The sequence below is a fragment of the Rhodamnia argentea genome, chromosome 2 (genome assembly GCF_020921035.1).
Source record: "Rhodamnia argentea isolate NSW1041297 chromosome 2, ASM2092103v1, whole genome shotgun sequence".
NCBI lineage: Eukaryota > Viridiplantae > Streptophyta > Magnoliopsida > Myrtales > Myrtaceae > Rhodamnia > Rhodamnia argentea.
In genome coordinates, this window is record NC_063151.1 from 19,778,002 (window position 1) to 19,922,180 (window position 144,179).

Here is a 144,179-nt window from a genome sequence, read left to right on the forward strand (position 1 = left end):
CGGAAGAATGTGCTTCCATTTACTTCCTCCAACCACATGAAAAATCATATTCTTGTCCAAGAAGGGACGATCACCCTAGCTCGAGACCAAACAACGGCTAGTAAGCGAGCATTTACGAAATCTTAATGAATTTGTCGGCACACCAAATGACTACCGACTGTAACTGTCTCAATTGAATTTGAAAAATCTTGTGCAGGATCTTTATGATGGCAAAAGTTTTGAGATTTCATGACGTGGGTATAGACTCGATTTATGGAGTGATAGCGCCTTGCTGGGGCAGAAATATTTAAGAGTGGGATCTAGGATGATTCGGTCAATAATTGGGAAATTTTTTTTGGTCGAATATATAATTGAGAATAAGACACTTTTAGATGCAGCATATTTCAAATAAAAAAGAAGAAGAAAGAGAAAGAAAGCAACACATTTCACTTTCTTGATTTGGAAGTCTAGAGAGAGAGAGAGAGAGGTGTGTGGGGGGGGGGGGTGGGGACTAGTATCCTTCGCCTATGACGTATCAAAGTACTGGTCCAAATCGAAAATGACAGCTAAAATTCATTGCCAGCTCTCCCTATGGGGAAAGTGTCAAATACACTAAGATACGCTTCTGTGTAGTGAAAGATGTTAGCGAACATTTGGATTTCAGAAATTGACCATTTAAGATCATTGCAAGTATCTATCCCCCATACTATTCCTAAACAGCAAAAGTATTCACCTTTGACTTTTTCGTAATAAATTTAGGTGTGGCTTTGAGAATCGAATCGTCGGCGTCGTGCCAAACTAGGGACGGCAGTTCGTGTTCAAATTGTTGGATTCGACTGAGAAATCCATGTCAGGCCATATCAGCGGCGAAAACCTCATATTTCTACTGATTAAACATACTACAAAGAAATTTCCGACCAAAAAAAAAAAAAAAACATACTACAAAGAAATCGTACATTCACGTGGCTTTCGAACTTTTCAACATCCAGTTCCGCGAAACCTATCGGATTCAGTCAGATACTGTCACCCCTTCGGCCGATACACAATCAGACACATGTGCCCTCCACCAGTCAACAGCTTACATTCTTAAGTTAAGGACTTCCTTATAAAGCTGGATACTAGAGAGCACATTTTCCTTGGTCATGTAACCACGTCATTGAATGAATCTGAGTCCCTGCACTGCATATACTAGGCCCACAAATGATAGGTCAAAAAGGAGTAATTTAGTGCAGGTGATGAAATTACACCATATCCTCTCATCATGATTTCGGGGAAAAGGAGATGAGCAAAACCCTAATTAATGAGGGAAAAGGTTGGCAAAGGAGAAACTAGTCAAGAAAGAAACAATCAAACCCCTGTTTGGCTTTCAATCTTTGGCAAGTAGAATAACTTCAAAGAGGGGGGAAAAACAAAAGAACCCTAGTAAACAATCTTGCTCCAATGGGGGTAAATTTTGTTTTTTTTTTTTCTTTCTTGAATCTTGAGCAAGAAAAATGATCACTGGACCCTTGGTTTCTCAAAGAGCCCAAGCCTGTAATCAGCCAGCCTAGACTTGTAAGCAGATCTCTTGTACTCAGACCATGTGAACTCCTTGTACAGGCTGCTCTCCCCCTCTGCCAGCAGGGAGGGCAAAGGTGCTATCTTTTCATCCAAAGCTGGCCCTCCAAAGTATATCATTGAGATCCTTGGTTGTCCATGGTCAGCCAACACCCTGTGCTTCACACTTCTGAACCTTCCATTGGTCAATACCTGAGATCAAATGGAACCCCACACACCCACATACCAAACAAAGATCTTGTCAAAACATTAGAATGGAAGACTGAGGGAGAGAGCGAGCAAGAGAGAGGTAAGAAATTACTACTCGACTGTTGTGTATGTCGAGTTTGAATCTAGACCCTCGAAATCGACAGGATCCTATACAATTGTCGAAAAGTGGAGGAACCCAACCCCGAAGTGCAAATGAAGCATGAAATGAACCTCACACATTTTGTAAGCTGTAAGTGGCCCTAGCTACAGCATAGGCCATAATCATATGCTTTTTCGCCTTGCAAGACAATGACCGTCCGACATGATCCCTTATTACCGTCGCATATATTTTATGTATCTGTATGATGTTCATAGTGTAACTCTACCATGAAAAACAAATTTGACAAATGAAAGAACTCATGCAAATCCACATTAATTTTTCCCCCCAAAGATGTTTACAAAGGGATAACAAAAGAACCAAAAAAAAAAGAAAAAAAAAAGAACTCACTAGGAAAATCATAGAGTACCTGCAAAGAATCACCAACATTGATGAAAAGGGAGGAGTGATCAGGGGGAACAGAGACCCAAGCTCCATCCGGGAGGCATATTTGGAGGCCCGACGTGTTGTTGGATCTCAGGACTGAGATTATTTGCGGGTCGGTGTGTTCCCCGAACCCGATCAAGTTGCAACCGCTCCGGCTCAATGCTTGCGGCTCCGGGCACGGCGGGTAGTGGTTCAGCCTGAAGCATGAGTCACTCGCCTCGCTCCTCAACATGCTGCTCAGTGCGTCCCTCGGCTCTATTCCGAGCCCGTCGGCCATCAGTTCCACCACTCGGAACGCCACCTGCTTCACTGCTCTCACGTAATCCTCCACTGCACGTCTGTATTTTAGTTTTGTCAACAAGAAAAAAAAAATTAGTTGATCGATTAAATAAGCAAGCGGATATTTAATTCGTACCGTTGAAGTTGACACCCATTAACATTTTAAAGATAAAAAAACTTGACAAGGTAGGCGCATCAAATTGTGCTAATTTATGCGCTTGCATTAATGATAGCTAAAAATGAAAGTTAAATGAAAAAATAGAAATGAGAAAACAAGTTATTGAACGATGAATTGTAGTGCACGTAAAAATTGCAGATATGATGACAATTGATGTACGCTTATGTTAGAAAAAGTTCAATATAATTACAGGAGAAATTCCTGGTTTCCGTGAGAAAAGGGGAGGGACAGTTTCTTGTCATCCTCACTAGAGTTGGTGTGTAGGAAGAGATATTCAATCCAGCCAACGTCGCCGTTCGGGCCAATCCGCTTGCTCCCATAACCAAAAGGGTCGGGCGGACCGGCGTTGTCCTTCTCGGACTGCGGCAAGCTGAAGAACCTGGCCGCCTCATCCTCCAACCTATCCACCACGTCCGGTGGGACCCCGTGGTTCACCACCTTGAAGAACCCGAACTCCTGGCATGCCCGGACCACGGCCGCCCCAGCGTCGGGCCTTGACAGGTCGACGATGGGGACCCCGTCGAAGATGGCGCTGCTCGGCTTGCACATCTTGATGAAGGCAAGGTGGTCTATCGTCCCTTGAGATAGAACCACCATGACTGAAGAAGCGGAAATAAGAGTTAATGAGAGACAATGAGGATGGGATGATGTGGAGCTGAGACGAGATGAGTTGGTATTTATAAATGGGTCAAGAAAAAATTTTGTTGGAGAGAGAGAAAGAGGCGTTCCATACTATAAAGAGGGGCTTAGGAGGATACGCTTTGCCTTGTTTGCAAGAACCTTCTGTCATTATAAAACAAGTTATATATTTGGTTTGACATGAGAACTACGTACTTTACCAAGTTTCCTTAATCTACCAAGTAAAATTACCATATTCGACGCCCGTATGGTCGGATCGCGAAAAAAAGAGAGAGGAAAAAATATAAAAAAAAGTCTTAAACCTTTTTTGAGGTCCACTTTTTGAATTGGCACAAATGCCAATGGGCAAAAAAAAAAGATTTATGACTCAATTAACACAAATACAATGGGTCTAAGACTTTTTTTAGTAATTTTTCCTGAAAAGTTACATGTAGATGGTAGACGACACCGTTGTAGTGCGAGCGAGCTGCTCTAGGGGACCATCGATTGTACCCGTTAAGATCCATGTCATGGGATAAGCTTAATGTGTCGACATTTATTCTTCCCAGGGTTACTGTAGAATCCTTAGTCAACTCTAGGGGTTAAAGATCATTATGGTGCTTGAACTATGACTCCTTGGTCTATAATCTTGTGTGTATGCTGCTATGAACGCCAAAAAGATCCCTTGTCTTACATTTTTCATAAGACAAAGGCTATATGTTGACATATTTCTGTAAGATTCCTATTTTCTTTGTGTCCTTTTGGTTCCCTTTGTTGTTCAAAGTCTTACTTCAAAATATGAAGATGGAATCAAATTAGAAAGAACGGATTTCAACTTCAAAATATACGCTTCTCTCAAAAAATGGAAATTGAAACATACGAATAAAAAACGAATACACTTTCATGGAAGGAATATAAAAATTTGGAAAGAATGGATTTCAATTTCCATATATTCGATCCTTCCAAAAGTGGAAATCGAAATATATAAAGAAAAGGGAAAATCATCAAAAACTCTAAACTAAGTCCATTGTGATACATTTACCCAAACTTTTTTTGTGACACTAAAAACTCTAAACTTGTATCTATGTGACACATTTACCCTAAAATTTTTCTTGTGACACCAAAAATCTCAAAATTATGCCCGTGTGGCATATTTATCCCAAATTATTATTATTTTTTACACCAAAAACTCCAAACTTGTAAGCATGTGACATATTTACTCCAATTACACTAATACAATTTTAGGGTTTTTGGTTACACGAGAAAAATTTGGGGTAAATGTGTTACATGGGTACAAATTTGGGATAAAAGTGTCACATGAGTACAAGTTTATGATTTTTTTGTCACAACAAAAAATTTGGAGTAAATGTGTCTCGGGTGGCATAATTTTTTATTTTTGGTGGCTTTTTCCGTGAAGAAAACCTACCATCTTCCCTATCCTATGACAATTTTTTTTTTGGCAATTATTTTCGGTGTAATTGGCAACGGAAGTCCAACCAGTTTAGGCAAAGTATCCTTTTCAAATGTCTGGACTCTGAAAGAGTCATTGGGTTGACCGGTTTGATTAGGTTTCAGCGGTGAAGGCAGTATGTGTTCATGTCCATGTGAAATGGAAGGGAAAAGTTGGACCAGAGACTGATACCTACTGATTATGACCTAAAAGGGAACCAAATGAATTCCATGGCTCTCGCATCTCTCCTTTCAAAGACACTTTATACCGGTCGAGGGCGACGTGGGGAAATCAATATCTATCGTAATAGAATCGAATAGACCCTCTCGATGTGTCGGAAAAAGGTTTAGGTTTCTTCGATGGACCACTGGGTATGGGCGTCGATCGTGTCTGGCCAAGCTGTTCGTGCGCATGATGGATCTCGCGATCAAGCCAGTTTGGATCCTCCACGCTGTCCACGGTTGCAATTCAGTGCACAGCAATCTGTTTCTAGTGTTTTGTTCGTATCATGACGACTATATATATTAAACTATTTTGAATCCTTGGGCGAAATACGAACAAAAAACTAGAGACAATTTGTTGTGCACTGAATTACAATCTCGGATCACCCAAGGATCCGAATTAGCTTGGTATATAATCGTGATGATACGTACAAAACACTCGAAACAGTTTGCGGCATGTATATTTGAGATAAGCGACATTTTGTGATGGTAACTCGTCCTTCAGACGAAATAGATGAAAGCCACGTAGAGCTCGAACTACGTTAGCTAGTGTTTTGGTTTAGAACATTTCCGCTTGAAATCTTGCTTTCCGACAATTCAACTTAGCTTGATACCTAAAAAAGTTTGAAATTACTCCGTAGGCTGTGAGTAGAACGCAGTGTCAAGCACTTCTCTATTCCAAGAATAGCAAGCCAATCAGCAGGTCGATTTATTTCCTGAAAATTTCGCCGCACTTTAAACTCAAAATAAGAACTCATCAGTCTTCTGATAATTCTGGATAGACCAAGGCCAGTGTTGTCCACCACAGTCTTTTGATTAACAAGTTCAGTGGTCATTTTCGAGTTCGTCTCCATAATGATCTAAAGGGTCAAGCAACTAATTGCTAATCCATATTTATAAAAGCAACGGAAAAATTATAGATCTATATACCCATAAGCGTAACTGGTGGACTATAGCGGAGCAACTATCTCAATCATCATATACGTGCATATACGCATAGATTGAACTAAATCCACACGTCCTTGAATCAACTTGTATCACCGATCCGAGAAGCATATCACGATTAACGAACATAACTCAGTTTCCACACATTAAAAGCCCCAAAACGCAGGAGGGAAAACAATCCGGATCCGCCGATCGATCGTTCTTCGAGAGAGAGTTTTCACCGAGAGTTTTTTGGAGAGTGTTTCTTTTCTCTTTTTTCTGTTTTGAACGACGTACGTTCACTTGAGAGAATATGCAATATGCAATCTTCTCTCTTTTGGAATAGGAAATAAATCCCCTTATTGCAATCAATTAATACATTAAAGGCAATTATTGATTTGCCCTTTATTGGCGCAATCAATTCCAACATCTCACACCCACCCATAAAGGGCTAAACATCTCTTTTTTCTCTTCTCACTGCGAAATTCATACGGGCAAATAATCCGTGCGACGAGTATACTTTGAGAGCTCGTTGCCATACTTCTGTTAGGAATATATAGCAGCTTGTATTGGGCATTATAATTTAGAGTACATCTAGTATTCTGTATCCTAGATCAATTAGTCACATTTATCTCTTATGATCTCTTTAAAAATTTGATGCGTAATGTACTCAAAACTACAATTACAGTCATATAATCATAATTGGTTGACCTGTGAATACAAAATCATCATGTGACATCAACTACAAACTAATCTTCCTCTTTCCTTAAATCTCTCCATTTCAACTCAATTCGCTTTTCCAGAAATGTTCCGCTAGATCAAATCATTCATGCTTATTGGCAACACTCTATGATAGCAAATACCGAATCAAAATTTCAAGAATAGGTTAGAGTTGTGAGGGCATTAAACTAAGGAACTCATATCCTCAAGAGTCTCACATGGCTATAGAATTGAGATTATTACTCTTGTCAACTCTTCTTGGTCATCTTATGCGTACGTAATATGAAGTACGTATTACGGTATTCTCTCCTTTCCCATGTAGCGATCTCTACATTTAATATCGTACAGATGATAGTTCGGACATTTTAAATGTCTAACTTGAGTTCACAAATCTACTCTCTTTAAAGAATCCAAATGAACTCATATCCGGCATCAAAGATAGATAAAGTAAAATACATAGGTTACTTCACTTTCGAACGTAACTTAATATGACCTCATCTTAACACTCCTGTTAAGGCGACATTAAAATTTCAAGCTTGAGCTCATAAAAAAAATTGAAATTGTCTCATTTCTATTTATCACATAGTAGAATAGAGACGATTACTCCCGTGAGTGGACTAATCTCTTATCCGTCCGACATACTTTCTCAATATAATGCACTAAGCATTGATATGCATAAATGTCATACAAACTCATGGTATCAATAATGATAATAAATACCATTAACAGTGAACTTCGGGAAATATAAATATCCAGTACTCCAACTTCTACGCACTTCTAGAGATTTCAATGGAGGGAACTAATCCCTTGGTCAACACATGACCAACGAAAACATCTTTAGGAATTGACTTTGTCATAGGATCGTCTTTCATTCTATGCGTATATATGTATTGTCTGTTCACATCTTTTCCTACAACCATGTCTTGCACAACATTATATTTCACGTATTTATGTTTGGTCTTACAATGGATATTTAGTGTAAGCTATTGCTGCTCGGCTATCATAATTAACTAATAAATGAACCTCTAGCATCTTTAGTAACATCTCACTGACCCAAACATCTTTTAAGCCAAACACTCTCTTGTATTGCTACCGATAACACCATGAGATCGGTTTCTATCGTGGATAAGGTTATACACGTTTGCTTCTTTCTACTCTAAGATATCGCGTCAATGCACAGTAAGAATACAAACCCCGGGATAGATTTCCTCTCATCTAAGCCTCTTCCTCAATCAATATTAATATGGCCTTCAAGGTACAGATTTCTACCTTGATAACTCAGCAAAAAATCGGCAGTATTCTTCATACCTCAAGATTCTCTTGACGGCAATCTAACGTGCTTGATCTGGATTGGATTGGTGCCTATTTACCATTCCAACTGCATTACAAATATAAGGTATTGTATACATCATAGTACACATTAAGCTTCCAACAGCACTAACATATGGAATACTTTCCATTTCTTCATTTGCTTGTGGAGTCTCGGGACACATTTTGCTGCTTAGACCTTCACCTCTTGCAATAGGAGTATCTATGGATTTACAGTTTTGCATACGAAATCATTCAAGGACTTTAACTATATAAGTCCCTTGTGAAAGAGATCACAATCTCTTTAAAAAAATAATTTGAAATCTTAACTCTAAGAATATATACAGATTCGCCTATATCTTTTGTCTCAAAATTGGAACATAACCAATTCTTGACTGTACTAACAAACTCCATATTGCTTTCGGTAATTAGGATATCCATTTACATATAATAATAAGATCGCAAATTGATCTTTGGATCTTTTGATATATATGCAATGATCTTCATCAATCATTACAAAGTCATATACCACTATGGCATTACGAAAAGTATATACCATTATCTCGAAAATTGCTTAAGGACATAGATCGATCTTAAAGCAGATATACTTTTTGTTTTCGGTCTTCTATAACAAACCCAATGGGGTGTTTCATATAAACTTCTTCTTTTGGTTCTCCATTAAGAGTCGCAATTTTATATCCATTTGATGTAATTCAAGTGCCATACTAATCACTATTGCCAGAATAAGGTGAATTGAGGTAAATCTCACCACGGTAGAAAAAACCTATTCATAATCAATTCCTTATTGTTGATTATACCCTTTCACTACAACTCGAGCCTTATATATCTCAATCGAGCCATTAGCTTTACGCTTTATTTTGAGAACCCACTTGTTCCTAATGGTTTTGCATCCGTTCAAAAGATCAACCAATTTCCAAACTTGATTTGATCTCATTGACTCAATCTCTTCCTCCATTGCTTGTATCCATTTTTCCTTATCAAAGCAAGTCTAAGCCTCATTTATAGTCCTTGGCTCATCCTCTTCTTGTGGAGTGACCATGAAACCTTTAACTTCAATGTCTAAGCATCGATGAGTCGACGGAGAACGCTTTTGCGACTTGTTCGCCAAATTAGAGATTGTGCACTTAGTACATTATGGTCCATTAAGCTCCCACTCAGATTAGATAACAATGATATCTTTGCATCAAGTGGTTGCAATTGAAACCGGTTCGAAACAAATTTGCACTTCTCACATTGCTCCCACTTGGATGAGATGCCCCAGTAAAATCAGTATCACTATCCTAGATTTCAAACAGAGAATAATCTTCACCTATCTCACCCTTTTTCGAAAATTCATTCATTAAGAATGCCACATTTCGTGACTCGAATTTAGTTACGATCCTCCTTTCCAGCTTACCTATAAACACATTTCCTTTTGAGTTTTTTGAGTATCTTATGAAGATGCTTTTCTTGCCTCTAGGACCCAATTTTCCATACTTGTGGGACGATTCGTGAGTATAGGCCGTTCAACCTCAAGGTTTCAAGAAACTCAAATCGGGTTTTCAACCCATCCACAACTCATATGGAGTAGAAGTAATTAATTTAGAAGGTACGGTTAAGTATTTAGACAACAATCAACAAAGCATCACCTCAAAAAGTGATTGGCAAATTAGCTTGTGCCATTATTGACCTAACCATTTCCGTTGGGACCTGTTTCTTCTCTCTCTACAACTCCATTCTGTTGAGGAGTTGCTGGAATAGTCAATAGTCTTTCTATTCCTTTTTTATCACATACATCATGTAGGAGCAGGGTGCAACCACCGCGCCTATTCAATTGGCAGGTGTCAATCCCTTTAACTTCTACTCATAAATTATTTCCCACATTTATCAACTTTGTTCCATATGGAACTTGTTGAAATTCCACGAAGGTATTTCCGTCCTTCCCTACATGGTCTATAGTCTCTAAGTCTACAATCCACAAAGGATTAGATTTAGTTACAAAAACTGAACTGGAAACACAAGTGACACTCTCAAGTGTACAAAGGGTTCTAACTTCTTTGGCTCACCACGGTCATGAGCAAAGTGAACCTTATTGCCACAATTAAAAGATTTCACCTTTGACATGTTTTTTCTTAAAATGATACATTCCTTTCCCATGTCGGTTAAACTTCGATTTCTATCCTGAAGAATCTATTCCCTTGCTCTTCCACTTTGAACCGACCTTCACGCTTACGCCCGGAGCACGAAGCCCCATTTGTGCTAGAACGAGAATAACAAATGTTGATTTTTGGTTTAGTTGCCATAAGGTAGTTCATCTCTAGTTCAAGATGGCGCATAGCATCCTTAAAAGTCTTTACTTTTTATTATGGATCTAGTGGATTTTCATATGCACCCAGCTATGAGGCAAAGAACGGATTACTACTCACACTTGTTGCTCATCGGTCAAAATGTGGCCTACATCTTATAGTTCACTTATCATGTTTGACACACGCCACAAAAGTTGTTTCATATTCTGCACATTTGGCATCATATAAGTGTTACACCTTATAGTGATCTATCTCAACTTGGTGGTTGATGTCTAACCAAACTTAGTTTTTAATGATTTTCACTTGACTTTGGCATTTTCATAAATGCCTGAACTCAAGCATAAAACCATTTTCCATTCTACTCAGCAACATAATGCGAGTAATAGAGTTCGTCTTTTTTCATGTAGAAATGCCTCTTTATACTTTTGTATTGTCCAGTATTCCCATCTTCAAGTTCACTATGTTTCCAATCATCGTCTAACAATCCTCATTTGAAATTGCCATTAATAAAATCATTTATGTAAAATTGAGTTCACTAAAGTTACTAAAACTTTCTAGAACTCCCACTCAAATAAAGGATCATAAATCAAATAATAATTTCATCATCTTGTAACAATAAAATTGTATGGCATGATTTGAGCTAATGTACAAATAATTCATTCATCGAATTGTACTCAAATCGCGGAATACAAGATATAAATAGCAAGTACATTATACTTTATATATGCTACCAATAAAACATGCTCTACACAATTTCTATGTAGTTATCCACATGTAAGATATATTCCATATTTTTCAAAAAATAGAGAGATACAAGTAAAATACTCGAAAACACCACAAAATACATGTATCATGGGTTTCATATGTATTTTCACAACTTTAAATATATGAAACATGCACAATATCTATATCATATTGTAGATAATCCAAAAACGAATACAACGGTACCTCACACGCCTCCAATGGAGCTCATACACTCCTCCACGTACCGGTCAAATCTTCTGCATTGACTAGTCAACGGTCGGTCAAGGCACAAGGTAATATTTCCATTTATTCATGAAAAAAGGCTTATCTTTTGAATCCTTTCTAAGGAAGATACCGAGTTTTTGATGTATACATAGGGAATGCCGTGTACAATGAAAAATACAAGCATGGTCAATGTTGACCAAAATGCAATTTCTTGAAAATTCGAGGATCAAATAGCAATTTTCAAAAAATTCAGGGACTAAATTATAATTTTTAGAAAGTTCGGGGATCAAATTACAATTTTTAGAAAGTTCAAGGACAAAATTGCAATTTTCGAAAAGTTTGGGAACCAAATTGCAATTTTTAGAAAGTTCAAGGATCAACTAGCAATTTTTGGAAAAACAGATATCGCTCAGTTCGGAACAAGTCGGACACGGGTTTAGGATAAGTCGAAACCGGTTTTGGGATAGGGAAAGATTGGATTAAATCCACACGCCTTAAAATCAACTTGTATCACCGATCCGAGAAGCATATCACAATTAACGAACATACTTCAGTTTCCACATATTAAAAGCCCCAAAACGCAGGAGAGAAAACGATTCGGATCCTCCGATCGATTGTTTTTTGAGAGACAAAGTTTTCATCGAGAGTTTTTTGGAGAACATTTATTTTTCTTTTTTTTTTCTTCTGAACGACGTATGTTCAATTGAGAGAATACGCAATATGCAATCTTCCCTCTTTTGGAATAGGAAATAAATCCCCTTATTGCAGTCAACTAATATATTAAAGGCAATTATTGATTGGCCCTTTATTGGCGCAATCAATTCCAACATGATCTAATGAAATCGTGTTGCTTGAAGACATTGAGTCCCAATCATAGTCCCCAACCTTCCAGCCAATCACCGCCTTCATTTCTAAATAGATTGCAATTGGTTTTTATAACATAAATGATTGATGCATGACAAAATTTTACCGATGTCCGGTCGAGTTAGTTTCGAAAATTAGTTATTTGATTTCTTTAGAACTTTTTAGGATATTTATCCTTGGTCCATTTACTAGCTTTAAAGTTATATGTATATAGTAAGAGTGTAGAAATTACCAAAAAATTCCTAAATCTATTACAATTGTGCTAATTTAGTCCTAAACTTTCTTTTGCCAATTGAGTCCTAAATCTTTTGCAATTGTATCAATTCAACCAATTTTCTAGCTTTAAAGTTATATGTATATAGTAAGTGTCGAGAAAATTATCAAAAAAATCCTAAACCTATTGAAATTGTGCTAATTCAGTCTTAAACTTTTTTTTGCCAATTGAGTCCTCTCCATTTGTCTAGCTGACGCCGACATGATAAATTTTTAAATATTCAAATATTTTTTATTTTTTTAATAATTTTTCTGTATTTTGTTTCTTTTCTTTTATTTTTAGGGTTTGGGCTGGTAAGAGGCTGCTAGTCATCGATCGAGGGCCAGCAACCTTCGTCGGCCCCGGATAAGGGCTCGCAAGGCCTTAGCCGATGGCCAACAAGGCCACCGGCCCAAACCCTTAAAAAAAGAAAAAACAAGGCAGAATTTTTTTTTGAAAAATAATTAAAATTTTTGAAATAAATTAAGTTATTATTAAAAAAATTACCACATCGGCACCAATCGGCCAAATGGACTGATTGGTACAATTTCAAAAGGTTTAAGACTCAATTGGCCAAAAAAAAAAAATTAGAACCGAATTGGTACAATTGTAATAAGTTTATTCTCTTTTGGTAATCCTCCCAGTGAAAGTGTCTTATTTGTATATAGTAATAGCATCATTAGGATTAGCCCATAATATATAGGACAAGACAAGTGTCACTTATGCTTTAACAATGAACATACTTTAATAATCAAAGGAGCACCTACGTAGAGGCTTGGGTAACTGTTGACTCATAGAACCTTTGTAAATCTCGTGGTCCTAACCAAGAGTAGGTTGCACGTCATTTATGGGATTTGAACCGGATGTCCAATACTTAAACAGACCAAACCCCTCACATGTGATTGGACCATTCTTGAGAATCCTAAAATGAGAATCTTAGTTGCGATCACACCCTAAGAGGAACATTTTTGAATGTTCACGGGATTGCCGAACCTCTTAGGCTTCGTTTGGTCGTCCGGATTTCTAGTTAGGATAGAATTGGATATGGTAGAATAAGAAATCCAATGATTTTATCATATCCTATCTACTGTTTGATGAACTACGGATTTAAAGTCGGATAAGTCAACGCAAGGCACATCTGAGATCTACTTTAGTTTGCTGAAACATCAAGATATCAATGATAAGTTTTGATGAGTGCAAACCCTGTACAATTGGGGTCTTGCTTTGGAGTCGAATCCTTTAAGAATGACCTGATGGCCTTGTTCATTGTCTTGTCAGGTAAGTAAACAAGTGCTGAACAATGTAATTATTCAGGCTCTTTTCACAAGTTAAAGATGCACTTAAGCAGGTCATCCAAGAGAGCCCTTTCGAATGTCCAAAAGAGTCCTTTCGAATGTTAAAACCCCTTTTAAAAGTTGATGATTAACATCAAGTTCTTCATATCATGTTGACACCCATTTCAAATGTTGAAATGATTCAAACGGTTAAAGAACGAGGAACATGATCTTATATCATGCCAAACAATCAATTAAAGAACAAGGTCATGGAGATAACTAGCTTTGTGGCCGAAGATCCCATCTTGCCGTCATCGGAGAGGCAACCCCATGCTAGAGAGGTGGCTTGGCGTGACGGAGAGGTGGCCCAACATAGAGGAGAGGCAGTGGTTGTGGGGAAAAAACTCTATTCTCTTTGTGTATGCTCTCTTGAGAAATTCTATCCTGGTATGTACCACCCCCCCTTGGGATTTTTTTTATCCTAACTATATCCCATTTATCTTATCCTGAATAGCTGCCAAACATAGGATAAGATAAAACATATATTATCCCGACTTATAACATAATAACCAAATGCATCCTTATGTGTGATTGGAGACATAATATCCTGGTATGTACCACCCCCCCTTGGGATTTTTTTTATCCTAACTATATCCCATTTATCTTATCCCGAATAGCTGCCAAACATAGGATAAGATAAAACATATATTATCCTGACTTATGACATAATAACCAAATGCATCCTTATGTGTGACTGGAGACAGAAAATAGAGAAAGAGTCAAAAAAAACATTTCCTTTTAGAATGACAATTAACATTCAATTGAACTTGGACTGCTTCTCTCATCAAATTATTATAGATGGTAGGTACTTCATTGAATCAAACTAATGTTAGGTACACCCATTATAAAAGAACTATAAAACGCTAAGAATTAATTTTAATAATTGAGGTAACTTTATAACCCATCCTTCCTGTGTGAACCTTTTTCCTTGCAATTGTAGTAATTTGGACCTCCTATACAAGAGTAGACCCACGGGCAATACATTGTTTGACTTTGTGAAGGAAAGGTTGATCAACTTACTTGACTTTGGATTGAGAACTTTGCCTTAATGTTACTTAAATTCAATGATTATGATAGCCAGAAATCTATATAGTAATAGACGGGTGTGTGATTGAAGGGGACAACTTCTTAAAAATTACCAACAAACGCTAAAGACCAAACATCATTAGTTGGAGCGTAGAGGGTGATCAATGAGAGATTTTCAAAGTGTCTTATTTTTCTTTTTCTTTTTTATGCTATAAATTGCTGGAAATGCAAGGCTAATTTTTTTAATAGGAATTGCATAGAAAGGCTGACCTTTCCTAGAGTGGGAACATTGGAAAAATGAGTCGGACCCAAAAAAAAAAAAGGTCAAAAGAGAAAGTGATGCATCTAGGGGTATGCAACTGAACCGGGTTTACCCAAAAGCCGGATCGGATCACCCGAAAAATAGGGTTGAAAATCGGTTCCTACTCAAACAGGTTAGGGAACCAGTTCCAATTTTTGGGAACCGATTGAAACCGGTCCCATTCTTTGTTCTAGGTGAAGACCCACCCGGACCAGTTTTAGAACCGGTTTTAGCTACTGTTTCAAAAAGAAAAAAAAACCTATTTCGCTTCTTTTGCCAACCTTGCCAACCTTGCAAGTTTCAAAGTAGGCTTCGAGTCTTTTGACTTGCAAAATAAAAATGAGAGATTATTAGCAGATTTTGGTGGTAGTGCGATAGCAAGAATTGCACTTGTTAATTCGGTGTTTTGTAGGATCATTATTGCTTTTGGTGGATTGTAAATTCTACTATTATATTTTCGATTGTTGCTTTTGATGGATTATTATTTTTATTGCTCATGTCATGGATTGTTGTTTTTAGTGGATAATGAGTTTTATTATTCACCTTTTACCTTGGATCATTTCATCGATACTCATATTATTTTGATGGAAAAAATGAAATCAGAAAAAGAAACAAAAGGAAGGGTAGACCTTGGAACCGGATCGAAAAATAGGGTTGGTTCCAAAACAGATTCTAGGATAAACAGGATCGGTTCTTGATTTCAAAAATTGGGAACCGGTTATAATAGGGTCGATTTCGGGGCCTAGGTTTGGACCCTACCCACCCGGCCCATGCTCACCCCTAGATGCATCCTAGGAATTTTCTCTTGACCAAGATCTCACTTTGTCCAATTATCTACTGACTGGAATAGTTGGCATCCATCAATTATGATGGCTAATGAATATTACCCGAAACTGATAGCACTGGATAATACTACTTTTATCGATGAGAAAAGTAGTATGATAATACTCTGAATATAAATTTATTTGGTCAAAGCACTCAATAAAATAATTTTTTTTTTCAATTGGAGCTTGTAATTTGTGTATTATCATTGAAAAAATCATTGTAACTTGCAAGCCATTCTAATATCCGGACATGTACGCCTAAAGTTAGGCGTTTAACTCAAACACAAGTCCTAAGCCTGATTGAGTTGTTATACTTACGTTACTTCTCTAATCAACTCCCTCCATCTTCAAATTCAATAAACTAGGCTGATGTGTCCGGTCGAAGTCAACAAGAGCCCGTCAAGCGGACTTCGAGCAATTGGATCTCTCGACATGCTTGAGTTAGATTCTTGTCGGCTCCAACACACGCATCGGCTTGCAATTGCAGAAATCAAAAGAAGAGTGAAATAAAAAAAAAAACTAATCCATACTATTTCGTTACAGGACCCTAAGCTGTCCTTCAGTCATAGCATAGGATCTCAACTGCCTTCCTGCTCCCAATTATTGTTCTTTGATGGATGGGGAATTGAAATCAATGTCTAGAACCTGCTCATGTGACAGGTCAGAGGATCCTTGCAATTCGTCAAATGCCCCTTTTTTCCTTTTTTAAAGATTTGGCAGTTAAAGCCGCCAATTTTGTAAAAAGAAACGATTAAATTAGTGGAAATTCTACTGTTTGTTTCTTAAACCGAGACTCCTAGTGTATTGCACAGTCATCCTCTTTTTTTCATAATTTATCAATTGATACTTTTTCTTCCTTTCATTGATATGGACATGGATGACAAGATCACATGTCATTAAATGAACATATAATGTTTCTAGACACTTCAGAAAACCAATACAGAAAATATAATAATGAAAAAAACACAGGACCTTATGTGCCACCAAACTTCCAGTACAAATTTTATGATGATAGGTTTGGTTCAAATTTGGAATTTCATTTTGCCGACTCTTTTAAGGATGAAAGCCCTAAAGAACGATGATTCCATCACAAATCACGGATTGTGCTTATCACCGAGATTAAAGAGTGCCAATCAGCGAGGCTCCCATGGTTGGGGTGGCGAGCGGTCCAAAGTACATTATGCCTCTCCTCTATCGAGACCAAATGAAAGTAACATGTCTTACTTTAATAAAATCAAAGAAAAGTAGCTTGGATTAACCTGTGAAGAGACCATTTCGTCTTTATGCTGGCTTCGGATCCAGTTGGCCCAACCTAGCACTCAATATATATATAGCATGCTTCGCATGTAAATAACCCTAGTGTATCTCCAAAGTCAATTTATGGGGGCTCCATATGAGGCTAACACCATCTGACGGTCAGAATTTATTGTGATCTCGTACATGTAGTTCATGTAAGTGAGCCATACTTACATGAACTAGACGCACAAGAACATAATTCACTTTAATAAAATCAAATAGGGGGCGAAGTGCGGATTGTCCTTACTTATTCTGCAGTTTTGTGGTTTGGAAGAATGTCTGTAGAGACGCAGAATGACTCTCTATACTGGTCTTCTCAACTATTTAGCATTCCATGTCTGAAATGATGTTGTGGGATGCTAAAAGAGAAAGGATTTGGTTTTTTTATTATCGATCACGCTTTAGACATTTATTAAATAACCAAATAAGGAGGTTTGTCGTTTCAATGTATCATCTCTCGTGTCGCGCATGTAAAAGTGCATTGGAAATCGGAACATTTTAGCTCGACAGCCAAATATTTCGAGATCACACGTTAATAAAAATCACGAAGATTTGGGGGGAAACCTTCGAGCACTAAAAACATGAAATTGTCCAAATTGAGATTAAAAAAATAAGAGAGAAAAAGACGTATTAAATTCTGTGATTTTTTTAGCCTTGTTATCCATAGAAAAGTTACTAAATAAACTAAAGACACCATGTTCACCTCGAGATTTGGTCGAAATGCATCACCCATGTTACTAAATCAAGTTATTAATCTCTTCTTTTTTCTTGCCCACTTGTGTGAAACAAAAATATTGGTAAATAAATATTCACTTCCTACTTCTTCTTTTTTTGTTGAAATTCACGTCCTACCTATATTATGGGAAAAAAAAAAAGCCTTAAAGTGCTTTCATTTTCTTAAATAAGAGCTTGAAATTGGCTTTGTTTCAAATAAGGGCTTGAAATAACCTTATCAATCTCAAAAAAGGGTCTGACTCACCAATTAGTGAGGGCATTTTGGTCATTTAGTATTTTTATTATTTTATTATTTGTTTTTTTTTCTTTTTTTCAGTTTTTCAAATTTTAAAAAAAAAGTAAAAGTGAAAAAAAACATGAAACACAAGCGGGAGGGCTGCCTCCCTCCTGTGGTTGCCGCCCCATCGCCGGTGGGGCTGCGGCGAAGGGTGGTGAGTTCAAATCCTATTGAAAATAAATTCCTTCAACCTTTGCGCCAGCCATTTGTCTTGATTATTATCCATTTTCAGGTTACCGACGAGAGGATTATACTTACTAGAAGACTTTAAATGCCTCGACTTATGAAAAGTAGAATTTTTTTTTTTAATTTTAAGCCTTAACGTTAAGAAGTTCAACTTTTCATGCATTTCAATTCTTTTGGCCAAATAATTTAGCTGATTTTTCCTATAGCAGATCATAATGTGAACTCAGCCATCACGTATGGTGCAAGTTCATTTTATAGGTGAGTCAAAACATGCGCATGTTATGCTTACAAACATAATAGATATACTTACTAAATATACAAAGTTAAGGGAAAAATTACCAAAAAAGTCCTATACCTGTTGTAATTGTACCAATTTAATTTTAAATTCTTTTTTGTTTTGCAAATTGAGTCATAAACGCATTTATACCAATTCGATTCATACGGCCAACTTTGGCTGGTTAGCGCCGAAGTGGACACCGGTAGGTGCCGATATGGCTCTGCCGGCGTTAACGTGACAATTTTTGATAATATTTTAATATTCTTTTCAAAATATTTATTTATTATGTTTCTTTTTTTTCCTTTTTCTTCTTCTTCTTCCTCAACCGTTCGCTAGATCATCAAGTTACTAATTCAGTCAAGCTGGAAACTCGCTTGCACAAAATATAAGGTGAATGTGCACCTTAGAATTATGTTGGAAACAGTTCTCTATTGCAATGTTTTTTGGCGGGTCGCTTTCTTTTGAAAAGATAGGTCTCAATCTCAGGTACAATGGCTTGTTGGATTGGAAAGCCATTTTTCTCGTTTAAACCAAAAACGAAAAATGCCCTTTATCGATTTAAATTTTTCTCATATTAAAATATATATGGTTGAAAATATTTATTATGGCTTCATACAATTCATTTCCCATGTGTTTATAATTTCTGATACATAGTTTGATGTCTTTAAAATTATAATTTTATCATAGCTGATTATATGTTTTTATCATGAGGTTTTTTTTAAATGCACTTGTATACAAAATAAATTATTAGTATTTAATACATTACAAAATCATAGTTTATCAATTAATTATATTTGGTACTTAATTAGAATGATTGAAATTTTAATGGTTTTATTATTTATCCCTTATAACAGTTAAAAATAGAAATATCAATATTTTAACAATTACAATTCTACTTGAATGCAAGTATTAGTAAACCATGATTTATAAATTCACTATCACAAGATCATTTTTGGAATATAGTAAAGAAAATCAAAAGCTATTCCTAGTCACATAGGAAACTCATCCAGGGATCATGGAACAACTTTTCTTGATTTGCATTATCGATATGTATGAGGGAATAATTGTTCTATTTAGAATGATCTAGAAAAAGAAGAATTATTATTGCGGATTCAGTATTATTCGAGGTTATTATATTTGAATTTTACGGGAACTATTGATCTAAATGAAGGAACAATCTTCTTATCAAAGAAAAAATTTGGGAAAAGAAGAGATATTATGACCAATCTAACGTGTTATAAATTTTCTATATTTTTTTCGAGTGTCACGATAAAAAGTATTAAACAGATAACTCCTTATCCAAGTGGGCTTAAGATTCGGCCTTAATAGTCGGCCCGGCCCATCTACCGCTGCTTCCATAAATCCAGGTCCATAACAAGAAGAAGAGTGCAGAACGGCGAGACAGACTCGTCTGGCCATCGTGAGAACCGATTCGGAGCCGGAAAAGAAAACCTCGTTGGTTCTCCGCTTCTTGATCGAGGAATTGCAAGTGTGTTCTATCTCGGTTACCGCTATGATCTGTTCTCAATTGTTTGAAATCATCGTCATTGGTCGTGCACCAGGACACCAGCAAAGCCCATGCCTGCACCTCCTGCTGGTGCACGAGCTCCATTGCCTGCTGTCAAGTTCTCAGATGATAGAGAAAGACTTAAGACTGCGTTTGGTAGTCTGGATTTGAAGCCGGATAGGATAACAAAGTATCCTGCCCCGTGTTTGGCGATGTCTTCTGGATTAGATAAACCCCAATAAGAAATCTAGGGGAATGGTGGGATAAATTCGGATTGGATAAAAAAAAATTGTAAAAAATGCCAATCGCCGTCCCTTCCGACAACCACAAGTGATGGTTGTCGCCTTCGACTACAGTGCAGACGTCAGCCAGCCGATCATCAAACCTGGATCAGGTTTGAAATCGACAATCGATTCGACCCTTCTTCTGATCCATCTTTCTCAGGCGCATAACCCATAACCACATTCTGCTGTCTCTTTTGTCTGAAGCAAAATATAGACTCCATTGCTGCTTCGGCCAATCCGGGCCTCACCAGAACTGATAAAAACAACACATTTCCTTTCTTATCTTACCCAAGAACCAATCAATTGCAATTTGACTGAGTTTGACGTGGACCCATTTAACCAAAATTCCAGAAGACAACCTATTTCTTTGCTTACCAAAACTTTTTCTAGAAACATTTTAACTTGTGCCATTTTTGCAGAAGGATCAACGTATTGCACTCAGCTCAACTTGGGAAACGCCAATAATTAACCAGAATCAACTACTCATCCAAATAGGAAAAACAGTGTCCTTCCAGATCCGTTCCGAATCTCCACTGAAATAGAAGAGATTAAAACGTCCGAATCAAGAATAAAAAAAGTCAGCAAAGTGAACTGACAAAAGGACCTCCAGTGTGAATATTTGTGTATGGCGTTCACTTTGATGCCAATATCTTTTTCCGCTTTACTTAAGTGCCAAATCGGAGAAAAAAACAATCACATTGGTGCCAACAATGAGAGATTTCGGCCAACTAATTACGTGTCATTTATTTTTAATATTTTAACATTACGTGGTAATTTTTTCCAAAAAAAAAAAAATAAACCATGCGAACTTTTAAAATTAAAAATAAGTTAAACTTTTTTAAAAATTAAAATTAAACAAAAAAATAAACAAAAAATAATAATAAAACAAGGTTAAAAAAATGGGTTGTTTGTGGCGACAAGGGCTTGCACATTCCTCGTCGCCGCAGCCCCACTATGGCCAACAATGGTCGACGAGGGTGAGGGATGGCCGAGGGGAGGTCCTAGTGACCCCCGGAGAGGCCTTGGGCGAGGACCATGGGCAACCCCCACCCTCACCAGCCATTGTTGGTGATGGTGGGGCGGTGGCGGCAAGGTGCCCTTGCTGTTGCAACTTCTAATTTTTTTTAGCTTAATTTTTATTTTTTAGCTTATTTTTAAATTATTTAATATTACGTGGAATTTTTTTAGTAATTTTTAGCTTTTTTATTGCGGACTAGGATTCTTTGGCGAGTCACATAAATGCCACATATGATTTCTGGCGAAAGTCATCAGAATTGCCATTGAAATAACCATTTTTCAAAAAAAAAAAAAAAGGCACTAATATCAAGGACTTCCCTGGTGGAAGAGGCATAAGATTCCACGTACCAATGTGCTCAAGAGCAGACAACTCTTCGGACATGGCATTACGTCACTAGACATGTCGTACCACCAAACTCATCAAAATAACTCGTAGCCACCACATACCTAGCCGGAGGACGGCGATTTTGCGGAGGACTCCGCCGAGGGGACGGTGGGCAAAAATTGTCAAGAGGCATCAAAGTGGCAAGTGAAGTAGACGAAGGAGGAGGCATAACAGGAGAAGATGGTGATACTAGGTCAAACGGAGAAGATATAATAGGAGGAACAGGAGATAGGCTTGGAGATGAAACAAGAGGAAAATCCATAAAAACAGATGGAGAGAGTGGTGAAGAAGCAGAAGCAGCGAAAAAGAATGGTAGGTGCTCAAAGAACTAAACACTACGAGAGAAAGAAAACTGAACCGACTTGGCAGAGAGTTTGGTACACTCATGGGATGGAAGAAGCACATAACACATACAGCCAAAAACAGGAAGTTGGTGATAAGTGAGTGGTTTTGAGAAAAGACGTTTGTGAGGGGTGGCTTTGGAGAGGACAAGAGAATGGAGTCGATTTATGAGATAGACATCAATAGAAAGTGCTTCGGCCCAAAATTCAGTGGAAAAAGAATTGGACAACTTGAGAGCACAAGTAGTATCCAGGATATAACGATGTTTTCGCTTAGCAAGACCATTTTGAGCAAGAACACCATGAAAAAATAACCGAGGTAAGGTTCCCCGAGAAGTTAAAAAAGAATGAAAAGCTGTAGAAAGATACTCCCCACCCGAATCAAAACGAAAAACTTTAGTAATTTTAGAGAATTGAGTAGAAATCATGGCTATAAAATTTTTACCGATAGAGAGAAATTCATCACAAGAACGCATCTAATAAATCCATGTATAACGAGAATAATCATCAATAAACGACATATAATACTTGAAACCACTTTTAGAAAGTTCGAGGGTAGGATCCCAAACATCTGAATGTACTAAATCAAAATAGGTAGTGGAAACAGAAGAGCTAACATCAAAATGAGGTGCAGATTGTTTAGCTAAAGGACGACTTGTACAATGACGTATAACAGTAGATGAAATAGGTCCAAATACACCCCGCCGACGCAACGGCTTCTATCCAAAACTTCTTGGATAAATTTTTAGCCTTTAGCATATTTCTTGCCATTTAAAAAATTGTCTTGTTCTTTTGTTCTGCTATACCATCTTGTTGAGGAGTATAGCTGTCGGTCAACAGACGTTTCACTCCATGAATTTTACAATATTTGTTAAATTCAATCGAAGTGAATTCTCTTCCTCTATCGAATCTCAATGTCTTTAGGATAAAGCCACTATGCTTTTCAGCATAGACTTTAAATTCTTTAAACTTGGCAAGAGTTTCGGATTTTTCTTGCAGAAAATATGCCCTTGTTTTTCTGGTAAAATCATCCGCAAAAATTAGATATGCCTTTTCTGGCTGAATGATTCCACCTCAACAGAGCCACGGATGTCTGTATGTACCAATTCCAAATGTTGTTTTGCACTTTTGGATTTTCCAACTAGAAAAGATTCTCAATGTTGTTTTCCAACAAGACATCCTTCGCATGGGTGATTTGGATTGTCAATCAGAGGCCTACCAATCACCATCTTTTTCTAGACTAATAAATTTAGTCCGCGAAAATGTAGGTGAGCAAATCAAAGATGCCATAACCAGTTTGCATTTTCATCATCGCTTGAAAGCTCAAAAGATTCTTCATTTGAAGAGTTAGAGGGAACATTTGGTTCTTCGTCATCCGCACCGTCATAATCAACTTATTGTTTACACCTCTGATGGTGCACATTCCATTTTCAATGTGGACTTTGTGACCTTTTTCGGAAGTTATCCAACGCATAACAAATTTCAAAAAAGTCATGGCACAAAGTAAACATCTGCAAAAGTAGCATTAGTACCATCTTTTGATTTGATATTAATGTTGCCCATTAAGAGAACTTTGAATTTATTCCCGAAATTGGCTTCACTATGAATAGTCTCGTCCAACTGCGAGAACAACTCCTTGCGACTAGACATATAATTACTACACCTAGTCATCTTTCTTGCATGCTAGCACCATGTTTTCCTCAACATCGATGGTATGGGGTTGTTCTATCGACTCGTATGCTACCTTTGCTTGGCATTCGGATTTGTAATGTCTGAATTTGTTGCAATTAAAACACTTGACCTTTGATTTGTCATGTGTTCTATATTTTCCAGTGGATTTGAAATTTCCACTTGCACATCCTTTACTAGCTCCATGACCTCGGCAACTTGGATAGCCTCTGCGGCTTGTTTGAGCAACCAACTCTATAATGCTTTCTCGGGATTCGAATTGATGGACTTTTGATTCATTCTTTGCTCATGTGAGCACAGTGAACTCATCAACCGTTGCAATGTCATGGTTGGTACATCTTGCCCTTCTTCGATCGCTGCGACAACATAGTTAAATTTTTCGGTCAAAGACATCAAGATCTTTTCTACGACCCGCACGTCTTGGAGTTCTTTACCATTAACCCTTAATTGGTTAACAATGGTCTGCACATGATCAAAGTATGCCGAGATTGATTCAAAGTCATTCATGCGTAAAGACTCGAAATCTCCTGGAAGTGTTTGAAGCCGTACACATTTGACACAATCATCGCCTTGGCGGGATTGTTGCAAAATATCCCAAGCTGCTTTTGCGATATAAGTGCTTGATTTTTTTTTTCAAATATCTTTTCCTCTATGGTTTGAAAGATTGCAAATAATGCTTTCTGATCTTTGTTCCGAGACTTCAATAAAGAATCTCTCTCCTTCCTTCTTAAAGCATCAAATGCTTCAAGATCGGCCACTTCGGTGTAACCATTCTCCACCAGATTCCATAAACCTAGCTATTTGAAAAGAACCTTCATCTGGATGGACCAGCTATTAAAATTCCTCTCGTTCAACTTTGGAAGTTACAATTGAACGGAGCTAGTGGATGCCATTTCTAGCTCAGCTACCAAGTGCCGGAGCCAAAAGAATAATTTAAAACTTTGGAAATTAAGAAAAAAGAGCACAATAGAGATTGGAGGGAGAGCTTCTTATTGACAATGCTTTGAGGGATGTGGCTTTGTGCTTTGGCTTGATTGACAACTCACAATCACAGTCCTTTATATGGGAATTAGATCTTACAAACGCATATGATTGCCTTTTATAAAGAAACCATAACAACCACACAACATTAATAAATAAAACGTAAACAGCTTAATCTGTCGGAGCCATCTTGAAGTCTTTATGACTCTTCTTTAACGCGTGCAATCTTCTTATCCTGCAACTGATGTGCCCAATAATCAATGTTATATTATTCCAACATTTTTGTGAAAAATTCTAGTCCATTCTCTCTAGGCCTATTACAATGGGTCTTAAACCCATATATGACCCACATTTTTTTAAAGGGTCATATATGGGTCACTTCAAATTTGAAGAGCCCACCCTTAATGGGTTCTAAAATTTAAAGCATAAAATAAATGGGTATGTTTAGAACCCATTTACAACCCATACTAGAGAAGCCTGACCCATTTATCAATTTATATTTTTTTATTATTTATTTATATTTTTATTATTTTCTAATAAGTAAAATAAGGAAATAATTAAAAGTTTAATTAAAATATATATAATTCGTCTGTTGCCATCACCTGTCGTCGATCATCGCCCGCCGCCGACCACAGACCTCCACCGCCACCATTCGCTACCGTAGCCATCCACTGCCGAAGAAAAAAGAAAATACAAAAGTACTTTTCAAAAAATAATAAAATAGCAATTATTAATAATTTATGATTTGGTTAAATAGAAGTGTTTCAGTGATATGGATAGGGTATGAGTTGGGTCGAATATGGGTCAAGAAATTTGCACTACGTATAAATGTATCATAAAAGAATTAATGGGTTAATTTGGGTCAGACCATTTATGACCCGATCCAAATCCGACCCGACTCACCCGTTTAATATGTCTACTAATTAGTCTATCTTTTGATTGTCTTGATCCCTCTATCAACGTTACTTATTTCTGTCAATTTCCTTTGAGAATATTGGAGACGAGTTATTCTAAAAGAACCGAATGCCCTTGAGATATGAAGTTTCATAGATGTCATTATAAATGAAAAAAAAAAAAAAGCAACAGTGCTCAAAACCATATGAAAGCTGATTGTAGATAAGTTCACGAGAGTTGTGTCTCCAACATGGCCTATTCCATGAATTCCGACAATTCGTGTTTCTTGTTTTACGAGTGCCAATTGTATTCATGACCAAGAGTACCTTGAACAGCATTTTCACATCTAAGAGGTCCATGAACTGGTTTTGGTAGGAGCAACTAAGGGCCTGTGTGGTGTCAATTCTGTTCTTAGGAATAATTTTTTAGCAGAAATGGTTTTTTTTATTCTATTCTTGAGAACAGTTTCTAAGCAAAAGAATGCATTTAGTAACTACAAAATTTATATTTCTTCATTAGAAAAAGAACAAAAATGTGTTTGGCACGACAATAAAAAATTATAATCCCAATTTTTTTATTTAATTATAAATATGTTAGTAGAGGTGGCGAGGGCGATTGGCAACCGACAGAGGTGGAAACGGACGACTAGCGGCAGCGTAATGGGTGGTGGTGGAGATTGGTGGCGACTAGCGGTAATCGGCGATAGCGAAGATTGGTGGCGGCAGTGATTGGCAGTAGCCGAGACTAGCGGCAGCAATTGCGATCAGCACTCAGTAGTAGCGAAGACCGACGGTTGGTGGCGGTGGAGACCAGCAGCAATCGGCTTCCGTCAACTGGAGGCAATTGGCGATCGATGACAGAGGATTTGTGGTTGTAAAGATGAGCATTATGTTACATTAATTTTTTTTCAAATGACATTATTTCCCGTCAAGCAAGCTTGTTTCTTGGAATTGTTCCCCGGAGCAAGGCAGCAACTTTTTTTTTTTTTTTATGCTTCTTGTTTTTGTTTCAATTCTGTTCTAGAGAATATAAAAATTACTAAATAAATTTGTCTTTTTCCTTTCCCAGGAACAAGAATCAAAAACTCAGTGTTACCAAGTAGGCCGTAAAACTCTGGGTACTTATAAGCAAGTACTATTGCGTAACAATGAAGAGAACACGCATTTAGAAGAAATGTGATAACCATTTTTGTGGACCCACAATAGAGGGCAAACAAAAAACACAATCAGATTGTGCGAGGTAATACTGTCAACATCAAACTCCATCCTTCATCTGCCTTTCCTGGGTCTCCATCTATACAGCTGCCCAATTAGCCACAGCTCCCTCCACAAAAAGATTTTAGTTTCTTAAACTAGAATTCCTCTCATCAACATTTCAAACCGGCAATTAGCGCTTACTTGTCAATCTTTAAACCTAAAGAGTTGTCTGGTATAACCTGAGGTGAATGGAAGGGCTTCTATTAAAACGATTTCAGCCTCGAGTATAAGATGATCTATGAAACCTTGGACGAGCAAAATAGTTCTCCTCTCCTGTCACCGATGGAAGCTTTGCCGCACCAACTATTGATGCCGCTACCCAAGTGAAATTCGTCTTTCTTCATTTTATAACTTCTCCATAACATTTGCAAATTCCATTAAGAAACACACCTTTCCTGGAAAACAAACTGAAGCATAAGCATATCAATACAGAGTCTGTTTTCTTCACAATTGCAACAATGGGTTTGATTATGCCGTAAAATTCCAGCATAAGAACCACAGTGCTATAACCTTCCAACAGACATCCATCTAGTTGTTTAACAGTATAGCAAAGTCATCTCCAATGCGAAGCAGAGGGTATCAACTTCGAGATATGCGAAGCAGCAGATTGACGAGGATCTCTATTGGATTGTTATAAATAAAAAAAAATAACGATGCAATCGACATGCATACCTCCAGCTGGGAAACATGAAAGCAAGGAGAAACCATCCAAAGAAAATTTAGCTAAAAATGCCAAACCAAACTGGGAAAGGAATACAAATGCTTGTACATACTATGGTTGTTCAGAGGTATCTTTATTTCAATACCTTCATCAGATTTTCAGACATCAACTCGCAAAAATGTCACCAAAAAGTGCACGTAAAACATCATCAACATCAATATCAACATCACCTTTATTCCAAACTAGTTGGGGTCGGCGGCACGTAAAACTTCATCTGTGAAAGAATTTGATTGCAAAAGAAAGGAAAACATTGGTTGTCAGGTGAATTAACTTACCTCAATTCGTTTAAGGTTTGAACACAAGGGAACAATTTGTGGTCATGGGTCAGGAAGCTTTTCAAGTGCAACGTGCACTTATGCATCGTCTTCTCCCTTGGATTCAGATTCATCAGTCTTCGTCCACAAATATGATTGACTTCTCTGAGCAAAGCCTAGAAAGTGCCTCCACATCTAAATTGTAGCAACGATGGATTTTAACCTTTTGCAGTCCATTCAAGCTCAACAAATCAGGCAACTTCCGCAAAGATTTACAGGAATCAATCTCCAATTCTTCCAAAGATTGTGGTAGTTTGCCTTGAATCTCAATCAGATTACCACAATCTTCTACGTGAAGACGTCGTAGTTTGTTGAAATTACTTGGATCAGGTAGTATCTCCACCTGTCCAAGCCCACAAATCCGCAAATGTCCTAGGTTCTCCCACAAACTCGCCTGACTTCTCCGAGCAGAGCCGAGAATTGCCTTCATCTCTAATTTCGTGCAACCTTCTATGTCAACCTTTTGCAGTTTCTTCAATCTGGATAGATCAGGCAACTCCTTTAAAGATTCACATGAAGAAATCTCCAATTCTTCCAAAGATTGTGGTAGCTCGCCTTGAATCTCACCCAGATTACTGCAATTTTCTACTCGAAGACGTCGTAGTTCATTTGAATTGCTCAGGTCAGGTAGGACCTGCAACTGTTTAAGGCCAACGAGCTCCAAATCTTGTCGATTCATGCCAACATGTTCAAGAACTCTATCGCAATAGTCTATTTCAACATCTGTCTTACCCATTAAGCTTGACAGATCAGGCAACTTCCATAAAGAACGACAGCTAGAAATACGCACTTTATCCAAAGACAGCGGTAGTTCGCCTTGAATCTCAACCAGATTATCGCAAGATCGTACTCGAAGATGCCCTAGTTTGTTTAACTTGCTTAGATCAGGTAGCATCTTTACCTGTCCCAGCCAATTAAGCTGCAAATCTCGTAGGTTCTTTAAACAACCAAGGCCTTGAAGTTTTGTAATTGCAGCGCGACTAATCTGGAGAGATGATAGATTCTTGAAATTCGTTAGATCCATCGCCGAGCAAAGTGACTTGCAATCGTACAGCTGCATGGAGGATATGCTTGAGGGAAGCCTCGGGAGGCAACGCAGATTAGAGCACTCGAGGCGAAGTGACTTGAGTTGAGGAGGGAGGCTAAGGCCCGCCGGTGAGGTGGTCACATAATCAGAGCGCAGGACCAGAGACTCCAGCTTGCTCAAGTTACCAATCCACCGTGGCATCGAACATTCCCCGAGCCCATTAGACATCTCATCAAAATCGGGCGGGCGAAATGTCAGATCCAATTCCTTCAAATTACTCAGGTTCGAGAGATCTGGAAACGTGTCCATGTACAGCGTCCCTAGTTGAAGGTGCATAAGACTTGCAAGATGTTTACCCAGGTCATCTGGCAGCTTGCAAAGATTCGTGCAAGAGCTTGCATCTAAGTAAACCAAGCGTTTCAAGCAACAGATCGACGAGTCAATTTCGACTAGTGATTTACAGTCCCGTAGGATCAAACGTTCTATATTTACCGAAGCAGTGAAGGTGGGAGTTTTCTCCAAGAGATGGCAACCGGTCAAATTCAGAACTTTCAGATTCGTCATCACCTGTAAAAGAAAAATCATGCAAAGATTACTTTTGCGTCTAATAAAAGACGAAAAATTAAGTGTTGTCTAGCATATAACATACCTCCAGGTGGCTCCACCCCTTCCAATTATGCTTAATTTCACTCCCGGATAGATCAAGAATAACCACATCCTTCATGGAGAATTTTGTTATGTTAAATGTAAGGGGAATATCACACCAGGAAAGCCATCGTAATCGTGGGATGAGATATGAATTCTCATTAGTTGGAAGACCACTTGAAGGCGATTCATACCAAATAAGCCTCTCCTCTGCAAGAAATTTTTCCTTCGAACCCTCAACTGAAAGGAACTTTAGATGTGATAATCTCCTAAAGTCCTCGTAGGTAAAACGGTGCTGCCCCTCATGGTCAAACTTGAGACGAAGAGCTTCCACTTTGTTTCCCTGCACATTTATTAAAGTTCACTATTTTAAGGGGTTGAGTTGAGCACAATCGTTCCTTTAATCTTAAAAGCGTAAAATTATTGTTTGAAAGGTCACAACGGCGGGAGAGAACACAAAAAGTAACTGGCTTTTTTGGATGGAAAATGTCCATAATGAACTGGAAATTTATTGCAGGGGGGTTTTACCTCATGTTTTGTCAGCAAGTCCAATGCTTCCTCGGGATTCCACACCCTACTTTGCTTCTCTATTTCTATCTCACTTTTTTGACGGACTATTTCTCTTCCGAGGTCTCCGAGTTGGTCATGCATCCACACTTCTTTGTTCTCCATAATCTTTATCAAAGACATGTTCTGCAGAACTTCAATAGCTTCTTCGGGAAAAAGTTTAATTTTTTCCCAAAAATGAATCATAATGTCTTTGTTATATCCAATGAAATGACAAGCTATATCAAGGAATATATGCTGTTGCCGGAAATCTAATTTATCAAAACTTACTTTCAGTATACTCTAAACATTCACATGAGGAACATTTTCCAACTTGTCCAATGTCTCATTCCACATTTCCTTATTAGTGAGAGACAAAGACGAACCTATGACCTCCAGAGCTAGCGGAAGACCTCCACAAATGTCTATTGCCCTGTTGGATTGGTTGATATAATCGTCTAGGGGAGCATCTCTTCTGAAGGCATGTTTGCTAAAAAGTTGACAAGATTGAACAGAATCCATGACACAAACCTCATATTGGTCATCCACTACCGAAGCGTTGCAAATGTCTTTTCTTCTAGTTGTAATAATAACCTTGCTCCCTTCACGAAACCAATTACGATTACCTACGAGTGCATCCATATGTTTCTTTTCATGCACATCATCGAGAAGGAGGAGGACTTGTTTAGTTCGCAACCTGTATTTAATTTGAGTCCCTTCAACTCTTTCTTTTGTATCTGTATGATTCATTTTGAGGATGTCAGAGATGAGTTGATGCCGTAACCATTCAATGCCCTTGCTTTCTGACGTTTCACGGATGTTGGGCAGAAAGCAACAATTCTTGAAATTGTTTGAAAGTTGATTGTAAATGATTTTGGCAATAGTCGTCTTTCCAACGCCACCCATCCCATGGATTACTATAATCCTTGTTTTACTTGTCTGAGCATCTATCTTTTTCATGACTTCATCCACATGGTGGTCAACGCTGACCAAGCAGTCTGATACCTCTAGGTAAGACCTTTTCAACTCATTGAAAACCACATGGGTAACTGTTTTGGCGAACTCACCTTCTCGCCTAGTGTTGGAGAACAAAAGGCAACGAGTTAGAAAACTGTGCTGAACCAAGTTATGTTCTGAGAAGACCAAATGGAAAATAGAGACATATTGTAATGCGTTCCTCAAGGATTTATTCCATTGCAGAAGAAATAGCGTTGGTACAGTCGGTTAATGAAGGATCTGAAGAGAAAAAAATTGTTGTTTGGATTGAAATAGGACAAAAACTGGGACTGTACCATTAGTTAACGCCATTCTGCGGGATAACTTCAATAGCATAAAATTCAATGTTAACAAGACTAACACAAATCTTAAAGAAACCGATTGATATGCATCCATTTTTAATCATACAAGGCACATCAGATGGAATGCTAAAAGCAATCACCTGTCGCTCTTGCTGTGCAAGTCCCATCCGTTTATTGCCCCAACTGCACTGAGAGCAGCCTTCCACTGATGCAGAGTCTCTTCGTCATATCGCTGCTTGTCTGCATGTGAACAAAGGGCCTTTCCATAATCCCCAGTTTGGTGTCGAACCTCTGAAGGGGCCACATCATAAAAAATGGGCATGATCTTTTGTTCCCCAGTTTTCTGGCACTCAACCATCTGGACTAGCTCCCTGAGACACCATATGCTAGAGGCATAACCTTTCGAGAAGATAGGTATTAAGAACTTGGACTCATTAATTGCTTGGAGAAGTTTTGGGGCAAACTCTACCCCAACGGGCAGCTCTACATCATCCTTAAAGGCGCGGATTCTCATATCTGTAAGACTAGTGTAAAGGTAGTCGATAAAAGTTGCTCGAATATCTGATCCTCTAAAGCTTAAGAATACTTCAAAGTCATATCCTGATGAATTGACCACTCCCTGACTTTCTGTTGAAGTGTGAGCACCAGAAGCGCCTCCTGCTATTCCTTCGTCTTGACGGATGCATTGGTTTTTTGCACTCCTCTCCATTGTTCTGACTTGATCTTCTCTTCAGGAAAGAACTAAACGGGGATAGCAACGAAAGCAGGGGCACCCAGAGATGAAAAAAGTTTAGAAGCTAGTATTACAAATGGAGATCTCTGTAGGTCATTAAACTTAAGTAGCGAGGATCAGCTAGTTATGCAGAGAGTCGCGGGCCAGAGTGCTATAGTTGTTTAACAAGAATGATTCATTGCCGCATCAGTCCAGCCTATCAAAACAGACAATGCCCGTTGACATAATCGTGGGCCAGTGTGCTATAATTGTTTAACAAGAATGATTCATTGCCGCATCACTCCAGCCTGTCAAAACAGACAATGCTGGTTGACATAGGAGTATTAAATCTCGAGGGGAGTTTTATTAACATTTTAGGAGTTTTAAATCTCAAGGGGAGAACGTGAAGGTAGCATAGTGCAAAGTTCCATTTAAAAAAGAAAAATTCGACCCTTCTCAAATCTCAAGGACATAAATTATTTCCTAATGTTGTGTTTGGTAGTCGAGATAAAATTCAGAATATGATAAAATTTATTCTATCCTATGTTTGGTGCATGCCTAGGACAGGATATAGTAGGATATAAGACAGATATAGCATGGATAAAATTATCCCATGGGGGAGGTGGGATAACGGTGGATAAAATTTCTAATAACCCTAATGCATAAGTTATTTCTTTTCAAATAACAGTTTTATCAAACTAATAAAATTAAAATAATGTTAGAATATAAACAATATTTGATTTCTACTATAAAAATTTCAAAATAACTGAAAAATAAAAATAATTTCATTATTATTTATTCCCATTTTTATTTATGTATTTGAATTTATTTCTATCTTATAATATAAATTCTGTATATAGATAAAAAAAAATTATATTAATTACATATTTTAGTTATTTTAGTAATTTATAATATTATTATAATATACTATTTAGTAAGATGTTATTAGAGAATGATGGAAGGAAAAAATAATTAAAAAAAGAAAAGGAAAAAATTTTAAAAAATTATCAATAAAAATGAAGTAGGCAAGAGTGTCACGATGGAGTCTTATCATTTTCGTTTGTGTAACTTTTAAGTTCATTTATACTAATATTTCATTCATACCAAACAATAGATAGAATAGGATGTGAAAATATCCGGTTTTATTATTGCCGGTTACCAAACAATGAATATGATATAACAAAATCCCTGGATTTTATATCATATCCTATCCAATTTTATCCTGTCTAGAAATCCCGGCAACCAAACGTAACCTAAGAGTATTAAATCTCAAGGGGAGAACATGAATGTCCTCTCATATGATATGACATACCACAGTGAAGAACATTTTTCCTTGAAGGGCATGCATGACAACGATTCGTATTCTCTTATTCGTCCCGAGAACAAAAAAAGAATGAGTAACATGTTTGGTAGCGTAAATGATTATGATTATGATTATGATTCTGTTCCCGAGAACAGTTTTGGAGAACAAATAAGAACAAAAAAAAAAGTTGGTTCTGAAATAAAGAATCACTTTTCAGAAACACAAACAGTATGAAGTCCCACACCAGAACAGTTTTGGAGAAAAAATAATAACAAAAAAAAATTTTCTTTTGAAATAAAAAATCACTTTTCGAAACACAGACAAGTATGAAGTCTCACATCTCTCACTTTTCTCTTTTGGTTCTCTTATCATTTTTCCTCGACCTAAAATAGAAGATTTGTACATGTTACCGAGACACATTCGATTCTTTAAAACATATCTAAAGAACATAATTAGAAAAAATCAATTTCTTTTTTTTTCCTTCTTTTGGGCTATCGTTCATTCTATAGGGAACATAGAGAAAAGAAAATGACAAAGTGAAGAACGACGACATTACTTCTCCTCTCCCCGAATGTGATAACGGGATAAAAGATCTCTCAAGGATTGCAACGGGATATTTAATCTGTGGAAAATGAGGAATGTCAATTGTGTGATATACTTCTACGATCGGTGATTCAAATATATTCTTGGGCTTGTTATTTTCATGTAATCCGCTACGTATGTAATGGGAATGTGTTCCCTTGATTGGTATTAGAGCATGGCTCTTGTTTTCTGATTATATTTGAGTTTCGTAATCGATTTTAGCACATGAGCTGGTTTTCGTCGGTATTGTTCATTGGTGATCGACATTTTTCTATCCAGCAAAAATGATTATTGAACACATTAACAGAAACATCCCGTCGAGACAAGAATCCTGAGTGGTCTCCCATCGTTGGGAGATGTTGTGAGAGTTCGCGCGTGGTCCACGCCCTACCACGGGAACAGGCCAATCGATGGCGAAACGTCGCCTTTACACGTGCTTTTTCACGGTGAAAATTGGTTTTGAATATACCATTGGGTTCATCTCGTCAACATGAGAATTTTGGTAGGTCGCTTGTCGCCGGAGGAGGCCATATGCGCTAGAGAGGGCGTCGACGCGTAAGCGAACTATCGCTCGTGTGGCTGATGTCATGTGGGTCGAGTTTCGACCGGACCCATTACCCAAAAATCGGGGCCGACCCATGACCACAACCCGACCCGACCCACAACATGACCCAAAATCCGACCCGATCAACCGTTGACCAACCAATGAAAATCGTTGACCGCACATGGATTTCTTGTACCGAAGCTTTGACAGGCACGTATGAAGTCCAATGGAGGGGTACGAGGTACCGTTATGTTCGTCTTGGAATTATCTTCATTTTGGTATAGGCTTTGTACAATTTTTTTTTTTTTCTTTTAAAGTTACAAAATACATTTGCAACCCATTATACACGTATTTTGGGGCATTTTTGAGTATTTCTCTTTTTTTTTAAAAAAAATACAATGAATGGCTTACATGTGGATAACTACATAAAAATTGTGTTGAGTATGGTTTGTTGACAACATGTATAAAGTTTAACGTACTTATTATTTGTATCTTGTATTTCTCATTTTGACTATGATTTGATGCATAAATTATTTGTGTATTAGTTCAAATCATGCTATGCCATTCTATGATTACAAGATAAGGGGATCATTGTACGATTTAATGATCTTTATTTGAGTGGAAAGTTCTAGAAAGTTGTAGTGACTTTTATTGAACTCAGTTTTACATAAATAATTACATTAATGTTAATTTCGAATTAGTATTCTTAGACGATGATTGGGAACTTAATGAACTTCTAATCCGAGACCTTATGTGAAATTATTCATTAATGTACATTAGTTAGTGTAAAATATATGCATAAATGTTAGGCATTAATAGTTCATGAATACAAGTCTATAGAATTTCGTGTTCATATATAATGGCTTTAACATCTAAGAATATCGTAGCTAAGCTTAACAAAGGAGAGAAATTTTGAACATCGAAAACTATTAAATCTAAAATATGAAAATGCAGCTTGTGCTAGTAGAGCAAGGAGCAATAGAAGCTCTTAACATAGTTAAGGAAGAAATTGAACACTGAAATACTACACAACATAGAAGGATAAAGTGGCATTTGTTAGATGGGAAAAGAAGAACTCTACTGCTCGCATTATGCTGTTCGGTACCATGGAAAATGATGTCATGCAAGGGTGCAAGGATTTTGAGTATGTCAAAATATGTGGGAAGCATTAAAAGCCAAGTTTGTTTAGACGTCGGTCACCAAGCTGTGACCACTCACTATAAGTTTTGACACTTATTAGATGTCTCATAGATAAAATATTAAACAGAACTTGAGGCGTACGTCAAATATGATTAGTGAACTGAGCAGTATAATGCGAAGCGTAGAGTTGCTGGCCACGTTTTTTACTAATGATCGGTAAGTGCAGGCAGTAATTTCTTCTCTACCTCATAGCTAGGAGCATATGAAAATCCACTTGACCCACAATGAAAAACAAAGACCTTTGAAGATGTTATGCGTCATCTTGATCTAGAAGAGGACTGCCTCCCGATGGCTAAACCAGAAATCGATGTTTATTGTGCTAGTTCTAACTCACGTGGGGTTCGGAGCTCCAAGCATAAGTGTCAAGGTGGGTTCAAGAAATGGAAGGGCAAAGGAACAAATTTCTCAAGAAAGAAAACAATGTTTAACCAACATGAAAATAGAAAGCGTCCTTTCAAGAATGATATTTCCAAAGTGAAGTTTTTTAATTGTGCAAGAAAGGTCGCTTTGCTCGCCATCGTAGTGACCAAAGAAGCTAGAAACCATTTGTACACTTGAGAGTGTTGCTTATATATCCAGTTCAGTTTTACAAATTGCTCTCATCCTTTATGAATCGTAAACTCGGGATCCACAGACCATGTAGCGAAGGAGAAATGCCTTCGTGAAATTTTGACAAGTACCACATGGAGCAAAGTGGATATATATGGCAAGTACTTCCAAAGCGAAAGTCAAGGGGATTGGCACTTGCCAATCAAATATGCATGGTTGTCGCTTCCCGTTCTTACATGATGTGTTATATATTCTAGAAATTCAACAAATTTAATTTCTATGTTAATATTGACTAAACTTGATTTTAATTTAAACTTTCATAACGTTGGTGTTGACTTATCTTTGTGAAAAAGTTATTATGATTTTAGATATTTTCTATAAATTTAACAAATTTAGTTTCCATGTTAATAATCATGTCTTCCATGAACAAACTAAACACATTGAGAGGTTAAATGTTGCTTTGAACAAGAGAAAGTTCAGAAAAGAGAGATTATTCTTCAACACATAAGGACGGAGGACCAGCTTGCAGATATTTTTACTAAATCTCTAAGGGGGAGAAGAGTGCATTTTTTATGTAATAAGTTAGGATTGTCTGATATTTACATCACAACTTGAGGGGGAGTGTTAGGAAATATTCAGATAAGAGTAGAATAGTCATTCTACATCTATTTCATGTTTAGAGGGTTTTATATAACCTTGTAATCCTTCATTAATGATAATATAGAAAAATTATCTCAACACAAGGTAACAATAACAAACCCAAGATAGCAACTAGTCCTATTCCCTATTTATTGTTTCGGGTTTAAAGTCAAGTAGAGATTCGGCAATTCGTTGAACCTCGACATTCGGGCATATCATCTATTGATGTCCCATCAGTCAAGCGTCTCACCGTGTTACCAAGCTTTGGGAGGCAGCAGATTTCGTTGCAGAAATTCAAATTTAGTGAAACTAAGTGTTGCAACTGTCCGATAGGCTAGTCAATTTTGACCAAGTTAACGCATCTCTCTAGGATTAATCTTTCTAAATCCACATGTGCCGATAAGTCGGTAGTTCTCTTCAAGTTCTTGCAACCTGTCAGATTTAGCACTTTTAAATTCTGTGCCATCTGTAACAAAAAAGTCATGCCAAGGTAAGTTTCTAGAGCTCGAAAAACTGCCCAATAATTAATGATAGATGGTTCCAAGCATATAAGCATAACTTTAAGTGGCTTCAACCATCCCAACTCTCCGTCAATTCACTCCACGACAGATCAAGAACGGCTAGATTTATCAACGAAAGTTCGGTCATATCAAATAGTGAAGATGCCAAGTGAGCCATCGCAGCTTTGGCAGGAGATTTGACCTCTTCCTGGGAGGAACATGAATAATGGCACTCATCCAAAACGCATGGTTTGGCTCTTTGCTAAGCCTCAATTCCGTACGTAAGTTTTCCACAAGGTCTTTGGGCAAGTTTAGACTATCAACTTGGAGAAACCTAAGATTCGATAGTCGAGAAGTCGTCGTCCGTAAAATGGTAGTCCTGCCAATGGTCACGCTTGAGACATATAGTATGGACTTTTTCTTTTTCCTGCCCAAAATGAAAACGAGATGGAAGCACATCAACACGGTTCAAGAATTTCGACAGTTGATTGTTGTCATATTATAGATATTATAAGCGAGTGCCGTAGATATCAAAGACATGTCCTTTAGTACGTCTATGATTTCACTTGGGAAAAACTCAGAGTCATCCAATGCATGAATCATAGTATGTCACATTTATTGAAAAGACAAGCTATATCTAGGAAGATATGCTTTTGCCGATCATCCAACGCGTCATAACTTACTTTCAACGTGTTCTGAACTTCTAGATCAGGAGTCTTTTCCAGCATCTTCAGTTTGGCATCCCACCTTTCATTACTGGTGGATGATAAACGCGAACCCATAACCTCAAGCGCGAGAGGAAGGCCTCCAATAATGTCCACTGCCTTGTGGGAGAGGGTGACATACTCATCTGGTGGATAATCTCTTTTGAAGAGATGTTTACTGAAAAGTTGAAATGATTGTTCGAAATCCATACAAGTAAGATCATAAGTAAAATCCACTTCGGGAATGATAAGAATGTGTTTGTTACTAGCCGTAATTATTATCTTGCTTCCTTCATTTAACCAATTGCGCTTTTCCATTAGCGCATTCAATTGAATATTTTTGTTGACATCGTCCAGAAGAAGAACCTTTTTACTGGACAACCTTTCTTTGATCATCTTAATCCCTTCATCACTTTTTTCTCTGTCTGTCATTTTTTGTTTAAGAACATCAGAGATGAGCTTATTCCGCACCCACTCGATACCATGAAGCTCCGAAGTTTCTCGAATGTTGGAGAGGAAACCACAATCCTCGAAATCGTGCAAGAGTAAATTGTAGACGATTTTGGTGAGAGTTGTCTTTTCAATACCACCCATTCCATGGATTCCGAGGATTTGCGTTTCCTGTGTCTGAGCGCCTAGCATTCGCATAATTTTACCCACGTGATGGTCGACTCCAGCCAAGCAGACAGGCACTACCAAATAAGCCTTCTTCAGCACGCCGAAAACCTTATTGACTACCTCCTTCACGACCTCACCTTCGTGCCTGATATTGATTATTGTCAGAAGCACAAGGAATAAGAAAAAAATGTATTGAACCGAATGTTGTGATAGAAACATAATTAGAAAACCTTAACCATCCGTTTGCCCAAATATCTTTCAAGACCTCAAATTAATTACAAATTACTTTACCTTTTCCGTGTTGGTGAAATCACCTGCCAGGAGTTTTTGATTGAAATTGTAAAAATAAACATGGGTGGAACTTATTGAGATCAATCTCCAATTTAGTCACTTGTTGGGCATGCTCAGGTCCCATCCCTTTAGGCCTGCGGTCTCTTTGAGAGACTCCCTCCACTCTCGGATAGTCTCGTCACCATAACGCTTCTTGGTTTCGTGCAAAGACAAGGCCATTCCGTAGACCCCGGTTTGCAGTCGGATCTTCCAAGGCGCCACATCATAGAAAATGGGCATGATGATCTGCCCTTGAGTCTTCTTGCACTTCACCATTTGGACCAACTCCCGGAGACACCACGTACTAATACCTCTCGAGAAGATGGGTATGGAGATCTTTGACAGGTGAATCGCTTGCAGGAGCTCCGGGCCCATCTCTTCCCCATCTCGGAGATCTTTGTAGTCTCTATAGGCATGGATCCCCGCGTCAGTCAGGCTCATGTATAGAAAGTCAGTGATGCCCGCTCGGGTGTCCGGCCTTCTAAAACTCAAGAACACCTCGTAATCATATCCGAGCAAAGACATATGTGACAACCTGAATTTCGTCGGATTAACTTAACGAGCGGAATAGTCGATTTGGGCATGGCTTGACAACGATTATATTTTAGAGGCATTAGTCATTAGCGCCGTAGTTGTAGACCAAACAAAATGACGGGCGCGCTAGATAGTGAAGTGATGGAATTATGGGCGATTAGTGTTCATTTTGATCGTCTCGATGCAGTTCGTGTGAAAATTGATCCGGATTGAACCCGCGAAGCCCACCGCCTCTAGCCCTCTCTTCCACCGCCTTTCACAACCCTCCCCTCATCTATAAAAGCCATCTCTCTCTCTCTCTCTCCCTCCCTCTCTCTCCAATCTAGAGTGTGAACACTCCCTCAAGAAAGCTCTCTCAAATCCTCTCATCCCTCTCTCTCGGTGCTCTTCTCTCGCTCGACGCTACCAACCCAATGCCGCTTCTTCCATGGAGGACGATGCCAACCCTGACCTCAGCTCAGCCCCTCCGTTGTCGTCTCGCCTGTGCGCCCGCTCTCTCTCTTCCCTTCTCGGTCACGCGATAACAAAGGAGGAGGAGGCTACACTAGCTTCGTTTCGAGGTGATTCAACTTCCATTTTCTCGAGCGCGGGACCTAAGGCAAGTGAAGTCTCTAACCATTTGCCTATGCCTTCTACCTTTTGCTGGATTGAGCGTGATGACGCCGTTTGTGTTTTGGGTGTCGAAATGGAGATTGTCTTGCATGTCCAAGGAATTGGCTTTGCATATTGATTCTTTTAATTATGTTAGCATCTACTAGTCATGGGTATTTGGATTATGGAGGTTGATCGTCTTGAATTTCATCAATTGAATGTGAATCGAAGTTGAGTCCTAGAGGGGTGTCCGGCCAAGTAGCTATGGGTCTTGAGGATGTTCATGGTTGACTTGCATGTTAAATCTATAGGTTAAACTGTGGACTAGGGATCTTGCGTAGGCTGAAATGACTAACTGATTATCTTGCATGTCATCTGAATGAATTGAATTGCAATGAGTGTCTATGTTATGTGGAGGCCGAATGCTTTGATGGATGTTTGGGAAGTCATGTGGCTTGCATGTCACATGAGATTGATAAATTGATATCTTGGCTTATTGGATAGTCTAATAATGGCGTGGGATCACCCAGATTGCATTTGTCCTAGTGTAACTTGGGACTCGGATGATGTGCATGATGAGGCTGTGAACTTACATGTGTTTGGATGCCTTGTCGGTCTTTGTGCATTGAGTCTGGCATCGTGAGATGAGTCCTTGTGCGGTGGTTACCTGTTAAGGTTTGAATGACCATGGAAATGCATTGGATTGAGGTCATTGTTGTTCATTCATGCGTGGCCGTAGGTCGGCGGGTCGTTGCATTAAAAGATAAAAATGGACAAATGAGTGTGCATGAATGGGAAATTGAACCCGATACTTCAGTGTGTCTAGTATCGGAAGTGATACTTCAATGTATCCGGTATCGATACGTTACTTCGGTGTATCTAATAACATCACGTTCTTCAATGTGTCTGGTACCGTTGTTCCGTCGAATGCGTTCTGACCATACCCCGTGGGAGCCGGAAGGAAATCGGAAAGCCGTGTGTTGGAGCCCGACAATGCGTTCGTCGGAAGCCCCGGAGTAGGGGAAATGCTTGTGGATGCGTTCTGCAGAAGTCCGGGATGCGTTCCTGGAAGTGACCAAAGGATGCGTTTCTTTGGTGGGATATTTGAGGATGCGTTCCTCGATACGGGGATGCGTCCCCGATATGACTAATAATGAGGATTAATCGCATGTGATTTAGATTTTTTTTTTTTGGCTTGCTTGCATTGCATGGTAGGAGTCTTGTGATAAGATGGAATAGCGAGTCATGCGCTTGCTCATGCGTTTGCAATTCATGAAACCAGTGAAGGTCATATGGCATGAAAGTAGAGTCATCATCCAGTCTTATTTGGTGATTGTTTGCGGTCATGGTTTGTGTGTTGCTTTGAGGGTCATGGCTTGTTGTTGTTACTTGATTGGGTGACTGATGCATGATATAGTCGTTTTGTTAGGTGCTTTACTTGCTGAGTTTTGTACACACTCTTGTTGAATCAACCTATTTGAGATTAGTAGCAAATTGGAGCCACGGCCGTTGCTTTTTGGGATAATGTCCGAGTGTAGTAGTAGCCGTGGATTTCGATGACGGTAACAATGGAGTGTGGTGATGATGATCCTATTTGGGAGTAGGAGATACCTTTTGATAGCCTCCCAATACTTTCGGTTGTTCGATGCTGCATCCCTCATGTATATATGATTGGAACCCGTCTAGGCGCACGTGTGGCTCTTGATTGTTTTATTATGGCTTACTGAATGTTTTTGTTTTCTTCCGCATGCCCCATGTTATACGTAGAATAGATAAACAGAGCTGTTAGCTAGAGAATGACGATTAGGGACGTCACAACGTCACCCTCCTCTTTTTTTCTTTTTTTTTTTTTTAACAGGCGCCGAATCCATATCACGAGCAGGCCCGCCTGCTGTTCCATTATGGACAGCTGCATCGTTAATTGCCCTGCCTTCGATAGCCGAGTGACCTGCCCTTCTCTTCGAGAGATCCTTGAACAGAAGAGCTACGAGAGCGATGGCGGAAACCGTGACCCCATTGGCGAACCACAAGTACTCGCGAATCTTTTGTATTTCCATGGAATAGAGTAATTAGAAGTTGGTTATGGGCCTAGCTGCTTGCCGGCCCATAATGGAGTCAGAAAACCCAGCCTTACCCCGATGCAATACTACGCGACACGGCATGCACCGACCTTTTCCTTACACGGAGTTCCTCTTTCCCCCCAGCATGTTCTCCGCGAAGCGAAGACCATCTAGCTCTGGCTTCTGCTGCCACGGCCGAACCGGTGACGGCACGTTGCATCTCTCGTCGCTGAGATCGACGCTTTTTCGAGGGCAAGTGGGTGTTAGGTTCGTGTTTTCTCCAACTTCCTCTCGTTTTCTTAACTGATGTGGCGAACTTTCCTAGGCCTCCTTGTTACTGATCTTGTTCGATTTTTGAGTTCGTGGGTCTGTTTTTATTGCGGGGCTTTTCCTACTGATCTTGTTCTAGTAGCCTTTTGCACGGTGCTCAGTGCCATTGGGCTGCTTGATCTTGGGTTGTCTCGGTGAGACCCGTTACAAATTGAGCAAAACAAGTGTTCGGCATTCTGCGGATTTTGGTGACTTCCCTGAGATCTGTCCCGCTGTTGTTTTCTTGATGTTTCGATAACCCAAGTGGTTATATTAGATTAAGGCTCATTCTTCTGATTGCGGAATGTACGGATTTCTAGTGTCATATAGTCTCTTAGTTCTATCACCACCTGCATGTATGGACGTTCAATCCAAATCTCTGTGCTTCAGTTTTCATGTTTGTCGATCTCCTGAGTCCATGTATATGTTTCATCTCTATGTGGTGTTTCTCTGATGCCCATTCGGAAGTTTCAGATTGAATTTCTTGAGGTATTTTGTTTGTAAATGGTCTGCCTGTTACCTCTCTTATATATAGAGCTTTTGTAAATATATGAGGTTTGTGTTAGGCTAGATTGTCCTGCAATTAGGAGTTAGGAGCATTGCTAGCTAAAATGAGTTGCTTGGGTTTGTTCTGGGCTGTTACGAGATTCTTTTTCTGGTGCTATTGCCCAATGTAGAAGGCTCTCTGCATTTTTTGGCTCCATCTCACGTGCTCATGTCTCAATTGGATCAATCAGATACCTTGTGTTTGTTGATCTCACTGTGTTAGCATTTGCCATGGCAGGTTTCGTCTGCTAGATACGTCATTCGGTGCTTTTGATGTCATATCAGAGTTCTCTGGGTGTTGAATGATGAGCGTTCAGGTTGTTGTAATAACTTTTTCAAGTTGAAATGATCACTGAAGAGGCATGGCATCTAGAGCTGCATGCTTGGAGGAACTTATGGTAAAGAAGATTCCATTTTATATGTGGTTTAAAGTTTAGTCCATTTGCTACTGTGCTTTTGACCCTTTAGTCCCATTTGGGTTGGTGCTGAGTCTGCTGACTTTCTAGATGAGTTGGAGTAACACTATCAATCTTCCCTCTTGATATCTGAAAATTAGATTGGGGATGGATGTATTCGTCTTGGATGTATTGTCAATGCGGTCGATGTGTCCAACTCTATATGCAATGACTTAGATTCATCCGGCGTTGTTGAAGCTTTCATTTATCTGTCAAGCTAATTATTGTAGGCTTTGAGACAGATTCCCATAGCAGGATTGTGAATCAAGTATGAGATTCGGCTAGCTGTAGGCATGTATTTAGCTGCTGTTTTCATGGGATTAGTGTGAAGCGTCTATGCCGCGATCAGGTCATTTGAGGAAGTTTTACATTTTACATATTCTATTGACATCCTATATCTCTTACCGGGAAAATCCTTATTGTTATTAAAGAGCACAAAAGTTCAAGTCCTGTGAGCATGTTGTCACGTTAGAGTATCTTTTCCTTCCTTTTGGATCAATTTCTTGCTTGGTGCTGTTAAAAAGCATGAGGATATAGATGTTGAAAGTTTTGAAATGATAAACAGGTTAAAAGGGTTTGTAACTCTTGGGGTTTTTGATAGAAGTCTAACGGCTAGTGCCATGAGCCATGTTTCTATTAACAACCTGACCCGACCCGACCAAATCGCTTGGTTTATATGACATTCAGCACTGTATGCCATTACATTGATTTTCAATTGTACTTTTCAAATTCAAATTAAAAAAAAAAAATCCGACCTGAAGTTTGGGGGCATATATAATTCAAGTATCGGGCTGGGCCGGGTCGAGGTCAGTGCCATTTAGTTTTGGGTCGGGTCGGGTCCTGGCCCATTGACACCCTCAGTTGTGATAGCCCTGCTTTGAGAGATTAGGGCTTTGGTTGATTATTGAACGGGTCATGCTAAGCTTGAAGGCGGATTTGCGATGTTATTTCATGCAAAAGATGTGAACTTGCCGATTCCATTCTTGTTGTGCTTTAATCTGTGATCTCGTCAACTGAAATTGTTTGGGCTGAGCTTGCAGAATCTTGCTTCTCGCTATTTGTCATTTATTGCTGACTTGCATATTTCGGCACAGATACATTTGTGTTGAACGTTGAATTTTGGGAGAGGTTCACGCACATTGGATGGGAACAACCACCTATTCGATAACCATGGCATTACAAGAACAGTTGAATAAGTTCAAGAAACAGCAGGAGAAGTGTCAATCCACTCTTACCACTATTGTATCCAGAGCAGGAGGTGCAAGGATCGCATCGAAGCCCATGCCCGCACCTCCTGCTGGCGCACGAGCTCCAATACCTGCTGTCAAGTTCTCGGATGATACCGAAAGACTTAAATATATCAGTGGGATACGCAAAGCACCTGTAGGGGCTCAGATGAAGCGTGTCATCGACCTGCTGTTTGAGGTAATCTAAACCCTTGCGCGCGCGCATTTGTATGCGTACTCTTAAGTTTGTTCCTATTCTAATGATGGGGTTGTCTTTTATCACTCTTCTAAAGGATACTAATGATTATTGACACATGCAACAAACCGAATAGGTTCGGAAGAGTTGGCTTGGCTCTGCAATTGATTTACTCAACGTAGGGTAGGATACCTGATGGGGATTTGTCATTGGTCAGAGTTAGAGATCCATTAATCATTCAATTGGAGAATTGGTTGAATCTCCCTCATATGTTGTGTGATAGTATGTACTAATTGACTGATGAATGTGGCTTTACAATAAGGTTGATGATTTTTCTGGAGGAGTGAATTTTATCAGTATGATAGAGGAATTACGCGGAGTCTTTGTGATTCCAGAGTCTAATAACGGTCATGGGCGAACTGAGCACCTTTCTTGAGTGCTATCTCATTGAATGGAGGCGTTGTTCCAAAGTTGTCTTGGTTTAATAATGGAATAATTGACAAGCAGCTTTGGCACCTGCTGCTTGTACTTCCAGATGTTTTAGTCTTTTGCACCAGAAGTTCCTGGCACCCATAAATGGCATCAATCTGTCTCATCAAATTCCATATTTGCTGTTCTGCTTCCTGTTAATTTGTTTCATGCTGCGCCCTTTATGTCTTTCCTTGCTGTATCCCATCTCCCTCCATAATTACTCTTTGAGTTGGGTAAAACATTACCAATCGATGCTTGGATCTGAGACCTGGTACATGTGTCTAAACGGTCTTCATCAATTGAAATGAATGTTTCTAGAAAAGGCTGGCATTTACACCTGAGCAGATTAACGAAGAATGTTATGTCGATATGCTTTCCAATAAAGCTGTCTTTGACAGTTTGGCAAATAACCCGAAAGTATACTACGATGGCCAGCGGTTTTCTTACAAGGTACACTATCTTGGGAGGCTCCTCTGTTGTATGAATATATACCATGCTTTCTTGGAGTGATAGTTTGGTTTTGGTTTTGTGAATTGCTTCAGTCAAAGCATGATGTGAAGGACAAGAATCAGTTACTGAAGTTGATAAGAAGCTTCACGGAGGGCATTGCTGTCATTGACCTTAAGGATGCATACCCAACTGTGATGGAGGACTTACAGGTATATCTACTTGCTGATCGCGTTCTTCTTGCCTTACTGTGACTCAAGTCCGGTTTTCCTTTTTTAATTAAACAATTGAGATAAAAGGCAGCTGACGTTAGTTTGCTAGGCTAGCACACAATGGCTTTCTCTGAAAGGGGCTTAAAATAAGTTCTAGAGAGTACTGTGAAGTCTTTGTAGCTTCCACTTGATTGTTGCTGGAGTTTATAATTCATTTTTTGCATTTCTTGTGATGTTCTATGTTTATAGGGTAATAAATTGAAATGACTGCTGAATGAATGTTGGAGTTCCTGCCATGCTTTACCTAAATCTCCTATTGGAGTTAACATCTTTGGTTGTCAGCAATATCGGAATCATGAGGAGGTTCTTATCATAATATGGATTAATGTGTTGGGTCTCTATTGTCTTTTAATTTTAGTTTCTACATAAATCGTAGTTTGCAACGTCCACTAGTTATGCGTTTAGTATACAGGGAGGCTTAAAAAGCATATGATTTTCGTCTTTGTGTTGGTTTGGAATGACAAATGGAGTTCTTTGTTATGGGTCTTGATTCATAAGGCATACATACTAAAATATACAGGCCTTGAAAGCTGCTGGTCAAGTATGGCTCCTATCGAACTTCGACTCTCAGGAGGATATTGCCTACCCGAATGATCCCAAAGTGCCCATAAAAGTAGCTGACGATCTGAAGCCCACTCTTTCGGAGTATCGAATTACCCCGAGACATGATTGACATCGAGAAGGATCTCCAGAAAAATGGCATGAAACCATCGACAAACACGACGCAGAGAAGACTTGCGGCCCAAATCCATGGTATTTCGCAGAAGCCCAAGCTCAAGAAGAAGAAGCATGAGATCAGCAAGAGGACGAAGCTCACCAACGTTCATCTTCCTGAACTCTTTGAGAATCTCAGAGGTTCCTGAAGGACGGAGACGCAGAAGCTATTCTCAACAAACAAATCCCAGAGGAACTGCACGGTACCAACTATATGGTCACATTTTGCCTATGAGAGATTTGATATGTTAATACATAAAATAAGAATAATGTGGGGGATCAATGAAGCAGCTCATGCTTCACGAGCACAATTGAAAGGGTTGTACCATTCACTACTTAAATAATACTACTGGTGACAATTTATATTAGTACGACAATAATTATCATAATGCAAGCATGTTTTAATGATAATAAAAAAGAGATAACATAAGAGGATAGAAACACTCAATAATTAACGTGGTTAAGGCGATCGAGAGAAAAATAACCTTTTGGAAGCTTACGTTCATGAATTTGGTAACTACAGATATCACACAACTCATCTATACGTCCTTGAAGTTCAGCTTGGATATCATATTTAGGAGAACATCTTTAGCGAGAGCATTGGCGAATAAGTCTATAAGTTGCTCATCACTACAGATATAATGAGTTTATCTTGTCTTGAACCTTCTCACGAGCTGCGTACCCTTACCCTTTTACCATAAACGTATATAATGTACGTAGAAGCATAAAATTTGTAGAGCGTTGTAAATGACATAGAGACTATGTTAATGATATGATATGAATATTTATGTGTTATTGTGAATATACTCACTTGAATAAAAGTAAGTATCATGAATGACTTATGTGAAATAAGAAAATTTAAAAAATAAAATAAAATAAAATTTGTGGGGGCGAAATGAGGTCGATGCGCCTAAGACGTCATATGACCTCACCCGCCGACGCCTAGGCCCTTAGGGCCAAGACCGGCTCCGGCCCCATTTGGCATGAATGCCTCCGTCGGATACTGTTGAGGTCGGGTCGGGGACGTTACACGTATTCTCGTGGCAATCGCCCTTTTCAAGAAATACCGCCACCGAAATCAGCCCTACTGAAGAGGGGTCGGAATTAGGATTGACGGGGGAATGAAATGCTTTGAAAGATAGGAACACACGGTTAGCAGTAATTCGCACGTAACATATTTGTGTGTATGCTTAGGAGGAGATCTATGTACACACTCCCATCTCTCGAAAGCAGAAACAGAGACAATACAAAGACGCGCCCACGAAATAACAAAACCGGGACAATGGCGGAAGTTAAGAAGACCAGCAACTGAGTTCGAGCGCTTCTTGAAACCTCGCTGCCGTGGAAGACGTCAAAGAAGCCGGTGACTCGGAACCAGATCCCGGCCCCGGTTCGATGGCTGCTTCAGCTCGAGGTGGTCCGCTGATGCCGAGTTTCCCGGACACGAAGCCCAGAAAGACATTGTGGGTGGGAGCTCCGAGGCTTGGGTTTCGAGGGAGAGACCGCGCCTGATGAGAGTGGAAGGGTAGCGTGAGCATTGCTGATGTGGGAGACATTTTCTGACTCAAGACTCGGACTCGAGCGCGCTGAACAAATTGTAAGATCAAGAAGAGGGAGATGCACGAAAAGAGTGAGATGGGGCTCGAGGGTTGGAGTATATAAAAAAGAGAGAGAGAGATATTCAATGGACCGAGAGTTGTAAGAACAGATCAAGAAGAAACAGAATCTGTGGGCGGTTCTTGGAGAACCCAATCCGACATGCAAGTTTAAGGAAGAGGAGGAGTGTTAATTGCTGCTGATGACGAGGTTGGTGAGCAATCTATCTGTGGGCAGGTTTTTGCTGGGTTTGTTTGTCCAGGCGGCCACGGTTTCTCTCTCTTTCCCCTCCCTTTCTCGCGAGTCGGTGGAATCGAGCTCCTTATCCTTTGACTCGTTTTTTTTTTTTTTTCATCATTCCTATATCTAACTTTTCTCTTTTTAACTTTTACAATGTCTTTGCAGAGCGTCGGAGTCGAACCCCATAACTATACTACTAGCGTCTCTACCCCTGAATCCCTTTATCAATAGAATCGTATGCCTATTGGCCCTTTTGATTCGTTCTTCATTTCGAACAATTTTTTTTTTTTCAAACAAAAGTTTGTGCGGATTTAGGGAAAAATAAGGAGAGGGGAACCGAGTCGGAATTCAAGAAAAGAAAAGGGACAATCACAATTTTAAGGCTGTTTCGCAAAAAATGAATAATTTGAAAATATTATTCTAGAGATGATTGCTCATATTATTTACAAGAATGAATGGACTAGAAAATTTTTCATAACTATGACAATGTCCATACATAAATTGTTCAGAATAATGATACCGTTTACAAGCAACTATTTTCAAAACAAAAATTCACATAATTCATTTTTCATGAGACAAGCGCACCGTTCAATTTATTCTTTGTTGGGAAAGAGATTTGTTGAAATGGAATCATTTACTAAAGATTAGAGCCATCAATATGGGTCTATGACCCATTTTTGACTCATATTTTGTACAAATAGGTTGAATGCGGGATATAAGATTTTTAAGAATCAAGTGAAAATGGATCCGAAAAGTTACGGTTGAATCGGATGGGTCGGGTGACCAATTTTTGACCCATCTAAAAAATTAAGTATGTTAGACTTGGCTTGGGTCAATGTCCCTCAAGTATATTAATTTATATTTTTTATTTTTTAAAAGTTTAAGAAAGAAAGAAAAATAAAATAAAATAAATGTAAAAACGGTTCAAATCGTCGTGCTAGCCGATGGGTGAAGGGAAAAAAGAAAACAAAAATAGAAAATAAAAATAAAAATACCTTTGCGAAATAAAAAAAAATGAAAAATTATAACAAATTTCGCTTAATTGTATCGCATGAAAGTGTTTTAACAATATTATTTTTCTATCAAATTATAAGAAACAAGTATTTTATGATTTGGTTAAATATAGAAGTGTTTAAGTTATACGAATCGGTTATGGTTCATTAAATTTGTCTTGCATGAAAATATATCAAAACAGATTAAATGGGTTACTATTAGTCGGATCATATTCAACCTAACCTAAATCAGATCCGACCCACTCGTTTGACATCTCTATTAAAGAGCAACTATTCGGACATATGGTGTTATGATAGATGCAAAATAACCCCCCATCTTCGTTGAATTCGTTTTTCTTATGCTCCCCGTCAAAATTTGTATGATCCGCCAAACTAAAATGCAGGGAAAATTGCGAAAACGATCCATCTCTTATTATTACTTTCGTTTGATTTTGATCATCGTGCTTTATTTTGTGAGAACGGTGTTCTCCAAACTAATCTTCAGCCATGATTTTCAGTCAAATATAGAGGGCAAATGCTGTAAGTACCAAAGATTCTTATATGCTAACATTCATTAGAAGATAGAAAAGTAAAATTGGAGGGGAAACTTAAAAAATATGAAATTTTCACATCTGATGACCAGAATTGGACAACAGGAGTAGTAAATATGAAATTCAATCGGGAAATAAACATGTGGCCTCGCACGTAATTCGGGATATTAATGATTCGCTTAGTAGACGCATATCATATGGACTTCCAAATTAATTGGATCGTATCTTGATAGCTAGGGATTTTTTTTTTTTTTTTGGTTGCTTCTTCTTTTTTCATTTATTTTCACTTTTCCTTCCTTGACGACCTTGAACAGAGCTACCACCCCCCATATGTCGTCGATGTCAATGGTGATGTTGATGTGTCTCCATTCACCAAACTGTTCAACCACCACCATGGCGTTGCCCCTCTTGCTGAGTCTCCTCGTCGTCGTCTGTCATCCAGCCTGGGGAGGGAGATCGGAAGTCTATTCACGTTGAGCTCAAGCGAGCATCGGCCCAAAGCCCTAGAGCTTGGAGAGAACTGATTGTGCTAAATAAACTGTTAGTAGGGTTTTGAAATTGGAATAGCCACTAGATTTATTGGGGCTTTGTTACCAACACCATTCTTAGGGTTTTTAAACCCAAGAACCCTAGCTCCATTTGTTCACCTCTCTTGATTGTGTTTCTAGATATCCAAAAAGTGTTTTCATTTTCCAACCAAAATGGGATAAAAATTATGCGGTTCAAGATACATCGTATGTATGGCCATTTTGCTTAAAGTTACCTTGGAAAAATTCAACATTTCAATAGTAGAATCGAGTTAAATGATGTCAAAATAATCTTACATCGACTATACTATAAACACGAAATGATTACATTTTATAGCAGGACTATTTACAGTATTAGGTTTTATAGAAAAGTCATATCAAATAATTGCATTTTGATTGATTCATGTCATCTACTGTGATATATCTGTTTGTGTAAATAAGAAACCAAATACTTATGTTTTAGGCATATAGATGATTGTTGACATATTACGTCATTAATTATAATACATATAGAATATTAGAGAAGAATATTAGTCTATAGGTTGAGCTATCAAAGATTCATCTCTCAAATTTTTACTTTTGTTGGGAGAACTTTAAACTTCTATTTGAAAAGGAAAAGAGCCATGTTTTGCATTGGTGTTTGTCTTTCACAAATGAGTGATAAAACGTGACAATAGGGAAAGAAGAGGAAAAGTACCAAAAAAGTCTAAAACCTATAGTGTTGGTACAAATTTAGTTTGAAATATTTCAAATTTTCAATTGGATAAATTTAGTTCTAAACATTTTTCATTTATGTCAATTCAATTCATCTTGTCAATTTTGGTAAAAAATTGCTGACGTGGACGTTGGTCGTCTTAGTGGCACGACCGATTTTAATGTTGACATTTTTAATATTTTAATAAATATTTGAATTTCTTTATAAGTTTTTTTATTTTTCTATTTTATTCTATTTATTTATTTTATTGAGATAGGTGAGGGCAAGAATGCCCCCGCCTTCTCTAGGCGAGGGCTACACACTCGCTGTCTACTAAGTCGGGGCTCGCGGGCCTTCGTTGTGGCTGTGACTCCCTCGCTAGATCTGGATCCAAGCGAGGGCACCATGGCCCTCACTAGCCTCGAGTGAGGCCGCAATGCCCAGATTGGCCGGGTTCGGAACGCCCTTAGCCGACCCTTGGCCATGACCTTGAGGGCATCCCAACCTTGGACTTTGGGCGGTGATGGTCGGCCGGCGAATCACGCTAGCCCTCAATAAAAAAAAATAAAGAAGGAAAAAAAATCAAATAAATTATAAAAAAAATTGAAAAAAAATTATTAAAAAAGTCCACATTAGTGTTAGTCATGCCATGTATAGTAGATGACGTTCATATTAGCGATTTCTGGTTAAAATTGATCAAATAAACTGAATTGACACAAATGTGAAAGGCTCCTAACTAAATTTGTCTAAGTGAAGGGTGTTGGGACTAAATTTGTATCAATATAATATGTTTAAGACTTTTTTGGTATTTTTCTTGAAAAAGAAGTTCTCCACAGAAGTTTATATCATATATACTCTAAATGATAAAGTTAGATATCTATATTTAAATTAATGTTTCAAAGATTCTTCTATTAAACTTCTCTAAGAAGGAAAAAGAAACGACTGCATTAATCAAACATCCACATTGAATGCATTCATAGTCAAAATTAGTCATATACTAGTATATTTGTCCATGTTTTGCATGGATTTCAAGCATGCTTTTTAAAATTTTGTGTTTTTGTTATATGAAAATAGAATTTTTAGAGTTATAAAGGCGACAATAATCGTGAACTAATCAAAGAAGTGCCCTTTGAAGATAAATCATTTAGAAAATAATTGAGCATTATCAGTTCTTTTTCTGCATATATAACTTCACTTTACATTTACCAATAATCTCCTACATAATATTTTACAAAAATTGAACTCTTTCTATGTGATTCGAGTCAATCATTTGGCTAATTCTTTGGAGTAGTTATTATCCTTTTAAGTAACTTCAACTACCATATTGTACTTTACTACATGATTTGTTGGATCGAGTCGAAGTAATTTTACTCTATATGGTGCATTATATTGGAAGCATGTAAATCAACTTTTCTCTCCATATTATTTTGTAAATGTATTGTATCACATATCATAGTATCTTATTTACATGTAATTATAGATATAGTTACTTTCTCATTCTCATAGAGTTTACCAAATATATAATTTCTATAACCATTTTTTTTTTGTCAAGACATTTTCTCCTTTTCATATATTAATTTACTTCTTATATTGTTAAGAGGTTTTCCTCTTCTTCTTTTTTTTTTTTCGGAAAGCTCTTAAATTTGCATTTGGAAAAGAAATCCTTCCGTTATAATTCCATGCATTTGATGGGCAAAAGTCGCTTTCAGGATAATGAATAGGTTATTATTTTACTATATCACATGTTCTTTTTAATGTTAATGATGGAAAGTGCAGAGCTTATGCATTCAATTGATAGGAAAATCTGATCATGAATGCACCCAATTAATGTAATTAACAAATTACACATCTTCCAAATTTGGACAACATTATCCAACAACTTCTAAATCTAATGCACTTATGCCTAGGGGTGAGCAAACTGGACCGGACCGGGCTAACCGGGTTGGTTCGGCCCTTGAGGGGGCGGTCCGGGCCCCGGTTCTATGGTGGATGGGCCCGCACCAGCAAAATATGTCTAATTATACATGTATATACAATTATAAAAAAAAAATAGAAATTTTTTAAAAAACTAATTAACTTAATTTCCCCATCTTCTACTCGATACTCACTTCTCTTCGCTCGACACTTGAGTCTCCCCTTCCCAACGCAGCCTTTAATCATATTTGTCGATATTCGGTCTCCGATCGTGTTTTATCTTGACTCGATTCGTGTTTTGTCGTGACTATATTATACAAACCCATTATTTTGTTCGCACTTGGATTTAGTGAAGTATAAGTGTAATTCCACTTTAAGCTTGATTCATTCCAACTCGAGGAGAATGATGCAAAAGCATAATCCTATTTCAGTTGTTTTAAATGTTTTTCTTCATAATTTAGTCTTTTCTCATTATTTTAGGATTATAAGTACTCGTACGACGGTCATGTGTATGTTTTATTAGGTTAAATGGTTGAGATTAGAAGTCGTTAGTTAGATACAATGGTTAGATTTCTACAAGCGGTTGGTGTTAACAGTCTCAAATCACTTATCCCGAGGCTGGTCCGGCCCTTGGTCTCAAAATTTTGGGAACTAGGACTACCGGTCGGGTCCTGGTTTCATACCGAGATCAGATCGTCTTGGACCATGCATCCTCATTTATGCTTATTCAATAATAATCTTTTACTTTTGCCACTTGAGTTCTAAACCTTTTGATAATTTATCAATTGAAAATTATTGGCCGAAAATCGTTGAAGTGGGCGACTAGCCGTGTCACGTATGGCGATTGGTGTTCACGTTAGCGATTTCCAGCCAATATAACTCAATTGTCAAAAGTTTTGATACTTAATTAGGAAAATTAAAATGTCAATGATTGCATTGTCAAAAGTGCGATAGGATTTCTTGGACAATTTTTCTTCCAAATATGGCATATCGTGATTTGGCTTCCATATCAGCAAATACCAATAATAACGAATTAATGAAAACTCCTAGGGTCAAATCTGCTTTTCAATTTTTGTCACAGCACATTAGTGACTTCACGACCAGTTTAATCAAAACTGAATCAAAGGCTATTATTAGACAAGTAGGTATCAAAATCGTCAAATTATAGAATTGTCATCAAATATTCAAATATCGATGCCTCCCAAAGACTAGTATATTGTATCAATACAATGATCAAATATTTTATTCTCACAAATCTACTAATCTCGACATGGCTAATCTCATCTTTTGGTCACACTAAAAAGATAGATTATTTTTATTAAATAATATTATTTTGAGATATCATGCGTAAAGAAATAGTGAATAATTATGAATCATAATATGGAGGGATGGCTATATGTTCGAAAGTCATATGAAGATGAGCTCCGACATAGGTGGTGCAAAGATTAGTAGATAAACAGTAGACTCGATCCACCTTATTTTCTTTCAGATCGAAAATTAGGTGAAAGGTGAGCTCCCAACATCAAACGAATACCGAAAGGGAAGTAGTGGCGAATTTTCCTTCTTCTTTTTTGTCTGTCTCGAAGAAAAATGATGAAATCATTATGGTAAATAGTTTATTGTTGAGCGTAAAAGGCAACCCAAGTTACAGAACACCTTCAATCGCCATTGATTGGCCTCTCCTTAGCTCACAAGTCTCCGACAGAGAGAGCTAACGTGAGCGAGCGATTCACCAAATCAAGACGACTCCGTTTTTCAATTCGATTCTTCCCAGAATTTTTCAAACGGACAACTCATGTATGAGCATCAGTGTCTCTTTCTTATTTATGTCTCTGCGTATACCCAGTTGGTGCCTTTGAAAGATTCACTCCAACTTTGAACGCTTCAACTTCATTTGCCCCCGCCCTCTCTCTCTTTCTCTTCCAGAGTCCGTAAAAATCCTCTCTTTGTTGCTAGATCTTCGCCGCCTCTCCACTCTACCATCTTTTTTACTCTTTCTTTTCATCTGGGTATTTTATTTTATTTTTTTGGTGGGGTTTTGCTTGATAATCTCTTCTCTACAGTCTCGTCAATATCATCTCTGACCAGATTCCAAGTTATATGTGTAATTTCGTAGATTGAACTTCTCTTTCTTCTTGGGTTTCAGGAAGGTTTTGGCTCCGATCGGTTCGATTATCTGTTGGGCATTGAACTGTGTGGCATTGTTTTTTTTTTTTTTTTTGGTAAGGAAACTGTGTGGCATTGTTCAGTTGTCTTTTAGTTTAGATTTCCTATGCTGAATTGAGGAAATTAGTGATTATGATCATGTGACTGGGATCATTTTCTGTGATCGGTTTCTGATGTTCGATGTCAATGGCCTCGATCAGGAGAACTTTGCCTCCTTATAATGTTAGCAATTACCAAAATAGGGACTTGTTAGGATCATCACCAAATCAAAGGCCTTTCTATGTTTTTGGCAAAGCATCATCTGCTTCGCTGGGTTTCGCTGCATCGGGAATTAGGATCCACGGAATGTTCGCTGCCATTTTCCCTGGAAAGTACCTGAGAAAGTCTCCGCCATTGTGGAGATCATTTTATAGGTTTTTGTTGTTTTTCACACTAGGATTTTTACTGGGTTTGACCCCTTATGGGCGTGTGAACGACTTGCGAGCCCATCATTCATTGGAGGTTAAGTCGCCTCCGATCAATGTCCAGTTGGATGGTGACGTGGATCAGTCGATTGAGCGTCAGGATTTCATCGTTAGAGCTGTTAACTTGAGGGTAGAAGAAAAGGTTGAGTTGAATTTGGAAGAGGGTTCGAGTTTGGTGCCTAAAAAGCAGCTGATTGTGATTACACCGACGTATAACAGGGCCTTGCAGGCCTACTTTTTGAATAGGCTTGGTCAGGTATTAAGGCTCGTGCAACCTCCATTGTTGTGGATTGTGGTGGAGATGGATGCAGGTTCAATGGAGACTGCAGACATATTGAGGAAAACTGGGGTCATGTATAGGCATTTGGTGTGTGGTAAGAACGTGACAGATGTGAAAGACCGGGTTGTGCATCAGCAGAACAGAGCATTGGAGCACATCCAGCACCATCAACTCGATGGTATTGTTTACTTTGCAGATGACTATAACATCTACTCAATAGAGTTGTTCGAGAACCTGAGACAAATTAGGTATTTATAGGCTTTACAAGTTTCTTCTTTATTTGTTGCTTGTGTTTGTTTTGATGATATGCCATTTAGAAGCTCTTTTAATTGTCAATAGTTTTCATGGCTCGAATCTTTGTTTAATTGTAAGTATCTTGCTTCAAGATATGGCATTGTTGGACTGAAGGTGTCTCAGAACAGGAACAGTTGGAAACTCAAAGATGAGTTCTTATGTTTTCCGCATCATAATTAGCCTTGCTGGCAAGGGATTAAGTAGCCCTTAACTGGAAACACCATAGGATTGTAGATGTGTTTGTTACTTACTTTTTGCCGGTTTATTATCTTGCACTATTTTTTTTTTATTCATATAGGTGAATGTTTATTGCTCAATCTGCTATTTAGGTTATTTGCTTTTATGATTTGCTTCTGTAGAACCCATCTAGTCTGATGGATGCATATGATTGCAATCAAGTTTAGAGTCAGTGGACATCTTTCATATAATAATGTTGACAATCAGGAGTTTGTTAGGATATTGCATTCTGCAGCATTCTCATAAACCTGACTTTCCCTTGACTGCTCATGTTTTGTGTCTGGCCCCCTTATCAGTTACCTCTCACATGCTCATGACTAATACACTTGAACTTATGGAGACAACTCTTGCATATTCTTGAGTTGTATGTTTTACCCTTAGTTATTAAGTTTTACTAATGCACTATTCCACTATCTTTGCTGCTGATACTTTTCTCCTCATTATTTGCATCTCTGTTTTAGTCTTAACCCGTTTGCTTTCTGCTCACTTTTCTTTTTATAGATTTTACAGACATCTAGATGGCAACCCCTGTATTGAGCGGGATAGCTATAAAATTAAGCCTATTCTGATGACATTTGAGAATTTTATATTCAATATTATATGAAAATTCATCAGGGAAAGCTGGATGTTTAGATGTACTTATTGAATTTAATTGTGCAAGGGATCTTGAACAAAGTTGGTGTAGATTTTTGAATCAATATTGTCATAATCAATTAATGAAAACCGAGAAAATGAGTTGTGACTTTAAAGTAAAACAAAACATAACTTAAAGCAAAATGAAAAATGAGATCACAGTTAATAGCATATCATAATGAATATCTTTTAATTTCCTAAACCACATACTCAATAGTATTTAAAAAGTCCATAAATAGTAATGGAGGCAAATAATTAAGAGATGGTAGGTGTTAATGGAGACAAATAATTAAGAGATGGTAGGAGTTAAGTAATTGATTCATTTGGTTGAAAATACTTGATGGAGAACTTCTCCAATTGCTTGGGGGCATGTAGGTGGCAGCCTACTTTGTGGAAAATGCAGCGAAAAAACTCTTGCAATGAGGAGAAGGCATTTATGGCTCTCTAGAGTCTTGGCTGTCAAACTTTTAGAAAACCCATAGATTCTGATATTTACAGCATGTAGTGCATGTGTGTGTCGATAGTGGAAAAAGGACATATTGAAGTCTATTCTATTCAGGTGAACTAGACAATGGGTGTATAGTAAATGAATATATTTCCTGTTAATCGTTGATCTGTTATATAACTGAAGTTTGCATCTGTTTTTGCGGATGTCCTGACGTAGCTCTGCTCGCCTTTCAGTCATTTTGGCACCTGGCCTGTTGCGATGCTTGCGCAAAGCAGAAACAAAGCAATATTGGAAGGTCCCGTTTGCAATGGAAGTCAAGTAATTGGTTGGCACACAAACGAACGAAGTAAGAGACTCCATAGGTTCAATGTTAATAAGTCTGGATTTGCTTTCAACAGTACAATCTTGTGGGATCCAAAGAGGTGGCACCGTGCCATATCTCATCCAATTCGGCTGGTGGACTCTTCAAAGGAAGGTTTCCAGGTAATAATTGGGGTCCAGACGTAACAAATTTGCCTAGCATGCTCGATATTGTGATTTATTCAATTTACAGTTCCTCAATTTCTTTTGCAGGGCACAAAATTTATTGAACAAGTGGTAGAAGACGAAAGTCAAATGGAAGCAATTCCTTCCAGCTGCTCGCTAATAATGAGCTGGCATCTCCATTTGGACGGTCGCGGTCTTTCGTACCCCCGAGGCTGGTTGCTTCAGAAGAATCTTGACATTGTTCTCCCCATAAGATGATGAAGTTTGACTGTCGATACTTTTCACCAGAGAGATGTATTGACGGAAACGAACTCGTAGAAGTGGCCTCAGAAATTCCTTTTTAAGGTCATACTGGTGAAAAAGAGAGAGACACGAGGACAAATGTCATCTCTCATGTTTGCTTCTGTTGTATGGACAGGGATGTGCTGGTGTTGGTGGTGGTCGTACAAGCAGCACCAGGTGGTGAAGCGTCAATGCCAATCAAAGGTGCACGACCCACAAGCTTTCTCAGAATGAAATTGTGATTTGAGCTTCATCCTCCAACACAAGGTTTCCATTTTCCGTTTACTCTTTCTTTTTCGAAATCTTATGCGTTTAATTGCACCCGTTCAATGCAAAAGGTACGTGGAGCTGGTTTCCTGTCGAGGTTGGGATGGTTGCATGTCATTCACGTAATCAAACATGGGCAAATGTTCTTCAAGATTGGAAATGGCAAGATTTTCTTTTGCTTTCCGGCGTTTGACGCGCTATGCAGGTTCGGAAAAATTACCACACTAAATGGAGGCACAATACGTTCATCTATCATTTTGACTCAGGGATGTCTATTCTGAAAGTTGCTGATTCATTAACCAAATTCGCTTCTAGTACTTGAGCAGCTAATTCCTCCTTACCTGGCCACAAAAAAAAAAAAAAAATCACTCTTCATTAGAAGATTATGTTCTCCTCACCCTGTACACAGAATTCCAAAATGTGAATCTCTAAAGAAAAATGATCTTTGCTTGACTTTTTGGATGTGAACTCATGCTTATACAGAAAACCAGAGCCCTTGCAAAATCCTGGCCAGGATCGTCAGGGACATGAACATAAACCCCGGCCTGCCGCGTTCCATCAAGTCCCATCTTCGCAAGATCGTTGACCCATTGATTTGCTTCTCTAGCCCATGTCGACGTTGCAGATCCTGTATTGGTGCAGCGTCCAGAGAAAGCACCCTGCATTGATCAAGCAATGTTTTCGGATGAAGGCGTGGACGATATCATGAGCATCAAACTTCAGTTTTTCCAAAGTTAAACAGAAACCACTGTCGAACTGGTGGTTCGAGTCCCGCCTTCAAGTGCCCAGACTTGCGAAGCAAAGGCAGAAGCGAAAAACCGACAATCCGAGCTTATGTTTCACCTGTCTCATTCCTCCTGCCCATGCATTTCCCATGGTTTTCTCTGTTCGGGCTTTATGGTCGTTGGATCTCTCTCCTCAATTCTTTTATTAATTTTTTCGCAATCTATAGAAGATAGGTGGTCGTCTTCTATATACAGTAAAAAGAGAAAACAAGGAGAGCAAGTGAAAAACAAAGGAAGAAGTAAGGTGGAAAAACCTTTACAGTGACTTAGGTTGGTCATCGGGCCATGCCAGTGACGGGCTGTGCCGGGTCCGGGCACGATTGGCCGGGCAGATTCTTTAAATTCAATCATATTTTTTTATTCAATTAAAAATTCAAAAATCATAATTATAAATTGAATATAAAATCCTCAAATTAAATAGAATTTGCAAGAAATGAAAATATAATAATATTTTGGGATATATTTTTTTTATTTCCCAATATCAATGGTAATTCAAAAAAAAATTTGACGAGAATAACGAAAAACACTCACTCAGTATACGTATATCATCACATTTGAAAAGAAAAATTACACCTTAATAATGGTGAACGTAATTTACGCCCTAGAGAATTCTAACAAGTCCTGTATTTCCGGTAGCAATCCATCGTCACAATTCGGATGATAAAGTGTCGTTGTCCTCTTGTCACGTTGGATACGTTCGGCCATGACTTCTTTTGTTTCGCAGTCAAGCTACTCACTGTTGTCTTCCATAATTCGTTGGCAAGTATTGAACGTGGACTGGTAGCGTAAACACCAGTTATAAGTTAGTACGTCACGAGCTATGGTGGAGTGAATCGAAGAACGTGAAACTATGCTCTTTCATTACTCTAGAACGTCGAGTTGTTTTCGCTTACTCTTTCAGTTTCCAACTCATTGATAGTTGAAGGGGAAGAGCTAATGGAAGGCAGTGGATGTTCAATCCTTACAAAGAAATATATTTCTAAGTGCACCATCTCCGTCTATGGATTGGAGTTCGTCATATCAAATCGACTAGAGAATTGCCAATATATGCTTCACTTAGACCTCCTCACGCAATCCTAAATGTTCGCAATATTGAACAAGGAGACTTCAAGCCCCTCCAGCTTAAACCAAGGATCCAAGAAAATGGACCCAAAAAAAAAAAAAAAAACAGACGGTGTTTCCTTGTAAAACATTTGTGGAAAAATCTATCAAATAAGTCCTAAACTTATTGTATTTTTTCTAATTCAATCCTAAATTTTTTGATTTTGCCAATTCAGTCATAAACCTTTTACATTTGTGTCAATTCAATTTTAAACTATTTTTTTTGTACAAATCCAATCCATCCAGCAAATTTTGACCGGCCGATGCTGACGTGAGCAATTTATTATAATTCTTAATATTTTTCAAATTACTTGTTATTTTCCTTTTCTTTCTATTTTCTTTTTTTTTTCTTCCTTCATTCTCCAGCCGTCAACAACCGGCCAAAGGCTTGGGCCGACCTCGCTGGCCTCAATTGAAGCTCTCCCTTACAGGCTGTTGGCAAGGGCAAGAGTCGCCCAGCCATGGCGATCTAGGCAAGGTCGCACCTCACCCGTGGCTATTGGGAGCAAGCAAAGTCGTCGATTGGCAAGGCTAACCTCACCTAAGGCCAACAAGTTGGCCTAAGGTCGGCAAGGTTGGTCGGTGATCGGCAAGAGAAAGAAAAAAAGAAAAAAAGAACAGAAAAGTAAAAAATGAATTGATTAAAAATTATTCATGTCAACACCAGCTGGTCAAAATTTACCAAACGGACTGAATTGATATAAATGCAAAAAAGTTTAAAATTGAATTGGCACAAAAAAATTTATGACTGAATTGACAAAAGTACAATAAGAGTGGATCTAATATGTTGAATCCATTCCCGCATGTTGGCCACAAAGTCGTACATCTGCAGAGAATGTTTTGCATGCACAAGCTAATATAGTGACAATGCGGATTCCACTTGACCAAGCCCAATTATGGTCTGATTATGTGAAAAAAGATGACGAAAAGTTTCATATTGCTGTAAATGGTAAATTGCTATCTAGTGCCCTATTTCCCTTCTTCTTTTTTTGGTTTTTTGACTGCAATTTTTCGAATCAATTATTTCTTATAGTACAATGATAAGAAGAAAAAAATTCAGAGCCTATCCCAATGGGAACTAGATCGATGAAATATACAACAAATGTACATTTCTGGAGAAGCAGCGGCGGCGGCAGAGGGATCTCACTTAAACTGCGATCCCTTCCGGATAACATAACAGAAGCAGAGCTGAAGTGGCCCCTTCAATTTAACAAGGCCATCAACCGCCAGAAGGAGCCGTCAATTTACATATTCCACTCAAAAATCTCGGAGAACCAAATTCGCCAACCTCCTTGGCCCCCGTCTGCTGCTGTATAGCACAGTTTGGTCAGTCTATCAAGCCATGAGTTTATGATATCACGTCATCGTCGTTCCATGGACTGAAGTGCTTGCGCCTGAGGCCAGAGAAGCTGAGACATGTGGTTGCGGAACATGACTTTCACTTGTGAGGCCAAGAACCGATAGAGTGGTCCTGCCAACAAGCACAGTTTAAAAACCAAGTAGAAAACAAGGACTAAGTTATCCAATTTAAACTACAATCGGAAAAGAGGACATAAAAGACCCAGAAATAAGAGTGAAAAACCCCTAAGAGAAGGAAAAGCAAAAGTGAATCAAACTACTTAAAAATAAAACCTAAATAGGTCAAAAACAGTGGGAGTAATGTTCATCACATTGTTGATAATTATGGACAATCAAGAAATACATCTTGTTGGGCCATGTACCCTGCCGGTTTGATAGCAAATACCAGGTTGTGAGGTGTATAAATCCATATAAGGAGATGAGTAAACTGACAACCGCAGTAAGTACTGAAAGTGAGGATTGCAACCAGATTAAAGCTCCTAAGGACTCTATGCAAGACCTAAATTTTCCTAGTACCAAACGAGCCTACTCCCAAAAGACGTAGCCAGACAGATTTTGCTGCTGCCAAGTTGGTTAGCTGATCTAAAACTTAGTTTATGCAATTTTGTAATTTTTTTTTTGGAATTCAACCAATTCCCTCACGAAGTTGGCTGTCCACTCATTTACAATAACAAATCAACAGTCGATGCAAATGTTATGGTTTTCCACAAATTAAAAGCAGAACCAAATCATTGAAAACCAACATCTGACATGCTCCTACATCCATCATGGCACAAATTGCTCTCCGTCTTATTAACAAGATCATACTAATTTTTTTTTTTTTTTTTTGGCTGGCAATTCAAGTACTGCAGATAATTGAAATGCCAAATCTGCTTGTGGCACCCCTCTCTTGTTTTACTCTCAGATGGAAGTACAAGAGAAATGTCTGAAGGAGGAGAACAACAGCAACGAGAAACTGTAGAAAGGTACAGAGCAAAAAGTACCTGGGAAGTGAAGCTCTTATATTTGGTTGACTTGCAAAAGCAGCAAGAGGCCCTCTCAAGTTTGCATATTTATTTAGAGAACTCTCAAGTTGTGGCGGGGGCAACTGCAAACAGCAATTGAGGGGAAGATGCTGCTTATTGAATTACATGGAGGGATTAAAAGAATTCAAAGAAAAATATTATAGGCACCTGCAACAATACACCGAAAGAATGTGGCTGAGTCTGGGATACACATTTCAAGAAGCCCACCCAAAGCTTAGGCATCTTCCAAACCTGACATAAAAGCATAGATCATGTTAGCTTCCACAAATCAAAATTATATAAGCCATGCTATAAAAGAAAAGCAAAATGCATACCTGCTTATTAACCAATTTGGAGAGTATCTCCATCACAAAGTCAACCTGTGTCCACAAGCAGAAGAGTCAAGTTCCATGCAAGTCACAGAAGTAAGCCACTTCTTCTTGAGATATATACAAACACCAAAAATCAAAGGCATCAAGAACAGGAGAGGAGACACCGGAGCCGATTATTCAATCGATGTGCTTAACTATCCAGAAAGCAACCACTTAACAATAGCCTATATCAACAAAGTCTGCACGAGTCAGAACTTCTTCAACTGCCAGTTTATCCTCGTCTTAGAGTGAAGTTTGCTGAGGGTCTGAATGTAAAATAAAGCATCCTTAAAGCAAGGGGTACTGGGATCTGTTCTCTGCACCTATACAATCATTTTTTGATTATGGAATTTAATAAAATATTGATTGGTCAAATTTGAGAGAATTCAGCCATTGTGCAGAGAGAATTTTTCCTTGCAAGTCCTAACATGTCGCCTCATGTACGTAGTTCACTGAAAGGACCTTCACTTTTCTGAACTTTTTTTCTTTCAGCTCCACGCTCTCTTTCCCACTTGTAACCCATCAATCAAGAACAAGTGAGCTTTAAGCCTTTAAACTTGAAGCAACAACGGTACCATAATTCTTTCATTTTTTTCTCTTAATTCCATATTTCGTGCCTACAAGGGGATTGATGCATTTGCGATTAGCCAAGTTAATTGGAAAAGGAGACTGGCTGCCCAAAATTCAATTGCTATTCATTCAACTTAGCTCAGCCAATCATTATAAGAGATGTGCTTTCTGGTATTACTACCTAGCTAAGCATGTGAAAGTATCAGCCAGACAAATGGAAAGAATATTTAAAAATAGAGTAAAACCCCAATAGTTAACCACCAGAAAGAAAAACAATAGAGGCAGTTAAACTAGTCCTATCATTACCATCGACAGTGAAACAAACTAAAGTCCAGAAAAAAGAGTTACCAGCGCAGGAAAGGCATCAATTGCCTGAATAACTGTTCTCATGAACAGAAGAGGCAATGGAGTTCGATCAACCTGGAAGATGGATAAGATTTTTTGCTTTAAAAAAATGAAGAAGATATGTGTCCCGGAATGCATCATGCAAAAAACCACTTACCATCTGGTTCAAAGCCTTCGCTAACACCTGCTGGGTAAAAACTGTCCGTTGCTCAAAACAAGCTGAGCAAGCGTCCATTACCTGTAAAATCAGTGACCAACCTTATAGATGAAAGACATGTCATAATGCCGCCTAAATCATCAACCTGAAAGTGGAAACAACAGCACTCCATGCAACTGGCAATTAAATACTCAAATAGATCTGCCATAGTTAAAAGAACGCTACAATGAACATATGAGGTTTTCTGATCCTACAAAAACATGCTGACAGCATGAAGAATATGGCAAGGCTATTTCTTGATTGGTGGTAAGCCCAGGCGAAGTAACTCAATCAAGACTCGACTGGTCAACCTATCTGGTTCTTATGATTAACCTAAAAACTTTTACAAGAAGAATGGTATCTTGCGTTGGATGGGCAACTTGATAGTGCAGTAGTACCACAACAAGTTACTTACCCTAATTTTGCCAGTAGACTTCACCAGGTTGACCCACTAACCATATGAGGAACAGCAAATCAGAAAAATGACTAGTTTAAAAAAATTGGATTTAGCTATAACTGAATAAGCACCAAACAGACAATATACGTTTGTATTGTCTCATCCCTTATATCCTGGACGACTTCCAAGAATATTTAGACTTAAACTGCACATCAGAGTTTGGATAACACTATTTGGTTGATGTACCTATTGAATATGAACTCTCTGTCATCCTTTTAATGTTGCCTACGATAATGTCATGTATGCTTGTCACTTCATAGAATCTGAGCATCTTAGCAACTGGACTACTACAACGAGTTTAAAAAACAAACAGCTAATTAACATGGTCATAAATGTTGCATATTTTGACCGCTAGCACAAGGAGCCAACTGCTCCCAATGGTCAACCCATCTAAAATCCTCCACACTGGTAGAAAACCAGTCAATCCAACAAGATTTTCTTCAATCAACAGACATTTTTACTCCAAATTGTTCAGTTAATCAGATTATTAGTATGAATCTGTTAAGATGCTTCATTATCTTGGATTCTTAGGCACCCTGACTCACTGTCAAAGTCACACTTAAGATAATGCAATACTGACAGAGAAAACTGTCCAGCTAGTCCCTCCCCCCTCCCTCGCAGAGGATGTGGAACTTTATGTCTCCGCCGAACATAAAATCTCCATTTCTCACAGTAGACAAGAAAAGCAGTGTGTCAAGGAAAACAAACACATAAAATAAGTTCAGTCTACAAGCACAATAAGTAGGTGTATGGACATTTTTCATTTTTAACGATGATTCACTACTAAGTCCAATTTTCGATTATCTGGGCATTTTTTAAAAACCTTAGCACATGCGACAAAGATCAGCTTGACACAGTGTTGTGCTTTTCCTAATCTGAATAACCAAAAGCATTCATGGAAAACCACATGGAAATTTATTTGTTGTCGGACAACCCTAATAGAAAACAATATATACACTACACTGATCAAAGGCATAGTTTACGATTGAGGAACAGTTCGACTTTTAACATTGACCTCTCAGGCTCAGCTCTGACTTCAGAGGGGGTTATCTTATAGATGACTCACCAAGGAATCAGAAACATCGTCAGTGCAGCACAGAAAAGCAGGATACTGGCAGTAACTTTAGTAGAACCATAAAGTAGAAGGGAAAAGGACTGCACCATACAACCAACAAATATAAGAATCGAGGCGGCCTAAGGAATTGCCTCTATCCTACCGACTGATATACTCTCCATCACTTGTAAGTAGAATCTTGAACTCAAGGTAACCCCAAGTAAATAACACGTCAGGCAGGCCAAAGGTGATCCTCCAATCTAGAGATCATCGAGAGGAACCTAAGCGAGGCCGATCAACCAAGCCAACCATCCGGTCATTTAAAGTTCTGTCTTGAGCCTTGAATGAACTACATTCGATTCTTTGCGAAACCTGTTTCCATCCTTGAAGCCTAAATTCAGTAGTTTTTTAATTTTAAGTTGCAGTATATGCAGTTATATAACCCTCGAATATAGTGGCTTTCCGCACAGCACAGCCTGTGCAGCTGCAACAAAAAGAGTCCATTACTTATCAATCAAATTGAACATTTTTCCGTTTAGGTGTTTGGACCCATTCTTTTTAGTAGGAGACACTATATAAGAGCACATAATAGGCACAAACAATAAAGACTTAAGTTTTGCTAAGAGCTGCCAAATGAATATGGCCATCTCCCTCAATGAACTGGCAATCTAAATCAAGACGAGTCACCTTTTTCAGCGAAACAGCATCTTTCTCAGGAACAATATCATGTATGGCAACCAACACTTCTGCCGGTGTCAAAGCAGGACCAGTATGAGCTGAACCCTGCCATTAAAATCATTCAGATCTTTTTGTTGAACAAAAATTCGTAATTTTTTTTTCTTTTTATTCTTCTTAGAACATGAATGGATAAATTCTTTATAAGGTCAAAAGAAGACTTCTGCTAAAATCTAGAAGTTAATCTAGCAGCTGATACAGGAAGAAACTTAACTTGGCAAGACATGGTCACATTTAACATATTAGAAACCACCATAAAAGTAACATCCACATAAGAAGATTTCACAATTGATTTGAGAAGCAGAGCGCATCTCTTCTGGCATTTACATCACGATCTGGTCTCAGTGCACAAAAGCGAAGAGTCGCTACATATTACAAAATGGCTCTCTGTATAATAAAAAATTCTCCTGTTTCTTTCCATCAAGATCTGCCAAAAGGATGCCAGAGGGATTAAGTGAATATTCTCTTTCTTTTCTTTCTCAATGCATATTCCCACTGGGCTCTTAGCTCTTCTTGCAGTCTCTGCACTGATCCACTGAAAGCCTAACAACCAACCAAGCCAAATTCCACAACATTCTTGACCAACCATAGTGTAGCAGTAAAAGTAAACAGTTTCTGATGCCTCTTTATAGAGGCAACACCTATTTGCCAAGATTTGACCTCCTTTTTGCAAGTTATCCAAAGGAGAACTCAGTCTTTACTATAGTTAGAGATCTGGATATTCTGGCTATTCTAGATGGCAGTTCATAGGTGTTGCTCACACCAGGATATCCAACTTGGATATCCCCATTCATGCCTTCCTGCTAAGCTTTCCATGATCAAAGAAAATCCCCTATTTAAAGTAACCTACTCTTTCGCCCCAAAAAAACAAAAGTGACCTTCTCTGCTGTCAGCATGAGAACAAATATACGGTACTACTCTTTCCAACAAAAGAAAGCTTGACAAAGCAATCATCACCCATCCTTAACTCGATGAAATTGTTGTGCACACTACTTATGTTTTGTCAAATTACTCTAGACACCATATCAGAATCCATTGGATCCATGAATGAATGAAATATGATCAGATTGCTTTCATATGTACCTTTTCCAATCCAGGTAAACTAAATATAGTGACTTCAAAAGCATCACTTCGCATATCACTCTCAGATAAGTTGCATAAATACAGGACATGATTCCTTTAACCTAAACTTTCTGGATTGAAAAAGTGCACACTAAAAAACCTAATCAGATTCTATTAATTTGATGGATTCACTGGATTTTAACAAAATGTCGAAGTAACTAATCAAGCACAACGGTCTCCACACCATTTTGCCAGAAAAAGGCGTAGGAATAGTTTGCCTAATCTGGTAGCAGAATAGGCATGTTAATCATAGATGAGAATGTCAACTTTTTGAGTGGCACAAGCTTATGGCATAAAACTGTTTTGAGATTGGAAGTGATTTTATTAACCTTGTCAACTATCTCAATTGTACGTTCCAAATTTAATCTACACCATTCATCTGAAACCAAATCTGACTATCAACCCCCACGGAATGGATCAATCAATGCACTTTGCAGTGGAATAAGTGAGTCTATGCCAATGAGAAATAAGAAATAATAAAGCGCCACCACATATGGATCACTCAGTGAAAATCAAAAGAATTAATCCATTTATAATCCTCTGTTTAGTTCGTTTATTCTTATTCTCTTTACAATGACAAGTTTATGAACTTCTTTTGGTACCTGTAATATGTGGGCAAGTGCCTTTTGGAACTTTTCTGGTGGAAGGTTCACCAGTCCAGGGAAGATGGGTAAAACCTAATCACAAACATAACCAGTTAGGTCTCTGTTTGATGACGACAAATAAAGCCAATAAAGCTGCTTTCTACCAGGCGATTGACAGTCCAAAGATTTCTTGGACTCAAATAAGGAAATTGCAAGGCACAGTAGCATAAGAAGATTCAATTACATTGATCCCCTTAGTGGGAAAGAATGTGGGAAAGAATCAGTTATTTGTGATTTTTTCCTCTCTTACGAAGATTGAAAGTTGTAACAAAAAGAATTGTGATGAGGCACCCGTAGCATGCAGATTTACAGTTTGAAACTGAAAGACAAATAACAAGGATGATAACAGAGTCAAATTCATACGAGCACATTTACTACTATATCACTTTCAAACGACAGTAATATTACCCTATGAGTTTCCTAGTGTTGGTGGCATACAGCAAGAATAGTAGTGGATTCCCAAGCAAATTAATATTTGTGCAAGAAAAAGCTGACTCCTGCTATTTAAATGGTGGACATGCACAATTGGCTATGGGCAATATTTACTTTGTAATGGAAACGTATCCATGCAACAAATCATTTTCCTGTCATAGATGCAGTTTAGTTAACAACAGATGGAATTAGCATAAACACGATCACAAAACTATTGTAGATCGTAAGCAAGTAACTATTACAAACAAAAAAGTGGGGAGGGAGAGGGAGAGAGAGACCTCGCTTTTGGAAAATGAGGGTAACATTGGGATGAGGATTGAAACATCCTGCACAAGGAATACTTTTAGTGGAAATTTACATACACAAATTTTTGCATTATGTAGTAAGAGGTAGAGATTGTCATAAGAACCTTCAGCTTAGTTTCATATAAATGTTTGATGGTGGTTATCAGATCTGGAGAAGGTACTGTTTCCTCGGTCAATATTTGCAGCACCTTACACATATATAATCATAAGTAACGACTTCAAAATAACAAGACCCATATTAACAAATAAAAACTCAGATGTATAACAAAAGGATTATACCAGCATCAAAAGATTTTCACTTCCTTGAGGCGGATCTGCTATTATTTGCAGCAATTCAGAATAAGATGACCCCAAGGCCCGTATAAGAATTGGGATTTGGCGATGCACAGCCTGCAACATTTGAGGAAACACACAACAAAGCAAACTGTTAATGGCAGTTGACCATTTCTCTTCATACTTTATTGTGTCTGAAGCACATCTGAAATCAGAGAGTAGAGATGGGTGAACAATATTTTTTCACCAATTAAAATTGCATATCTGAAATGCACACAAAATGCAACAAATACTTATAATCCTTCATGCTGAAGAGCACTCTGCTTACCATGTGCAAAGTGCAAGTCATGACTACCATGCAACCTAATCCAATCCAATCCACCCAACATGCTGATGCACATCAGCATGCAAATAACTATTTATACTTCGACCCAAAAAAAAAAAACTATTTATACACATCAGAATGGCATTCTCACTCACACAAAGTAAGAAACACAACAATAGCACAGAGAAATTGGATAAAGGAAGAGATCATCCTTTTAAGTACTAGATGAGTTCAGTAAAAGAGCTGTCAAGACTATGTCAAACAAAAGAGCAGTTAAAGCCAATTTAAATATTAGAAAAGCACCTGCTTGACAGGTCTTGGTGCTTGACCATAAGCATCAAACACAAGGCGAAGTAGACTAGGTTTCTGCAAGAAATACAATATCAGCATATTTTCGGTAGAGAGAAAAAAAGGACAAAAGAAACATCTCCACAAAAGTTATAAGACTATTAGACATTAAGTGGGGGCAACTACTGACCTTCATACACAAAGCAAAAAACAAAGAAACGAGTCGTTGAGCTTCAGACAAAGATAAAGAAGAGATGCCCTGGCCCAGAGGTTGTGCACCACCCGTAGATTCACCTTCAAAAGTTGCAGCCTCTGAAAATGGAACTTGAGAACTACTGCTGGAAGTACTCTGGCTTCCAATCTGTTAAAAAGATGTGAAAAGAATTTAAGCTGATGCGTTAAAGTACGAATGAGTTAGGGTTGTCGAACGACTAACGGATTTAACACGGGTAGAATGTTTTGGCAGATCGGGAAAGATTTTCAAGCCCGCGATACTCAGACAAGCAATCTTGCCTCAATCCGCAACACATATCTTAACAAATATGATAGCATTTCTAATCCAAAAGCTTAAAATATTAAAAGGAAGGAGATTACGTCCATATGAGCCATACTGAAAGTGTATTCAAGCAATGCGGGATATCACTTCAGCACCCATCTCACAAGTAAAATGGACTAAAAATGTATGAAGAAGGGGAAACCACATGTGAAATTAACTACTACACCACGTGTGCGGAATACTATGATGTTAGAATCTCCAATCCAAAAGCAGATGTTTGGTGGAAGGAGACTGGATGTTATAAAATCCTATTAGAAAACCTATTCAATCGAGAGGATAACACTCCATCAGAATCCAATGCTAATGCATGTATTTGTGACTTAAATTAGCAGTCAATAATTCAACCTAGGAGCACAAAGACCGCAAAAGTATCAAGCAATACCTCTATTGCACATCGCAAAGTAAGCTATTCTACATGCATCTTTATTACTAGTTTAGGCATTCTTATATCAAAACAAGATCAAAGGAAATAAAAAGAGAAAAAGCAATGTTCCATACCTTCCCTTCATCCGCCTGTTCATTCGAGCCAGGTTGGCAAACCTCAACATCTGAAGCATTCTGATTAACAGCTGAGAATAACATACTTTTTGCAAAATTCTCAATAGTTTCAGCAACATAACTCAGCTGAAAGAGTTTGTTAGCCACCTGTCCAAATGCAAACAGAAGAAAATATCATGACATAACAAATTATGTTCTGACATCGCAATGAATGCTGTTATGATATAATATAGAACCCAAATATACAAAAAAGTCCATGGAAAAGGTCAAAACATGTAGATACATCTTGAGCTTCCTTACCAGACGAATAGCTTTAGCTCGGATTTCCTCTTGTGAATGAAGAGCACACTGCCACGAAGACAAGTATCATTACAAGGTGCCAAGAGTAAGATCCTAACCAGCTATAACCTAGAGGTAACAACAATAACTGCTAAACAAGTGTCATATTGGGAAAACATTCAACTTTTAAGGACCACACCCTCTATCTAAGAAACTTACGATCAGATGTATTCATATTGTCTGTGCCAACAGTTTCTATGCTTATTATTTTGCAAACTGACTATTGTCTTCAAAGTTAAGAAGGTAGCTTACATAGACAGATGGTGTCCTACGAAATGACAACATTTGCCATGCTGGGTCAATTACTTAGAGAAAAGTCAGAAAGAAGATGACCTATTACCACTATTTGGATATAACAAAAACAAACTATGCCTTTCCCAAAATGCAGACGTATATTACATGAATTGTTTTATGTCATTGTGCTCGATTCCGGATTAATTCTTTTATAAGCTCCAGATAAACCAATCTTTTCTTATTTTCTGCTTCAACATCATTTTAGGCCTTCCCTTTTCCCTTTACCCAGGTTTCCATCTACTAATCCTACCTTCTCATAGAGCCTCCAAAGGTATACTTGGATGTAAAGGGTAATCAACAGTAATCTATAATTTGACTCTGAAATCTGCCTTTTCTGGAGATTAGGAGGTTGCAAAAATAGGTTTGAAAGAGAGAAAATGTCCTACTTTCCTTTTTCATAGAATCAAATCTACCAATAAGTAAACTGTTTCAAACTCCTTTTTCTGCCAAAAAAACCCACAAAAGTTGAACTAACGAACCTTGCAACAACATGCTTTAGAAGAAACCAAGTAATAGAAATCCACTATGACACGATCCTCTTGCTTCATGAAATCACAATTACAGATTGAAGGAAAATCAATTTGTAAGTACAAACCACTACTTTCTGCTAAAAATTTCTTTTCAGGTCAAAATCACTATATGTAGAGATCCTAGGTAGTAATCATACTTTTAGTTCTTACACAATCACATAAGCAAGAAATTGGCAAGCCAGAGTATAAGAAACCAAACACAAAGCAGGGTATAAGCTGAGGAAGCCAAGGAACTGTACTAAAAAAAGTCACAAATAGGCATCACAGCTCCAGTAAGTTCATTAATTTCATACTTTTCACCATGCAGTGTTGAAATTAAAAGATTGAAATGTTAAGAGTAGACCCATGAAGTACAAAAAATGTCTAAAGAGATTCTCAAGAAAAAGATAACCTTCAAAGCTATATCCAAGCAGGATTGCCTGCAATGAGAACGGCCCAAAATCAAACTCCATACAGCACCAAGGCCCTGGGTGACACGATCAGCATCACGCAGACTTTTTCCAAGGTAATCAGAAATGTCAGAATTGCAGAGATCATCTAGAAGTTTCAAGACAGAACTGGGCAAAACTGGAGCTTCACCAAGAAGTCTATTCAATGATTTGTCAGAAGCTGGAAACTTCAGTAGCAAAGATTCAGCCTACACAAAGAATGCATCAACAATAAAGCCTCACAAAATAGGAAGCAACATGCAGTGGGATGGACAAGTACCTACCACTTCCAAGAGAAATTTCTCGTATGTGACAGCATATACAGAGCTTTCAGCTGAATCAGATCCAGATATAGAATGTAGATAATAGAGGACTTCCAACACAAGCTCATGCCCCTGGAAGAGAGAGAGGTGAGCATTGATTATCAAACAACCAAGTTAAATGTATTACAACATTACACCAAGTCATCAGCAATAATCAAAAAAGTCAATGGAAATTCCACCAATACGTATAGATGAACAGACACAATATGCCAAATTATATGAATTGCCTAAATACCAATTCCTTAACTTTAGCTAGCATCTGACGAGTTACACAGCAGATCACCTAGATAAAATCCCTTCGAAATCTAACTAGCATCTAATAAATTACAGAGCACGCAAAATTAATCGAACAAGCTCAATCAAACTTAAATTATTCCTCAGGAAAGTCTGTTCTTCGACATATGTGCATGGGGTGTCAACAATTAAAGATCGAAGACCTATAGTCTTGAGCCTAGATTCGTGAAACTGCAAGGAAAACTAGGCCACACGACATCTCAAGTATCCAACACAAGATTATATATTTAAGGACTGGAAAAACAGTTTCTTTTTCAAACCAAAAACATATCCTATACATGTACCAAGGGGGTAGCACCTGCATGGAAAAGTTAAAAAGAGAGAAAAGAACAGGTTCTACAAAGTATAACAGACTATCCACAACGAAAAAGGGTTTTTCAGTGGCAAAAAAAGCTCAGGACCTGCGACCATCTATTCATCACCCCAAAAAAAATAGATGCTAGACTCCCAAAAACCCTCAAGTTTCTCTTCCTCCAAAGATCCAAAAAATATCTTCGAGGGATAGCAGCAAGTATCAACCTTGTCTCTTTGTTATTTACAAAATTCCAGTCCAGCTCAAATACAACCAAGCAAGATTTTTGGAATTCCTAAATACCAGCTTTTCAAAAAAATTTGGAGTCATCCGATAACAAATATACCGACAGGAGAGGGCATACAGTAAAAACTGAGGAAGGATGGAATTTGTGAATTTCTACATTAGATTTCAACATAGCATTTAGAGAGATAATACAAGAACCTTACAGTATTTAAGCATGTAAACATCAGAAACATGCTTGGGAGGCAGTAGCCATTATGAATTTGAATAGAGTGAAGCAAATGAACCACTAAGTTCCCAAATGTGAAGTACCTTTTGTAATTGGTAATCCTCAAGGATATGATTCTTCAGTATCCCAACTAAATCATCGTCTGCGGCACTCTGAATAAAAATGGTATGTTAGAAGCACATGATTTATTGATAGGATCGAAAAAGATGCAAATGGATTAGCCCTGCCCTACTAGTCAGACTAGAAATGGTATATCACTATATATGCGGTATAAGAATCCAAGCTTCACAACGCAAATTTATATGGAACTTGGAAAAAGATTACAACCAGCGCTTCATCATATACCTCCTCTTATATTGCAATTTCTACACATCCAGGAATAATTAGTCATTATACAGCATCACCAGTATGGAAGAGCTTTTAGTTTAGGTTTGCGATGTTTCAATTCACTATGGAGCTAATATCATTGACCCAGCAAGTGTAAGACAACCAAAACCTTTGTCTCATCAAGACTCCAAAAACAAGTAGCATACTTGTTGTCAGCGGATATCCCCTTGTTGGGCCCAAGACAACCTAAGAAGGGCAATAAAAGTAAGAGAAGGAACAAAAAATGCCGCTAGTAGGCATTCCCAACAAATATCCATCTTCAGGCTCACCATGGAAGATGAACTTTCTCTATAAATTGGGGAAACCCTAGTGAACCTAATGGTAAAGTCACCATGAGGCATATGACAAGCCTAGAAATCAAGACAGCATGCATCATGAACTCGATAAAGAAATATCATAGGATATCCTCTCCAGTTTGGAAGCCGCTTGCAAAAGTATAGTTACCATTAATCCCCTCCAAAAGAGGACTGAGTTAACAAGGATGTATCCTGTGAAAGCTGAAGCAGAAATATTTAGTCACATAATGTTGCATCATCGCAGATCACACTTGGTGAGATCTAGCTCTTCTATGATGAGTATTTCTTGGTGTGAGAAGCCACAATTATCCATGAGTTCTAAGCATGGAAAAGCTTCAAACTCCTAAAACTATCAATCATCCTTGAATTTTTTTTTCTGTTAAACACATAACAAATTGAGAGGTCACAAGCAAGACGAAAAATCTTGTTCATATTGCTCATCATGTCCTTCAACTTCTGAATAGACTTTCTTCCAGCACATAATAAACATTATAGACAAATGGGTCCTTAAGTTATAAAGAAGGTTTCTTGCGCCAAAGAAGAACATACTCGCTAACCAGAAGAAAAAAGGACAGACTCAGCTTCTTATGGGCAATAAAGAGGAGTCTGCTTACCTGAGCAACAAGTCGAGCAATTAATGACATCCCCATACAGCCACATTCTTTCCCATTTGGACGCTTGCATGACTCAATAATCTGCTTAAACAACAATTTTCTGATATTGGCTTCCTGTTCCCCATTGAGCTCGATATAGGATGGAACGACAGGCAGGTCCTTTCCTGTCTCCTCAAACGCTGCCATGTTCGCAACAGCTGGAGGACACTGATCTAATGCCACATTTGATGGTGTCTCAGATTCATCCATCTGCATGTCCTCTGCTTTCACTATATCATCCTCAGTTATTTGTTCAGAAGAAAATGCAACATCTGAAGAAAGACCAACTTCAGAAGTAGGTTCAGTTTCCTTAAAATCATCCGGAACCTCCTCTTTTGGAATCAATTCACTGGTATCATGCAAAGATGATCCCAAAATCTCATCATCACTTTTCTTTCTAAATATTAAAGGTGACGAAGCTGTTTTAACACCCACCATAACAGATAACTGTGGCTTATTCGAATTAGATTCATCCAATTTAGATTGCACGTCCCCAGAGTCATCCACAGTGGGTAATGCAGCTTCAGGAGGCACTACTAATCGTGGATCCTGGCGGCGGGGATCCTGGAACATAATTAACAACTTTTACGTATTCATTCATCCCATATAAATTACCACATGACATCAACTATAGTATCAAGTTAAGAAAACGAAGCACATGAAAAATAGCCGATAAAAGCTGTTTTACCCTTCTTGGATCACGTTTAGAATCTGCAGGGACGCTACTGACAATGGATGCTTCAGGAAATGATTCGCTGGTAATAGAAGCAGAAGAATATGGTATCTGTGTGGCGGACTTTGGAGATGGAATAGAATTTGCAGGAAGAAAAGAAGGTGCCATGACTTGTGCTGGACTACTTGCAGAACCTAACTGTCCAGTAACTTCGGATTTCCCAAGCCTTATTAAAGGTGGAGGAATCTTAGGCAAGTGTTTCATATTAGTTATCACAATATCGGCTAGTAAATCAGGATGAATTTTGGAAATAAGGATTTCAAGTGATTCGGCGCCTCTTTCTCCTTCGGCCAGCAAAGCACCAATCATAGCAATCATTTGTTCCACAGGTGACAAATCACCATTTAACATTGAAACATTGGGGGTAACACCATTTGCGGAGGTCGAACCATGGCCAGAATCAGCAGTTTGTTGACCTGGAAAAGTTGAGTTGGTATCAGCAATATATCGACCTCGCTTGGATGCCACTTCCAGATTGTGGGCTAACATTTCTTCATCTTGAGAAATTGGCCTTTTCTTAATCAAACTTCCATGAGTGGACATTTGGCTTGAAGAATGATCTTCCTGCTCATCAAATTACATCAATGAAAGAAAGGAGATTACAAACTTAGAGGTTAACGCTCTTCAAGAAGTAAACACAACATCAGTTTTAAAAACAAAATCAAGAAGATTCAACCTTGAGAAAACGGGCATCACGTGATGCACGCTCAGCATTTCTAGCTAACTTCTCCACTTGTCGAATTACTTGCTCTGCCGCATCCCCTGCATTCATTGCTCGTAGAGTCCCGAGCAATCTCTCCCGAGACTGAAAATGGAAGTCAATGCAACTTATCAGGCTTAAGTTGGCCTTGAAAAGCAGAAGATATTTTTCCAGCTCATTATTTTGGCTACTGAGATATTCAGATCAAGATTCAAGGAGTGCCCATAAGGAGCTGTAGGACTAACTTGTTCAAACATGCAGATCAACTACCAAATTATTATACGTACAAGATTTAAAGAACAGCTACAGTCGTTCAACTTGTGGGTATTCAAGCACCAAACAACTATTGCAGAAATAAGATGCAGCTACTATAGTAAATCAAGCGAGAACCCATACAAAACAAATAAAGGGGATAACCAAGCTCAAGTTAGACAAAGGCTTTTGGAGACAGACAGACAGACAGAATTTTTCCTCGACAGCGCATTACAGCATAAATTATATCTGAAATCAATTGAAGCCAACTTTTCACTCACAATTTCCCAGAAAATACTAAAAAAAGCATTAAAAAACACTACGAAGATGTACAAACAGTTAAGACGAGAACAACTATACCTCTAGAATGGCGGGACTAGTACACCTAAGAAATCCTAAAAAGGCAGTTCTCATTGAATAACGAACACTGGCAGCATGATACCCCTTCTCCGTTTCACAGTTCAAATTGAAAGCAAAAAGTGCTGAGAAGACAGTGCTGAAGTGTTGCGGCCTCTTTCTTCCTATGGATGCCAGACTGTCAAAGTTGAGCAACAATAATGATGATTAGAAATACAGAGAGAGAGAGAGAGAGAGAGAGAGAGAGTAATTCATAGAGAAACCGTATGCCATTGCCAACAAATGAAAAAGCAACAAAAGACTGTCCAGCATGAGACAAGACATTCCAAGACCAGATATAGATAAATCAATCTAAATTCACCCAAGGTCATGAATGTCAGTGCCAAATGACTACACAACACTGACTTCAAGGAAAAGAGGCCAATCAACAGAGAAGCGCACATACAACAGTTTCACATTTCTATTCCTTACTTCCTAAGCATCATCCAGCAGAAAGCTAGATGAGCTATAAATTTGGATATGGAGTTCTCAAATTCTAGCTATCAGATCACCCCACAATTCAGAACACATTGCTCTAGGTTTACATACAACTACAGAGAAGCGCACCAGACAACAGTTTCACATTTCTATTCCTTACTTCCTAAGCATCATCCAGCACAAAGCTAGATGAGCTATAAATTTGGATCTGGAGTTCTAAAATTCTAGCTACCAGATCACCCCACAATCCAGAACACATTTATCATACCAAGACGCCCAAAATTTAATCTGCTTCAACTCACAAGTTTAAAAATACTAGCAATTGATCAACCTTATTCAAACCAACAGGGACACCATGGATAGAATATAGTAGAACATTCCCTACCATAGACGCACACTTAACATCATCCATGTAAAAAGAAATTATCAGATGAAAGGCAACCATAAACAAAATGCACTTGACCGCAGATAAAAAGAAGCGGTCAAGAATAATAGACTTTTATGCCAAATAATGTAGCAAATGCAGCCGGAAATAGACCAATTTTATATTGATGACCAGTGGCTTACCATACATAAAGTGAAAAGTTCACTTTCAAACAAAGAAGATAATATCTAGACCCACGAGAAGAATTTAACTTCAATCAGTTTAACATGTACATCTAAACTCAATGACGAAAGTAGCAATCTCAGAGCAATTATCATGCTCCTGATAGGTGTTTTTCTAAAGCTTGATTAAAATACACTGGAGAAGATAGAAGGGCATCCTAGATAATGGAATTATCAAAACATCGGAGAACACAAAACTCCATATTCTCCAAGGTAAAGGGGAGACTTCGATTTCAAATGGTACAGAAATTTTCTTGAAGGAACAATATGAAGTTTAAAGTCAGATGATTAAACATGGTATCTGGAAATTATCACTTGAGCTTCTCATCTATCAAGCACCAGTAGGACCTCCTTTAGTTGCTCAGAATATACCCAAAAGATGCAGAATAAATAAATGCAGACCTCATTGGTCATGACATCGTAATTTTTCGCTATTTTTTATATGGGTAAGATGACAAAGGGATTATAAGAGTTGACCTAAGAGCTATTGAATCTTGATGGTGGTGGATTTCCACCAAGTCCTAAGACATGATGTGACCGACTTCATACCTCTCGAGTCTATTGTAATAATTCAATATTAAATCACACTTTCATTGAGCAGCTCAGCTTGAAGGTTGGTTGGCAACCATCCTATAAAATTTTACATGATACCGAGGCGGGAGCTTAGGTGTACAAAATCTCTCCAAGCCCCTTATTTCCTCAAACACCACTCTCCCCTTCCCCCCCAAAAAATAGATGAAAAAAGAACCAATAATGCATTTTGATTCTTTAGTCTTATGCAAATATCAGGCTACGCGTGACGCAGAGTATTAGAACACTTACGTATAAAACAACACATTTCTTTAACAAAATAAATTTTAAGATCAATTGGCTTTACATAGAACTGCTCTCAAGTATATTTTCAAGATCATAATCTTCAGGTGAAGCCACCTCTACAATACAAAGGTCATTTTTAGCTGTTGGAGGAAAATATATCCTTTCCCAACCTTGGCTAACATTAGGTGCTTCAAGCAAATTCAAATCACATAGGACAAGCCAGATGCACATGCATCAGTATGTACCGAGCTAGTACCCAGAAAAGAGCAAGAACCTATATAATCCATAGCCGGCAGCTAGCCACATGACAAAACCAATATGAACATCAGAGTGAAGTGCAGTGACTGATGAGAGAAGTCAAGAGAGGAACAATTCCAAGTCGAGGGAATTAGGCAATGACTAGTGCTAATATAAAGGAAAAGTTAGAGGTCATCTAGAGAGAATATTAAAGGAGATATCACCAGGGAAGCATGAGCATCATGAAGAAAGACCACCAACATGTATTATTGGAGATGAGCAAGAATTCAAATAGGCTCCTTATTATATCTATCTCTGATACAAAAAATAAAAAATGAAAAAAGCATATCTATGTCCAGAAAACCAAAAAAAGTGAAGGGGAAAAAAGAAGCAATATGACAACTGCAACAGTTGAGAAGAACATGACATGACAATTCCTAGAACAATTGATCTTAAGGAGCTCTATGCTACTGCACGCGACGTTTGAAAAGAGAACTAAATATTAAGTCAAATTCCGGTTATAAGCACCATAATTCTAGCCTGAAAGGTTGACAACACCAAAGAAAGTTAGCACAGTGGTTTTTGCTATGGATGTACCATGACTGGGAGTAATGGAACATGTAAAAATTCACCTTGTTTGATAAAAGGCAAATGAACACCGAGCAAGAGAAAACAAACTTAACTACAAAGTTGGACATACCAAAAGAAAGAAAACAGAAGTGCCACAACACCGGTCAAAGACTAAGTATAGCATTGCAGCATATCCCATCCTCTTCTTTCAGTGATAATAAAAAATACAATCAACACGAATGTGGAGATTAAAAAAGAACTTTTGGAAGGTCCTCCACATGTCCTCATGATTACCATAGCCAATGTCTTATACTACAGCTGCACGAAAATACCAGATATTCTTTTCTGGAATTTAGAGTTTAAGGTATAGATTGCTAATGCAGTACATCAAGAGATAATGTGAGAAGACAGCAGGTCGTTATATCAAAATCAGAGGATTATGTCGCCCTCATAGAATCTGAATCTCAGGAAAGATAACTTAAAATCAGATCATATACAATTGGCATCTGGACAAATTTGATTCCCCTCGATGTACACCAAACAACTCACGTAAAAACATGAAAAGTCGACATACAAATCCCTTATCCATCAAAATCCATTCTTGAAAATAAAATTAACCTGCCCTTGCTCTACAATTATTAGCTTAAGAAAAGGCATTACATGCCAGATACGTCCCACTTCCCACCTAGTGATCAATGACTTAAACATATTAAACCAATCAATTACCAAACACTATACCCAGAATAATTCTTGCAAACAGCCTATCTAGTTCTATCAGCACCGATGGATAAGCTGGACCAGTGCATGGGTTATCTACTGAAGGATCTCTACAGTAATATATAGCTGTGATTATATAAGTTACTATCACTAACCATTCTCAAGTGATAATACTCAGCAGATAACCAAAGAGTGTCTATTGTTTGTGAACACCCCGCGTCTGTTTCCTTAATCAGTCAAGATTCGTGCTAATGAGACAGTACATCTAGCATCTTGGCTTCCAGGAAATGCATACTAATAATTAGTACAGATATGTGTGTTTAAAAATGTCAGTAAAATCAAACGCGATTTCACTCATTTTGCAAATGGCCAATCTGGAAAGGACAAGTAGATGCAAATCAGTAAATCCGACATCTCTTCTGTATCTGTTTTCCTGTGAAATACCTATTTGACAATTGATATGGCTTTGGAGTACTCATGAAAAGAAAAGGAAAGAAAAAAGAATGTGAGTGCAAGCATTAGGTGAATAAGTCTACCAACATTTTGATGCAAAGACCCATCAACAGGTTTGAAAAACCGGCAAGTGCAAAAGATCAAGCCAAGCATATCAAGCCATCAAGATCCCAATAATAATTAATTCTGATCATTGAACATATAAAATGTGCATCAGCTGTCGTGAATAATTTGTACACATTCAGCTGTATCCAGGTACAGCAGAGAAAACTCAAAGAATGGTTAAGTAAATGGCCTATACGTCAGTTTACAAAGCATAAACTGCATCATTTGACCGAAAGTTTCTCTGAGCTCAAGGATGGCCATTATCCATTGCTTAACAGTCCTACATTGGCCAATGGCGCTCCGCAATTAAGCGCAGTCTTAACACTTCTAGTCCCGTGACTCCAAATATCTGAACCACCATTGCTGCAGTATCCAAAGCCATTAACTCCAAAAAAGAGAGCTGATCAGCATACTGCACTATTATCACGCACAAGCAGTGGAAGTTGTACTACCTGTTCAAAACTTCAGTGACATCTCCAATGTTTTCAAGATAATAAAATGGGTGGGAAAAAAAGTGGTTCTATAAACTACGTCTACACGATTACATGGCTTCACTTATTCTAAAGTTATTTAATAACATCAGCAACATGTTAAAGATTATGGTACAGCCACAAAAAGCATTCATCATACAAAAACTCGCTATTATAATGAACTACCAACTCAATGACCACTAATTGGAAATTGACGCGGTAAGGAACTATAGTCTCTTCCTGCTCCAACGAAACCAAAGCAAGTACCACAATTACCAGGCATATTCCCAATAATTGTAAAACTCAAATTCAGAATTAATAGCATAGCATTCATACAACTGTCAGTACGTCTGTTTGGTATTTTGGCGTATGGGTGTAAACTACATTCAGTTGGTATTGCACCACAGACGTATATTAAACAAATATTTCCAAGTGCAGGCATCAGACATACAATAGCAGACATGACATGAAGCACCTGCCATCTATAGGGTGCAAAGACCAAAAACGTGGTCAGAAAGGACAAGTCAATGGAATAATTGACTATAGGAACAAGCGGCAAACATGAACATTAAAATCTTCAGCCAGAATTAGGGGTCACGCTTGTACATGAAGTCATAAACAGCAACGACCAAGAGGTCCCGGCGTCTACCAAACAGATGAAAAACACTTCTAAACTCCAATTTCTCAAGGAGCAAAATATCTGATAGTATTAATGCCTAATAATACAACAATGACAGAGCAAGAAAAAAGCACCATCCATGTTCCCCCCATATACCACAACAGAGCACATTCAACTGGAGTAGCATGTGATATCGGTACAAGCTTCAAATACAGGACGCTGCTCCTGGAAGTTTTCCAAAGATGCCATTTTGTTACTATTTCTTGTCGTTATAGCTAGTTTCGATTGCTCTTTCATCTCAAAACCATCATGATAGCGTAAGTTTGAAATATGTGTATTTGGCAGTGTAATTTGCATGTATCTTCACAAAGGTCATGAACAAGTTAGATAAAAAAATAAATGACACACTATCTTTTGCACTCTAAAATAAGCTTGTAAAGGCAGTACCATGAATCCACTCAATAAACAAGCATGGGACGCATATTTCTCCATTTCTGTTTTTAAGAAGGGTGAGAATTTTCTGAAACTGTTCTTCACAAGCCCTCAAAAGCAGAGACTTCAAAGGCTGACAATCAGTAATCTCCCTATTTCTGATAACAAGCATATCTAAAAGTGATTGAGGGTTGCCAACTAATAGTCAGCAGGCAAAATCCTTTCTCAAAACAAGGATGGTCATTTAGTCCAAGAAAGTTTACCCAAAACAATAATGACAGGCATAATAACTCCAGCAAATCCTCTCTCAAAAATTAAAATTCTAAGCACACTACATAGAAACAAAGGATGAAAAACAAAGTTCTAGACACATCAGCATTGACTACAACCACGCCCTGTTACTTTACTTTTCTCATTGGCAATCTCATCAAGAAAATTGCCCAGCAACTGACCCACCCCAGACACTACTCAGCTCCCCGCTTGTTAAAATGGCGCATTTCCAATGTTCTAGGAGTTAGGAGTAAGATTCCAAAATCATTCAAACGTACACTGCCTCCAGCATCTACCAACTTTAAGCTAATTTTGAAAACTAAAATGCTGATTCCATCATCCGCCGGTTATTACTGAACCCTATATATTTCACAACAAGGATAATATGTCAACAGTATAATGTGAAGAAGAAAACATATAAAGGTGCTAAATGAATATGACATTCTGCATGAAGACTAACAGAACATTCAAGCTCACCAATTTATAACCGCAATTGCCAGACACCCCGGAAGACTACTGGCCAACATATCCAGTAAGTAGTCGAGGATCATCCCTGCTTCTGACACGAACAAAACGGGATCCATGATAGAGTGCCTCCCAGTGAGCCGTGAAATGTTAAACACCTGTCCACCTGTTTCAACCAAGTAAAGACAAATAACTATCCCATCAATTTCCTTTAAAAAGAATCAAATCGACAGAATAGAGTAAGCAAAAGGACAAATTGAAATATCTATAACAAAATGCAAACTGTGAAACAGTAAGCTGCTTATAGTAAGGATCAATACCTTCTGGCAGAGGTTTTCCCAAATCATTGTTGTCAGGTGTGAAAAGTAAGACATATCTCTCCAAAAATTTCAGTGCCAACAATCTTGTACTAATAATGCCAGGCTACAATATCAAGTCCATCAAGTTTCTAGTCAGACAATGGAATTCTTCGACATCAATAGGAAAGATACTAATATGGACCGAAATGGGTTTCAAACAGCCATAAATACCAATAACATAAAATCCACCAAGCAAACACCAATTACAATAGAAAAGCGCATGTTTTATGAGTACCAACAAGCTCCCAACAAATACCAATACCAAGACCCTTCAGACACAAAATTTTATCTATTTGCACTTTCACATGTAGGTCTATTACAAGAAAAGACGATTTTCTGCCAGGCACAATAACATATCTAAGTTCAGAATAAGCCTTCACCCAAAAGCAATCTAAGATTTACTTACTTGAAACTATGCATTAAAATATTATTGATTTTTCACGTATTGCACAACAAACTTAGAATCATAGATAAAATCTTTAAACTACATGGCATGGCATACCTAAGCAGTTGCCCTACTGCTGTTAATTTGGAACAGCAACAGACTGTACCTTCACTGGATATTTTGTGGACATCATCAGGTTCAGTGAGATGAAAAGTTGTAGGCATGGAACTAAGTCAAATCAAATCTATATAAATGGAAGTTCCTCACTGTCATATTTCTCTCCATAGTTTGATTTTTCTAGAGACAGATAAGAAGAGCATTCATTGTATAGACTACCCATGTTGTATACATAGATGGTTTCAGCCTGTATACTTTTGGTAGAACCTTCTATAAAATGTTTGACCATGCTAGGCTATGTAGCTCATTCTCTTCTAAATGATAACATGAAAATGTCAGCACCTCCTGTGTTCCCTATAGCGACACTTCGACACCAAACATAAAAAGAGAAGATTGTAATAGCAATAGTAACAAAATTGCAGAGTGCGTACAAAACTGGGTGTAACCTATAGAAAACTGTAAAACAAATGAAGAAAAGCAAAATTGTCGATGACCCTATATGCAGCCCTCCAACTCAAACAGTTGACCCAAAAAACAAAATAAAAAAACCTCAAACACATTAAGATCTAAATAAGTATTTGTTTTTATATGTGGAGATCACATAAAGTCCTCATTTGAACAAACTGTCAAAATATCATAAACACCCAATGCACAAATATAGTCAATTACTAGAACGATCATCTAACGTACTCCTCTCTTAGACGCTAGCTAATCATGGGTATTCCATCATACCAGGACTGCTTGATGAAAACTTCGAATTCTGCCATAGAAATGAATGTTTAATACTGAAAGAACCTCAAAAGGTAAGTTTCATTAACATACCTCCATCGCCTTGGCAACAATGTTATCTCTGAACTTGAGCATGGACAGCCAAATATCTTCAAGCCATCTCTCAATTTTACCACGGATGTTTAGCTGTTTCAAACAAAACGGCCGTGAATCATCTTTTTGAATAGCAAACCTTTTCTCATTATTTTACAGCGATAACTTCATCTTAACATTTTAAAGAATCCTATAGAAGTACTACAAAACATGCATGACACATATATAACTACCATTAAGACTTATTTGAATTAGGAACTCAATGTATGGAGTTCTAAGAGAATGGAAGGATCCAGCATTCTGCCATTTACAAGGAAATCACATGTACCATAGTGTCACTGAGATTTCATTATTCCCAAACGTGCAATCTATTTACAGTTTTCTACAGTAAATTGCATATTGCATACATTTGTAATGTAGGGATATAACTTAAAAGTACATTCAACCATCTGAAGGACACTACAGACAAAACTGTGCCAGAGTGGCATCACTCAAACATCTCGGAAACAAATGGCCATCAGAACTCCTAATTTAATGTGTGGGTGTGTGTGGGTGTGTGTGAGAGAGAGAGAGAAGAGAAGAGAAGACCTGCACTGCCATCTCCTCTAGAACTCTGCAAAAGATTTTGCTACCGCTGATTATAGATTGCTTAGCAACCATACAGTCAACATCTCTTGTATATGCCAGTAATACCGGCATTAACACACAAGAATGCTCCAACATTTTCAGTCCAAGTTCTTCAACAGTCCTAGTAACCATTGAAATAAAATTGAATAATAGAGTTAGAAATGCTAGATATGCACCACAAAACAAGAACTCTACCACAGCAACATCAGTAAATATAAGAACTCAACCATAACTAGTGGTGACCAATGAGATAAAAGGGCAACCGCATACCAAACAATGACTTCTAACACATACTGAATGACTCATATCTCCAAGCAAAACTAAGAGGAGTGATTGAAGCCTAATTTCCACTTCTCCCTCTTGGCATGACAAGCAAATACCAGGAACAAGAGTATCATTCTTAAGTTCTCAGTAGATCAAGATATATCCGGTCCTTAAGGAAATTATAGGATAGAGGCTTAGACAGATTGAGAAAGCCCACTAACATATTCTGTATTTCTCAAGAAGCAATCAAAATTGGAAGGAAATGATATTAGACAGAATGACAAGTTCCGTAAATCATATTAAATGTAAATCCTCCAAACTGCTTAATTCTTCTCTAGCTTACAACTAACTCAATAAAAGATATTCTGAGCGATGACATTCATTGAAGACAAAAGATCAACTGACAAATAGCAAATCTGTGCGATGCAGCTCAGTGGAAATGATGGCGTTTTTCACATGGAATCAAAAGACAATAAAAAAGGAAGAGTTTTACCAACCAAATCTAATATCTGTATCTCCTTAATCAATTCAATAAATAGTGATACAGCTCCACAAGTAATAAGCAACAAGGATCAAGTCACATACACAAATACACAACAAAGAGTTCAAGCACAACATCAGGATAAAAGCAACACGAGTTAGGACTCATGAAACTAACTCCATAAGAGATTTTCGTATAAGGCTGTCCGGCGAACACCGGAGCTTGGCCAAATGTCGGAAGAGATTGGAAGCTAAAGGAGGGTCAACAGAGAGTAAAGCATGCTTAGCTCGCTTGAGATAAACAAGTTTCGCCATCAAATTGCGACGATTGTTCACAGCATCAATGAGGGACAGAATATGGTCCCGGTCTCTTGCCGCCATGTGAACGGGAAGGAGCAGCGTTAGAGGACTAAGGAAAGCTAGGGTTTTGAAGAAGCCGCAGAGATTTGGTCTGAATAAATAGCTCTCTTTTAAGGGAAAGCGCTGAGGAGGGCACAAGAATGCCGCATTAACTATTAAAAAGCACGGAGGAGAATGGGGCGCCATGATACAATTAACGAAAGATGCCCTCAATAGATTCCTACAAACCAAATAGAGTAAATAAAACTCTTCTCAATTAACACCATTTGTATTTGATAATCCTAAAATGCAATAAAATATTTCTTAATCAATCTTCAATATCCACACAAAGGCCATAAAAGAATTGATTGCCCATCTCATATCTCAACCAAAAAACTCAGATAATTGATGTCTTCCTTGTTTACCTCCACAAATATTCTGAAATGACTTTGAAAAAGGCAAGTACACATTTCCTTATTATATACACAAATCATGACAGGAGAATTTAATCTCCACTTTCGACACGTGCACTCCCCCAACATCATTCACCACTCTATGTCTTTAACATGACAGGCATTCTCACAAGTAAGAGTAAGAGAAGTTGCCAAGAAAATTAGAAACAGTTAAGGAATGATGAACACCGACGGTGTTTCGTTCCCCATACCACCAAGTGCAAAAATTGTTAGGTCACCAGCTTGGCTCCACTAACGGGTCCGTAAGTAAATGAGTTATTTCCTTGAAAGGAGTTCACTGACCTAATGTTGGCTTCTTTGTGATTAAGAAATGCACTATGTTTTAAAAGTTATTCATATCTGTAAGTTATTGAAAGAGACCTTTTACACAGGAAAGTATAATGCTATCCATAGTTCATGCTATTCATCCTCTCAATATACCATTTCTGGAGAACACAAGATGTTATGCCTTTTGCTAATTTAATTGTTCAGAGAAGGCGAAGGTTATTGGATCTAAATATGTAGTCTTTCTTCCCATCATGCTTCAACATTTTGACTAGTCTTTTTCTATTGACAAGCCCTTTTCTCATCAAGTTTCGCATATTTTATTCATGTCCTTACTCTGATCCTTTTACCTTAAATCATGAAGAGTTGAAGTGAGAAGTTTATGACTAGAATAAATCTCATCATCTCTACACAGTTTACCCTTCTGCAGACATACATTACAAATTGACTACATTCAGAATATCATTACTAGTGACAAATATGGTTTAACTAGCCAAATTGCTTTTCTTCATGCCTTTTTAAAGAAGCTCCTCCGAGTTTTAGTTGTTTTCCTTCTTACTATTATCTATGAAGCATTTTTGTTTCACATCACTTACTGCCTACATAAAAACAAGGTTTCTCTAAAACTTCTCAAATTAACCTCGATTGAAAGACCAGCAAGATATGCCCAAATCAGGTGCCCAAGGGGAACTTCTTAAGCTACAACTAATTTGATTTAGTTGTAGCTACAACAGATGTACAAATTAAGTTTTTAAATGTGAAAAACTGTTGCAACATGTTCTTTGCAATTTCTAAAATATTCAAGCTTTCCCTCATGTTGTAGTAATTCTCCAAGGCCCCCCACCCAATTACACCAGTTATCGAGTTGATGAAATTACAATGAACCAAATCATGTGAGTGCGTCATGCATCATATCTACTCCACCAAAAGAGCATACAAATAGAAATTAAAGATTATTTCTCCAACTTTTCTGCATCTTGGTTTTGTGATCATAAATTTTTTCAGAAACAAATTGACATCTGTATCATTATGAGATCATAATTGCGTACATTGAACGAACACAAGGCCATAGGTTCATTTGGAAAATATTGGATTCATCATCATGATGCCTATAAGAGATGAAATCCGCTGTAATTCTTTTATAAAGCTTGAGATGAAAGGCTCTATTTAGTAAAAATCAGTTTTTTTCAAGAAAGTGGTAAATCATTACAGCGAAAGCAGCTCTATTAGGGCAAATGCATCTCTGATATCAAAAAACTGACTTTGCAATGTATCTTTTTAGGGGAAAAAGAAAATAAAATTGTTAACCTGCAAATCAGCTCTATTACTTGGTAAAGAAGCTATGTCCACAAAAACTACATTTTTAAAGGAAAAGTAACTCAGATGAAGTAAATACACTTTGATCAAGAGAATCTTCTTTTATCTCAATATAGAACAAGTAAAACATTGTTAACCACAAGGCATTTAAATATAAGGAAAGTAGAAAAACCCACAAATAGTGGAAGAATAGTACTTCAAGCAGAGGAGAAAATCATTCTCTAACCAAAAGTGACTTTGCTGAGGCATATGTTCACTGGTCACATAAACCTGGCTTTCTTAGCCAAGAGTAGCGTTACAATGGTCTCATTATAGGAGGTAATGCTTTCCTTGCCAGAGATTTGGCTCTGTGTAAAACCCAAGAGCTTCATTAAAAGATCTATTGATTTCATTCTAATGAGTTTGCGTGTAAAAGATACACTAATTTACGCTCTTTTCTATTAAAAGTAACATTTCATAGTAACATATGACAATGACAATCAATCCACCGCATCCAACGCAAGTGCAAACGGCAGCATCCACAAGCTTGACAAATGACAGCTTTCAGCAATTGTAAATGATGAACGAGTTCATGCCAATTAGAAAAATAGCTGGTCACGAAGACCCAATTCCCATCCTCGTTCTTTTTTTTTTCTGCCCTAACAGAAAAGAAGCTGCAGGCAGATGATCACTTGTGAGGTCAATTAGAAGTAGCACCCGAGCAAGTTAATCACAACAGAGCAATTTCGACAATAGAGAAAGTACACCACGACATCCTTAATTCTTCCAAGAAACGAAAAACTAAACACAATGGTAGCAAATATGACCGCAAGAAGGACGTCCACGATAAGAACCACTAGGAAGGTAAGTCCTTTACACCGAGAAATTATACTTCAATTTCGCCAACTCGATACACATACCCACCAAGGCATGACGCAGGCAATCGTTAATCAGGCAGAAGAACAAAAGCCTAAATGGCAAAAAGGATGAAGAAAATCCCAAAGCGTCAATCCGCGATGAGTGATACACTCCCCGCAAGCGAATACTTCACCACCACACACCGATTCCGAAGCAGACAGAGAAAGTTCGTCCACCAACTAGAACACAGAAAAAAGAAAAGGAAAAGAGACTAGTTAGGGCTCCGGGGACTGACTCGACGAGGGATTTCCGGACGAGGCTCTCCGGCGAAGACTGGAGCTCGGCCAAATAAGGGAGGAGCTCGGAAGCGAGGGGGGAGTCGATCGAGAGCAGAATGTCCTTGGCCTGCCTGAGGGAAGAGAGCTTCACGGCCAAATCGCCGTGGTTGTTGGCGGCGGCGAGGAGGGAGAGAGCTTGGTCCCTGGAAGCCATGCGGGGGGAGGCAATGCGCGCGACGGCCGGAGGATTGGGGATTCTTCTTAGGGTTTGGAGGGTCGCAACGGAGGTTTCCGTATCGGGGTGGCGAGGCTTCGTAGTCTCATGGAAGGGAGAAAGAGAGAGACGGGAGCGAGTAGTGCAGAGAAATAGAAAAGCTTTTGAAGCAAAGGGGATGAGGGAAGAAGACGATGAACGGAACACCGTCTCAGGATCGACACACGGAGAGAGGCAGAGATAGACAAGGCGCAGTTAATTAATAGCTCTTTTATCCATAAATAAAATTAATCCATTTTCTCTAATTAAATAAGTTCACCTTATGGGCATAAAAAAAAAAAAAATTTGGGTTCCCCTGAAATAAATTATTGTTAAGTTTTATTTGTTTTTTTGGCAAAATTTAATTTTCTCAAAAAGTGATAGCTTGTATCTCGTAAAAGAACTAAAAATACTTTTCATTGAGTAATAATTTCAAACTATGCAAACGATGATTTTCAGAGAAATATTTTCATAATCATTCTTATCAAGCGACACAAATAAAACATTACATTCTTTGTGAGGACTAGAACGCGTGACTTTTATTATCCTTGGCACCGCATATAAGAATATACCCTTAAGCTGCGTTTGGTCGTCAAGATTTCTGGTCGGGATAAGATTGGATATGATAAGATAAAAAATCTAGGGATTTGGCCATATCCTATCCACTATTTGGTGAACTGTGGATTTAAAGTCAAATATTCTCATATCGTATCATATCCTGCATTTGGTAGAAACCGTATATCAATATAAATGACATATATGCATCTACGTGATGCTTATGAAATATTCCGATCTTATTACTATAAAAATAACGTTCTCATACACAAAAAAAATTGAAAATATACAAATTTTATTAGATTTTCAAACATCTTTACAAAAAATAAAATAAAATGAAAATAGAAACAAATGAAACAAGAAAGTTGTCATCATTCTAAAAGTTAGCTTTTATATGACGGATAAGAGAAATCCTATTCGACCTTATCCTACCCTCTCCTCTTGGATTTTTTTATCCTTGTTATATTCCTTTTATATCCGACATTATACTATCCGGGACACCTACCAAACACGAGATATGATAAAACATATCTTATCCCGAGTTGTATACGAACGACCAAACGCAACCTTACATGATATATTAAGTACCTTAAACATAAAGGTTTTAGCAATAAAGTTCATTTAATGGCGGTTAAATTTCTTTCAAATTTTCTAGGATTAAATTTCTTTTTCACTTTTTATATATGCCGAACATCATTAAGATTGTCAATTTGACCAAGTATTGCGATGTTCAAATCACGCTAGTTAAAGTTTTGCGAGTATAATCAATCGTGTGAAGAATTTTGTTACTTCCTTCTCTTATACTTGAGATGTAATTATTCTTTGTTTTCCATATTAATGGAAGCATAATGAGATTTCATACGTAAAAAGTTTATGTAAAAAAATTTTGTTATGCTGTTATTTCAATAAATCACATTGTAGTGAGGAACTTTTTATCTGTACTATTCTATAATGTAAATAGAACCTCTTTTCCTTCCCCAAAAATCCTCAAATGCTTATTTATGAATGTTGTGCGCATGGGCAACTGCGGAGGTTAATAATTTTATATCTCTTGCGAGTTTCAATCTTAAGAATCATTTGAGGCAGTTTTGAAACTCTTCTATTTTATAACAATCATCCTAAGAAAAATCAAACGTTGAGATATTTTGACCTTTTCAAATATACATTTCCTTTGGAAAAAAGTACAAAAAGTCATAAAAAAAAATGTTATATTGATACCAATTTAGTCATGAACCTTCAATTGGGCTAATTTAATCTTAAACATTTGGACACTAATATCAACTTCATCCATCCGGCCAATTAAGATCGAAAATTACTAGGTGCATGTCGGCTCTGTTACATGGCACGACCGATATTGACGTAAACATTTTTTTATAAGTTTTTACTTGTTTTTTTCTTTCTTTTTTCTTTCTTTCACTTTTCTTTTTTACGGTGGCCGGCCCCCCGGGCCATGGCCAATGAGGGCTGGCCTCCCCCGGGCAAGGGTCGCCCTCGTTGGGCCATGCCCGAGTGAGCACTAGCGAGGGATCGCCTTGGCCTAGGTGAGGGTTAACCCCGCAAGATCCCCTCACAGGTGCTCGCCTTTGCCGACCTCTTGAAAAAAGAGAAGGGGAAAAAGGAAAAAACAAAACTATTAAAAATGCTTTGTATGCACTAACCATCAGCCATCATTCATGTTAGCAATTTTTAGCATAAGTTGTCCAAATGGACTGAAGTGGTACCAACATGCAAAAAATTAGAATTAAATTAGTCCAATTTAGAGGTTGATAATTGAATTGAAACCGATACAATAGGTTTATAACTTTTTTTTGCACTTTTTCCAAAATTTCTCTTGATAGTGTAACTTTACCAAGAATATCGTTCCATATTCATTATTCTCATATGTCATAGTAAAATGATTTTAAAAGTCATATAGATATCAATTTTTCGCGCGTGGAAATTGTTCAAAAAGTTCAAAAAATTATTGCATTTTTATTAATTCAATCATAAACCTTTTAATTATGTCAATTGAGTCACAAACATTTTCATGTTTTAACAGTTGATTTTATCTGTTGGTTGACGTGGATATCGGCCGTACAACGCAGATGTGGAGAATTTTAAATAACATTTTAATATGTTTTCACTTTTTATTTGGTCTTTTCATTTTCTTTTTTTTTCCCTTTTTTTTTCCTTCTCTTTTCCTTCTTTAGCTTTTCCTTTACTGTGGCCAAACGAGGATCGTGGCCGTCGCCTAGATTTGGGCAAGGCAGCCTTGATCATATTTGGGCAAGGCGGCCTCACTCGCCGCCATAATGGCCTTGCCTTGATCTAGGCGGGGTAGGGCGAGGGCCAAGACCCTCGCTGGCTATAGTAATAAGAAAAAGAATGAAAACAAAATAAAACAAAATGAAAATGAAAATAAAAAATTAGTAAATAATTAGGGAAAACTGTTTTAAAAAAATTATCTATGTCATTGTTGGTTGTGCCAAATGTAGAATGGTCGATATTTACGTGAGCGATTTTCAGTCAAAATTGGCCAGAGGAACTCAATTGGCAAAATATACAACTAAAAAATTGAGGACTGAATTGATAAAAGTACAGTAGGTTTAGGACTTTGTACACAATTTTTTCCTTTTTTGCATTGATGCAAAACCGGCCAACTTGGACCTATCTGGGAATCGAACTGACATTTGCTAGCCAATTTAATTAAAAGATCCTACTCATCATTCTTTATTTTGGAAAATACAGTTAGTCATCAAAATCAAGCAAGGAAAATAAAAAAAAAATACCGCATATTCCCATTTAAGGATTTTCTAAACATGAAAAAAGAAAAGAATCGTTGTCACTTAAAAGTAAAAGGCTAATTTTACACTATATAAAGTTTATATAAATTTTCAGTATGATTGGAGCAGAATAGGAGAATGGCGATTTAGCCTTCCTAGGAAAATTTGGTGATTTTTCCTTCTTCTTTTCCAAGTCTAGGGACCAAGTGAGAAAAATCTTTTTCCCGTCCCAATTTATTTTGGGATAATATATGATTTAGATGGGTAAATGAATAGGTTTTTAATTACTGTTTGGACTATAGGCATCTTTATGGAATTTTCAATTAGTTTTCCCTCTTTTCCAATTTTCAGTCTATTTAGTTTTCTAGCGATTTTGTCTAGTTGAACTTTAGCATTTCCTGTATATTGAAGATAAACTTTTACCATTTTTTAATGGTAAATTCGTCATATCGATCTGCCTTTAAATTTGCCAATATATTAGAAATATGTCCATCAACCCATCTACACGTGTGAAAGATGGGTTGGATTACCATTGTCGGATGTGATTACAAAAGCCGAATAAGAATTACTACCACGATCAAACGCGAAATAAATTTGTTTGTTACACGATGGATTTGTGGTTGGGACTTACCTAATTAAAGTTTTATGCTAACATGTAGGTTCTCGTGCATGGAAACATTTTATGTTTTTCCGTTGTAAATAAGAGCGACGATAACCTCTAACCAAATAATTTTAAGGACAAAATCAACTCCAAGATTCCTAATACCTAGATATACTATTAGTTTGTAACTTATGATCATAAAACTTAAATAATACTTGATTTTAATTCAAACACCATAAGATATTAATTAGCCTTGTATTTTTTTTTATGTATTTTCATGCAAAAGATGGGTATCATTCTAATATAATAGTGTTGATGATACAATGCACAGGTTTTGGTCTTCGGGTGCCACGCCTTTTTTTTTTTCTTTCCCCTCTTCTTTTTCTTTGTTTTCCTTTTTTTAAACTTTTTATGCAATTATTTTCTAAATACACATATATTGTCAAACTCGGAAGTTCCCGACACAATATGCCATGATACACAATTCAATTGAATAATAAATCAAACAAATATGGCTAGAGAGTTTATGCTCTTTCCTTTTTTGCACCCTTTTTCAATTTCCGCCTTTTATTCAAAATCCTCTCTATAATGCATCAGTTGGGCACCGATTAGAAGTATCGAGCTATCGATTAGAGATACCATGTGAACTAATTATATTCACAAAATGATCTTGTCGAAATATATTTTATGTTGCTTCTTTAGTCAAAGACAAAAAGAAGAAAATATTTTATGCTTCACTATTACTCTTTTATTCATCTCAAATAGCACAAAAAAGGGCATTAGGAAAAATCATCAACAAGGATGACGGCACACACAGGTGTCGCTAGGTTTTTTGTAGAAGAAGCAAAATCCATAAGCTTTCGGCCCGAACTTCTGCACGCACGCAGCGTTGCAAGACTTGTCTTCACAGCCACCTCCATACAATGTCTCTTGACACTGAGCCTCCACACCGTGCATCATTCCCACCTCGTTTCCTATAATATAACCATATAATAATAGTTGTTATAAATCGAAGGGCAAGGGAAGAGACGAATATCAAAATATTAAAACGTTGTAAAAAGCTAATTTCGAATAAATTCACCAATGGAGATAAGCAGGACGAACAGAAGAACGACGGAAATCGATTGAGTTCTCATGGCTACGTGTTGGCTCCTTGTTCTAGAACAGAGAGAAGAAAAATGGAATGCGCAAAACAGGGCTGGAATGTTGGGTTAATGGTTGAGTGGGGGGATATTTATACATAGTTGAAATGCATGCAATTATGGAAATTTCAATTAGGAGAAGGCAAAATTTCTTCAATTAGCCAAAAGGTGTATACTTGACTTCCTTACTAAATAATGATGGGAATTCCAATTAAGAGAAGGTAAATCTATTCAATGAGTGATTGCCATATATTGTAGGTACGTGAGATTAATGCTCTTTATCTTTGTTTTCTGTAGCCATTAAGAGAAAGTAAATCTCTTCAATGAGCCATTACCATAGATTGTAGATATGGCCATTGATTAGGATAGTATATACTATTAACTTCCTTGCTAGCTAATGTAGATTGTAGATGATTCACTTTTCAGATATATTTCAAGATATTAGTTGAGATCAAGGAGCAAAAGGGGACATCCAAAGTACTTTTTGGTATTGTGGATTTGGTCAAAGTATTGGGCATGATATTGAATTCACCATTAGATTTTGGGTATGACACTGCTAGTTTTCCAAGTGGTAACACGAGTTTCGCGGGAAAATTATAAAAAAGGTCCTAGATTTATTGCACTTTTGTCAATTCAATATTCAATCTTTTAATTTTATCAATTTAGTCATAAACCTTTTGCACTTTTACCAATTCAGTCCTAAACCTTTTTTTTAGCCAATTCAGTCCTAAACATTTTGTATTCATGCAAATTCAGCCTATTCGACCAACTTTGACAGGTTGACACTAATAGGGCAATTTTTAATAATTTTTTAACAATTTTTTCTAATTCTTTGTTTATTTGTTTATTTTTCTTTCTTCTTTTTACTGTCTATTTTCTTCCTCCTTCTTCCTCCAGGCATACACGTCGGTGCCAGCCTATCGAAGTTGGTTGTATGGAGTGAATAAGCACAAATACAAAAGATTTAAGACTGAATTAACATAAAAAAGGTTCACGGCTGAATTAGCACAAATGCAAAAGGTTTATGACTAAATTGGTAGAATTACAATAGGTTTAGAACTTTTTTGATAACTTTCCCCGATTATAGCGGCACGATCCAAAGTGCAGTCTTATTTCATGAATGTTGAGTTTAGAAATTTTTATCTAATCTTAAGGTTGAAATAGCAATAATCACGTCATCATTTCGAAATCGCTCATGTTCATAACTAATTATGCACAATTGATCACTTACATTTGAATTAATAAAGTGAGAATAAAAAACAATAGATTGTGAACGAGGAAAGTAAACCTCTAATCAAGAAAGATGAAATTTTTAATTAGGAGAAGGTAGAATTTCTTCAATGAGTCACGCGATATAAAATTGACCCAAAAAAAAATGGTATATGATTGACTTCCTTACTCGAAGTCTTCTGTTGCAGAAAGTTGAAGGACAATCCATGTACTTTCTTGTGTGAGTGTCTTGAGAAACCAGAGGAAAGCCCATGGGCTGTTCGGCACCTCATAAACGAATGTAGGTTGATGTTGGGCCACCTTCAAGGAGTCTAGGTGAAAGCTATCCCTCGAGGAGGCAAATGGTGTGGCTGATTGGATTATCAAGACACATAGAAGAAAAGCGTTGCCATTAAATTGGCTCATCAACTTCCCCCAATCACTTTGGGATTTAATCTATTGCGAACCTTACTCTACTTGGCGATCGTAATTCGACTATGGATGAATGTAATGCAACTTCTCTTCCACCAAAAAAAAAAAAAAAGATTGACTTCCTTACTAAAAAATAGTGATGGGAATTACAATTAAGAGAAGGTAAATCTCTTTGATGAGTCATTACCGTATGTTGTGGATATGTGAAAAAAAAAATTTACCTTTTCTTTTCATTGCCATAAACTAGAATAGTATACGATTGACTTTCTCGCTACACAATGTAGATTGTAGATAAATGACTTTTCAGATATAATTTCAAGATATTGGTCGTGGCTAAATCAAGGAGCAAAAGAGGACATGCAGCTGTAGCAAAGTAATTTTTGGTATCACTTGTTCAAATTCTTGGGTATGAAATTGTAATCGCCATTAGATTTTGGGACTAATTCGGCAAAAAAAAAAAGTTTAAGATTGAATTGGCACAACTGTAAGGGGTTTAGGATTTTTTTTGGTAATTTTCCCACGAAAACACCGTTCAAAATGGTTTACTCACGAAGTATAATTATAACATTTGAATGAGTGGAAAATTTGCAATAACCTAATTTGGGAGGGGTAAGATACAAGAATTTGATTGGAAATACATTAACATTAGATGAAGAAGCAGCACCAATATTAATTTAGCTTAAGAAGGAAACAAAAATTTGCAACACCTATTTGGGACAGGGCGCTATATAAAATTTCTACTGGGGATCTCATGAAAGTAAAATATAGGCACCAGTAAAATATGCCAAGTACCAAATGCGTATAATTAAATGCATTGCTCCTGCCAGTTCTTGTTCCTATGATTGAGATAAATTTAGGTGTTTATTTTAGGACAAAAAAACACATCTAGATTTGTTCCTACGAAGTGATGATTTTAATCGATGCACTATTAGTAATTCTCGCTCTGAATTGATCACTCATGGGAGGTTAACCAAATGGGAAAGGCTATCAAGGAATTAAATGAGCTCGACACGAGAACTCAACCATGGACTGAAAATTCGACCATAAGGATTGACGAGAGACAACTTTGAGCCATTAAGGACTAATCAAGGAACAGTTATAGAACGTTTCGACAATAGTATTCAATCGAATCGCGGGTGAATTCGCTTGACCGTTATATGAATTGTGAACAATCCCAAACCAATTCCCAATAATTGTGTAAATTGAAACTAGTGATTGATCCCTCGCAGCTACATGACAATCAAGGTTGTTCATGGTTTGAAAAAGCTTGAATGTGGATTGATATCGAATTAATTACGGGTCCAATACGCGCAACTCTTGGAAGCCGCCCGTTAGCTCAAGATGTACTATCATCGCGATCAATCGAATTTGACCATTGATTAAAATCCGAATGTGGGTATCATAACTTCGAGGATCTCATGACTAAACTATTGGACGTCGCCTCATGGTGATACTAATTTATCGATTTACTCGAGACTCTTGATTTAAGGATCGACGGCCGAGATTTGGAGCCTACAAGGAAGCGGGCCGAACGAGGACACATTGGGCCTCAAGCCCAATGTGTTGCGGCCATCTAGGCCCAAAAGCAAGCCAAGTGGGCCTAGTAAATCCCACTGAAGCCCAATAAGCTTTCTAAAGCCTGTTAAGCCATTCTAAAGCCCTAACTCTATTCATTTGAGCTCAATTTCAATTTATACCAATCCATACAAAATACTAGCTCATATATGAGTATAGTACCTCATACTATATTTTGTGGAATTACCAAAATGCCCTTGCCTTATGAAAAAATCAAATTGCCCTTCTTGCATTATTAGCGAAAGACAAGAAACTTTGATGGGATGAAGACTTTCGTGGCAAGCCTTAATGAGGGGTTCTTGTCCTACCGAAGCTTGTTCAAGAAGCCTAAGGTGATATTATCCATCTCTCTCTCTCTCTCTCTCTCTCTCTCTCTCTCTCTCTCTCTCTCTCTCTCTCTCTCTTTTTTGCGCTCCACCGAGAAGAAATCGCTCGTTTGAGCTCGTTCGTCGGGCAAATTGAGCTCCATTTTTTCTTGCGCGACCGTAAGATCGAGGGCAACTCAGATCTGAAGGCTGTTTGTCCAATAAACTGTTGTATTTTTCACGAAATTGTGCTGGAAAGAGGCTAGTTGGTGAGACTCGGTCCGTTCTTGCTTCGATTCGAGCTCCGTCAAGAAAAAACACCACAATCGGATCTGTGTAGCTGTTGTTCGATGGTCCTTAGTGGTTCTGTGTTGATTTCGGACCAAGCCACGTGCAGCTCTCGCCGCCGCCGACGCGCCGGTGTCCTTGGATTTGTAATCGGGTGAGTTATCGTCATAATCCCTCGATCGGTATGTTAAACTTAATTAGGATGAGTTTAGATTAGTCTAAGTATGCTTAGTACTAATTTAATTAATGATTAGTTGATAGGCTATTATGATAAGTGATAAGTGGACTTGATAAGTTATTAAGGATGCGATAGGCTATCACTATCTTAGGCAATAAGCTATAGAATTTTATGATATGTTATCGCTATTTTATATGATAAGCTACCACAATTTTTAAGATAAGCTATCAGTATTTTTTATGATAAGTTATCACTATTTTATGATAAGCTATCGAGAATTTTATGATAAGTTATCAATATTTTTATGATAAACTATCGAGCATTATCCGATAAGCTATCGATATTTTTATGATAAGCTATTGAGTTATTTTGATAGTTAATATTCTCTAATTAATTAGATTAATTTTCGGCAATAAAGTGTTATATTCGTAAATGTGTTCTTGTGTAATATTTGATATTAAATCGTGACGTCGATATTGGAAATAGCCAAATAAATTAGCTTATATAATTCATTATATTGATCGCCAATCCTCATGGATGTTTGATATAAAAGTATGTTGAGTTTGGCGGTTGAATTATGTATTTGTAATCACGTGCAATTTATTTACCGCATGTATGGAATGAGAGTTGCGATAATTTGAGAAATACCCGGATAAGCCGAAAGACTCCCATAGAGGGACGGGCGTGCCCTCGATTGATTGAAAGGATAAATACCCGAATGAGTCGGAAAACCCCCGTAGATAGATGGGTGTGCTCTCGATCGGCCGTGTTTGATCGAAAGGGTAAATACCCGAATAAGTGGGAAGACCCGTGTAGAAAGACGGGCGTGCCCTCGATCGGCCGTGATTGATCGAATAGATAAATACCCGGTACAGCAGGAAAACCCTCGTAGGAAGAGGGGCGTGCCTTCGATCTGCAGTAATTGATTGAACGATTATATGTCCGGCAGAGCGGGAAGACCTCCATATAAGAACGGGCGTGCCATGAGGTGCCATAATGATGAAAGAATGCTTGAGCGCACAGTGCCCGAGAGAGTTGATGTGTTCTAATCATGCATTTATTTACCGTATTATATTGTATACAGTGGGTTGTAACGTGCAAGGCGCGTGCCAAGGCAAGTGAAATTGCCTATGATTGTGTGATAGCATACTTACATATATATACTTTATGGCATTGCAGGTTCTAAATGCATCCGAACCGAGTTGACCTCCGAATCGAGGCTTAGGTAGTTAACTTGTCAATATTTTATATCTCACTCGTTGTTGTTAACTAATTTTCGGGCCCTTAGCTTGAGAGAGCGATTCTGGCTTTGAGAATGACATGGATCTCTTTTGAAGTAGCTGAGAATAGTGTTAACGCCTAACCCCGATCTAGTACTTCTGAGGGTTGTAGGAAATAGCCTTGAAGTGGGGCTTATATAAACGTACTTCCTAGGGTTAACAAGTAACTATTAATAAAATTGACTTTTGCCGATACTGATTGGTGTGACGCCTACCGTCTATCTCTATTGTTATGTTTGTCTGGGAAAGTGAATCGTTTCCTCGTGCGTTTATTTGAAACGGAAGATTTTAAATGGGTCGGGACGCATCCTGGGACGTCACAACTTAACGACCGCGTAGGGATGTTAATGTGCCGAAGTGTGCGATGTGTGACAGGGAAATTGTTCAAAAAGTGCAAAAACTATTGCATTTTTACCAATTCAGTCCTAAACCTTTTTAATTATGTCAATTGAGTCCTAAACCTTTTCATGTTTTAATAGTTGAGTTTATCTATTGGCCGATGTGGACATCGGTCATACAACGAGACATGGAGAATTTTAAATAACATTTTAATATGTTTTTACTTTTTATTTGGTCTTTTCTTTTTTTTTTCCCTTGTTTTCCTTCTCTTTTCCTTCTTTAGCTGTTCCTTCACTGTGGCCAAACGAGGGTCGTAGCCATCACCCGGGTTTGGGCGAGGCAGCCTTGATCAAATTTGGGCAACGCGGCCTCACTATGGCCTTGCCCTAATCTAGGCGGGGCTGGGCGAGGGCCAAGACCCTCGCTGGCTATAGTAATAAGAAAACGAACGAAAAGAGAATAAAAGAAAACGAAAATAAAATGTTCGTAAATAATTAGGGAAAATCTTTTTTAAAAAATTATTTATGTCAATGTTGGCTATGCCAAACGTAGAATGGTCAACGTTTGCATCAGCAAATTTCAACCATAATTGGCCGGAGGAACTCAATTTGAAAAATATAAAAATGTTTATGACTCAACTAGCACAACTAAAAAAATAGATGACTGAATTGATAAAAGTACAGTAGGTTTAGAACTTTGTACACAATTTTTCCTTTTTTGCATTGATGCAAAACCGGCCAACTTGGACCTATCTGGGAATCGAACCGACATTTGCTAGTCAATTTAATTAAAAGATCCTACTCATCATTCTTTATTTTGGAAAATATAGTTAGTCATCAAAATCAAGTAAGGAAAATAAAAAATACCGCATGTACCCATTTAAGGATTTTCTGAACATGAAAAAGGAAAAGAATCGTTGTCACTTAAAAGTAAAAAGCTAATTTTACACTTTATAAAGTTTAAATAAATTTTCAGTATGATTGGAGCATGATAGGAAAATGGCGATTTAGCCTTCCTGGGAAAATTTGGTGATTTTTTCTTCTTCTTTTCCAAGTCTAGGGAGCAAGTGAGAAAAATCTTTTTCCCGTCCCAATTTATATTGGGATGATATATGATTTAGATGGGTAAATGAATAGGTTTTTAATTATTGTTTGAACTATAGGCATCTTTATGGAATTTTCAATTAGTTTTCCCTCTTTTACAATTTTCAGTCTATTTAGTTTTCCAGCGATTTTGTCTAGTTGAACTTTAGCATTTCCTGTATATTGAAGATAAACTTTTACCATTTTTTAATGGTAAATTCGTCGTATCGACCGGCCTTTAAATTTGCCAATATATTAGAAATATGTCCATCAACCCATCTACACGTGTGAAAGATGGGTTGGATTACCACTGTCGGATGTGATTACAAAAGCCGAAGAAGAATTACTACCATGATCAAAAGCGAAATAAATTTGTTTGTTACACGATGAATTTGTGGTTGGGACTTACCCAATTAAAGTTTTATGCTAACATGTGGGTCCTCTTGCATAGAAACATTTTCTGTTTTTCCGTTGTAAATAAGAGCGACGATAACCTCTAACCAAATAATTTTAAGGACAAAATCAACTCCAAGATTCCTAATACCTAGATCTACTGTTAGTTTGTAACTTATGATCATAAACCTTAAATAATAATTTATTTTAATTCAAACACAATAATATATGTATATATATATTAGGTCAAAAAAACACCATAAGATATTAATTAACCTTGTATTTTTTAAATGTATTTTCATGCAAAAGATGGGTATCATTCTAATATAATAGTGTTGATGATACAATGCACAGGTTTTGGTCTTTGGGTGCCACGCCTTTTTTTTTTCCTTTTTCTTTCCCCTCTTTTTTTCTTCGTTTTCCTTTTTTTTAAAACTTTTATGCAATTATTTTCTAAATACACATATTTTGTCATACTCGGAAGTTCCCGACACAATATGCCATGATACACAATTCAATTGAATAATAAATCAAACAAATATGGCTAGAGAGTTTATGCTCTTTCCTTTTTTGCACCTTTTTTCAATTTCCGCCTTTTATTCAAAATCCTCTCGATAATGCATCAGTTGGGCATCGATTAGAAGTATCGAGCTATCGATTCGAGATACCATGTGAACTAATTAGATTCACAAAATGATCCTTTCGAAATATATTTTATGTTGCTTCTTTAGTCAAAGACGAAAAGAAGAAAATATTTTATGCTTCACTATTACTCTTTTATTCATCTCAAATAGCACAAAAAAGGGCATTAGGAAAAATCATCAACAAGGATGACGGCACACACAGGTGTCGCTAGGTTTTTTGTAGAAGAAGCAAAATCCATAAGCTTTCGGCCCGAACTTCTGCACGCACGCAGCGTTGCAAGACTTGTCTTCACAGCCACCTCCATACAATGTCTCTTGACACTGAGCCTCCACACCGTGCATCATTCCCACCTCGTTTCCTATAATATAACCATATAATAATAGTTATTATAAATCGAAGGGCAAGGGAAGAGACGAATATCAAAATATTAAAACGTTGTAAAAAGCTAATTTCGAATAAATTCACCAATGGAGATAAGCAGGACAAACAGAAGAACGAAGGAAATCGAGTGAGTTCTCATGGCTACGTGTTGGCTCCTTGTTCTAGAACAGAGAGAAGAAAAATGGAATGCGCAAAACAGGGCTGGAATGTTAGGTTAATGGTTGAGTGGGGGGATATTTATACATGGTTGAAATGCATGCAATTATGGAAATTTCAATTAGGAGAAGGCAAAATTTCTTCAATTAGCCAAAAGGTGTATACTTGACTTCCTTACTAAATAATGATGGGAATTCCACTTAAGAGAAGGTAAATCTATTCAATGAGTGATTGCCATATATTGTAGGTACGTGAGATTAATGCTCTTTATCTTTGTTTTCTGTAGCCATCGAGAGAAAGTAAATCTCTTCAATGAGCCATTACCATAGATTGTAGATATGGCCATTGATTAGGATAGTATATACTATTAACTTCCTTGCTGGCTAATGTAGATTGTAGATGATTCACTTTTCAGATATATTTCAAGATATTAGTTGAGGTCAAGGAGCAAAAGGGGACATCCAAAGTACTTTTTGGTATTGTGGATTTGGTCAAAGTATTGGGCATGATATTGAATTCACCATTAGATTTTGGGTATGACACTGCTAGTTTTCCAAGGGGTAACACGAATTTCGCGGGAAAATTATCAAAAAGTCTTAGATTTATTGCACTTTTGTCAATTCAACCCTAAATCTTTTAATTTTGTCAATTCAATCCTAAACCTTTTGCACTTTTGCTAATTTAGTCCTAAACCTTTTTTTTAGCCAATTCAGTCCTAAACCTTTTGTATTCATGCCAATTCAGTCTATTCGGCCAACCTTGATTGGTCGACGCTAACGGGTAATTTTTAATATTTTTTAATATTTTTTCAAATTATTTGTTTATTTGTTTATTTTTCTTTATTTTTTTTTCTGTCTAGCTCCTTCCTCCTTCTTCTTCCAGGCATACATGTCGGTGTACCAGCCTGTCAAAGTTGATCGTATGGAGTGAATTGACACAAATGCAAAAGGTTTAAGACTGAATTAACATAAAAAAAGGTTCACGACTGAATTGACACAAATGCAAAATGTTTAGGATTGAATTGGAAGAATTACAATAGGTTTGGGAATTTTTTGACAATTTTCCTCGATTATAACGGCATGATCTAAAGTGGAGTGTTATTTTGTGAATGTTGAGTTTAGAAATTTCTGTCTATTCTTAAAGGTTGAAATAGCAATAATCACGTCATCATTTCGAAATCGCTCATGTTCATAACTAATTATGCACAATTGATCACTTACATTTGAATTAATAAAGTGAGAATAAAAAACAATAGATTGTGAACGAGGAAAGTAAACCTCTAACAAAGAAAGATGAAAATTTCAATTAGGAGAAGGTAGAATTTCTTCAATGAGTCACGCGATATAAAATTGACCCCGAAAAAAAAATGGTATATGATTGACTTCCGTACTCGAAGTCTTCTGTTGCAGAAAGTTGAAGTACAATCCGACTGTACTTTCTTGTGTGAGTGTCTTGAGAAGCTAGAGGAAAGCCGATGGGCTGTTCGGCACCTCATAAACAAATGTAGGTTGATGTTGGGCCACCTTCAAGGAGTCCAAGTGAAAACTATCCCTCGGGAGGCAAATGGTGTGGCTGATTGGATCGCCAAGACACATAGAAGAAGAGCGCTGCCATCAAATTGGCTCATCAACTTCACCCAACGACTTTGGGATTTAATCTATTGCGAATCTTATTCTACTAGCGACTGTAATTCTGACTATGGATGAATCTAATGCAACTTCTTTTCGACCAAAAAAAAAAAAAGATTGAATTCCTTACTAAAAAATAGTGATGGGAATTGCAATTAAGAGAAGGTAAATCTCTTCGATGAGTCATTACCGTATGTTGTGGATATGTGAAAAAAAAAATTTACCTTTTCTTTTCATTGCCATAAACTAGAATAGTATACAGTTGACTTTCTCGCTACACAATGAAGATTGTAGATAAATGACTTTTCAGATATAATTTCAAGATATTGGTCGTGGCTAAATCAAGGAGCAAAAGAGGACATGCAGCTATAGCAAAGTAATTTTTGGTATCACTTGTTCAAATTCTTGGGTATGAAATTGTAATCGCCATTAGATTTTGGGACTAATTCGGCAAAAAAAAAAATTTAAGATTGAATTGGCACAACTGTAATAGGTTTAGAATTTTTTTTTTGTAATTTTCCCACCAAAACACTATTCAAAATTGTTTACTTACAAAGTATAATTATAACATTAGAACGAAGGGAAAATTTGCAATAACCTAATTTAGGAGGGTTAAGATACAAGAATTTGATTGGAAATACATTAACATTAGATGAAGAAGCAGCACCAATATTAATTTAGCTTAAGAAGGAAACAAAAATTTGCAATAACCTATTTGGGACATGGCGCTATATAAAATTTCTACTAGGGATCTCATGAAAGTAAAATATAGGCACTAGTAAAATATGCCGAGTACCAAATGCACATAATTAAATGCATTGCCCCTGCCAGTTCTTTCTCCTATGATTGAGATAAATCTAGATGTTTATTTTTGGACAAAAAGTCCATCTATGGTAGGTATATCTAAGTCCAAGCCTAAAGTTATCCAAAAAGTTATAAATCTATTGCACAATGACCAATTAAATCATAAACCTTTGGATCATACCAATTTAGTTAAAAACCTATTATACAACGAGCCCACTTGCTCCATGAAGAAAAAAAAGAAAAGAAAGAAAAGAAACATTTTGAATTTTTTAAATAAAGTTAACAAATTATCCACACCAGTGCCGGCCACACTAGATAGCAAAATCGGTGCTAGCTAGACTGCTATGTCGGCAATTTTTGGCCAAAATTTGCCGGAAGAACTACATCGATTCATTAAAAGATTTATAAATAAATTGGCAAGTTCTCAAAATGTTTAAGACTAAAGTGACACAATTGAAAAGTTTGGTCTGAACTGGTCGCCGTACGACTTTAGGATTGAATTGGCACAATTAAAATATTTAAGGTTGGATTAGCCACCATATAATAGGTTTAGGATTTTTTAGATAGTTTTCCCTATGTCCAAGAAGTACCTTACTTAATTTGTGGATTTAGTAAGACATGAGTTAGAGCCGGCGCATATCTTTTTAATGGGGACGACTATGATCTGTGTTTGCAAAGAAATCAAGTATTTTGCTTGAGAAGTAAAACCAGTGTTCCTCCCCGCCTAAAAGATACAATAAAAATTATTTCTTTGTTTATCTATATTGATTACATTTTATGATTACTTATCAACGTTTAACAATTGACAATGACAAGTGCAATTGGCCCTCATTATGGCTTATCTATACATTTTTGTTTGGAGAAATTTAACGGGGCAAAAGTAAATTCTAAGGTCAAAACAGGGCAGCATTACTAGACCTTTGAAATTGATTGATATATAATTTTGACAACCGCGACAACACGAGGTAGTATTTAAGAAAATATTAAAATGAATGGGTGATGAATAATCATGACTTGGTGGAAAATATTTTCTAAAAATGCGACATTTCTCGCGGAAAAAAAAAAGAGAGAGAGCCTAAATGGTGAATTCGCCGTAATGATCGGTCTTCGAATATGGAAATATTTTACAAATATGTCCATCAACCCATCAGCACGTGGGAAAAAATGGGTTGGATTTTGTGGGCTGTGTCAACCACTGTCACCAAGAGCCGAAACAAGAATTAATACCATGATCCAAAGCGACATAGGTTTGTATGATACATATTTATTTGTGGCTGGACTTACATAAACAAAGTTTTATGCTAATATATTCTTTCCCATGCATAGTAACAGTTTGATTTTGTTTTCTTCCTTTGTAATTCATTAAGAGCAATGATGACCTCTAAGCAAATAATTTTAAGGACAAAATCAACTCCATAATTTGGAAAACCTAAATACACTATGACTTTGAATCTTCTGGTTATAAAAAATAAATAATGTGTGATTTCAATTCAAACACAATAAATTATTAGTTGACCTTATTATTTATGTGTTTTCATGAATAGCATGGGCATTATTCTAATATAGAAGTGTTGATGATACAATGTATAGGTTTTTGTCTTTTGGTGCCACGTCTGTTTCTATTTTCTTTTTTTCTTTTTCCTCTTCTTTTTATTCGCTTTTTTGAAACTTGTTATGCAATTATCTAAGAAAGATACATGGTTTGTCATATTTGGAACTTCTCTACACTATAGACCATGATACACAATTTGATCGTCCCATAGTTGGTAAGGTGTATGCAAGAGGCGATTTACGGCATGGCATGAAACAACGTCACATGACGACAACATGGATCGATTGCAACATGACATTACAAAGGTAGATACTTACATTGGGTTTTTGTCAAGATATTGCTAATTAATACCAAAAATATTTGACTTTCCCAAGTCGGTTGTAAATCTCTCTTGTCTTCCAATCATTGAATTTTTTTGGTAACCTAATTTGCATTCGAAGATACACCATAGCCAACATTTTGCCATACTTATTTGATTTGCAATTCAGTTGAATTTTGTAATTTTTCATTTACTAAGTATGTCTAGAGAGTTTATATTCTTTCCTTTTTTGCACCCGTTTCCAGTTTCCACCTTTTATTCTAAATATTTCGCAAAGGGTCTCATGGGTAATGCGTCGGCCATACACTAATTAGAATTACCGATTTGGGATACCACGTGAACAAATTAAATTCACAAAATGACATTGTGAATTTTTTTTCTAATGAACATGTTGTGCTTCTCTAGCCAAAAAAGAAAATATATAATGCTTCACTATTTCTCTAGTGAAAGGACACTAAAAGTGGCATAATTTTCATACGATGCTTATTTTAGTTCCAAAATTTTTCGCCGAATCACTTAAATGTCAAATTGGAAAAAAAAATGATTACTAACGCACCTTCGGCACAAATTCTGGGCAAAAATCCTTAAAAATAAATAAATCAGGTTTAACTTTTTTATTGTGAAAGCAAGTCCAAAGTGGACGATGAGTTGGATATTCCATAATTAAAGGACGTCTTACACGAAAATCTCTCTCTCTCTCTCTCTCTATTTGGATTCTCACACCCCATGGCTCGCTTGCTATTTCTCACTCACTCACTCACTTGGCGTCATCCCTTCTCATTCACTCACTCAATCGTCGAGAAAAAAAAAATTAGGGCTCGATGGTTGGTGGGAAAAAAATTAGAATTCGGTGTCAAAGCTCGTCTTGGCATTGTCGGCACGAACTTGGGCCATTTCTGCTTATACTTCTCTCCATTGCAAGTCTTAGATCTTAGTTTTGCCCCCAAAATTATCGGTTCAAATTAGGGTTTCAATCAAAAGTGACATTTGGGACAAATCATTAAGTATTCTGCTTAATCTCACCTTGTCTTGACTTTGTTGGCATGAACTTGAGCCGCTTCTTCTTATTTTCATTTACATTGTATGATTCAAATCTTAATTTTGCCCCAAAATCATTGGTTTGAATTAGGGTTTTTAGGAGAGGTGAATTTTGGGACAAATCGACAAGGATCTACCAACATTAAACCTCATGAATGTAATAAAAGGATGCTGTACTAGCCTTAAATCCCAAGAACAACTTCAACCTCTTGCAACTTCTTGAGAGAACTTTGAGGGAGATGAAAATTTGAGATCAAGAGATAGTAAAGAGTATGATTTTCGACCAAGGGGTTTGAAGTCAAGAGAGAAAAAGGAATAATTGTTGAGTGAAAGTTCCATTTTGTCATAAAATTCCATTGGCCTAAATGTGTGGCATGAATAGTAATCTTGGGTAATTCAAGAAGTTACTTGAATGCATTTTTGGCACATTTCCCAAGTGATTTTCAGCCATATATGAGGGGTGCAATGTTCATTTTGCCCCATTATCTAAATTATGTATATTATGCACATTAAACCTTAAATTACACTATAGTTTTCTCCATAATTGCTTAGCATTTTTTGTTAGTATATAATATTAACTTCATTATCATTTAGTTAATCACATGACTTGCTCTAATTATTAAAATACCCCGATTAATTCTAATATTATATATTATGCTCTTGATAATTTTACTTAGGAGTAAAATTTATACTATAGTTCTTTAATTGCCTTCTTGATATAATTGATTTAGTAGCAACTAATATCTAATATATACCATGATCGTACTTGATTGGCTAAGTAACATTACAAGGTGTCCCCTTCGTAAAATGGTTACTTATTATTTCTCATACGATAAATCAATCTCGCATTATCGCTCCTCAATAATTATATGACATTAATCAATTCTAAGTCAAATAATTTGGCTCTAATATGGTTCTTGCCTTAAATTAATTAGGCGAGAAATCGGGATGTCACAGAGATGGAGCATAACAACGATAAAGAATCTGACTTCGAACTCCCTCAAAATCTTGTGAGAGTTGCGTCAAAAATTCGTAGAGACAATACTTGTTCTGATCTTCAAACTTAGATGTAGTACAAGCAGTGCAACCAGCACACAAGGACATGTTGTCAGACCCAACACATCAAGTTGGGACCAAAGAGACATCATATAATTATAGAAATCACGAACAAATTGTGTACCCTAGGTGGCACGACGAAGTTCTTGTATAAGCTGATAAATACGAACAAAACCTGTCGGTGTAAAATTCTCAGCAATCTGATCCCATAACTATTTCGCACCAACAATTTGGGAAAATTGGAGACGAAGGTCAAGGCTAATAGAACCAAATAAAATTGTTCATGCTTTCCAATCAGCAACATGCCAAGCCCTAATTTCATATTCGCATTGAGCAATATGATCAACACTAGGTTTGGGCTCAACAATATCGGACAAAGATGTAGGACAAGAACGAGTACCCTCAACATGCTCACATAAATCACGATAACCAAGAGCAGACATCGCCGAGGGTTTCCAAATAATATAATAGAGCCATCCAACTTAACATCAATGCAATCACTACTGTTAGCCATGATTTTGAGATCAATAAATCAAAGCGGAAGCAAGAAGATATATGAGTGACGAAGACAAAACTCGAGGTCGATTGCGAGAACGAGGTGAAAGACGAAGTAGACCAGATGGATCGAGACAAAATCAAAGAATATCAGATCAAGATGAAGATGTTAGACGGATCGCGAAGTCGGCGTCATGAATGAAGTTGTCTCAAGAGGAGAAGGGGGGGCCCAATGAGACACTAAAGGTGCAGAAAATTGGTTGAGATGAAGACAACGTCAAGCGGCCACCGTGAGATGATGAGGAAGACAAGCGAAATTTTTTTTTGGGGGCGTTGCCTCCGAACCCCCTAGTGGGACTGCCGCAGTTGGGGATTGGCGTACAGTGCTCACAAGAAGTAAACCATTGCTTTGATGCCATGTTAGGTATCCCATGCATGTTGACCTCTTACTCTATCACCTGTATGGAAATCTATTGTTGCTGCTAATGTTTGGCTTTGTTAATTGACATCCTGAACTCATCAGGGTCAGAAGCATAAAGGTACAAATATCATTGATTTAGAGCAAGACGGGCTTAACAGCAAGGGTTTACGAAGGTTGAAGAAAAGCAAAAAAAGAGCAAATCATCTAGCTTGATTTAGCATGAAGCCACGCGTACATCACACATTAATGGGCTTGACATATGCTTGTACAAGCAACTCTACTCTCTCTAGTCTTGTGATCTTTCTTTGCCAACTACGTCACTGCTGTAAAAGCGCCAAAGACTTCATTCTCGCCAACGTCGCAAACTCAAGTGATCAGAATGTTATATATCAAAGCAGTAGAAAACAGATTTGGGGTGACTTACAACTGAAGCATTAAATACTAATTTCAAAGGGAGCTACAAAATGAAATCTTTGGTTGAGGCAATTAATGCTCCACAGAAAAAATGTTTGAATTTGATTTATGCAGGAATTGAACTGAATAGATTTGAACTAAAACCTACGATCTATTACGTTGGCCAGTTTGAGTTCTGCTCGGGCCATTCTCATTGGTCAGTTCACTTTTTCTTCGTCAATATCGTCTATTGCATGAATATTGTACCCATTTTAAGGTAAAAGTAGCCACTACATAGACGTTGTCTGTAATTTTTTATCATTTGGAGGAAAGCGAAATCATGTCCTTTATTATTTGTTAATTTGGATCGATGTATTGCTCGTACTAGGGGGAGAAAGCTTTCCTTTGAACTTCCTCAAGGGGGCATCTATGAAATGTTATCGATATACCAAATTCGATCTATTGTAGTTTGCAAACTGCATAGAGGGCTCACGTTTATTTCATAGTTCTTTGATATGGTGAATCATTTATACTCTGAATTACATTGATTACAGATTCTAGTTTCGTTGCAACCGAGTTGGGCATTAAAGTGATGGAATTAGCGATCGGTTGGACCAATGGATCAATCCATGCTCACCTTGCATACTCATGATCCTTGTGTTAAAAGGGATCCCCAACCACCATGACTTGGGTACTCACAAGACGTAAACCATTGCTATGATACCATGTTAGGTATAGAGAAACATGGAATGGGTACTTTATCATTAGGCATAAGGCCAATATAAATATACATATAAGGAAGGGTATAAGCGTAAATATATACAATAGAGGAAAAAAAACCCTAAACCTAATATATATAATATATCCAATAGTTTGTTCAAGTTCTTGATTACTCGTTCGACTTCCTTACAATTTGCCACAATACCCGAAATAATAGAAACCGGGGATCAACGTGCGGCGAAAGATTTTTTATCGCAATAATCAATTCTAGGCGACACAACTATACAATAATTTCCCTGTTGAATCGATATCTCAAATTGAAGTTAGGTTCTATCAGTATAACAACTCCAAAACACCATTCTATCAAACATTGTTATTGCCTCCATGTATCAAATTTTACGTGTACGGTAAACAAATTAACAAATAAGAACTTAAGCATAAGGTCAAGCGCTCCTCAGTTGTAATTGCCAAAAGCTTTTTTTTTTTTTTTCGACAGAGGATATATAAATTTCTTTTCCCAGAATGAGTATAAAGCCTTGAATACAAAAGACACCTACTCCCATGCATGACCTAGTTGATTTTTCATCAGAATAGCTCAAATTTGACGTCTTCACTACACAACAGTTCAAAAGGAATGAGAGAATCATACTAAACAATTAATGCTGGAGCATTATAATATCAAGATCATGTACTTGAATCATCAAGTTTTGCTGAGGATCCCACTTCAAATCTCTAGATAAACACAAAATACAGCTAACTGGTTATAGCAATCGCGTACATGTGATTCATCGCCGGATCGTCATATATGACTTTTTTGCCAGAAACTAAGGAGTAATTACCGCAATCAAGTAGAATCGGACTCACAGCACAACGCAATGGTGAGGATTTTCCTCATTAAGATGAAGAGCGAATTCATCAAACTCTGGGGGAAGTACCGGGTTATAGTAACCGTGCATGGGCGGCGGAAAATAATTGGGTTGAGGCGGCCTTCTTTCCGGAGGTAGGCTCGCGGTCGGTTGAGGTCCTTCTCTCCGTCTCGGGGCCAAAGCTGCCGGAGTTCTCGTGAACTCTTTCGGGCTATGATGATCGCTCGAGGTGCGCGAGGACGTGCACAGAAGATGATCTCCTGCGTCATGAGCAGACCTAGGAGATTCTTTTGCCGACTCATACCTGAAAAGAATGCGGAAAACAGGTGACTTTGGCTGACCACTTGAGCTTTGACCGCCCGTGGCGGCAACTTGAGGTTTCTGTGTCTCTTTCTTCTCCTTCTTCTCCTTCCTCTCGTTCTTCTTCTCCTTCTTCTCTTTCTTCTTCGTCTTCCATAGCTCGCTATATCTCACTATTCCCTCATCACCGGACGCCATGAAAGCACTTTGAGAGGCCAAAGTGTCGGCGGCACTAAGCAATTTGTGTATGGCACGGAGAGATATCATACACCTAAAAGGTATAAGAATGCTGCCTATATCACGTAAATTTAAATTGAACAACTTGTGATATTATTTCCTATTTTTCTCTAATCCTTTTTGTCCGTTTGATCGGTGGGTTGTCATTTAAATTTGGAAAGGGAAATAAAAAGGAAATATTTCGATGTAGACTATCTTTATATGGCGAGCATCTACGTGGGTGGTATTAATTATCTTTAGCCAATTTTAGTGTTTTTTTACCCGTTTGAAATTAAAAGTGCATATGGCAAATAGGAATTATCGATCTTCTGAATTCGTATCTGCCGTCTGAATCTTGTAATTGCCTACTAAGAACGAATTGCTCTCCAGCACCATATGCGGTCTTAAAGCAGTTGACTTTGTGAAAAAAACTCATCGAATTTCGATTTGAATCGTAGTGCTAGTGCATCATGAATCGAAATCTTAAATAGTATTTGGTGTATGGTTGAAGCATGCTGTGAGAATATTATTTATTATGTTTGAGAAAAGCTTGTTCAAGAAAAATAGATAAAAAGTAAGTATAGTCTAGAAATAACAATGCAGACATCGTAAAATTGGTCTGAGACAGTGTCCTAGATATTAAGAGGAAGTCACTAAATCACTTTTGTCCAAAGAGATCTTAGAGTTTAGATTTGAGTGATGGGAAAATTGTCCAAAAAGTCCTAAACTTACTGAATTTTTGGCAATTCAGTCCTAAACCTTTTAATTGTTCCAATTAAATTCTAAATATTTTCACATTTTTTTAATTTAGTCATAAATCTTTTAATTGTGCCAGTTAAGCCCCAAACCTTTCCACCTTTTGTCAACTGAGTTCATCCGACAAATTTTGGTTAGAAATCACCGACATGGATGTCGTCCGTCCCGCATGGCATGGTCGTCGTTGACATGGAAAATTTTTAATATTTTTTTCAAATTTTATTTTTTTTTTTTTTACAACTGTGGCAAGCGCGGGCCGGTGACCCTTGCCTAGTCTTGGCAAGGGGCGTGACACCACCGCCTCGGCCGGCGAGCTCGCCGACCACGGTTGTAAAAAAATAAAGAAAAGAACAAAAAAAATTTCAAATAATATTCAAATGTCATTAAAAAATATTCATGTCGGCGCCGATCTTGCCAAGCAAGATAGTTAGCACCCACGTTAGGGACTCAATTGGCACAATCAAAAGGTTTAGGGTCAAATTGGCAAAAGTGCAATAGGTTTAAGATTTTTTGGACAATTTTTACCCAAGGAATTTCGCACAATAATGAAAAAGGGAAAATTAGCAATAAGAAAAGTAAAAAGGACAAAATGTATGGACTAAAAAATGACAATGTTTGTGAAAGTCGGAGGGTTTAAAAAAAAAAAACCTCCTTTCATCCCATTCTATAGATCTAATGAAATGGAATGAAAGAATAATTTTTTATATTGAAGAAGTATAAACATCGAGCTTTCTAAATGCCTAACATAGCTTATAAACAGACACATACTTCATAGATGCTTTGAATCATTCGAGTCAAAAAGAAATTGAGGAAAAAAAAAGAGAAATAATGGATATAAAGGGAGAGAAAAGCACAAAATGGAGTAAGTGAACCCAATCCCACTCGCATTTATTCTATACTCTCCCCACTCTCCCCAAAGGGCCTTGAAAAAAAAAAAAAACCTTCCTTTAACCTTTTTATAGAAAGAATGCAGCAAAAAGGAAACATAGATATCTGATAAATTTCTTTAACACATTTTCACCAATTGAATTCTTGATTGTGGGAAGTTGGGAAAAGGAACTCTTGAACCCTTATTTCCGAAAATATTAGATCTATCGTTCATCTTGCTCGGGACGCATATGTTAATTATAGTAAAATCTTTTAGGATGCAACCCTAATTTAAAAGTGAAACAGGATAAATCTTGTATCTCGATTTTTCTTTTCCATTTTTATTTTCTATTTTGTTGTGCTTGTGCACCTAATTCTAACATACCCTACCCGCACTTTCACTCCTGTGAAGTGCTATAGCGGCAAATACTCGCGGAACAGCGCATGCACAAATCACGCCTACAGATGTACATGAACACCCATGCCATACACAGGTGGAGAGAAAGATTCTGAAGTCTTTTTCCATTTATTCATCAGTCGAGTTACGACCTTTGGTGGACAAAACTGTCGATCTAGCAACCGTAAGAACAGACGCACGCGGCCCCATTACACTTGCCAAATGCCCAGTTACCCCCGGCCTCGTATTTCTGTCTGCATGCTGCATCGCACGAGTTAGCTACGCAGCCTTGAGTCGATAATACGGCTCTGCACTCCTTGAAGCCATTCGCATTCACCACCACATTGCCTGCACATACAACACAAAAAGATCTCACGTTATCTTCACTGCAAATCTCTCAACGAAAAAAAGAACATCGACATTCACAATCAGATTCTTGTCTCGATCTCCTTTCCTTAGATGAATCCCTATACTTGTGTACTCGTGTCGTGTTGTACGGTGTCGTACTCGTTTATTTGTGGAAAAGGAGTTTTTGCGTCTCGGTGTCGTGCGGGAAAATACCAACTAGAAAGAAAGGTAAATTACTAGGAGAAAAGAAGAAGGGTTTGCTACCAATGGTTAAGAAAACAACGAAAAGGAGGAGGAGCACGCAGCTTGAGTTCCGAGTCATGATCCTTGTACTTTTCTAATCACCCACCGTGGAGGACGAGAGACACAAAAGGGTGTAGGTGAAATTTTACTATGAATGTGATTTTCGTAGGTCTTGGTGTGTCCTATTTATAGGTGAAATTTACTTTGAAAGACTCAAAAAGGGAGGTTGACGGTCAGATCGGATCCAAGAAATCAGCCTTGTATGTTTCTGCTAATTGAGGATTGGAATTCTTGAATTTATTAAAGTTTCCTTAAAAGGCAGAGAACGAAATCTCGCACTTATTAGGACAACTACTTAAGAATAAATCAATATTGAAAAAATTACCAAAAAAGTCATAAATCAATTGTGTAAATTTTCAGTCTCAAACCTTTTTTTTTACTAATTCAGTTCTAAATCTTTTTGCATTTATATCAATTGTGTAAATTTTCGGTCTCAAACCTTTTTTTTTTACCAATTCAATTCTAAATCTTTTTGCATTTATATCAATTGAGTCCATATGGCCAACTTTAACTGGACGTCAGTGCTGGCACCGACGTGAATTTTTTTAAAAAAATATTTAAAATAATATGTTCTTTTGTCTTTTCTTTTCTTTTCTTTAGTTTTTCTGTTTATCCTTGAGTTAGGGCAGGCACTAGGCGAGGGCGTCGCTCCCCTTGCCACATCTAGGTGAGGGGCATTAAAGAAAAGAAAAGAAAATTATTTTAACAAATTTTAAAATTTATTAAAATATTATTTTAGAAAAAAATCCACGTCGGGGCCGGCCTGCCAAAATATTGTAACAAATGCAAAAAATTTATGACTCAATTGGTACAATGGTTTATGACTTTTTTGGTAATTCTACCACCAAAAATTGTCCATAATCAAAGACAAAAAAAAAAAAAAAAGCTGTAAGTTGCGATATCATACTCGTCAAATAACATACGAATGATAAATCATACGTTAAAAGCTCTTTTCCCAAACTAACGCACTCGATCCTTTTTGCTTATTGAGAGCACTTTGTTCTATATAACCCATCTAGATAGCAAAACTTTCCTTTCTGGCATGAAAAAAGATTTCTTTTAACAAACGTTTATTATTATGCATGTGAAAAACATATATATAATTATGCAAATTATTGTTTATGCAGTATAAAGATGTAATATACTATAAGATTCTCAAATAAACTATATTTTAAAAAGACAAACTATATTTTAAAAAGAGGCAACTATTAAGGGTTCAAACCTACACGGGATAGAAGGGAAGGTAGAGTTGTATTCATGATTGTTATATCTGAAAGATAAGCACTGTCATGTGATTATGAATAAATTTTAATACAATAATATGAGTATGAGGGGGATTAACATAGTTGTTATTATATCTTTTATCTACTTATTATTTATTCTTTTATTTACCAATCACATAGAATGTGATTCTATTACGATAACTATAATTGATGTTATATTCAATTGGAATTAATAATCCAATATTGGTAAAGTAACCGATAGAAAATGCACGGGTATTTTGGGGCTGTATGTAATAGCTATTATTGAAAAAAAAAAAAAACACTACAATAGACTAGGGGTGTTAAAAGGCCGGGTCGGGTCTTTTTTTTTTTTTTTTAATGAAGATCCCCGTAGTGTTAAAAAAAACTCTTGAACAGCAGATTTTGAGTTCATCATTCCAAAGAAAATCATGTGCAAATTGCACGTCCACCTCTGTTCCCACGCACGCATGGGTCGTAATTAACGCAATGAATGAGCTTCGTTTCAAATTGCTCGCCAAGAAAAACACCCTTGTTGGCTTGTCGCCTCAAATTGGTTTAGAGATCACAATTTTCTACACACGCTTCTCCACCCGAAGCTCTCGCAAAGTTCTGAAGAACATTGACAACGAAATAAGACAAACATAGAAAGAACTTACTTTCTTGAATTCTAACCACTAATCAACATCGGTTTTGCAACCCACCGATCGGTGGCCGAGTTGGTTTGAGTTCGGTTCCTTTCACGAGAGGTCCTGGGTTCAAAACTCCTCGGTGCCGGTGTCTTAAACGGGGGGTCGTGGTGGTGGGCTCCTGCGCTAGCCCCTCCCGAGGACTAGTCGTACTCCACCTCTGTGTTGAGCGAAGCTCGCCGGCCGTGCGGAACCTCGATCATAAAAAAAAAAAAAACATCGATTTTGCAGAGACACCACGAATCTGCACAAATTCTCTCCAATGTGGATGACCATATGTCCTTCTTGCTTGCCATAGATTCAACACATTACACAATTAAAAAAGCCATCTGCATTACGAGAAGTTATACAAGTAGTAGCAGTTGACATTCTATCAAAAATTGAATGAACGCACTTATCCAAGAAAAAAAAAAGAAGAAATTTGAAAGAAGCATAAGATTTTCAATTATCGAGCTTCAATTATTTTTAACAATTTGGTCTGGTACTTGTTGAGAACTTAAGGAGAAATTCCAAGTGAATGCATCTGAAAATGACATTTCAAACCCCGTAATGTGCTTTGATGAGTGTGAAGAATATCGACAAACAAAAACATACATGTATTTTGCCTTCTAATCATCAAATTTTCTTGTTTTTAAGATTCTGAGAAACAAGACACATGATTTGAGAAGTTCAAAAATGGTAACTACAATAATATAATTGAATTTTTGTGGGATTGGTCGATCCACTTTAAAATATTTGTGGGATGCCATTTAACCAACTTGGGTTAATTGCTCGATCACTTTGCCATGATTATGTCTTTATTGGATGCCATTTAACTAAATCATGACAAATTTATTCCTTACAATTCGTTAAAGAAATGATATGGCTAAAACACTTTCAAGCAATTCAAATTTAATGAAAAATTATTATAATTTTTTTTTAAAACAAATGGAGGGCCAGCGGCGGTAGCGAATAATGGTCACATGCAGCGGATTGTCTCTTTCTAATTTTAACTTCTAGAGAGAAGTAATTTATTTTTTTTACTTTTGAAAGTTGCTCAAAAACAACTTATGAAACAAAAAATTACTTCAAAAATAGAAAAATGAAGTTGCGTAACCAAACGAAGTTTTGCTTCAAAAGTTACTTTACCAAATGGATTTCTGCTCTAGAAGTTTTACCATTTGCGTCCTAATTGATGTGTCAAAATATTATTACATATCGAATATGACCTGCTTAATCGCCCACTTACTTCCGACAATAAATAAATCAAATAAAATCGCCCACTTACCTTTTGATACATAACTTAGTTTCGTAGGCTAATTTTGATAAAGATTAAAGATCAGCATTGCCCCCCAAAAAAAAAGTTCCAACTTCAATGACTTGATGGAAGAATTCATTAAAGTTTAGTGACCACCGATAACATTTATCCTCTGTCCGAAGCTAGGATGAAAAAGAAAACTCACACACTGTTTTGATCATGTTATGTGTAATTAACTCTTCGAAAATTCAATATTTTGCATCAGCTATGTTTGACAATTTCCCTAGGAGCACTCGATAATATGACCTTGTTTCAATTAGAGCAAAGGTCAACAATGACGTGGCGCTGATGTGGACCGCTATACCAGCATTTTCCGATCAAATGGTTAACTGAGGTGAATGAATAAATTAACTTCAGAGCCTCGATTGCATTAAGAAAGTCTAAGAACAACGTCAAACGATTGAAAAAAGGTCACACTAGTCACTAGCTAATCATGCGTAACAATTAAATATTCAACTCTTGCTATGTTGAATAAGTATATCATTTTCACATTGGAAGTTGAAATATATTCGTGTTTTATTGCTTAATAAGGTAAGAAAAGAAAAGAAAGTACCGGAAGATTGGAGCGATTGATTTCGGGTTGGATCGATTCCCACCCCGAAATCGAAAATCGAAAATCGGATAGGACAAGACCAGTTCCTAGCTTGTAGAACTAGGAATTGACCCTCTCCACCCTTGACCCGAAATAGCCAATCTCGATCTAGTTATCGAATTTTCCCGAGAGCCGGCGGTGATATATTGAAAATTATTTTAGCATAAGATGATATTACCAATTACAAGGAAGTTACTAGTTAAAGAAGAGATTACTATCTCTTAATGACACGTACCTTCTGTCCTTGTTGAATGAAAAAATAACATAACATCAGTCGGTACCACCGGTTTGGTCCGATTGATCCAATTCCTCTCTAGAAATCGGGAAAAAGGCCCCATTGCTTTCAATTCCAAAAAAATTGAATCCTGAAATGTAGTCGATTTTCACAAGAATCATCTAGAATCTTTTTTTTTTTTTTTGTCGAGAAACCTAACTTGCATTACTGGCTATTAAAAGATCTTACATAAAGGCTCAGACAAAGGGCATCAGCACAAAGAAGCTCCCAAAGGGGTTGGGGAGGGAACGAGGTCCAAAGGGCCGAAATACAGTTAACCCTATGCATTTTAGCGACCCAATCGGCTATCTGATTAGCCTCTCTATCGCAATGGACTAGAGAGAAGGCCAAAATTAGCTGGGCTTCGAGGATAAGATTTTCAACTTCCTAGTACTGTTCTAACTAATTGTTGACCGCACGCACAAGATTTTGGGAGTCAGACTCCACTGACACCATAAGGTTCTTTTCCTTCACCTCTTTTTTGCCTTCGATCGTCTAATAAAAGCCCCGCTCGAGTCTCGGAGGACACCCGCAATCACTCCGTTGGTGGTCTCGCCTCCAACCGATGCATCCACATTTAGTTTCTAGTCAGATCCCATCGGTGGGTTCCATTTGAGAGGTAAGGACGATCGATCTGGCTTAAAGCTTCGATCTTTAAGACTCCATTTTCTGTAGCTTTCCAGTATAATCTTCGCTTCATTGATTTGGTAGTCCGCGCGAGGGTTTTGACCTCTCACCGATGCATCCACGTTTATCTCAGGGATCTTTATGGGGTCTAATTGCCCACAACAACTTCAAGACAGCCTTGCGAATCATCTAGAGTCGGCCAATTCAATTCGGTTACCTTTTCGACCCAAAAAGAAAAAAAGAAAAATCGGTTCCTCATTTGGACCGAAAATAGTCGGGGGAGCGGGACCCAATGCACACCTCGGAGCAGTTAAAACCATATTCATTGGAAAAAGTCAGACGTTCGCTCTGTCTGTCTGTCTCCCTGCATCTTCCCCAAAGTTCAAAGTTTTGACTGCATCTCTGAGTCTGTGGTCAACTCTGTTGTGCCGGACACGGTCACCGACCGCCGCTGCACAAACCCAAAAGGGAATCTACTTCTCCCATCTCCAGTCCCAACCCATCCACGTCCGTCGCATGCCCATTTTCTCCGACTTCAAGTTTCCGCCCCTCCTCACCAAATACCCCATCAGGAAGAAAAAAAACGCGACCCCATTCTCAAATTCGGTCTCATCACCACCTAATCTTCGAAAACCAGGGGAGGGTTAGGGCTCGAGCTCATCGCCGTCCATGGCCGTGTCCGCCGGATTCGCCGGTCCCAGATTGGGGAATTTGATGCCGCGGGACTCGCCCGCCTGCTCGCCGTCGATGAGCTTCGCGCCTGCCCGGTCGCTGAAGAGGATGGGGCGGGAACGGCGAAATGGAGGAGGAGGAGTGAGGTGCGAGGTCACGACCGCGAAGGAGGACCCGAAGCTGATGGAGCTGTCGAGCGTCTCGGCTCTTGAGCAGCTCAAGGCGTCTGCTCTCGACAGTGAGTCCCCTTTGCGTTCCCGATTTCTAGGTTCTGTTGCTTCGTGAGTGATTGCTTTTTGCTTTGTTGATGGAGTACAGTTTCGATTCTTGCGCGTGGAAAGGTCGCATTCTGAATTCAGTTGCCCTACGCCGAGGCTCTTTAATCTATTAGCAATGGAAACTAGAGGGAAACTTATGAAAAGAAGATAATCGAATCGTTTCCTCATACATGATTCCGACCATTTATCACTTTCCTAGACTGGTGTGAATTTCGACCTCATCTTGGGCCCCGATTGAAATTCCGTCCTTCCGGGCGAAATTTTAATGCAGTAGACAGTAGCTAGCTACATTCCTTAGCTTGGTCCGAAGTGTTTGGAGGTTGTCGTGTCATTGTTGTGATCATCCATGTAAAGTTTCATGTGCTGCACGGATGAGATTGAGCTAGGTGCAGTGCAGACTGCAGACAATATTGGTTGCTTTGCCTTTCTATGGTTGCAAGTTCGCAGCCATAAGCATTAATTAGATGCCTAACTTTACAGTCTGAGATACTTTAGGTTCCATCTAACTAGCGTCCCTGAGCTTGATAAGATTTGATTTTGCTACCATCAGGATATACAAAGGAGAGAAGCAGTATTGTGGTTATTGGGCTTAGCGTTCACACAACACCTGTTGAAATGCGCGAGAAGCTCGCCATCCCGGAAGCAGAATGGCCCCGAGCCATTGAGGAGCTGTGTCGCTTGAATCATATAGAAGAAGCTGCTGTTCTTAGCACCTGCAACAGAACAGAGATCTATGCAGTGGCTTTATCTCAGCATCGTGGAGTCAAAGAGGTGACTGAATGGATGTCTAAGGTGCTTGCACATTCCCGTATCTCCTTTCTTGCATACATGCCCATTAGGGACTCCAAGTATGATAATTCTCTTATGGAAGAAAGATGAGGGATAAGCTCCTGTCACAGTTATATGAGACCCCGAAGATGGGTGCTACATAGACAGTCGTCAAAACACTAATAATTTTTTTCTCTTTGATCTTGTTTGGTGAGTTGATCTAGATGTTTTCTGGATCTTCTTTTACTGGCTATAATACTCTCCACAAAATAAGGTTCTCTTCGATGTGGCTAGATTGACTGTTACTTTTCACTTTTTGCTTAATCTCAATCTTGCGGCAAATACACTTCGATATTTTTTTCTTTAAATTGAAACAGCTGAAACTTTCGTGGCAGATTAATGTTAACTTGGATATTTACAGATACTATCTCCGTAAATTCTTAAAATTCGGATAACATTTCAAACTTTGTTGGGAAAACAAGAAAGTATTTTTTCTTTTGCTAAACAAAAACGCTTACCATTATATGTTCTCTTACACAGTACTAGTAGGCATTATGAGGATCACTTTCTTGTTTACAGTTTCAAACTTGCCATGATTTAATAGAGTGTGTACCTCATCATTTTAATTTGAAGTTCTTATTGCCTTTTCTCATCTGGCAGACGAGTGGAATCCCTGTTTCAGTGCTTTGTCAACACCGGTTTTTGCTGTACAACAATGATGCTGCTCAACATCTTTTTGAAGTCTCATCGGGTCTTGATTCCCTTGTCCTTGGAGAAGGTCAGATTCTAGCTCAGGTTAAACAAGTCGTGAAAGTTGGACAAGGAGTTGTTGGATTTGGAAGGAGCATCAGTGGACTTTTTAAGCATGCCATCTCTGTTGGGAAGCGGGTTAGAACCGAAACAAACATTGCTTCTGGTGCAGTTTCCATTAGTTCTGCTGCTGTTGAACTTGCATTGATGAAGATTCCTGAATCATCGCATGCTACTGCTAGAATGTTAGTCATAGGTGCAGGCAAGATGGGGAAACTTGTGATTAAGCACTTGGTGGCAAAAGGGTGCACAAAAATGGTCGTCGTAAATAGAAGTGAGGAGAGAGTTGCAGCGATTGGTGAGGAGCTAAGAGGTGTTGAAATAACCTACAAACCCCTAACTGAGATGCTATCTTGTGCTGCTGAGGCAGATGTGATTTTTACAAGCACAGCTTCAGAGGCTCCTTTATTTTTGAAAGAGCATGTTCAAAATCTTCCGCCTGTGGGTCAAGAAGTTGGAGGTTTGAGGCTGTTCATCGATATTTCTGTGCCTAGAAATGTGAGCCCGTGTGCGGTCGATGCTAGAGGAGCAAAAGTATACAATGTCGATGATCTAACAGAAGTTGTTGCTGCCAACAAGGAGGATCGGCTCCATAAAGCCATGGAAGCTCAGACAATAATTGCTGAAGAAACGAAGCAATTTGAAGCTTGGAGGGATTCGTTAGAGACCGTACCTACCATCAAGAAATTGAGAGCTTATGCCGAGAGAATCAGAATCGCGGAGCTCGAGAAGTGCTTGTCTAAGTTGGGCGATGATTTACCCAAGAAAACAAAGAGAGCCGTGGATGACCTTAGCCGTAGTATAGTTAACAAGCTCCTTCATGGACCAATGCAACACTTGAGATGCGATGGGGATGATGGCCGTACGTTGAGTGAGACCCTCGAGAACATGCATGCTCTCAACAGAATTTTCAGCCTCGACACCGATGTACAATTAATGGAACAGAAGATCAAAGCCAAAATCGAACAAAGCCAGAAGTAAGCTCTCATTCGAAGATTCTTTCAAATATCCTTTTCGCAGCCTTGGGAGTTAAATTGGAGGAGATTCTTTATGCATCAGCAATGGATTTTTTCGCCATTGTTCGGATGTCGATTACGAATGTACGAATGTGGGAGTTCTTCTCAAATCATTTTTTGATTGTATTGGTTCAGAACACACATGATGTGCAGACCTCAATTCTTTCGCATGATTATGGCGCCGGTTTTGGCTTTGTCGGATGAGCTTAACAAATTGTAAGCTTAGCTTCAGTCAATTGTATCAAACAATTGTCCCGTCCACCTCTCTCAGGGAAATTCTGTTTGTTGTACCTGTGTGTTATCTTTGGTCAATGCATCAAGCAATTGTGACTTAGTCCCTATATTGGTTCCCACACCCTTTGCACCACTTGTCGGGTCTGCTATACTGCCGAGACGTGTAAACACGAACCGATCGGAGTTGATGGGTCGATTTCTTGATCTTCAGACTTCAGATTGTGTCTTTCCTGCTTGCAGTCATTTGAATGGGGGAGGAGAAAAGGGATGAAACTGTTTCTCCAAAACTCACCACAAGACCAAGTCCCTCTCTTTCCCTCCAGAGAACAAGCCCAAAGGCTAAAGCCCAAAACCCAAGCCCACTCAATCAAACCCAAATCAAATCTTCAGCCCTTTTCTCGTCTTGTTTTACCTTTTTTTCACCTATTTTCTAATGCCTTTTTTTTTTTTCAAAATATCTAAGAAAAAGAAACCAAAAGAAAAAGGGAAAAAAAAATCATCTACTGCCTAAAATCTAGCATTCTCAAAGCCATGCAAGTCGCTGACCCTCCTCAACGACTTCCTCATGTCAGCCAACTTGGCCAGCTCCTCAGCCGCTCTCCAAGCCGATGTCGGCGTCAGCGGCTCCCCGTTCTCATCCACCAACCCCATCATCACCACCTCCCCCCTCCGATCAGGCCCTCTCCGCCGTTGGACCGTCCTCTGCCGCTCCGCCCGATCCTGCCTCCTCCAACGTACCTCCGCCAGCTCAGCATCCAGCGCCCTCACGTGCTCATCAGCCGATGACGCACCGCTTCGCGCTATCAGGGCTCGAGCTGAAGCCAGCAACTGATGCGCGGTGCTATACTCCTCGCGCTTGATTAATCTCCGAGACTCGGCTAAGGCCCGAGTAACCACGAAGAGGTTCCTCAGCCGTCCGATCCTCGCGTCTTCTGATACGAGGGCTTCCATCTTTGGCACCATGAGCGCCCGATCTCCGCCGTACACGTCCGCCTTCGTCGACGGGTCCTTGTAAGAGCATTGCGCGGTCAAGACATGACGGGCCGCGGTTGTCGATGCAGGGACCCTCAGCTCAACGAGGAGCTCCCTCTCTTCCTCGGCATACAAGTCGCCCAGCCGAACCAACCCCGAGCCAACGAATCTCGGCTGTCCGTTCGACGAGTAAACAGCCACGATCTCGGCTGGAGCTGAGCCAGCCGCGAAGCCGAGCTGGATTCTCAGATCCCGCACCACAACGCTCAGCAACCCGCCGACGCACTTGGCGAAAGCATCGTCGGCCGGCTCGCGGCGGCAGTAGCCGCCGCTGGCACGCTCTTCTCCGAGACCGGTCGCGTTCACTGGGATTTCCACGTGTGCGAAACGCGTGGACGACTCGTGGCTCCTCGACTGCCTTTGATTCGCGTCGCTATGGTGACGTGCCCTCTCGTCCTGACCGTCCGATAGGAGGATTATGCTCGCGACGGGGTTTCTCTCCCTCCTGTCCTCGAGCACCTTCGTGGCTTTCCTCAGCGCGTCGCCCACGCTCGTCCCCTGACCGCACGCGAGCCGATCGACGACCTCCCGAGCCGCGCACTGGCCCCGAGCCGTCATCCTCCTCAGAGGCAAGAGCCTCTTGGAGCTAGCGGAGAAGGCCACGATGGAGAGCCGGTCGGCCGAGCCGAGCGACGAGATGACCAGCAGCACGGCCCGCTTCAGCATCTGCAGCTTGGCCCCGCTCATGCTCCCGCTCACGTCGAGCACGGCGACCAAGTCCACCGGCGCGCGGCTGCACGCTGGTCCCCGCGGCTTCGGGGCCGGCGGGGCTTTCACCCGCAGAGCTGCCACGCGCGTCTCGTGCGACTTGGACGCCGATATGACGGCGGATTCTGGCAAAAGCGTGACCTCGACTTGGGTCGCCTTGGAGTTTGCGAAGAAACCCTGAAACTCTTCGACTTCTTCCGCTTCTTCTGATTCTGGTATGGGAACGAATCTTGGAGATGACAATGGCTCGTCATCGTCGTATCGGCTTCTCGAAAGGGCTAGGTTGGGCGTCCTCGGTGAGGACGACTGGATCATCACCTTCTTGTCTTCTACGACGAAGTTGTCCTCTTTGTCGGTGCTCTTGTGGACAGCGAGTGACGGGATGTCTTTCCAAGCCGCGTTACAGACCGGGCAAGCGAGAGAGCCGCTGCGTGTGCCCCGCACGAGCGAGGCTACGCATGCGAAGTGGAATCCATGGCCGCACTCGGCCGTGTAGATGGCCGTGCCTTGACCCGCCTTCAAGCTGTTCGAGCAAATGCTGCAACCCCTCTGCAACAAACAAACAGCCATCAGTTTGAATCAAATTCATCTTTCTGCATCAGTTAAAACAAATACAAATGTCAGGGTTCTTTTCGTTCTCTGCTTTTTTGTTATTATTAAAAAAAAAATTTGCTTACTCTGAGCTTGAAGCTGTTTTTGAAAAGAGAGAGCTTGAGAGGAGAGCGCGGAGAGGATGGAGCGGAATAGGAACCCAGAAACGCTCTTGCGCTCTTCGTTGATTTAAGAATGGCGGGTTTGGTCTTGCATTGGAGCTTGGGACTCTCCTCCACCGTATCGTTTGCCTCATGAGCAGCTTCTGCTACGTTCCTGCAGCGCAATGTTGGCGTCGAAACAGCTTGCGGAGCCTGAGTCTTGTTCAAGCGAGGCGGGGACGGGTTGGAGAAAAATCTCAGCTTTGTGCACTTTGCCACCGTTGTGGGGCTATTGGGTTGCTCATCGGAGGACGACGTCGTGGACTCTGGGTCTTTAGGGAGCGTTGAACAGAGAGCTCTTCTCCAACCAGTCCCCATTTTCAGCCACCAAATCTGGGAATCTTCACTTTCCTATGCACTCCGGACTTGGTCTTTTCTAGCTTCTTCCGTTAGGAATGCTATTCAAGCAACCCCTGTTTTTCGTCTATTCCAGAGGTTTATGAGCAGGATTGTTTATATGGACAGGTTCTTGTATGGAGTGATGATAGAGCTGAGCCTGAGGCTGACATTGACACTGAAGACAAAAAGGGACAGGATTTGAATCGTATTTTGTAGCGAGGATAGAGCATGGGATGGGATGGGATGGGACAGGACGGGATTTGGAGAAATGAAGGGGAATGGGGACAAAAAGATTTTTTTTCTGGAGATGATGAAAACAATCTCAGACGAAGAAGGCCTCTGAGCCTTTTGCCTGCTCCACTCCCACTTCTTCCTTCCCCTGCTTTTCTCAATTTCTATATTGCTCTCTGTCGATTGACCCAGAATGAGATCTGCAATGGAAAGGTTTGAGATCTGCTACCACTTCTAGTTCTACTCTCTCTCTCTCTCTCTCTCTGTTTTTTTGGAAGAAGCAAGCAGGCCTCTGTTCTTTCCTTGGTGGGGATATTTATATTCGTTGGGGTGTGTAAACAATGGGAGTTGGCGATCCCCTCATTGTTTTGTTTTGTTTTGTTTTGTTCATTAGAAAGTGTAATCATTCAATGGCATGTTGCCACATGAAACTTCGTGCCAGCAAAATGTAAAAGCATGGAGAAGTCAAAAGTTCCCCAGAATTAAAAAAAAATATGAAATAAGAAAGGTCAAGCAATGCCTAAGCAGAAATTTTGCTAAACTTGATTATCATGCACTGTTCTGTTTTAGAACTCGTTTATACATGGAGAAATAGTCTGGTATTTCAAATCATTTCACGAATCTGCTTATTTGCCATGAGAGCCGAAACGCTATGTTATGTCATTTCTTCTCAATTCAAGTGAGGCTTCTCTTGAACAAGATAGTAAATCACTTCATTTAATGGCAAATAAAATAGATGCCACATTCATTTAACTAAGAGGTCTCACCACAGGGTTAGAAGATTAATCATAGCAAAGACCCTAAAGTTGCACGATCAGTTGGGGCGTCGAGAGCTTTCCAACTCGATAGTTAGAGTTCGCTCGATCGAATCCCTCCGGCCGCGTGCAAACTGCTCTCCAGGTTAGGGCAGCCGGCCTTGATTAAACTTCTAAATTTAACCGATTCATGAGGCTTACAAGGTGTTATATGATTCTCAAGGTGGGCGAATTTCCACGCCAGTACTGTTGGACCATCAAAAGAAAATAATTTTTTTCTGTTTTTGGGTGGTGGTACACCCATAGCTCTTCTTGACAGAACTTGATTAAAATAATCAAAGCGAGTAAAAGAATCATCAATACAACAAACGTAAAACTACATTTTTCATTCACGAGATTTTCTTATCGAGCATCTCTGGAATACTAGTTAATCGAATAGTCAAACGAATATATGTTCGGTAAAAAAAAATTCAATATATCGATTGTTCCCGTTCTAAAATGTGAGTTATTGTTTCGAGAATTGAACCGTATCCCTTTGCATTTTATTATTCTTGATGAATATCACGGGTCAATCGTGCACTCAATTTCATTTTCCATCTCGAGCTTTGTTTTTTTTCCATTTTTCTTATTTCGTTTGATAATATTGGGAAAATCCCCGCCAAAAAAAAAAAAGAAAAAAAACAGAGCATTGTGGGCAGAGTTAGGTGGGGATCGCAATGAAATCGGGCAATCATCATGGACTGACCCTTCTTAATTTTCACACCATTAATTATGAGACGCTGATTAGGTGGGGCCCCACCCTCGTCATGATGAATAGGATTATTGAAAGTATCAGGTCTCCTTCTCCTTCATTTTCTTAGGAAGTCCCCATTATAGGATGGGGGCCTGGTTCGGTAGGGTAAGGACCACCGTAGCTCTCGTACGTACTCCTTCAGACTTAGAACACGGCGATGGAGCTTCCTCGTCCCACGATAAAAGCAAAAACGCAGCGAGAACCCTAGGATCGCAGTTGCGGAAGTAGCGTGGGTGGTCCACCGTAAAAACGACATCGTCTGAACTTGAAGTACGAACATAATAAATTTTTATTTTTCCAGGGTCCTCCGAAAATAATTGTCCATACATCGGGCAACATTAGGATATGCTAATCATGAAGTGAAGTACGAAAAATTAGGCCTTTTTTTTTATTTATCAAAACCGAAAGATTAGTGTAATTAGGATGCTTTTGTTTCACAAAAAAAACTTCATGGATAAATGAATATATTCTTTTATGGATAGTTAGTTTTCATTTGTTCGGTTGTTTAGGAAAAATGATTTCCTTTAGCGGAAAGGAAAACCGGCTTTGCTCAATCTAAACTTGTTTTTAGTCCGTGGAAAATTGTTTTACGTAGATTGATTAGCTTTTCGTCGTCCAAACACCGAAAAGTCGAAAAGCAATTTTCTGAAAAATAATTTTCCCTCAAACAAAAGAACCCTTAGTAAGGAGATGTGACTTGAAACTACATTTATAGCGTTAGCTAGGGTTTATTAATTATGTTGATAGAAATGGTTGGCAAATCAATAATTAATTATGGGCTAACGTCGGCGTCGATCATGCCACGTCAGCGATTTTCGACTAAAATTGGCCGAAAAAGACCGAATTGGCACAAATACAAAATATTTAGGATTAAATTGACACAAATCCTAAAACGAGCCTGGCATTCATATAACTACGTGATTCTCTCTCAATTTTTCATTTTATTTCACGGAACATTAATTTCGCATGATTGATTTTACCTAGTGGCTTCGGGACCGGTATATAGAAGAGGTCTCTGTTGTAGGTGCACCGCACAGTCCAGCATGAGGTCCCAAATCACACATGTTCTCTCTCTGCTTTTCAACTTTTTTAGGGTTTTGTTGGAGGCCTTGCTCATACTATAGAGGGTTTAATCTAGCTAATATCTAATCGAAAGCCGCAGAATTTGCGATAAATAATGTTGAATGACTATATAATGCCGCGACCCTTAGACTCACAAGACGCCGTTGAGCTCAAATAGCAGCGAAAATGGATAAGTCACGATTATTTCACTTCCCGAGATGCTTAAGCAATCATCGGTGCTGAACGGCATCGTCGTGTGAGAATTCAAGTAAAAACGAGCCCCTGGGAGCGACAATCCTCGGGAAATATCGCTCGTCAACCACAGCGAATAATCTTGCTGAGAAACCCTAGAAATGGCCATGAAAAACAGCCATGAAATAGAAACCTATTTGCCAAGATGACCCAAGTAGCCAGTAGCTCGTATCGCAGTTGCATTTCCCGGACGGCGAAACAATGAATGCGGAGGCTACGGCAATAACAACAGATCACAGCTATAACATTACGTGACTTGGAGCCGTATCGAGCTGCATTATTTATTACCAACTCCGACCAGAATTGAATAGTGGGGGGAGGGGGAACATGTTACGGCCGCCACGACGACTAGCGAAGAAGGGTTGCCTTCTTCTCACCGCCACCCGCATCCATAATGGCAAGTGTTCTGCGATGGATGGACGAACTTGTAGTTTCCCCTCGCCGGACAACCGCGACACAGGCGGCTGCGGTGATTGGCAACCCTGATGGCTAGGTCTCCATGGCGGCGACATGGGTTTTAAGGTTTTGTGTTGAGGTGCACGTCGAGAGTTGATACATTCTAGTGCCCCCCAATCACGACTCTTTCCTTAATTTTTTGTGCGAAAGCGAGAGTTACTGCACATTGTGATGGGATCCAAACATGAGCTCTCTCTTCCAATGAACCCGAAGTATAGGCACTTTATCGATGCATGGGAAAATTGTCCAAAATTTTTTAAAATTTATTATACGAAAGCCAATTCAGTCCTAAACGTTTTAATTGTGACAATTTATTCATATACCTTTTGACAACTTGACAATTTAGTCTTGAAGTTTTTCATTATGCCGATTTAATCCTAAAACTTTTGATGATTTGCCAATTTAATTTCGGTTGATTTTGCTTGAAAATCGTTGACATAGCGGTCAAATCAATGCCAACTATCCTACGTGTCATAATCAGCGTTGGTATGCACAATTTTTTAATTTTATAGTTTTTTTTTTATCTATTTTTCCTTTTATTATTTTTTCTTTTTCTTTTTTCTTTTTCCCACTTGTTTGCAATTTTTGAGCCTCGTCGATGGTCAGCGAAAGGGAAAGAAAAAAGAAAGGAAAAGAAAAGAAAAGAAAAGAAAAGAAAAAAGACAAATCAAAATAAATCAAAAAATTATAAAAATTGACAACATTAGCTCCAGCCGTGCTATGTAGTATGACCGATATTAACTAAACTAACATGTCAACGATTTTCGGGTAACATTTCTCGAAATGACTAAATTTCCTTTTAGTCTCAAAGAAGGGAATGACCTTACCGGACGATAGGCATTTTCATCATTTATTTTTTTTAAATTTTTTCCCTTTTTTCTTTCTTTTTGTTTTTTTCATTTTTCCTCTTCCATCTACCGGCCATCGCCGGGCCTCGTCGATGGCAAGCAAACTTAGGCGTGGGGGACCCTTGCGCCTAGGCTAGCGAGGGTGAGGGTTGCCCTCGCTGGATCTAGCAATGAATGCCCTTGGCCAGCTCGGGCGAGGGCGAGGGTTGCCCTCGCGGACCATCATCAAGGCTTGACGATGGCTGGGGGAGGGTAGAGAGAAAAAGAAAAATGATAAAGATAAAGAAAAGTGAAAAAATAAAAAATTTATATACCTAATTATTTTACTAAAATACCCTTTCTTGGACAGCCGGTCAAAAGTCTTCATTTGAGACAATTTGGCCACTTTTGATCTTTATTTAAGATGATTTGATCACTTAACACTTTTATTTGAAATAATGTCCACTTAAAATCTTTATCTGAGACGATTTGGCCACTTTTGATCTTTATTTAAGATGATTTGATCACTTAATGCCCTTATTTGAAACAATGTCCACTTAAAATCTTTATTTGAGAAAATGATAGCACTTCATGCTCTTATTTGGAATTTTTCCTTAAACATACTTTGATCACTGTTGGCTCTTTTTCAAATATAAAATCATTGAGAGAAGTTGAAAAAAATACATATTTGGGAGGGATAATAAGAGTGTCTATTTGAGTGGAAAAAAAATTCGATATAGCCATGTAGTAAAATTATGCTTTTTTTTGTTGGTCGGAAAAATTATGCCATTTAACTTGCTACGAGATACACGTAAGTACACGAGTGAATGATCTCACCACTCTTGATTTCGTTATATATTTAATAGCAAATGGATCTAAGCAGGTCCTTAAAAGGCTCAATGAGAGATAGAGAAAGGAACTTCGCGGTACAATGAAGGGATTTCCTTGTAAGTTTTTTTTGTATTCCTTTTGGAAAAAAACATATATATCTGAACAGAACTTAGGAGTCTAAGCTAAGGAAGGTAAATCCCAAGTCAAGTTCGGTTGGCCGGATATTTTTTTAACTCTCCTTCTCTCTCTCTATGTATGGGAAAGGAAAACAAAGCCCAAGTAATTCCAAGACACTCACTGATTCTTTCCTCGTTTCAAGGTCAAAAAGGCAGGCGTCTCAACACAGCGCCGTTCATCCGTCTAATCTCTCTCGCTCTGCTGACGTGTTTTAAGTTCATCGAAAACATCAAATTTGCTGAACTGGGGGTACCCTCAAACGTCAACTCACAAATCACAACGACATCATGATCTTATCTTAACCTAATCATTTCTTTAATCACTAACTTTCCCACCGTTTTTCCCCATTAAGTTAGGCAAAAGTTTAATTCGACAAAGCTGCCTTCAACTGCACTTCGTATCGTATCCATCTCCCACCAGAAAGCTTCCATATGGAAAGTAGAACAGCTTTCAGTGATTTTGCTTCTTCCTTCTGCATCTATTTTGGCTCCTGTTTCGAGGGTTTTCTTCATTTTTTTTTTTTTCGGGTCAAACGAGGGTTTTCTTCATTAGGGAGCAAGTTTTCTAGTCTTGCACGATTTTGGGGTCGGCAAACCCTGACCAGCTTTGCGGCTTAATTAGGTTGAAGGGCATTAAGTGGCTTAGAATGGTAGGTGTGGATGAGAAGACTTTAGGGTTTCAAGAATTTGATGACTGATAATGGTGTTGTTTAGTTAGATTAAACATAGTTGACAGTTTGAAGATGTTTGCATACCGAAGTTGATTTTACACTATAGATGATGGGATTTGAGGTTCGATTACAAAATGGCGCAATTTCTTTTCGAGCGATTTACCGGAAGAATTGCTCATTGAAGTTATCGTTATGTTTTGTATGAATGGCTTTTCTTCAATGAAATCTCAAAACGATCGACTCTATTGGGTAGAAGATTATTCGGAATAGTAGAAATAATATCCAATCGTCCATTTTTTGTGCGCGTGTATATATTAGGTTTAATTGAGACAATAGTTTATAAAATTGATTTAAAAACTGAAATAATAGTCTATTCTTGGGTGTTACATATGTCCGACTCGTGTTCAACCGCCCGTTTCCTAGTACTAGTCTTGTAATTAACTTGAAACCCTAAACTATTTCTTTGATAAAAAGAAAATCTCCATGGAGTTTCCAAGCATTGTCAATGTTCTCTCCATATATAAATTCCGTGAGTTCCCCATATATAAATTCCGTGAGTTCCCCATTCTCAGATTCTAAGGTTCTTTGTGCGTCGAAAAGCCACATATACTTGTGATTAAAAAGGTGTAAATGTTAGTTCCGGCACTGCGGAGAACGTTTAGAAACTTCAAATAAGTTGACCATTCTCACTAGTCTTCATAATAAAATGCCTATAAATATAACATCAAAACCAACATAAATACAAGCATCTATTGTTAGAAGATTTTAGTAGGAAAAAAAAGAGGAAGTATTTGTTAAGCCAAAAGAATTTGAATACCTGCCCCATCCAAAATCAAACCAAATAAAAATAAGTTAGTAATTCGTTAGCGACAGTCCAATTTGACCCCGATCGAGTCCAATCGTTGTCTCAATTCTCAACCTCTCATGGCGAAATTCTTATCCTATATGGGAGATTATATCTTAGTCCTCAATAATATACGAATTTCTCTCTCACATTCTTTTAGCATATGAATCCATTGGAAGAAAAGAGGGAAAAAAAAAAAAAAAACAGTTGCATATGCCTGTGGAACCTCCATGTCATCATCTTATAGTTCAAAAGGGGATGTTTCTTGTTATTCTTCGAGGCAGAATTGGATTTTCTTTTCTTTTTTGGTGTAGGGATTTTGCTTTTCAAATACAACAAATGAGTAGCATCAACTGAAATCATCTGATTGGTTCCCAACAACCCTTTGACCAACAAAATTGAATAGGTGGCACCAATTCTTATTAGCTGACATGGATCATATATAAATAAAAAGCAATTTATATTGTTGGACGCGTCGTGTTGTAAAATGAGCGAATTATCTCAATTTTTGGAGTGATGTATAATTAGCTGTCGGATAACACGCAACAACCAACGTACCGAATAAGTTGGTAAAACTTATATTAGCATTTCACGTGATGCAAACATTATATATATGATGCATTTCGGCATCGAATAAGCTTTCCACAGCCGATTAGGGTTTATGAAATCCTTAGAATTCTTAAGGTCCTCAAAGTAAGAAGAACGTGGGCGAAAGGTCAAATATTACCAAGAACATTGTTTATTGCTGGCCATTAGAGATGCTGGAATATGAAGAAGGTGGAATTCGTGGGCACACGCACCGGATGAATTGATGGTCTTCTATGCTAAAGTCTGATGACCCTTTGTGTTGCTTCATTAGTCCTTCATTAATGCGGGGTGCTCCAAAATTAGAAAGACCGTCCTACATTAGACCACGACGTTTGTGGTGGAACAACCCCATATGGTTTGACGTGCCATGTTCCCGTGACTCTTACTTAATGAAGTGATTGACTTATACATAACTTCGATGCAGTCGATGTCTCAAATCACGTATCAATTAGTAAGTAAGATCAGCTCCTTCCCACGTACACTCGAGTATTTGACTTTCCCATCACTGCCCGAGCCTTTCAAGTATCCAATCGACTAAGGTTTTTCCAAATCGTTCAGCCGCCACCTCTTGCACGCCACCGTTGCTATTGTCGCTCCACCACATAGACCGAGGCGAGAGAGAGAGAGAGAGAGAGAGAGAGAGAGAGAGAGAGAGAGAGAGAGAGAGAGAGAGAGGTGGCGTTTTTGGCGGCGACGGACTGAGAAGGGGTCGGTGGTGGCCCTCGGCCCCTGAGTAAAACTATTCTTCATATTATCAGGCAAAATTCTTTTAAAGACTATATATGTATGCGTCGTCAAATCCTCGGTCCGCCGAGGATCGGTGGTGGGGGGCTAATTGACCAGATTAGGAGAGGCAGCGAGATGGGACAATCCACTGGAGAGACTGCTTTTCCTTCGAACAAGTTGCGAATCACTCATCAATTTTGAATGAGATCGCCGAGGGAATCGAAGTCACATGCAAAAAGGGCCCATCCCCAACACCAAAAAATCAAGAACCGATGCCATCATCGAACTGGCAAGAATTAGTTGAAACTCGAATAATTGATGGGAGATTTGACTCGTGGGGCTCAGACGTATTCAAACTCTGATTTTATGAGTGGTTGGTGGATTGACCGTTGGCACATGCACTGAGCTCGTAGATCACTACCCACCTTGAATCACCTTGAGGAGTGAATTGAGCATGCATATAAGAAAGATCGGCATGACCGTACGATGAGAATGCAAATCCTTATGTTCTTAGGGGATCTTCGAAAGTTGAGCTGGCTACCCCGTGCACACAGTGAATGCTACTCATGTGACGATTTCCATGGAAAGTTGATACCAATCGAAGTATTTTGTGATTCGTTTGGCTCACTTGAGTGGCTTCATTTCCGAGCTAGACAAGGTCTGTTACAGGTAGTTGATATGCTACGATTCATCATACTACTTTGCAGGAGTAATATTAAGAGAGAGAGAGAGAGAGTCGTCCATTCGCCTAGACACTATCAAGAAACGACACTTTGGTTGCTTTATCTTCGGAAGAATTAACCAAAAAATTCTAAACCTTTTGCAATTGTGCCATGTCAGTCATCAACATATTTTTTTTGCCAATTAAATTTTAAAATTTTGCATTTGTACTAATTCAGTCCATCGGCCAAGCCTTTGACATGGATGTCGATTGTCCTACGTGGCGGGGCCGTCGCTATTGTAGATAGTTTTTTAATAATGTTTGAATATTTTTACGAATTTATCTATTTATTTTCCTTTTTTTCTTTATTTTTTCTTCCCTTCTACCTTGGGGACCAACTAAAGGAAGAAGGAAAGCAAGGAAAAGAAAGAAAGAAATTGAAAAATATTCAAATATTCAAAGATTACTCACGTTAGCGCCGGTCGTGCCACATGGGACAGCTGGTATTGATATCAACGATTAATAGCCAAAATTGGCGGGATGTATTGAATTGGTGCAAATGCAAAAGGTTTAAGACTTAATTGGCAATAAAAAAAATTTGATGATTGGATTGGCACAATTGCTGCATGTTTAATACTTTTTGGTAAATTTTCTCTACATTTTTCAATGATAAAAAAGAAAAGAAAAGAAGAAACTCTTCCCTTGGTTTGATGTGGATTAGGAGAAGCCTAGCGGGAGAAAGAAGGAAGGTGTTTTCACAAGATCGTAGCCAGCTTTGGGCGCCCAACTTGATAACTGAATTGACACGTTTGCAATATGTTTATGACTTTTTTTTATAATTTTTCCCCTATATTTTTCGATAATAAGAAAAAGGGAATCCCTTCCCTTGGTTTGCTTTAGATTAAGAAAGGCATGCAGTGAAATTTAGGCTCTGCTATGTAATGCACCTCAAGTTCCCAGGTGGGCAGTTCAGAAGCAGCTCGATGCCTCAAATCAAAGAGATGATCATGTCCCTGTCCAAATGACAGGGACGCTCCAACCGTTGCAAACATATGGCTCCTTTGTACTTCGCACATAGGAGGCACAGCACGACGACAGCTGAAGAGAAGGGACATCGTCCGAGCCCGGTAGGAAACAGGAGGAGTACACGCTTCCAAGTAAATGATGAAATTTTATGAATTAGTCAAATCATCGGTTCTACTTTCAACAGCAGCTCGATCTAAGTAATAAAATCGTTGCAGGATATTGATAGGTTGTTTCCTAATCTAAATCAGAACAATTACACAGATAATAGAAAAATAGATAAAACACAGTTTACTCGGGTTCACCTCGGAATAAGGTTACGTCCTGCAAAGAGGTTTCATTATAATTTAGATTTACAACCACACAATTCATTACAATGATCTCTCGTACGAGCACAATATATATAACCTAAAAATAGGTCCAAAACCTAAGCCTATCCAAACCCCTTTGATCGCATAACAAACGGGGCAATTTAAACACAAACTCAAACCTGTTGTTGTTTCGAGGGCATTGCCCCCGAATCCCCACTCTCTTAATGGCGAGCGGGGTAGCCATCCGCTCACCAGGGAGTAAAACCCCCGCCCGATCAGCGGGACGCCCGAACCCCCGCATTCCATGCGCATGGGTCATATGTTGTCGGTTCATATTTCAATTTTCTTAAGCTCACGTGGGCGTGCCCAATATGAGAAATAAAGGTCCCCGAAGTATTCGCCAACTCCAACAGGTATGTCACTATCAATATATTTTTCTAACGAAAAAATCTACAAAATATAAAATGAACAACTATATATTTATGAGGGCCTACACGTTCCAATCATGGAAACAAAAGACAAATAATTGTTCGCACGATATGGAATGGATATGTCATTATCAATAGATTCAAATGGTTAGTTGAAGGAGTAGTCTTCATTTGCCCTCAAGAGATAGCGACAGTCCACCCATAGAAAAGAGAATCTATGGCAATTAAGAACGGACATTGCCGAGCATAAGAGTAATGTATTTCTCAATGACCAACTACTATGGTTACTTTTGAACGTACCAGATGAGACTTTGCCGCATACTTAATGATGGTCATCACTATGAATAATTCTTGGTGATGTAAGACGAATTTGGAACCATCGACATGTAGTTTCGAAGATTCGTAATCGCAGATTTTGAACGCACCAGACACAACAGATGGAGCATTATAGCATATAGTTTCGAAAGATTCATAATCGCGCATTTTGAACGCACCAGATGCCACAAACGAAGCATTACAGCAATGAGCGGCCACCGTCACGAGTGGACCTCCAGTTACGCGTGATTTGCTTCCTTGCTCCAGGCAAAACCTAGTTTTAGGCGATCCTCAGAGGGGAATTTGCCACACAGTATTCATTCCATTTGCAGTTGATTTCAAAGATCAAGATATCTCGACCACGCGCGTAACAACTAACGTATTCTAGGTGTAGCATACCAGATACATACATCAGATACGACTACGTGGGGCGACACCACGTAGAAGAGATCAAACTGAACAGGGACGGATTTAGGTAGGGTTAGGACCAAACCAAGAGAAGATGCATCTGTAGAAAAAAGTCAAGAGACAAATTCTACGTTTACTTGTCAACTTCCAATCCTTTTTCCGGTTCAAGTGACTTTTCATCTTAAGCCAACTTCCACCCCCACGGACTGCCGGATATCTTTGATCGTGAGCGATGTTAGCTCGTTCTTGTTCTTGGACTTCTCGAGTACCCTGCGTGCTGCAGAGAGAGAGAGAGAGATTCTTAGTGAGAGAAATATTTATTTCCTCCGTATAATCTACGGACAAAAGCAAAACACAGACGTGGATGGTGGGTCATCACCAAATTCTGCCAATCCGATCTCAAATCTGGAAGTGCAAAATCTAAGACGCTTCTGTGCCGTGCAGGGAATTTGACGGACGCCGACTTGCCCCTGAACTCCGAGTGCGTGTTTCGATGTGTAACATGCGGTGATTGGCAACCCTAATGTCGAGGTCTCCGTGGCGGCGACACGGGTGTTAGGGCTTTGTGTTTGAGGTACACGTCAAGAGTCGATACATTCCGGTTTCAACGATCGCGACTGCTTTTTGCTTAAACTTTTGTATGAAGACGAGTATTGCTGTATGTTGTGATGGGATCAAACTTGAGCGCACGCTCTCCGTGATTTCTCTCTGAGTTTAGGTTTACGTACTTTGATCCCAACATCTGTGGGTGTTTGGGAACGCCTTGGATCGAGGACACGAATGTCGGAGGAAAAATGGACAGATAATGCGTTGATTCTAGTAATAAAAGAAGGATGTGTATTTCAAAGTACCAAGTAATTCCGAGACACTGATTCTTTCTTCGTTTCACGGTCAAGAAGCGGGCGTCCCAACACAGCGCCGTTCATCCATCTAATCTCTCTCGCTCTACCTCACCTACTTAAGCTCATAAAAAACATCAAATTGAAAAAATTACCAAAAAAGTCCTAAATCTATTATAATTGCGCCGATCAGTCCTAAACTTTTTTTTTTTTCGATTTAGTCCTAAACTTTTTGCAATTGTGTTAATTCAATCCATCTGCCGAATTTTGATAGATCAGCGCCGACTTGGACACCGGCCGGCCGGCAACCTAATATTTTAATAATTTTTTGGAATTTTTTATTTTCTTTTGTTTCCCTTTCACCTTTCCCTTCCCTATTTTATCTCCAGCTAGCCGCTGGACCTCGGCGATCGACAAGGCTCTTGCCGGCCACGCTGTGGTCGGGCGAGGCTCGACTCGCCGGATGTAGGCTGTTGAGGCTCGGCCTCACCTCGCCTCTCTCGGCCACGGCGAAGTCGGGCCTTGCTCGGCTATGGTGAGGTCGGTGAGAACCTCGCCGATTATTGGAGCGAATCATCCTCCGGCCAATTGTCGAGGTCTAGTGACCGGCAAGGCTCTTATCGGCCTCGCCGTGGTCGAGCGAGGGCCAATCACGCTAGCCTAGATCCGGCGAGGACGGTTGAGCCTCGCCTAGATATAGCAAGGTCGAGTCTCGCCATAGCCGGGTGAGACTTGACTTGCCAAATCGGGGCCGCCGAGGCCGAGCCTCGCCTCGCCTCTCACGGCCTCAACGAGGTCAAGCCTCGCTTGGCTATGACGAGGCCGACGAGAGCCTCACCGGTCTTCCTCTGGCCGGTTGCCGAGGTCTAGCAATCGGTTGGTGGTAGAATAGGGAAGGAGAAGGAAAAAAAAAAGATAAAGAAAATCAAAAAATTATTAAAATATTAGGTTGCTGGCCAACATTCACGTTATTGCTAACCGGACAAAATTCGCCAAATGGACTATATCGATACAATTGCAAAAGGTTTAGAACTTAATCGATAAAAAAAATAGATTGAATTGGACAACAAGTTTAGGATTTTTTAGGTAATTTTTCCAGTCAAATTCGCTGAACTGGGGTAGTCTCAAATGGTCAACTCACAAATCAGAAGAGCATCATGATCTTATCTTAACCTAATCATTTCTTTAATCACTAACTTTCCCATCGTTTCTGCCATTAAGTTAGGCGAAAGTTTGTTAAAAAAAAGCTGCTTTTATCTTCCACCAGAAAGCTTCCATATGGAAAGTAGAACAGCTTTGAGTGATTTTGCTTCTTCGTCTGCCTCTTATTTTAGTTCCTTTTTCGAGTGTTTTCTTCACGAGGGAGCAACTTTTCTAGTCTTGCACGATTTTGGGGTCGGCAAACTCTGACCAGTTTTGCGGCTTAATTAGGTTGAAGGGCATTATTAACTGGCTAGAATGGTAGGTGTGGATGAGGAGACTTAGGGTTTCAAGAATTTGATGACCGATAATGGTCTTGTTTAGTTTGAACATGTTAGCATGCTTAGGTTGAGTTAACACCATAAGGAATGAGATTTGAGGTTTGTTTATAGCCCGAACCAGGTTTCTTTCAGGGCGATTTACAAAAAAAATTGCTCATTGAAATTTTCGCCAAGTTATTCGTGGACGGGTCTTCTTTAATGAAATCCCAAGACTGATCGACTCGATTGGGTAGAAGATTATTTATATACTAAAACAGAGAAAAGAAAAAGGAAATAATGTCTAGTCGCCCTTTTTTTTTTTTCGGTATGTACTAGGTTTAATTGAGAAGATAGTTTACAAAATTGATTTAGAAACTGCAATGATAGTTTCTTGTCGGGTGTTAAATATGTCCCAATCATGTTCAACCGCCCGTTTCATAGTACTGGTCTTGTAATTAACTTGAAACCCTAAACGATTTTTTTAATTAAAAGAAAATCTCTATTTAGCGTTGAAGCATTGTCAATGCTCTCTCCACATGTAAATTCTGTAAGTTCTCCACTCGTACATTGTAAGGTTCTTTGTGCGAGAACGTTTAGAAACTTCAAAGAAGTTGACCATTTTGACTAGTCTTCGTTAATTAAAAAAAAATGCCTATAAATATAAACATCTATTGTTAGAAGATTTTAATAGGAAAAAACAAAAGGAAGTATCGGATAAGCGAAAAGAATTCGAATACCTGCCCCATCCAAAATCAAACGAAATAAAAGTAAGCTATTAATTCCTTAGCGACGGTCCAAATTGACCACAATTGCGTCCAATCATTGTCTCAATTCTCAACCTCTTATGGCGGAATTCTTATCCTATATGAAAATTATATCTTAGTGCTTGATAATTAACGAATTTCTCTCTCACATTCTTTTAGAATATGAATCCATAGGAAGAAGATAATAATAATAATAATAATAATAATAATAATAATAATAATAATAATAATAATAAAACAGTTGCATATGCCCTGTGGAACCTCCATGTCATCATCTTATAGTTCAAAGGGGGATGTTCCTAGTTATTCTTCAAAGCAAAACTTGATTTTTTTTTTTTTTTGGTGTAGGAATTTTGCTTTTCAAACACAACAAATGAGTAGCATCAACTGAAATCATATGATTGGTTCCCAACTGCCCTTTGACCAGCAAAATTGAATAAGTGGCACTAATTGGATCATATATAAATAGTGTACCACCTATATTATGCAATGTGTCGTGTTGTAAAACGAATATATTATCTCATTTTTTTTTTGGTGATGTACAATTAACTGTCATATAACACGCGACAAACAACGCACCGAATGAGTTGGCGATACTTAGAATGGCATATCGCACGATACAAAAATTAGATGATGCATTTTGGCGTCGACTAAGCTTTTCTATGGTAGACTCAGATTGATGAAATCCTTAGAATTTTTATGGTCCTCAAAGTAAGGAACATGGACAAAGGTCAAACATACCAAAGAATATTGTTTATTGGTGGCCATAAGAGATACTAGAATATGAACAAGGTCGAGTTTGATAGCACATGTATTGTGGGAATTGCCGGTCTACACTAAAGTCTGATGACCCTTTTATTGATTCATTTTCCCTTAATTAATGCAGGGCGCTTCAAAATTGGAAAGACCGTCCTACATTGCACCATGACGTTTATGGTGCAACAACCCCAAATGGTTTGACGTGCCATGTTCCCATGGCTCCTGATTAATAAAGTGATTGATTTATACATGACTTCGATGCAGTCGATATCGCAAATCAAATATCAATTAGTGACTAAGACCGGTTCCTTCACGCGTACGCTCAAGTAGTTGACTTTTGCATCGCTGCGGGGGCCTTTTGAGGGCGCGCATGGCAACACTTCTGCTCTAGAAATCAATTTCTGATCAGAAGTTGATTTTTCTATTTCTATAGGGAAGCAATTTTTTTTTTATTACTTTTTCAAGCTACTCCAAAACTACTTCTGGAGCAACAAAAAAAAAAAAACTTTAGAAGTAGAAAAATGAAATTGCATAACAAAACGGATTTCTGCTCCAAAAGTGTTGTCATGCGCGCCCTTAAGTATGCAGTTGACCAAGGCTTCTTCCAAACCAATCGGTTGCAACTCTAATCTATTATTCAAGTTCAGGATCATTTCTTTTGCATCCCGTAGACTACTTGAACCTAGGATTTGGGAAGATCCTGGGAACTTAAGCGCTATCGGCGAGCAACCCCTAATAATTCGAGGTGGTTGCGGATGTATTACGGAAGCATGTCTCTTTGTATAGGTAGCTAGAGCAAGCTCTCCACCACGCATCCACTCCTAGCCACCACCAGGCCATCCGGTCGCCACCTCTTGCGAGGCACCGTCGCTATTGTCGCCCCACCACATAAATTGAGGCTAGAGAGAGAGAGAGGGGTGGCATTTTCGGCGGTGACGGACCTAGAAAGGGGT

The 144,179-nt window shown here is 38.4% G+C and overlaps 8 protein-coding genes, 1 long non-coding RNA gene and 1 pseudogene across 19 annotated transcripts in view; 3 read left to right on the forward strand and 7 right to left on the reverse strand.

Annotated features, from left to right (window-relative positions):
* Positions 1-1,254: 1,254 nt before the first annotated feature.
* Positions 1,255-3,384, reverse strand: LOC115739578 (gibberellin 2-beta-dioxygenase-like). The gene is made up of 3 exons (XM_030672737.2): positions 2,917-3,384; positions 2,253-2,607; positions 1,255-1,728 (listed from the first exon to the last, which is right to left on the reverse strand). The coding sequence occupies exons 1-3, from the start codon at positions 3,321-3,323 to the stop codon at positions 1,477-1,479; spliced, it is 1,014 nt and encodes a 337-aa protein (XP_030528597.1). The 5' UTR covers positions 3,324-3,384; the 3' UTR covers positions 1,255-1,476.
* Positions 3,385-8,120: 4,736 nt separating this feature from the next.
* On the reverse strand, positions 8,121-30,563 carry LOC115739527 (protein SUPPRESSOR OF npr1-1, CONSTITUTIVE 1-like). Of its 4 annotated transcripts, XR_007197651.1 has the most exons (7): positions 30,205-30,563; positions 28,821-30,019; positions 27,966-28,559; positions 27,215-27,376; positions 27,013-27,036; positions 8,373-8,375; positions 8,121-8,130 (listed from the first exon to the last, which is right to left on the reverse strand). XR_007197651.1 is itself a non-coding variant. In XM_048275268.1 (3 exons), exon 2 carries the CDS (start codon positions 29,614-29,616, stop codon positions 28,078-28,080), a length of 1,539 nt encoding a protein of 512 aa, XP_048131225.1. In that variant the 5' UTR covers positions 29,617-30,019; positions 30,205-30,559; the 3' UTR covers positions 27,889-27,921; positions 28,049-28,077. The 4 variants fall into 4 exon arrangements, 1 of the variants encoding a protein (XP_048131225.1); XR_007197650.1 differs by having other exon boundaries at positions 27,215-27,364; positions 27,966-30,019; positions 30,205-30,559; XR_007197649.1 differs by having other exon boundaries at positions 27,966-30,019; positions 30,205-30,559.
* A 7,056-nt stretch (positions 30,564-37,619) lies between these two features.
* Positions 37,620-39,726, reverse strand: LOC115739479 (disease resistance protein RUN1-like). Its single transcript, XM_030672587.1, has 3 exons — positions 39,263-39,726; positions 38,233-39,016; positions 37,620-37,757 (listed from the first exon to the last, which is right to left on the reverse strand). Exons 1-3 carry the CDS (start codon positions 39,724-39,726, stop codon positions 37,620-37,622), a joined length of 1,386 nt encoding a protein of 461 aa, XP_030528447.1.
* A 3,753-nt stretch (positions 39,727-43,479) lies between these two features.
* On the forward strand, positions 43,480-47,433 carry LOC115739528 (annotated as a pseudogene).
* A 7,758-nt stretch (positions 47,434-55,191) lies between these two features.
* On the forward strand, positions 55,192-59,342 carry LOC115739597 (probable beta-1,4-xylosyltransferase IRX9H). 4 transcript variants are annotated; one of them, XR_007197652.1, is made up of 5 exons: positions 55,192-55,725; positions 55,769-56,694; positions 58,292-58,541; positions 58,632-58,889; positions 58,963-59,342. XR_007197652.1 is itself a non-coding variant. In XM_048275272.1 (5 exons), the coding sequence occupies exons 3-5, from the start codon at positions 55,883-55,885 to the stop codon at positions 58,800-58,802; spliced, it is 1,233 nt and encodes a 410-aa protein (XP_048131229.1). In that variant the 5' UTR covers positions 55,192-55,545; positions 55,653-55,725; positions 55,769-55,882; the 3' UTR covers positions 58,803-59,342. The 4 variants fall into 4 exon arrangements, 3 of the variants coding, with proteins under 3 accessions (XP_048131229.1, XP_048131230.1, XP_030528635.1); XM_048275272.1 differs by having other exon boundaries at positions 55,192-55,545; positions 55,653-55,725; positions 58,632-59,342; XM_048275273.1 differs by having other exon boundaries at positions 55,192-55,545; positions 55,683-55,725; positions 58,632-59,342.
* On the reverse strand, positions 56,705-61,261 carry LOC125313940. The gene is made up of 3 exons (XR_007197655.1): positions 61,251-61,261; positions 60,175-60,177; positions 56,705-57,052 (listed from the first exon to the last, which is right to left on the reverse strand). It is a non-coding gene; the product is annotated as an uncharacterized LOC125313940 (long non-coding RNA).
* Positions 61,262-61,753: 492 nt separating this feature from the next.
* Positions 61,754-91,128, reverse strand: LOC115739503 (the record flags this gene model as incomplete). Its single annotated transcript, XM_030672624.2, has 27 exons — positions 61,754-62,450; positions 63,322-63,425; positions 63,511-63,594; positions 63,678-63,722; positions 64,632-64,703; positions 64,786-64,866; positions 67,023-67,118; positions 68,795-68,869; positions 69,547-69,594; positions 69,678-69,761; positions 69,853-69,963; positions 70,475-70,537; positions 70,650-70,820; positions 71,514-71,660; positions 71,814-71,861; positions 73,068-73,313; positions 73,389-73,499; positions 74,569-74,637; positions 75,783-76,385; positions 76,510-77,118; positions 77,231-77,359; positions 77,867-78,041; positions 84,113-84,266; positions 84,421-84,523; positions 85,784-85,876; positions 86,372-86,531; positions 90,680-91,128. Coding segments are annotated over 27 exons (4,245 nt in total), but the record flags the coding sequence as incomplete, so codon positions are not given.
* Positions 91,129-121,801: 30,673 nt separating this feature from the next.
* On the forward strand, positions 121,802-125,212 carry LOC115739461 (glutamyl-tRNA reductase 1, chloroplastic-like). Its single transcript, XM_030672566.2, has 3 exons — positions 121,802-122,347; positions 122,938-123,179; positions 123,816-125,212. Exons 1-3 carry the CDS (start codon positions 122,107-122,109, stop codon positions 124,944-124,946), a joined length of 1,614 nt encoding a protein of 537 aa, XP_030528426.1. The 5' UTR covers positions 121,802-122,106; the 3' UTR covers positions 124,947-125,212.
* A 197-nt stretch (positions 125,213-125,409) lies between these two features.
* On the reverse strand, positions 125,410-128,149 carry LOC115739460 (E3 ubiquitin-protein ligase WAV3-like). The gene is made up of 2 exons (XM_030672565.2): positions 127,633-128,149; positions 125,410-127,504 (listed from the first exon to the last, which is right to left on the reverse strand). The coding sequence occupies exons 1-2, from the start codon at positions 128,023-128,025 to the stop codon at positions 125,723-125,725; spliced, it is 2,175 nt and encodes a 724-aa protein (XP_030528425.1). The 5' UTR covers positions 128,026-128,149; the 3' UTR covers positions 125,410-125,722.
* Positions 128,150-139,537: 11,388 nt separating this feature from the next.
* LOC115739462 (auxin-responsive protein IAA9-like) overlaps positions 139,538-144,179 on the reverse strand; it is a 15,659-nt gene continuing 11,017 nt past the window's right edge. The window contains exon 7 of one of the 5 annotated variants that reach the window (XM_030672569.2): positions 139,538-139,681. In XM_030672569.2, coding sequence (XP_030528429.1) covers positions 139,581-139,681 — 101 coding nt within the window. In that variant the 3' untranslated portion in view covers positions 139,538-139,580. The remainder of the gene's footprint in view (positions 139,682-144,179) is intronic. The other 4 variants (XM_030672567.2, XM_048275275.1, XM_030672571.2 and 1 more) reach the window with 4 other exon arrangements.

Bases quoted from the DNA above. Each gene is read 5' to 3' on its own strand.
- LOC115739460 (XM_030672565.2), bottom strand. From the start codon at position 128,025: ATGGGGACTGGTTGGAGAAGAGCTCTCTGTTCAACGCTCCCTAAAGAC. The intron at 127,505-127,632 runs GTAAGCAAATTT...TGTTTGTTGCAG, and splicing joins AAAACAGCTTCAAGCTCAGA to AGGGGTTGCAGCATTTGCTC.
- LOC115739578 (XM_030672737.2), bottom strand. From the start codon at position 3,323: ATGGTGGTTCTATCTCAAGGGACGATAGACCACCTTGCCTTCATCAAG. The intron at 2,608-2,916 runs GTAATTATATTG...ACTAAAATACAG, and splicing joins GGAAACCAGGAATTTCTCCT to ACGTGCAGTGGAGGATTACG. The intron at 1,729-2,252 runs GTACTCTATGAT...ATTTGATCTCAG, and splicing joins ATGTTGGTGATTCTTTGCAG to GTATTGACCAATGGAAGGTT.
- LOC115739597 (XM_030672775.2), top strand. From the start codon at position 55,883: ATGTCAATGGCCTCGATCAGGAGAACTTTGCCTCCTTATAATGTTAGC. The intron at 56,695-58,291 runs GTATTTATAGGC...CTCGCCTTTCAG, and splicing joins GAGAACCTGAGACAAATTAG to TCATTTTGGCACCTGGCCTG. The intron at 58,542-58,631 runs GTAATAATTGGG...TTTCTTTTGCAG, and splicing joins CTTCAAAGGAAGGTTTCCAG to GGCACAAAATTTATTGAACA.
- LOC115739479 (XM_030672587.1), bottom strand. From the start codon at position 39,726: ATGTCTTTGCTCGGATATGATTACGAGGTGTTCTTGAGTTTTAGAAGG. The intron at 39,017-39,262 runs GTGACTAAATTG...AATCAATATCAG, and splicing joins GACCTGAGCATGCCCAACAA to GCACGAAGGTGAGGTCGTGA. The intron at 37,758-38,232 runs GTAAGTTATGAC...TGTTCCTCCCAG, and splicing joins AAGTTCAGAACACGTTGAAA to GAAGAGGTCAAATCTCCTGC.
- LOC115739527 (XM_048275268.1), bottom strand. From the start codon at position 29,616: ATGATTTTTCTTTTACAGGTGATGACGAATCTGAAAGTTCTGAATTTG.
- LOC115739461 (XM_030672566.2), top strand. From the start codon at position 122,107: ATGGCCGTGTCCGCCGGATTCGCCGGTCCCAGATTGGGGAATTTGATG. The intron at 122,348-122,937 runs GTGAGTCCCCTT...TGCTACCATCAG, and splicing joins CAAGGCGTCTGCTCTCGACA to GATATACAAAGGAGAGAAGC. The intron at 123,180-123,815 runs GTGCTTGCACAT...CTCATCTGGCAG, and splicing joins TGACTGAATGGATGTCTAAG to ACGAGTGGAATCCCTGTTTC.